Consider the following 137,500-nt stretch of genomic DNA (forward strand, 5'->3'; position numbering starts at 1 on the left):
TTACAGAAGGGTATAAAACTCAAGTTGTAATGCCACTGGACAGATGACACCTGAGGTTACCACACTGACTTACAGCATATGATACATGCTTTGAACCAGCAACTAATACTCAGGGCCAGGAACCAAGCCATGGAAGTGGAGGTGCTCACTTGTCACTTTCATAACTAATGACTCCCCAAATTTTTGCTTCCCATCCCTATAACTCAGGGCTCTGTTTGTTTTGAGATTTTAGTCTTGAGAGAATGTTTCCATCAGGAGACAAAAATAAAGGTTTCAAAAACGTGGCTGTTCACCACCTCATACTACTGTGGTGTTGTAACATAGTATGTAACGTAACCATTTGGAACACACTGTCCGTGGAATTCTCCAGGCAAGAATACTGCAGTGGGTAGCCATTCCCTTCTCCAGGGGGTCCCCAACATCTACGACATAATTCAGGAAGGGAAAAGTATAGATGTAACTTAGAAGATCCCCTGGGACTTCTCTTAAAAATGAATGAAAACAGTAATCGATGACATTGAATTGTATTGTTTGCCAATTTCCTTAGAGTAAAACCTCCTCCTGTGGCCAATTTCAAAGCATCAATATGACATTACAGCATTCTGAACATGCAATTAAGACAAACAGCAGCCCACCGTTATGTGGTTTTTATACAATACATACAAAGATAATAAATAACCCCAAAAGGATAGATAATATAAAATAACTAGAAAGTGATGAACTTGGGGTATTTATTACATTGTTTTTAATATAATTTATTTGACTATGAGGGTTTCCCACATGGTTCAGTGGTAAAGAACCCACCTGCCAATGCAGAAGACACAGGTTCAATCATGGGGTCAGGAAGATGCCCTGAAGGAGAAAATGGCAACCCACTCTAGTATTCTTGCCTGGGAAATCCCATGGGCAGAGGAGCCTGGCAGGCTATAGTCCATGGAGTCGCAAAAGAGTTGAACATGACTTACCAACTAAACACCAAAGTCCCACAATAACACATCATCTCTTAAGGAAAACCAGGATACAGCACAATCGGTGACTGCCTCAGGCATCTGACCAACTCTGTTCTCAAATGGAGGTGGGCTTAATTTGTCATCTTCTACTTCTGCAGCAGGAGGGAGGAATATGGAAGGAGGATGAAGCAGAGGAGGAAAGCAGCAGGCAGCCTCTTCAAGAGAGAGCTGGAGGCTCTACTCCTATGTCACTCACTGGTTTTCTCTCCAGATCAGGGCAATTAGATGAGAACTGACTAAATAGGAGAGTTGCAGAATCATTGTAACTGCTCTGGAATCCCTGCACACTACAGAATCCAGAATCCTTCTCTTGACATTTCAGCTGGAGCTGACAGCTGCCCCCAGTCATGCCATATGGCAGCTAGGACATGGCCCCAGTTGAATCAGGCAGCGGGGACTTTCAGAATCACCATCCAGCTAGTTCTGCTATCTCACCCAGTTATTTTTAACACGAATATATTCCCCATTTTACAAGAGTTGAGTTTGGAGGGAATTTACTTATAACATTGCAACAGGGGTTTACTGGATTGGACACCAGAGGGAAGTTGGTGAATATTTGTATTTTGTTGGCTTGATTTTGGGCTTCCCAGAATTTGAAACCATTTACTTAATTGGGAAACTCCCACTGTATGAATCTTAGTATGAGGTGGTGCTGATGATGCCCTCAGCTCATCTTCCCAGCCTCCCTCACAATTAGCAGGTTAGGGGCAGCTGGGATGCAAACCTGCCTGTGGTCTGGCACTGAGTGGTATCAACAGTGGCATCTCCACCAAAACAATTCCGCAATGGGATTTGCTGTCCAGCCTTCAGATTCTGTCTTTCCATCTTTCCAGTGATTCCATGAGCTTCCCAGTATTTGTTTCAATCAATTGCCTTTCATCTTGGGCTTCCCAGGTGGCGCTGGTGGTAAAGAACCCACCTGCCAATGCAGTAGATGTAAGACATGAGGGTTCAGTCCCTGGGTTGGGAAGATCTCCTGGAGAAGGAAATTACCCACTCCAGTATTCTTGCCTGAAGAATCCCATGGACAGAGGAGCCTGGTGCGCTACGGTCCATGGGGTTGCCAAGTCAGTCTGACACAACTGAAGCGACACAGGCCTTTCTTCTTAAACCAGACAATTGTTCTTGTGACTAAAACCCTCGGTTGATATCATATAAATAATTCTCAGGGGAAGTAGCAGAGTCTTATTCTAACTTCTGGACTAACGACACAGGAAGTAGGGCCGTCCACTAACAGAGTTCTGTGCATGTGGTGGGTTGAAGCGAAATGACGAGCCACTTTGAACAACTCTGAAATCCTTTTTGAATGAGTCTATTTCCAGCCTCGATTTCCTACTTCTTTGGTGAGCTCTTTGAACTCTCTCTGCCTTTAATCTTTCCTGTCATATGGCTTGTCTTCCAGCCACCATTGTAGAGGCTGGAAGGGAGCTCTTATACTCAAAGTGGCTTGATTCTCCCCCGTATTCTTCCTCTCTGTTAATACACGTAAGCAAGGACTGACTCCTTAACACCAGTGGTGAGGGGTTTGGGGACACGCATACCAGCACACATACATCTCAAACCAAACTGAGTCAGAAAAAACAACCCTGAAGTTCATAATTCAGAAAAACCAACAATCATCCTAGGAGTAGAACTTTTCATAAAACTTTTATGCCAAGAAGAGCTGTTGTAATAATCAAAGCATTTCTCTTCCCACTCAGGTCTGGATATCAAGTCACACCAATCATCAAGAGTATACCTAGGAACCAGAACAAAATTTTGCTTACATCCATACATTTCACAAAACTTTATAAATTCTCATCATTAAATACATCCCAGAAAAGCCCATGGATAATATCTAACATGACCATATACACATACATGCATATAGTATCCAGTAAGACAAAAAGGCTTTCTATATAAAGACAAGTCCCAACTTCCAGCTAAGCTCACCAATTTCTAAAAGACATCCCTCACTTGATCTAAAGCTAATTTCTTCCCCCAGGACTTTAATCTCTTCTCCTACATGATGTCATTTTAGAAGATTCTCAGCAGACTTTGCACTTTGAAATTCTAATGTTTAGTTTTTCCATCATGGGCCCTGGCTTTTCCTGTTGACCAGCATAGCCAAGGCATAAACTGGGAAGTCCATGATCTTGAATACACCCCCGTTCAAATGCAGAAGAGAAAGGATACGGGCCACTGCTGAATGTTTTCACTGTAACACAAAATAACAGAAAAAGTTCTTTGACCTACCAGGTGCTAAAGGAGCTATCCTTTGGATTACAGTAGTAGCCCAGGGAAAGACACAGAAGACCCTAACAGAGCCACTTTTTCCTTTGGACTCCAGAAAGCTCAGAGCCAACTCTGCAGGTCAAGTTTAGTTATGCTATGAGGACATTACCCTCCCCTTTCTCTTCACCCTCAATTTCCTAATATAATTTTACCTTGCCATATATATTTCTTATTTTTCTGAGAAACAAGGGGAATTTATTTTTACCATATTTAAATTTCAAATAATTACAGAGTCACTGAAAGTTTTAAAGGTATTAGAGAGGCCCTGCTTTTCATTTCCCAAGAGCAGGAACCACACTGCCCTGGCTCTGCCACATTCCAATGGAAGGCCCCTGGGATCAGCTTTCCTTGTCCTGAGAAACCTTCGTGCTGAGGCAAACCAGGCCTGAGAACCGCGCATGGCTGGGTGGCTTTAGCTGTTTCAAAACAAGTGTGTAAAAGCCTGAGAGATTTGACAATGTGGATGCAAACTCTAATTCCCCAGCCAGGCCCCTCAGGATGCAGACCCTGTGTCCTGCATTCTATATGTTTTCCTTCCTGTACCCTATTCATTCTATTTTCTATATTCCCTTGCTGCTTTCTGGAGAAGGCAATGGCACCCCACTCCAGTACTCTTGCCTGGAAAATCCCGTGGACAGAGGAGCCTGGTAGGCTGCCAGTCCATGGGGTCGCTGAGGGTCAGACACGACTGAGCGACTTCACTTTCACTTTTCACTTTCATGCATTGGAGAAGGAAATGGCAACCCACTCCAGTGTTCTTGCCTGGAGAATCCCAGGGATGGGGGAGCCTGGTGGGCTGCCGTCTATGGGGTCGCACAGAGTCGGACACGACTGAAGCAACTTAGTAGTAGTAGTAGTAGTAGTAGTAGTTGCTGCTTTCTTCATAAGACTCTTTTTTGAAAGGGTAGAAGCCTTCAGTGAATTTTTCTGTATTTTTAGCTGTTTAGCCAATGGCAACCCACTCCAGTACTCTTGCCTAGAGGATCCCATGGATGGAGGAGCCTGGTGGGCTGCAGTCCATAGGGTCGCTAAGAGTCGGACACGACTGAGCGACTTCACTTTCACACATTGGAGAAGGCAATGGCAACCCACTCCATCGTTCTTGCCTGGAGAATCCCAGGGATGGAGAGCCTGGTGGGCTGCCATCTATGGGGTCGCACAGAGTCAGACACGACTAAAGTAACTTAGCAGCAGCAGTAGCAACAGCCTTGTCTTATGTTTGACCAAGAAGACCCGAAACCAAAAAAGCCCCAAAGAGCAGGGCAGCCTGTTTGGATAATAGGCATTTTTGCTTGTATGTTTATTCCCAAGATCCTCACTTGACTGAGGGGCATGGAGATTAAAGGTTTCATTCTGTACCATTTTGTATGATTTGAATTTTTACCCTATGCCTGTTATTAATTTTTTGTTTGTTTGTTTACAAAGGTACACTTCATCAACTTGTTGTAGGTCACAGCCTAAGAGATAAAGGTTTTCTGGGAAACAAAGATTAAAGCTAGTATATTTTCCCAAAAGTCACACAGCTGTAAATGATACTCATCAGTTCATTCAGCCCCATGTAATTAATTCCTATTGATCTGGATGAAGTAACCAGGTTTTTCAGTAGAGTTTTGTCATTTGTTGGGCTTTCCAGGCGGTGCCATGGTAAAGAATCTGCCTGCCAATGCCAGAGACAAGAGTTCAATTCCTGAGTCAGGAAGATCCCCTGGAGTAGAAAATGGCAACCCATTCCAGTATTCTTGCCTGGAAAATTCCATGGACAGAGAAACCTGGAGGGCTACAGCCCAGGGTGTCACCAAGAGTCAGACACAACTGAGCACAAGCTGCTTTTCACTTACCTAGTTTCTTCCAATGGTTTACACGTCATATAAATATAGTACAACACCAAAACCAGGAACTTGATACCAGTACAATGTGTGTGTAAAACTCTAGGTCATGTTACCACATTCTTGTATCTCTGTAACCTCCACTGCAAGTGAGATACAAAAGCATTCCATCTCCAGAGACCTCCCTGTGCCGCCCCTTCCAGTCACACTCCCTCCCGTCCCTCCACGGGCCCTAACCCCTCGCAACCATTAATGTGTTCTCCATCATTACAATTTGGTCATTTTGAAAATGGTATATAATCCAGAATGCCCAACGCCTGGCAACCACTGATTTGTTCCCATTGCTATAATTTTGTCATTTTGAAAATGTTGTATAATTGGGCTTTGTTGTCAGCAAAGGTGAATGTAATTTTGAAGTACAATTATTTGTTTACTCATCTCTTTTTCTCTAGATCATTTCAATTTTCTACTTTATTTGTACATTCACTTATTCAAGTGGAAGAGTCTGGGCTGGGGTAGCCACCACTTGGAAAGAGTTTTTCTTCCAGGATCTCTACTGTCCAGTAGGGCTTCCCTGGTTGCTTAGCCGGTAAAGAATCTGCCTGCACTGCAGGAAGCCGCCTGTGGTGTTAGAGACCAAGGTTCAATCCCTGGGTTAGGAAGATCTCCTGGAGAAGGAAATGGCAACCCACTCCAGTATCCTTGCCTGGAAAGTTCTATGGACAGAGGAGCCTGGTGGCTATACGGTCCTTGGAGTTGCAGAGTCCGACACAACTTAACAACTAAACCACCACCACGTCCAGTAGCTTATAAATGGTTCAGGAGATATTAATAAAAATCAATGAAACTTATTTTGAACTTCCATCTTCCTGAAGGTAAGAGGATAAATTTCTGTTGTTTGAAACCACTGCACACGGTAGTATGTTACAGTCATCAAAAGAAACCAATAGGACAACTAAGAACATCCCTTTCTGATACAAGGCAAGCACTCAAGAAATGTTTTGTGAACTTCTTTGTATTCAGAATAAAAGGAAAAACTCTCCCAAAAGCTAATTCCTAGAAGGCTTTATGGGAGTGAAGGTCATGGGAGTTTAAGTTATTTCTTAAAGTACTCTTGCCTGGAAAATCCCATGGATGGAGGAGCCCAGTAGGTTGCAGTCCATGGGGTCGCTAAGAGTCGGACACGACTGAGCGACTTCACTTTCACTTTTCACTTTCATGCATTGGAGAAGGAAATGGCAACCCACTCCAGTGTTCTTGCCTGGAGAATCCCAGGGACGGGGGAGCCTGGTGGGCTGCCGTCTATGGGGTCGCACAGAGTCGGACACGACTGAAGCGACTTAGCAGCAGCAGTAGTAAAGAACCGGGTAAATTATAAAGGGAAGAAGTGGAGTGAGAGATCATTTTAAGTGGGAGGAATACAACGGGGAAAGCAAGGACGTGGGCAAGCCTAGGACTCTGAGGGCAACGACCCTGGCCCAGTCTATCTGGGATAGAAGAAGGCCCTTATGGGGAAAAGTGGGAAAGTACTGCAGTACAAATGCCCTGGTTCCCCCAGCCTACGTGTGGGTTTTCACCGGTTTTCCTCCAATACAACCAATCTTATCAATAATCTTAAAGACTATTTGTCTAAGACCTGAGTGTAAGCAGTGGTATTCTGTGGTGTGCTGTCACAATCCAAGTGGGTTTTCTTGGGTTCCCTACCAGAAAGCTATCTGGAGTGAAGCAGGAAAGAAAGAACCTTTTTCTTCCCCTAGGAAACGGCTCCATGAATTACTGATCAACCGTTTACCATTGTCTTGGTTACCGTAACTCGCAGCTTAGCGTAGATCTGGTAATGCACATAGCCAACTGATGGACTTGCCATCTGTCTCCCAGGACCCTGACATTCACTTCACTCTCAGCACTCCAAAAGCAAATTCAGTCAGCTCTGCTGTATCCAGTATTCTGCCCAAGCTCTGTTAATGAGGACATCAGTGCGTCTAGAGCATAATGATAATTAGTGTCTGTGCTGTTGCTGATGATCCTGAAATACAATAAGGTCTTGACAGCCCTATGCATTCTCAAAGGCAAAGTCAAATTACTTCAATACACTTGCTTCTTTACCAAAATTCTACATTAACCAGAGTATTCCATCTCCTGCTCACATTAAAGGACAGTTTTCCCTAATGATGGTTCTAATCAATAGGTTTACCTCAATCCCTGCCTATTTATCCAATATTATTCTTTATCTTTCTTAGAGTAACTGCCAAAAGATTTGGAACTTGAGATAACATATAGATTTTTGAAGTGGAGGCTAACAGATATATAGACCCGTGGAACATAATAAAGATTAAAAAACAGCCACAAATAGAAACTTATTGCACTTTTGAGTGGAAAAAACCAATATTATTGCATTGAATAAAAAAGATAACTGAATTAATTAGACAAACTGGATAGAAATATGGATAATAATTAAGCTGAATCTGTACCTCATGTGATAGCATAAAAAAGTACAAATGCCTTGTTTAATATAAACAACAATATAATTAAAGAACTAAATAAAATATAGATCCATATGTTGAGAAAGCTTAAGGTATGATATCAATGCCAGAAACCATAAAAGACTGACAAATTTGAATACAAAATCTAAACTTGCAAATGAGAGAGAAAAGCCAAGTTAAAAGGAAAATAACAAAATCAGAGGGGAAAAATTACAGCCTATTTGGCAGAGAATTAACATCCTTTTGAAGGTGATTCTTAGGTTAAATTTAACCATAATTTAAACTTAAAGGAGTTGAGAGCAAATGCTTGCCTACATAGTCCAACTCAATTAAGCACTCTCAGCTTCAGACTCTTCAAACAATGGGAGGAAGCCTATTTATTGGATTCCCTGATCAAAGAAGGAAGTGCCCCCAAATGCTATACTATTATTGTTTTACAGGATAGTCTTCCTTGGAAAGGACACATACAGGAAGCCTGGAAAAGAGACAAAGCAGTAACCATGGGTATAGCAAGGTTTGGAAGGGTTGGAGGGTGAATTGTTTTTTTCCTTTTTCTTGTCTGTATTTTCTAAAAGTTTTCAAATTGAATATACGTTTTTTTGGAATAAGGGGGAAAATGTTTAATCAGCCCTGATTCTTATTTGCAAGCAACAAAACTCAATTCTGGCTGTTTTAAATAACGAGGGGATTTATTAAGAATGCACTGGATTAGAAAATTGTTTTACATAATTTTTAAAATGCATTTGGAAGCTCATTAAGTTATAGAGAAGGTGGAAACCAGACTTGGGCCTAAGTGGACAGAAAAATCTTCCAAATTATATTTGAAAGTCTGAGGAGAAGACAGCAGTGGTCCCATCAAGGACTAGATGGTAATCTTTGGGATCACCTCCATCTCAGCACCAGGAACTTGTCTTGGAGCAAACCCAACTGTCCCTGCAACCAGAAAGAGAGACCAGTGCCATCTCCCCCTCTTACTTTCAGTCCCCCAAAGTCAAGGGCACAGCTGGCAAAATTACCTGGCTTGGGTCACGTGCCTACATCACAGTATGCTGGGGAAAAACAAACCCTTGGCATTTGCAGCCTTTATAGTGGGTGGATATCTCTTTATCTCATTAAGATACACGAGGCAGAGAATGCCCTAGACACGGAAAAGTGGTTCATAGGCTGGTGGTCAAGGGAAAAGTAATTGGCCACTACATAATACATTTTGGAGATTTTCATAAAAAATATAGAGGGAGGTAGGAATCTGAAAAGCAATAGCAGTTTAGAGGGAATTGTGATGGGGTAACTCAGGCAGCCAAGATGGCTCCTCGTGTGAAAAATTATCTCCTTCTCCCCTTAAAAATAGAATTTCTTCCAGTAATTTTATTACTGTCTCTAAGATTATCTGCTAATTAATACATTATTTGGGGTTAAACATAACTTTTTTAAGTAAAACATTTTATATAGTAGTTAACGTTATAAATAATTTACAAATATATTCCTTTGGTCATACTGCTTTTTTAACTCCTGTCTCTGAAAGCTTCACCATTACTTTTCTTGGAATAGAGGTGAGGGAGATAAAGGAAAATTGGAGTCCATGTGAGGCCTGGATAAGGGGGTGCAAAATGGAGGATTCAGGGTATGGTGAGAACATAGGAGGCCAGAAAGGACACGGGCAGTGAATGCACAAAAAGAGCGGAATGGAAGGCAAAAAATACCACAGACAGACAGCGACTTTAAAACTTTGTTTGCAGTATCTGTCAACCAAGAAAAAGGAGAGAGCCATCTGTTAGAATGGCCATCACCGAAAAGTCTACAAATAGCAAACGTTGGAGAGGGTGTGGAGAAAAGGGAACCCTCATACACTGTTGGTGAGGCTGTAAATTGACGCAGGCCCCATGGAAAACAGTATGGAGATCTCTTAAAGAACTAAAAATAGAACTGCCATATGATCCAGCAATCCCACTCGCGGGCATATATCCAGGAAAGATAGAAGCTCTAATTCTAAAAGATACATGTACCCCAGTGTTCACAGTAGCACTATTTATAATAGCCAAGACATGGAAGCAACCGAAGTGCTCATCAACAGATGACTGGGGATCTTCCCAACCCAGGGATCAAACCCAGGTCTCCCACATTGTAGGCGGATTCTTTACCAGCTAAGCCACAAGGGAAGCCCAAGAATGCTCGAGTAGGTAGCCTATCCCTTCTCCAGCGGATCTTCCTGACCCAGAAATTGAACCAGGGTCTCCTACATTGCTGGCGGATTCTTTATCAACTGAGCTACTAGCGAAGCCATATACAAATGAGTCTATATACAAACAGAAACAGACTCACAGACATAGAGAACTTGTGGTTACCAAAGAGGGGAACAAATAGCGGTACGGGATTAACAGAAACTATGTATAAAATAGGTGAGCAACAGGAATTTACTGTATAGCACAGGGGATCTCACACAAATCATGGAATCACCTACAAGGGAACATAATCTGGAAAACTACAGAATCACTACGCTATCTACCTAAAACTAACACAATAATGCAAATCAACAGTAGTTCAATAAGAAATATAAGGTGAAAGAAAAATACAAATTCTTCCTCATGGACCCAAGTGGATCCAAAATGTGGAGCATTACTTGATTCAGTCATACCATAGGTTAATTATTCCAAAATTTAGAAATTATTACAAAATAGCTTAAACTTTTACCATCAGGTCTGATGGAAGCACTTAGGAAGACGCACCCTGTTCATCCCACTGCATATCCTGGAGTTTTCACTCCAGTTTGAAATGACATGCTGCACACATGGGGGAAAGGCTGGCCAGCTTCAGAACCAGGAATAACTGCTCTACGTAGTGGGCACAGTGTCTCACATGTGTGATGTCCACTTCCTAACACTGGCTGCCAGAAAGTTCCGTCAAATTGAGGTCAGTTCCAGAAATGTAAGCAGAATATTATAGTGCTTATGGCATGTTTTCTAGATCCCAAGTTGTTTCTTGTTTTTCCTGTCTTTTTAGTATTTACCACTCCTCTTTCCTTCTCCCATATTAAGAAAAAAAATTGCAAGCCACCTTAAAATCCTTTTTTTGTAATGAGGTAGGGCAAAAAGTAATAAATATGCATATTGACATTTGCTTGGGAACCTAAAATGTAAATTCAACGCACTAGCTCCCTATTCTGGTTAGACATCAGATCACAATTAAATCTTCCTCAGATTCTCTGTTGTCCTGGTAACTGCTCTCCGCTTGGAGAACACAGAGGGTGATGTCGCCCAAAAGGGTCTGTGGAAGGAGAGCAAGAGCGTACTAAGGAATTCCTCCTGATGTTCATAACCACACAGCAAGCTGTGGCAGCATGGTAGCATGGAGCGGAGACAAGCCCTCCTCAGGTTACTCCCGTTGCTGTGATGTAGTCGGGCTTTGCCGCAGTTAAGTGGCTATGTACGTTATAATAACAAGATTGGCTATGGCACACCAAAAATATTGACAATGAATAGTACTTTGGATAATCACAGATTGCAAATCCTCTTAAACGCATTCAACTCTAACAGATATATTTAGACTTAGATGAACAGTAGCTGGGGGAATTTCTCAAAGTGTCAACTGGTGTGAATGAATAAAGATGGCTTTAAAGGAGCTATACTGCTTAGGGATTGAGGCCAACTGGAACAATTCACTTTTACAAAATAAGCCTCCAAGCTCAAGAGAGCAGCCCTTCTTTGTTTGATTGAGGCGTATCACTTCAATCCTCAGGACGTGTGCTGGCAGTCCTGTGATGGTTCATCCCTGTCCATTTGTACAAGAGGTTTTAATTGTACATTGATGGGAACTCGCAACTCTGTTGAGACAATCTTTGTAGCAACAACAAAGAGGGAAATTTTTTAAGTAGCCGTCATTTTTATTTTGGCTTAACAGATTTTAGCAGGAAGATTCTGAATATGAATCGGCTTCATTTTTAAATCCTAAAGAGAATTTCTGAAGCAGCCCAGAAGGTGCCACTTTAGTCGGAGGCAATTAAAAAAAAAGCCTAGAATAGCTACCAAGAAAGAGAATCACACAATTTGTTTGGACGTTGTAGGGAAAAAAGTTACAAATTACATGAAGTCCTTTCCTCCATCCTCCCTGAGTGTATTTGCTCTTGTTTACACTCTTACATAAAATTCTTCCTCAGTGTTTGGAGGTGGGGATGGGACAGGAGGTATAATGTAAATAGTAAGAAGAGTTTATATTATTTAAGATACAGCTTGTCGCGTTTTAACTGCAACAAAGTCAAGTGTTGCGGGCACTTAACAAAAGGGCCAGTGCAGTGACTTTCCCGGTGATCCAGGGGCTAAGGCTCCACACTCCCAATGCAGGTTTCATCTCTAGTCCGGGAAACAGATCCACGTGCTGTAACCAAGAGTTCACGGGCTGCAACTCAAGGTTCCCCCATGCTGCAACAAAGACCCTGTGTGCCATAACTGAGACCCAGTGCAACCAGTTAATTAATTATAAAAGGGGGGGATGGTACACTTTTGGATGGTACAGAATCTCTTCCCATAGGGGAGTTGTTTTTCTCGAGTTGAATTCCAGCCTTTAGAAGGTAATGTGGGCATCAGTAGAGAAAAGTAGAAGCTGATTAAGTCATTTCTCTCTAGGTTCCCCCCGCCCCCCCCACAGTTCTTAAGGACCACCAGAGAATGCATTTTCAAACTTAAATTCTTTATAATGTTGAGCTACCTGAAACTACTAGACATATGGTTCCTCAAAGTGAAATGTCTACAGAGAGTACCCAGCTCCTGGGATTCCCTGCACGTACCACTTTTAAAGTGGCCTGTACCATGTTCCTTCAGTTTGTGAGAAAGCTACTTAATGATGCATAGAACTAATTATTATAAAATAAGACTGAATCTGTATGGTAGCTGTTCACAATGTGGAAAATCACACTTTTTCATGGCTTATTTTCTTTTAAAATGTATGTCCTTTTCCCATCCTTAATGTGTTCTGTATATGTAAAATAAATACTCTTCGCAGCAGGACCTGGGCTTGGAGGCCTTAAAACCCAATAAAAGAATCCTGTAGTTTAATGGTCCTTAAATGCTCGACATCTTTTTCACTTAATGTAAAATCCATCTGATCTAATAGCCGTGACTGAATTATAGATATATAATTTTTTTCTATTAAATGTTAATCTTCTGACTTGGCAGAGCAATAGAGGCTCTAAATTATTAAGAAGGCAATAACCTCTCTAAACTCTTTCCTGAATTCAGAATATTCCCAGGACTGCTATCTTGAAAAAAAAAGAAACTGCAAACCTATTTAAAATATAAAATAAAAATTGGACCTATTAAGTACAATTTGATGCTAAATATCAGTTATAAGGAACATTATTTTTATAGATGTTTATCTCCTTTACTATTTCACTATATATGTGTTTGTAGGTATGTGTACACAGATACACACTTATAACTGGAGAAGCAACCCTCACAAGTCCTGGCTCTTTTTCATTTACATATGACATTTTTGTAACCTTGCCTTTTTGGTGGAATTCATTCATCATCGATGTTTGTTCATGCAGGCATAAATAATGAAAGTGCCCTCTAATGCGTAAGTGATGCCACGCGTCCAATTATGCTAAACACAGTCTTAATGCCCAGAGAATCTTACTGGAGTGCCATCTTTGCTGAAGTTTTTTTCTTTAAATCTCTACATTTATGATTCTCATGAGCCAAAGATCCATACATGCAGTAGGAAACAGAGCCACATTAAGAAGCAGGTTAGTATGTACCTGGAGAGGCTAGTATAGACACTCTTGTTTCAAATAGTCAAGCCCAAAACATAAGGAAGAATTTAATTTCCAACAACAAAGTCTTAAATCCAGTTTAGTTGGGAACAACACTGAATGAAGTGGGAGCTGAAATATCTATTTAGCATTTTGTGCACGACATATCTTCTGGTGCCGTTTGCTTTTTTTGTTTTTCTGAAAATTACTCACAGTAATTGTTTTTCCTCTCTGAAATTTATTCACAACATTCAGCAGCCAGGAGCAAGGTCCAGGTTCTTCTTCCCTTGCCATACGTGTGCAACCATAATTTGCACAATTATCACAGGCAATTCTCTTTCAATCCTTATTTTGGTGCCTTTACTTTGATACACAGAACTTGTAGGATGAAAAGGATCACCACAAGGTTGTAGAATCCAGTGATGAGGAAGATAAAGACACTGCAAGAAAGTTTTCTTCACCATGGGGAAGCAGATGTCAAAAGAAGTCTGTAATCACTACTGTCAATACTGCCCACTTGCATTAGTGTAAGCAGGCACTGATGTATCTGGTCATCATGGACACCAAAAATTAATTGGAAACTCTTCCCTTTTCTGCTTTGAAACAAGCAAACTGAAAATATGAACCATGTTCTCTGTAGGTAAGAAGCGCATGTATGAGACCAATATTCAGGTCTTTGTTAGAAGAACGGTGGTAACACTGGGGGAAGAAAAAGTGCTCATGTTCTAAAGCCGCAAGCTTTTTAAAGCACCAATGATCCAATGCATTCAGAATTACAGAAAAATTTAAACTGTATAATATTGGTTAGGGACAAGAGGAAAGGTTTAAATAAAAAACAAGCTATAAGAGAGATTAACCTTAATTCCAAGTGGTGCTAGTGTAAGGAATCCACCTGCAAATTAAAGAGATGCAAGAGGCCCAGGTTCAATCCTTCAGTTGGGAAGATCCCCTGGAGTAGGAAATGGCAACCTACTCCAGGAACCTTGCCTTGAAAATCCCATGGACAGAGGAGCCTGGGGGGCTGCAATTCATGGGGTCACAAAGAGTCGGGCAAGACTGAGCACACGCGCACGCACACACACACACACACACACACACACACCTGAAGTTTCACAATAGCACAGGTGTAGCTAGTGCTTGATGCTGCAAAAGTGCTGCATTCAATATGACTACCCCAAAGCCTTATGTTCTTTGCAGCCAAAGATGGAGAAGCTCTATACAGTCAACAAAAACAAGACCAGGAGCTGACTGTGGCTCAGACCATGAACTCCTTATTGCCAAATTCAGACTTAAATTGAAGAAAGTAGGGAAAACCACTAGACCATTCAGGTACGACCTAAATCAAATCCCTTATGATTATACAGTGGAAGTGAGAAATAGATTTAAGGGCCTAGATCTGATAGATAGAGTGCCTGATGAACTATGGAATGAGGTTCGTGACACTGTACAGGAGACAGGGATCAAGACCATCCCCATGAAAAAGAAATGCAAAAAAGCAAAATTGCTGTCTGGGGAGGCCTTACAAATAGCTGTGAAAAGAAGAGAAGCAAAAAGCAAAGGAGAAAAGGAAAGATAAAAGCATCTGAATGCAGAGTTCCAAAGAGTAGCAAGAAGAGATAAGAAAGCCTTCCTCAGCGATCAATGCAAAGAAATAGAGGAAAACAACAGAATGGGAAAGACTACAGATCTCTTCAAGAAAATTAGAGATACCAAGGGAACATTTCATGCAAAGATGGGCTCGATAAAAGACAGAAATGGTATGGACCTAACAGAAGCAGAAGATATTAAGAAGAGGTGGCAAGAATACACAGAACTGTACAAAAAAGATCTTCACGACCCAGATAATCATGATGATGTGATCACTGACCTAGAGCCAGACATCCTGGAATGTGAAGTCAAGTGGGCCTTAGAAAGCATCACTACGAACAAAGCTAGTGGAGGTGATGGAATTCCAGTTGAGCTACTTCAAATCCTGAAAGATGATGCTGTGAAAGTGCTGCACTCAATATGCCAGCAAATTTGGAAAACTCAGCAGTGGCCACAGGACTGGAAAAGATCAGTTTTCATTCCAATCCCAAAGAAAGGCAATGCCAAAGAATGCTCAAACTACCGCACAATTGCACTCATCTCACACACTAGTTAAGTAATGCTCAAAATTCTCTAAGCCAGGCTTCAGCAATACGTGAACCATGAACTTCCTGATGTTCAAGCTGGTTTTAGAAAAGGCAGAGGAACCAGAGATCAAATTGCCAACATCCACTGGATCATGGAAAAAGCAAGAGAGTTCCAGAAAAACATCTATTTCTGCGTTATTGACTATGCCAAAGCCTTTGACTGTGTGGATCACAACAAACTGTGGAAAATTCTTAAGAGATGGGAATACCAGACCACCTGACCTGCCTCTTGAGAAATTTGTATGCAGGTCAGGAAGCAACAGTTAGAACTGGACGTGGAACAACAGACTGGTTCCAAATAGGAAAAGGAGTACCTCAAGGCTGTATATTGTCATCCTGCTTATTTAACTTATATGCAGAGTACATCATGAGAAACGCTGGGCTGGAAGAAGCACAAGCTGGAATCAAGATTGCCGGGAGAAATATCAATAACCTCAGATATGCAGATGACATCACCCTTATGGCAGAAAGTGAAGAGAAACTAAAAAGCCTCTTGATGAAAGTGAAAGTGGAGAATGAAAAAGTTGGCTTAAAGCTCAACATTCAAAAAATGAAGATCATGGCATCTGGTCCCATCACTTCATGGGAAATAGATGGGGAAACAGTGGAAACAGTGTCAGACTTTACTTTTTTGGGCTCCAAAATCACTGCAGATGGTGACAGCAGCCATGAAATAAAAAGACACTTACTCCTTGGAAGGAAAGTTATGACCAACCTAGATAGCATATTCAAAAGCAGAGACATTACTTTGCCAACAAAGGTTCGTCTAGTCAAGGCTATGGTTTTTCCTGTGGTCATGTATGGATGTGAGAGTTGGAGTGTGAAGAAAGCTGAGCGCCGAAGAATTGATGCTTTTGAACTGTGGTTGGAGAAGACTCTTGAGAGTCCCTTGGACTGCAAGGAGATCCAACCAGTCCATTCTGAAAGAGATCAGCCCTGGGATTGCTTTGGAAGGAATGATGCTAAAGCTGAAACTCCAGTACTTTGGCCACCTCATGCGAAGAGTTGGCTCATTGGAAAAGACTCTGATGCTGGGAGGGATTGGGGGCAGGAGGAGAAGGGGACGCCAGAGGATGAGATGGCTGGATGGCATCACTGACTCGATGGACGTTGAGTCTGAGTGAACTCCAGGAGTTGGAGATGGACAGGGAGGCTTGGCGTGCTGTGATTCATGGGGCGCAAAGAGTCGGACACGACTGAGTGACTAAACTGAACTGAATCAAAGCTATAGTTCTTCCAGTAGTCATGTATGGATGTGAGAGCTGGACTATAAACAGAGCTGAGCACCAAAAAATTGGTGCTTTTGAACTGTGGTGTTGGAAAAGACTCTTGAGAGTCCCTTGGACTGCAAGGAGATCCAACCAGTCAATCCTAAAGGAAGTCAGTCCTGAATATTCATTGGAAAGACTGATGCCGAAGCTGAAACTCCAATACTTTGGCCATCTGAGGCGACGAATTGACTCATTGGAAAAGACCAATGCTGGGATAGATTGAAGGCAGGAAGAGAAGGCCGATGCGATGGACATGAGTTTGAGTAGGGTCCAGGAGTTGGTGATGGACAGGGAAGCCTGGTGTGCTTCAGTCCATGGGGTCGCAAAGAGTCGGACATGACTGAGCAACTGAACTGAACTGAAACTGAGCCAGTGCTTAGAGTCACTGGATTATTAAATTTTAAGATGTTCATTGCATTAATATTTTATTTTAAAGGTTCTTTATAATACTAACCCTCTGTTAAAAGGAATGAGCTTTTCTGATGAAGTAAGAGTGATTTAAAAAAAAAAACAACAAGCAACAAACAGTAATAAAGCTTTCAACGAAGGGCTGCACTCCCATAGGGATTCAGTGATTCTTTCAGAGAGCACTCGTATCTTAGACAACTGACATTCCTCTTGGCCTAAGTTCAGACTTCAGTCTTTCTGAATACAGAACAGCAAAGAGACCAGCATCACACATTGTATGTTTCATTTGTTAAGGCTTGTACGAGCTCTGCATTTGACATCCAGAGGTGAGTGAATGAGAAAATGAGGTTAATTCAAGGAGGTTACTTGATATTGCATTCTACATAGCTAAATGAAAATAGGTGTCATGTGATGAACATGGGTTTGAGTGAACTCCAGAAGTTGGTGATGGACAGGGGGGCCTGGCATGCTGCGGTTCATGGGGTTGCAGAGTCAGATACAACTGAGCGACTGAACTGAAATGAACTGATCTGTACTTTGCACCCCATCATTCTCTACCCAAAATTCTCCAAAAATAGCAAATGGACTTGATCACCTTGTAAATCTCTTACAAGGATGTTCAAAACAATATTCCACAGAAAAAAAAATTTTTTTTTTGATGGCTGAAGACAAAATAAAACATATATAAACCCATACAGGGGTTCCCTTACCATCCCTAATAAGGAAAGTATAACACTGAAAATTATTCAGTTAAGAACTTCTCTATTCCAGAGCTTCAATAGGTGACTTAAAACTCATGAAATAGAGCTCATGCTGAAGGACAACATTTAACATAAAATTTAAAGAATCTAAATATTGCTTATGAAAACTGTGTATACTTAACTAAAGAATTAAAAATAAATCCATTTCTGACTTTTCGCTGTTGTTTCTATATTGAAGAACTATGATAGTTTATCCTTTGGTGGGATAAGTTATTCTGATGGTCCTTTGTCCTTGTAATTGATAAAAATGGGATCAAAAACCTGGTTCAGGATGCTCAAAGATTATTGCTAAGGCACATTTTGCAATTTAAAAAAAAACTTGCATTGAAATGATTCATTTGTGTAGTTTATTTGCTAATAGTCAAATTAGTAATTTTTAATCTGAATTGTAAATAAAATATTAATAAAATAACAAAACATATAAACTTTCCTTAAGGAGACAGAAATAATAAAAATGGTTGGTTATAATATTTACTATAAACATGTCCAATTGCATTATTTTCTTGCTATCTATATTCTTAGAGTTTACTATGTTACTGCACTTTGTCTAAATCCTTAAAGATCTGTCCTCTAAAATCCATTCTCAAATGCTAATTTTGCAAGAAAACTGCCTTTTACATTATTAATCTCATTAGTGCAATTTTCCTATAAATAAGTACAAAACATTTGGAGGATGCATACATAATGAATGCTTGGTTACTATAGTAGCAAATGTCAGAGTAATTACTAAAAAAAAAAGTCTAAAACTTTTGACACTTTGAAAAATCTAGTATACCATTAATCACAGTTTTCTACATACTCTGGCAAGAAAAGTCACCACAAGTGAAAATCAAGATACCATTATGGAGATTATGAGGCAATTTTATTATGAATTCCTGATATATTCCACCCTTGCCTGTTCTTAACCTAAATGTAATTTAGCACTGCAAACCATCTGTGAAATGAAATTTACTTTAAAAGGCATAAACGTTACTAGTGTAAAAAGAAAAAAAATGTGTATCTCCAAAAGAAGTCAAAGGCACTCATTAAGTTACTTGAATAAAAATGGAACTTGGCCAAGTTACCATGTGTTCCTTGAAACTTCATGAGGTCTCATGGCTTGACTGAAGACCTGAAAGATCTTCTGATGCACTTAAAAGAGTCTCCCAACCCAATTAATTTCTCTGGAAGAAACCTTTAAATAATTATTTCCGCCTAACCCCTCTTCAAATGGACCCACTCAGTTGGCTCAGGTTTTACTGGGTACTCAAATCAATTCAAACAATCCAAGGCAAAGTGTTAATGTTGTTTGTCTAATTGTAAAATTAACATACACAGAATATAAGATTTGAACTCATATTGAAGAACTCAGCAACATATCTGTCTAAATTAAAAACCTACTGATGGATCAAAATACACTTTATTTTAATTATACTAGCACAGCGAGGCCCAGAAAGGCCATGAAGTTGCGCACAGAATGCTCAGCACCAGCAGGGAAAGCCACTGTGGGCTGGGGGGTGCCGACTAGCACACGAGCCCCTGCCGCATCTGTATGATCTGCAGTAAGGCGGCCTGCACATCCTCATCCATGTGACCCTGGGAGAAAGAGGAGAGGGGAGAAGTATTTTATGTCATCTTCATTCACACACAAATTCTTAAGACACAGGGCTTTATAACAGGACCTTATTGGTTGTGATTCACCAAATGCTAAATCCTCACCATCGTGGTGACATTCTAAACATTTTATTGGAAAACAGAGTAGAGCTCTATCATAGAAAGGACAATCAATGTAAAAGTAGTGCACACCAGTGACTCTAAATGTCTAGTATCAGAGAACAGATGGACAAACTTCTTTCTCTCTTTTTATTAACGGCTCAGGTGATAGAGGCAGCGTAAGTTACAGATGAGCAAAGTAAACTACTACAAGGAAAAGTTTCTTTTGCTTCTGCCAAGTTTTTTTTACCAGAAAAGTAATTAATGAAAATTCCTATATTTATATTTTTTACACAAGTAGGATCATATATATTATTTTGCAATTTGCCTTTCCACCTAGTGTTACAGAAATCTTTTTCAAGTTACTGCTTATTTTTATTCATTTATTTATTGGACACACCACATGGCTTGTAGGAACCCAGTTCCCCAACCAGGAATCGAACCTGGGTCCATGGAAGTGAAAGCCAGAGTCTTAACCACTAGAATTCCCTGCCTTAATTATTTTAAATTATTGTATAATATTCTACTGTGTGTATGATAATTTCTTTATTAATTCTCTCAAAAATAGACATTTATGGAGTTTCCAATCTTTCACAGCAGGTTCCTAGAGAAGAAATTGCTGGGTCAAAAAAGCAGCCTCAATTTTTAAATTCTGCCAAGTACTACAAAATTTCCCTCTACAGAGATAATGACAAGCTACACTCCTACCAACAGGGTATAAGTGTCCATTTCCCACAATGCCCTGGCCAGTGCTACAGATTATCCTTTTGTTTAATATTTGCCAATCCCAGCAGTGAAAAATGGTTACCTCCTTGTTTATTTCCCCTTTTACTAGTTATGTTGAGGTCTTTTAACATGAATGTTATCTGCTTATATTTAGAAAGAGCACTTTAAAGTTAAAATGATGGCAAGAGGTTGATTAAATGCAAGTCAATATGGTGGGCTTATAACAGCCACCCCCTTCCCTTTTCCTTTGCTTGAGCACTTGAATGGATTTCAGCATAACACTTCCTATTAATATAAAAAGTTTAGCTTCCAAAATCTGTTTCTATAACAGCAGGATGTTTAAATTCCAAACATTAGCCATAGTTGACTAAACTGAATTTCTTAGTTAACTTTATGATGCCAGAAGGCAAGACTATTTCATATGCCAATTGCTTTTGTTATGTTTCATTAGGAGTCAGTAGAAAAAAATTTCAAATTTCTGAAGCATACATGATAAAAAGTTGATAGGCTTGTTAGGTTTGCTGTCTTTCAGTATGCTGCTCCCTGCCTTGGCCAGAAGCAGAGCCAAGCAAGTTCCCCCTCACTAACACAGAGCTTCCATACTTTTCTACTATTTTCCCTCCAAAGAACTCCCCACCCTGCTACCCGTCAACAGTCTTCTCTAGTAATTACAATAATAACTTTCAAACCCCAGCTCATCTTCTATCTACTCAAAAGAAAGCAGCCAAAGAGACTTTTCCATATTATTCGTCCTTTTCCATTGGTTTCCCCTTTATCTCCTACAGAAAAGGCAGGCCTTTTTAAGAAATTGATACTGTAAAAATCTCTTTTTATTTTACCTAGTTCTTTTTCTAAAAATGACCTTCTTTTTTGTTCCCCAGTGTGAACACTTCAAATCCTAAACAATTTCTATTACATCTCACCTCCTATTGCTATTCTAACATTGTCTCGACTGTCTTCCCAAAAAATCTACCCTGAGAATTTTGGAGATGCTGATGGTGTTTCTACAGAGTATTAAGTATAAAACACTTCATATGTTAAACATATTTCTTAGTGTGATTTTTTAAATAGTGTTCTCATTACACCCCTCAAGAAGGCAATCTGTGGTCTTCACTGAGATTAAGGCTCAAAAAATAACTACTACTGATATTCTAACAGAACCTCTCTTTCTTGTATTATTACAATTCTGTGCACACTTGTCACTTTTTTGGTATTCTCTACATTTCAAAGAAACACTTCTGAGCTACCAAGAAACAGTGAAGTTCTTCCTCCTCTCCTCTTTCAGCAACAGCCATGTGTGGATGTCAGGCACTCTCTCCAGCTAGCGATACTAGAACTGTGTGCTGCCGTCACATGTTGCCAAACTGTCTACAAAATGAGTGACAAGCAGATGGAGACAACACTAAATTTAAGATGCTGTGTTGCCACACAGCTTTGTAAATTTCTCCGGAAGACATGCAACCCATGATTAAAAGAAACAATTATTTTAAAATAAGCATATGGGGGTACAACTACTTTAAACATCAGTGACTTTCACATAAATTTACTGGAAAATAAAGAATTATTTTCTCTAAAATGATATCCTATCCAAAGGAGTAGTTCTACTTTACCTGTGCAGCACTAAGAAGGTGTGTCCGATAAATTGCAATTACTTCTTGGTGCTGTCTGTCGGCATCCTACAAGTGTGGAAAGATGGGGAGGTCAGACTATCAGCATTCATGTTTTCAAACACATGGAGGTTTGTAACAATGCTGTCCTCAGGCCTGATGCTTCTAAGCAGTAGTATTATTAAAGTGCTCCTGCTATATTCTGATAACAAACCACCTTGGACCCACCAGATGCAAAATTCCATACCAAAACAACAGTATAAACTTTTCTAAAGAAAGTTTTGGAACATTCACAGTGAAAGCAATGCCACTCATCCTAGGTAATATGAAATTATTGCCTTAGATTACATCTAATGCCAGGAAATTATCCAGACACTTACTAACGTATGCTTTAGATTATTGCAAAAACTTCCCGTCTCATCACCTGTCTCTAGACTTTATTCCTTTCATGCTACTGAGACTCAAGTAACTCTGTCCTCACATCACTTTTCACTCAAAAATCTTGGGTGATACCTCATCAGCTAATACCTAATATTTCATATCTGTAAGAGGGAACTGGAATGCATCAGCTTGATTCTCAACAGCCTCCACAACTGGGCCTCAGACGCAGCTCCCAGGACTGGCCAACCTAGAGGCCTTTCATTGCCCTGAGGCACGCACGCCACTTGATTCCATTTCCAGGCCCTGCTTCACTCTGTTTCCTCTGCCTGAGGGAGGCTCTGCTTTCCTTTCACCTACCAAGACACCATCCGTATACAAGTGCAGCCCAGGTACTCCCTCCCTCGTTCAAACCAGCTCCACCACATCAGTAACCTTTCCTTCCTGGGAGTTCATATCCCTTAGATCCCGGGACTGTAGACTCAATTCTATATCTGATATTTTTGTCTCATTATTTTATTTTTTATGGAGATACACTTTGCCTAACTACCCGGAACCCTTGGGGACAGGGACTGTCTACTCTCTTTATCCCTGACAGTGCTTAGCACAGTGTCATGAACATAATAAATAATAAACAAATATTTCCGAATACTGAAAAATCTACCACATCCTTTTGGTAAGATCCAAATCAGCAATATGTCATCATTAATCTATAGGCCAAGAGTGTTATAAAATGAACACTTGAAAAAATAACTTTCTTCTATTCAAAAACAACTCACAACAAATTCCTATACATTAGAAAAATAGTACCCAACAATTTACATTTGATTGGGCTACATTTTACTTAGCTTCACAGCTCATTCAACTAAAAAAAGGAAACAAGCAAGCAATCAGTTCATATTATCCTATTCTAAGGATGAGGAAGCCAAGGATTAAGGGGAATGTATCATGTCACTCTCTTTTAAGTGGCAGGGTTTAGAACTGAGCTCCCAACTTTACCTTCTTAATCCAGATGTTTTCTTTTAATATATAAAGGAGATACATAACCACACAGGTATTTATGAATGTACATACAAACAGATATTTTCTTTTAATATATAAGGATATAATGTATAAAAACCATAAGAATGCCTACCTTTATTCATAAGGATAAAAGATTATTTTAAAAAGTGTGCCCTGTCATGTCTAACTTTTGTGATTCCATGAACTGTAGCCCACCAGGCACCTCTGTCCCTGGAATTTTCCAGGCAAGAATACTACCGTAGGTTGCCATTTCCTACTCCAGGGGATTTCCCTGACCCGGGGATCAAACCCAGGTCTCCTGCGTCTCCTGCATCGGCAGGCAGGTTCTTTACCATTGTGCCACCTGGGAAGCTTCCTTTAGTTTGAAAGTGAAAGTCGCTCAGTGGTGTCCGACTCTGTGACCCCATGGACTATACCATCCATGGAATTCTCCAGGCCAGAATACTGGAGTGGGTAGCCTTTCCCTTCTCCAGGAAATCTTCCCAACCCAAGGGTCAAACCCAGGTCTCCCACATTGCAGGCAGATTCTTTACCAGCTGAGCCACAAGGAAAGCCTAAGAATACTGGAGTAGGCAGCCTATCCCTTCTCCAGCGGATCTTCCTGACCCAAGAATTGAACAGGGGTCTCCTGCATTGCAGGCGGATTCTTTACCAATTGGGCTATCAGGGAAGAAGTGGACCAGTATTTTAGAGTCTGCAACAGTTGGAAAGCTATCAGATTTGGAGTAAATCCCAGGATTAAATCCTAGCTGTATGACCTCAGGCATATTTTCGTCTTTGTTTCCTTAAGAATTAAATGGGGGGCTGAATGAAACCTTGTAGGACTGTGAAGAAGATCAAGTTTACAGATCAAGTACACAAAACGCTTAGTATAGTGCCTGGTACACAACAAGCACACCATAATGATATCGCAGCACTGGTAGAAATAACTTCTGGCAAAAATGATTATATTCTTGGATCTGAACACAGCCACAAATTAATCTGATTTCTAAATAAGATTTTACCAACAAGCAAAGGTGACCCTGCACATCCCAGCATGAAGCCCTGCAGGTCCCAGGTACTCACCGCCAGCTGCTGCTGCAGGGACCTGACCTGCTGCTGCAGGCTGTCAATCAGCTGACTCTGCCTCTTGCTGGGACTCCCACTTCCATAGGTGAGCTGGGAAAGGCCATTGAGGGCCTGTTTTAATCTCTCCACATCATTGAGCAGTTCAGTTATCTTATGGAAAAAAAAAAAAGATTGTGGGAAAAACACGTATTAGTCATCTATTCACTTATAAGGAACATCTTTACACAGACTCATTCTCTGAGACACAAAATTTACCTTTATATACCAGAAAATTGAGGAATGAATACTGTTAAGATTGTTTCAACAGTATGTGCAGTATATGATTTCCTCCCAGTACGGGGAAAATCTTTCATAGTTAAGAAAATCAAGTAAAATCCTAATATATGTTTGGTGTATGGGTGTGCGTGCTAAGTCACTTCAGTCATGTCCGACCCTATGAACAGTAGCCCGCCAGGCTCCTCTGTCCATGGGATTCTCCAGGCAAGAATACTGGAGTTGGTTGCGATGCCCTCCTCCAGGGGATCTTCCCAATCCAGGGATCGAAGCTGTGTCTCTTACGTCTCTTGCATTGGCAGACAAGTTCTTTACCACTAGTGCCACCTGGGAAGCTCCTTGGTATGTAGAATGTGCTTAGTAAGTGGCAACAATTATAAGTGGAAATTAATAATTTGTTATTATATTCATAACTGATTTCCAAACAAGGTGAGGGCACTAAAGTTCTAGGTCATACGAGCAGACATGTCAGAAGGTCAGGACTTGTACCACTCGACTGGGCTGAAGCTGTGGCTGTGTCCCTGTATTCCCAGCACTGAACACAGCACCTGGCAGGTAGAAGGCATTTAATAATTATTGGAATGGGTAAAATAAAACTGCATCCAATCTCCCTGATTTCTCATCTTCCTAGTACATACTTTATTCAACTACCAGTTTTGAAAATGTTATTGAGCACCTGTTCTGTAAATTGTACAATGAGGATGAACAGTAAGAAGGAAAGAAAAGTTATGAATCTGCTCTTAAAAACTGGCTGGAAGACAACCCATATCATTCTGACATGGTAATATATATGCTGTAAATAGATGTCAAACCCAAAACACAACATACATTTTAGGAGATGAACCGTTTACTGTAGGCTAGATTGGCCAATGAAGGCTTTAGGAAGGAGAGTTAAGTGATGATGTGGGCATTAGGGAATGTAGAGAATTTAAGCAGGTAGAAAGGAGGCACAAAGACATTCTGTCTAAAGGAAGATAAAATGTACAGTGAGTTGGAGGGCTCAATTTACTGGTATGAGTGAGTTTCAAGATTCTGGGAGGCTTCAAATTCTGGGAGGCTCTGCAGTGTCTTCAGCTTCTTGCAGCCCAGAAACATAGTTTAATTTTTTTTCCTTTCCCATTCTTTAGGTGGCCTAAAACTCCCTGGGTTTTGATAATTCATTTTTGAGGCAAGTGAATCTTGAGTCTCCCTATCCGTCCTGGTTCAGTTCTTGGCTGAACCAGATGAGAAAACAAAAAGAAAACTGCTTTTGATTTCTGTTTGTGTAACTTTACCTTCTTCTCAACTCTGTTTTGTTTTTGGCATATTCATAGCCAGACTAAAAAGGTGGCATTTAATGATCACTTTGTCAATGCTTTGGTAAACCTGTCTTGTGGAGTGCTACAGTAAAGAGTCCTATCGTACCCTGGCAGTTCTGCCCTGGGGTTGCCAACACCAAGCCACGCTTCCCTAAAGTATTATTATTACCTTATTATCTTTTGCTTCGATTTGTTTGGCAGATTCCTGTATTCTTCTCTGTAGCTCCGTGATGGTTGTTAAGGATTTGTCACATCGTTCCTGCTGATCTTTGATTTCTTGCTCTATGCTGAAATGGAGCAATTCCTTCTCATCTTTAGCAGACAGTTCCTTCTTTTTGGCATGCAAAACCTCCTCACATACTTCCTCATACTTCCTATTCAGATTGGCCAATTTTTCGTTTAAGTCGGAAATCTGTGTCTCCAAATCGCTTTTCGTTGCTTTATATTTCGACAAATCAACCACCTCCCGAGTCTCTAATTTTTTTAACGCTTGTTTAGTATTCTGAATCTCAGACTGGAGTTTGGAGACCTCTTCAGTTTTGTTTTGGCTTTCTTCTTCCTTTTCTCTCAAGCTAGCTTTTATGATTCCAACTTCTTTCTCAAATGCTTCCTTAACCTGCAAATGCTCAGCCAGGGGCACAGAGGAGTTCTTCTGATTCTCCAGCATCTGCCGCAGTTGGGTCACTGTCTGCTGCTCTTTCTCATAACATCTCTGCTTAGTCTTCAGTTCTTCCTTGAGTGTCTCGATTGTACCACTAAGGGATTTTTTCAGGGACTCAACCTGCTCCAGCGGAACATGCTGCTTCTGCAAAAGAGTTTGTGCTGCAAGGATCTCAGAAGTCTGCTTGGCATTTTCCTCCACGAGCTTCTCTTTCTCCTTCTTTGCCTCTGTGTATTTCTGCAACAGGTCTTTTAACTGTCTGTTCAGCTCTTCTGTTTTTCTGCTTAATGCTCTTTCTGTTTCATGAGAATTCTCAATGTGAACATTCTTATCCTTTAGATCCTTCTGAAGAGTGAGGATCTCCTTCTTTAACTTGTCATTCTCTTGCTTGCACTTCTTGGCCTCTTCTTCGCTGGTATTATACTTCTGTGTCTGCTGGGATAACTGTTCTTTTAGTTCTTTCTCAGTGGCTTTAAATTTTCTCTCACACTCTTCCAAGCTGATGATCGGAGCATATTTTAGCTTGATGCATTCCTGTATCGTGTCGAGTTCTCTCTTCTGGGCTGCAATCTCCTCATGCAGGGTGACAATCTCCTCCTGGCTTTTTTTGTAGTTAGCCAGTATTTCAGCGCTGTTGTCCTGGACCTTCTTCATGCTCTTCCTTAGGCCACTCATCTTTTCTTCATGCTCTCTTAGGCTGATGTACTCAGCTTTTACTTGGTTCTGAGTGTTCTCCAGATTTCTTTTTAATATTTCGTTCTCATCTTTTATTTTCACAAATTCTTGATTTATATCTTCACACTTCTTCTTCACATCTACTAATTCTCTATTGGTTTTATCCAATGTGCTACTCAAGGCAGTTTTAATCTCTTCATGGGTTTTCACGGGCACATACTGATGACTCATGGTCTTTTTCAAATCATTGTTTTCAGACATGAGTGAATATATTTTCTCTTGGTCTTCACCACATTTTTTATTAAGTTCAGACAGCTGCTTCTTAAGTTCAGTGATATTGGATTTCAGAGCCATCATTTCTTTTTCGTGTCTCTCGGGAGGTATGAACACAGTTTCCAGGCGGCTGACATTTTTACTTAAACTGGCATTTTCCATAAGCAACTTCTCCATTTCCAACTTCTTTTCTGTATATTTGTGTGTCACATCTGAAAGCTTTTTATTCAAATCATCAACAATTACATCATGTGACTTTTTCATTTCTTCACTTACTTTTAAAGGGACGTAATGATTTTTCATTTCAGTTGTTAAGTTATTTACTTGTTGTGTAAGGAGCTTATTATCCAGGCAGACCTTTTCGATTTCCTTTTGTAACGTCTGATTTTTCGATGTTAACTCAGTGATCCTCTTCCCAAGTTCTCCTGACTTCTGCTCTAATCTGCTCTTGAGCTGCTCATGTTCCTCTGGTTTGACGTGCTGAGCCAGTTTGGCCTTCAAATTCTCAAGTTCTCTCTTTAATGGTCTAGTTTCATTAAGTGATCTTTCATATTCTCTTTCCACATCTATTAATTTTTTTGCCTTCTCGTTTAGTTCATTTGATAACAAGCTCTTCATGTTTTCAAATTTCTCTGCTGGAATAGAAAGGGCCAGCTTGGCTGACAAGTCCTTTAACTGGCCTTCCACCTCAGTGAGCTTCCTTCCTCTCTTCTCTCGCTCCAGTTCACACATGCTCAACTCCTTCTGCAGTTGCTTATTCTCTTCCATCAGCTTGCCCTCATCTCTCTTAAACTCTTCAACTAACATTTCATTTTGTTTGATTTGGTTTCTCAATTTCCCCACTTCTGCGGACGCACCTTCGTATTTCACTTTCATGTCTTTCAACTGATCCTTCAGTTCCTCCATCAGCCTGTGGTTCCCAGTGGCCGCATCACTTGTCAGGTGCTCTTTCAAGGCAAGAAAATGTGTCTGCATTTGTTTCACTTTACCTTCCGACTCATACATTCTCTTCTGCACGTCTTTCAAGGCATCTTCTAGTTGCTTTATCTGCTCATCTGAATCCTCTTTCACCCTTTCACATTCCAATGCTAAGGCCTTGCACTCCGCCACCTTGTGAGCCAGTTCATTTTGGAGTTTGAGTCTGTCTTGTTTTGCTGAATCACAGAAAGTTCTCATTGCTTCTAATTCTTTCTTTAAAATTTCGTTTTCCGAATATGAGGCTTGATTAGGTAAGGCTAGCTCCAGTGGTCTTAACATAGATCGGCTTTGCATATGGACTGGCATGCCTGTGGAAGTACACTGCAAAAATAATAGTAACACAATAAAATATCAATCCCAAAGCCTAAAGAAGATACTTATTTACCAAACTTTAAAGTTGCCACATCATCAGTAGCCAAAGGGTTTCCAGGCTAGTATATTAGAAAAATATAGTAGTACTGATTTTTGAGGTAAGAAAAACAGTTCTAGGTATGATTTCCTTGATGCAGTGACATTTTGAAAGCCTGTTCACTTTACATGTATTTCTGGCAGACCAAAGAAGGAAACAGTTGTGGCCTCTGGGGACTTTTTTCTCTTTCTCTTTTCATAATATCTACCAATGAATGTCAACTGATCAAAATACATTTACTATTTCTATGTTTTACAGAACATGATGTGCTTAGAACTTCAAATTCTGAAGAAAGTCATCAGAGCCCTTGAGTAAAAACAAGGGTTTTGCAATTTTAAATCTGCAAATAACTTTATACAATGATATATTATTATCTAATAACATATATTGACCTCTGAGTTCCCTCAATGCTAACTCAAGTGTAATGTTTAAATTATAAAAATAATACCAAAATAAACCTAGCTAGTATAAGAATCAAGAGAATGATATTAATTAATTCACAAAATATAATCATGTTTTCTTCTTTCAAACAGAATGATAAATTAGAATTTAGCATACGCTCTTACTACAAAATTGAATCAACATCTTGTTTCTTCTATTAAATGCTGACAAAAAGAAGTATAATTTAAGTTCTCACTGAAATATTTCATAAGTACCAGAATACAGAACATATAACCATGAAATATTAAATTTAACTATTTCTATTTTTCCCTATCCACCATATTACAGCAAGGGCTCTTTTAAAGTACTGATAAAAGCCATGTGCTATGAGTGTGTCCCACTATTTTAATAGGCAGGTTTTACTGTTGTTCACTTCAATTAACACTGCCTTCCCATTGATGAAGAAGAAAACCATGCTGTGCTTAGTCACTCAGTCGTGTCTGATTCTTTGCAATTCTATGGACTATGACTTGCCAAGCTCTTCTGTCTATGGGATTCTCCAGGCAAAAATACTAGAGTGGGTTGCCATTTCCTCCTGCAGGGGCTCTTCCCAACCCAGGGATCGAATCCATGTCTCCTGCGTTGGCAGGTGGATTCTTTACTACTGAGCCACCTGGGAAACCCAAAGAAGAAAATTAACAACATGGAATAATTTCTCAGCCTCAGTCTGCTTTCAACTTACCAGTTATCTTTAGACTAAGACTACTATAATTTACCAACTAATTACTTACACAGGTTCACAATTTCCATACTTATTTTACTATAATCAAATATTTATCTTATCTTCTTAAATATTATTCAGTTAATTGACATCCATTCTCTCAACTTAGAATCTTAGAAATTTCCAACTTAGAGTGATCCTAGACATCATAAAGGCTAACTCACTCTGCCTATGGATGATGAAGGTATATATATATAAAACCTTTAAAAGACCAAATATTTATCAGTCCTGCAGTCCATAGAGGGTACTAGGAAGGCAAACCTTGTATCCACTGGAAACTAAAAGTGAAGAGCAGTTAAGGAAGAGAATCAGACAACACTCCCTCTCGGAAGCTTTATTTTGAGATAAATTTCCCAAATATAGAATACACATTTGAATTCAAGGAACAATACCTCTCAAAGTCAAAAGAATGCTTTTTGAATTGTTCATAGCTGTCTCCCCTGTAAATGGGCAAATACTTAGAGTTGGCCAACTGCTGTTAAAGAATAGAGGCCTACTATCAAAGACAATGAAACTGTAACTCAAATCTTTTAAGTCACTGTCACCAAAAATACTCTAGAGGGCACTAAACACAGCGTATCTGCTTTTATTAAACTCAAGACCACAAGACCAATTTTTCTTTGATAATGAAAACTTAATTCAATGTATATACAGATGATAAATAATGTGGCTTTCCTCTTTTTAAAAAGGCACAAATATTTTTATAAATATTTTCTAAAACAAAACATTACCTGTGAGTCTGTCATGTACATTTGACCTTGTTTAAGAAGCATATCTTCTTTCCCTAAATAAATCCAAATAAAGGATACCTTAAATATCCATACCAAAGAAGGCTAAGCATTAATTTGGTGTTATTATCTCCTTTATTACTCAAACAAAAAAGAAGCATGACTTACAAAATAAAATTATCCTGTTATAAAATGGCCATATTTTTACTTATTTTTCTATATACATAAGGAAAGTATGTATAGTCTTTTGACTAGATACAAAGTTGGCTTTTAGAATTATGTAAAACTGTTAGACTAAATAAGTTAAATGATTATAAAACATGTATATTATAGTCAAAATAAAAATGGTATCATTTGCAATTTATAGGATGAATATTACAACTGTACTTAGCTAAGGAATAATTTAATATTCAATAGGAAGCAAAAAATTAGATTTTATAGAGAAACTTTAAAATTGGAGAATAAACACAGTGAAGATTAATTATGTAAAGTCTTAAAATAATAAAGAAGTATTTATGGAACATCTAAACAATTCTAAAATGCTTACCTGCGTGAGGCTATATCCAAAGATTTTTCCAAATCAGAAAACTACGTTTATGTCTCTTTCAATAAAGAGCAAATCCCAAATATCACAGGTTAAATGTCTTAACAATCAATATGCAAATTTGGTAATTTGTACAATACACAATTTAAAAATTTAGGTCCTAAGGAAAATCAGAGCCTTAGTGATTACCCGATTTTCTGCTAAGAGACTATAGGAGTCATTTTAACCTCTTCCCTGTGCCATGCTGAGGTATAAGATACAAGCAGTTGATGAAGTTTTACAGCAGGAGTATCATATAGTCAGACAAAATAAAGAGGCATAAACATTCTTTTTTGCTTCAACTGGGTGAACTGTAATGATAATCTATACTTTCATACTTACTGAAATGACTTCCTGATCCTAAATGATCACTCTGAAATCAGAAGAATACATTAAAACATTTTAGATGAATCAATTTTGTTAAATTCTGTATCTATTTCAGCTCTAAATGATCCAGCCATAAAACCATATTTTCAACATTCCTTGTTTCTCCTGGGCATTATTCTACTCAAACTCACAAAAAGGCAAAGCACAATTAGCGAGATCAGTTGGGAATAAACTACTTCACTAAGCATTTTAATAAAAGCAGACAAGTATTTCAAGAAAAAACTTTGACTGTTCAAAAGAAAAGCAAGCTCCAAATGAACTGAAACAACTCTGAATACGTACTCTCTGCTGCTTCTTTACCTCAAAAGGAAGGAAATGCCACAATCGCACCAAGAAATCAATTGCTATATCACGGTTGGGGAGCAGAAACCTTACCTCATCAACTATGAAACATTAGCCTAACCCTTTCTTTCAGATTTATAAAACACCAAAGAGCTGAGGCAAAGAGCTGCATACAGTTTATAATAAGCCCACCAATGCATCAGTTAGGAAAAGGAGAATAATAGAGAAAATTTAGATACTCTGAGTTAAAGTATACTTGGATTGCTCCCTATCCCAAGTAAGCCAAGTACAAAGAACCTAACAGAAAGTAAAATACTATACTGTCAAGAGTAAAGATATGCAGATGTACATCATGTTTCTATATTTTTCTATATTCATACTAATGGCTGTGTGTCAAACTCTGATAAGTGACCATGATAAAAACGGCCCACAGTTCAATAACTAAATTAATGTCCCACTAATACTTATTGCCCCAAGGGTATGGAAAAAGATCTGTAAACTAAGGTAAGCTCTGTGTTCTAAATAATATTTAATACTAGAATCTGCAATAGGTAGTAAATGGGCTTACACATGTATGGGTGAAGGGAGGCCATGGCACATAAGAAATTCAAAAAACTTAGTTTGGACATATTACCTTGCCTTGATGACTCAAATGACAACAAATGCATGAGTTACAACATAAAATTAGCATTGTTCTAAAATATCCATGTTTCCCAAACTTGTTCTATAAAAATAAGGAAAATGCCTACATAAAGTACCACACAATTGCACTCATCTCACATGCTAGTAAAGTAATGCTCAAAATTCTCCAAGCCAGGCTTCAACAATACATGAACCATGAACTTCCAGATGTTCAGGCTGGTTTTAGAAAAGGCAGAGGAACCAGAGATCAAATTGCCAACAGCCGTTGGATCATGGAAAAAGCAAGAGAGTTCCAGAAAAACATCTATTTCTGCTTTATTGACTACGCCAAAGTGTTTGACTGTGTGGATCACAACAAACTGTGGAAAATTCTGAAAGAGATGGGAATACCAGACCACCTGACCTGCCTTTTGAGAAATCTGTATGCAGGACAAGAAGAAACAGTCAGAACTGGACATGGAACAACAGGCTGGTTCCAAATAGGAAAAGGAGTACGTCAAGGCTGTATATTGTTACTCTACTTATTTAACTTATATGCAGAGTACATCATGAGAAATGCTGGACTGCATGAAGCACAAGCTGGAATCAAGATTGCCGGGAGAAATATCAATAACCTCAGATTGCAGATGACACCACCCTTATGGCAGAAAGTGAAGAAGAACTAAAGAGCCTCTTGATGAAAGTGAAGGAGGAGAATGAAACAGTTGGCTTGAAGCTCAACATTCAGAAAACGAAGATCATGGCATCTGGTCCCATCACTTCATGGGAAATAGATGGGGAAACAATGGAAAGAGTATCAGACTTTATTTTGGGGGGCTCCAAAATCACTGCAGATGGTGACTGCAGCCATGAAATTAGAAAACACTTGCTCCTTGGAAGAAAAGCTATGACTAACCTAGATAGCATATTAAAAAGCAGAGACATTACTTTGCCAACAAACTTCTGTCTAGTCAAGGCTATGGCTTTTCCAGTAGTCATGTATGGATGACAGAATTGGACTATAAAGAAAGCTGAGTGCCGAAGAATTGATGCTTTTGAACTGTGGTGTTGGAAAAGACTCTTGAGAGTCCCTTGGACTGCAAGGAGATCCAACCAGTCCATCCTAAAGGAGATCGATCAGTCCTGGGTATTCATTGGAAGGACTGATGTTGAAGCTGAAACTCCAATACTTTGGCCACCTGATGCGAAGAGCCAACTCATTTGAAAAGACCCTGATGCTGGGAAAGATTGAAGGCTGGAGGAGAAGGGGATGACAGAGGATGAGATGGCTGGATAGCATCACTGACTCAATGGATATGAGTTTGGGTAAACTCCGGGAGTTGGTGATGGACAGGGAGGCCTGGGGTGCTGTAAACCATGGGGTCGCAAAGAGTCGGACATGACTGAGCAACTGAACTGAACTGAACTAAGTATTACACATAATACAGCAATGCTGGTGGCAGTTAATGAAGACTTTCAAGCGAGATGAGATAGCAGTGGATATTCCATACAAATTATGATTCCTTAGTTTTTAATAACGGCTTTCATAAACACTTTATAATTTTCTCTTGGATGGTTAAAAATCATTTCTAGCATAAAAATTCATTTGATTGGGGAAAATGTCCCCATTATACTGAATGCAAAAACTTATAAAATAGGATGTATAATAAGAATCCATCTGAAAAAAAAAAAAAAAAAGAATCCATCTGATGAATTCATGTGTATAACACAAGTTATGTACAAAGAAGGGGCTTCCCAGGTGGCTCAGTGGTAGAGAATCCTCCAGTCAATGCTAGAGACACAGGACATACGGGTTTAACCCCTGGGTTGGAAAGATCCCCTGGAGGTGGAAATGGTACCTCACTCCAATATTCTTGCCTGGAAAACCCCATGAACAGGGGAGTCTGGTGGGTTGCAGTCCATGGGAGTCACAGAGTCAGACCCTACTTAGAGACTGAGCACACACACACACACACGTACAAAGAAAGGTTTGAAAGGATGGTCAGGTGCTAAGAATGCCGGATCAGCATAGATGAGCCTTGTATCAGCATAGATGGGCCTTGTATCGGCATAGATGAGCCTTGTGTCGGCATAGATGAGCCATGTGTTGGCATAGATGAGCCTTGTGTCGGCATAGATGAGCTGAGCCTAGTTCTGCACTTCATAAAAAAGGAATGATGCAGTATGTGCTCTTTGCGTCTGATTTCTTTCATGCAACATTGTATCTGTGAGTTTCATCCCTGTCTTTATATTCTTCTTCATAGCAAGTACCCGTTCTTTTTTTTATTTATTTACAAAGAAAAAACTGACTTTTGTTATGTATTTTGGAGTTGTATCTCACAATAAAAAGACTCACATCGAATCGGCTACTCTCTTCAGTGACCCCAGTGCTGAACAACATTTATAAAAATATGTATTATGGCCTCGAAAAATACATCTATACAGTTGCAGGTGTGGAGAGTGGTCACCCTTGGTGCAGGGAGCATGAGGAGGCTTCTGGATAAAGGTGATGTGCTATTTCCTGATCTGGGAGGTTTGATTTGTGAAATTTGTGAAAATCCTTCAACTTATCCATTTTAACATGTACTTTTTAACGTATATTGTATTTTGATTAAAAGTTTTTAGAAAAACATAGTCTTGGAAAAACTAAGAGCTAACTGAGTCAACAAAAGATAAGTATATGATCTGAACCTTATTAACACACTACCCTCACCAAACAAGTTTGTATATGCACAAGGCTCTTTCTGAGATAATCCTGGAATTACCACTATTCATTTAAATGATGCTTTTTATTAATACCATCAGAATCACTGTAATTTTACAGGTAAAAGTATGATGTTTTGAAATGGTAAAAATGGACAAAGAGGAAGGTTGGGGAAGAGAAACTGGAACTGAACTAAATGTTGGTTTAATCAATTTCAATTATTTCATTTAACCTTTACGACAACTCCCTGGGAAAAGGAACAATCACCCCAATTTTGCCAAAGCAGCAAAAAGCTCAGAGACTTTAAATGAATCACCTGAGGTCACACTATAAAAGAGAGAGTGATAATTCAAATTCAAGTCTGACTTCAAGCCCTTTACCACTTCCATTGTAAGTTACACAAAATACTTAAGCTTTCTGTACCTCAAAATACTTAAATCTACTTTTCAGAGCCTCAATAGTTCTTAGGCTTTCTTCATGCTGCTTTTCTTTGGCTGCCAAAAGGGACTTCAGCTTTTCTTTCTGAAATGAAAAGGAATAAACACAGCACAAAATCATACTGTGCTTGAAATACATGTGCGTGAAATGTATTACAGAAAATGTGCATTAGAATTACTTTGAGGACTATCATTAATGAATTCTCTAACCTGGTAGATTTTTTAACTATTAGTCAAACTTCATACCAATATACTAATAATATACAAAATATATAAACAACATTATGAAAAACTCAAATTTCTGTGGTTTGTTTTAAGTCATATTATTTTCAGACATTTTCTTTATAATGCTTAGAATTTTATATCTTTTCATGACAAGTCTCACGGAAAATGAGACAGAACAAAATGCCTATAATAACCCATGCCACTATTCTCAAAACATGATTTTACAGTGACACATAGGTTTTGTTTTTCCCTTTGAACAATTAACCAAAAGATAAATTCTGTCTCCATCTCAATTTAGGACTTAAAACTTCTACTGCAATATTCTCTTCAATTTACATAATATTTTATAGCTTTAAAGTAAAACTTAATCATCCTACCTCACTTTCCAGATCATCAGCCACCATTACTTCCTAAATTTAAAAAGAAGAAGAAATATATTTTCACTCTTGAAAGTTTAAGAAGCATGAGCTTAGCAAATATCTTCTAAAAAGATGTGCATGTCATTAAGCGTGGGGTCAAGGATGTGAGAAGAAAATGCCTGTGCCACCACGTCTGTGCTCTCCACTGTCATTCATTCATCTCACTAACCTTGTTCACAAGCACTTTACACTCGTCTGACAACCTATCAATTCCTTACAACTCTTACTCGCTCTTCCTCCTCACTTCTGCCCATTCCTTCCTCTCCAATCCCACAACTCCAGTGTTAGGACCATAGACCAACAGTGTTCTCTGTTCTTAGATTTGACATTAAGTTTCACACAAAGGTCTCAATAAGATATAAGTTTCCTCAAGGGCAATGACCTGATTTTACCTCCTTTAGCATCTGGCACCGTGACTTGCTGGGAGGGTTTGATCGTTAACAATTTGTTATTGACAATGATGAACACTCACAGTAAAATAGTTCTGGATGTTTTTGGTATCGTGCAGATTATTTACCTCATTCAGCTGTAGCTGTAAACCATTGACTTTATCCAATAATATTCTCTGTTCTTGCTGAATTTTTCTCAATCTCTCTTTCAGATCTTCATTTTCAATCTCCAGATCCTTCAACAGTAAAGATAACAGGCGCTAGACCAACTTTAAAGGAGCAACTCTTAAGGAAGAAATTTCTAAAAGCAGCTCACTATCATATACATATACAAACAGCTTTAAGTATAAAGATACAATAATTTCAATGACATTTAAATAACAAAATCTATACATGAGAAATAATGTAGAAAATTACAGTCCTATGATAACTAATAAACACAACTATATATATAAGATAGCAAATCATGATTCTAATAAATAAGAAATAAAAGCATCATCTAGAAATAGAAAATAGAAGAAGAATATGTCATTTTAACTTTTCTATAAAATCCTCCCAAATTGTTTTTGTTTCATTGTACAGAAATGGTTATTCAACTTATATTTTAATGGTATTTGTCACAAAGTAAACCATTTAATTATGGCTCATCTTCCAATGCAACCCAAATAATAATTATTTTCTGAACACTTTAATGAACATAAAAGGTAAAATTACTGTATGGATAACAAAAAATTTTTTTAGTCAAAATTTTAAAATTTAAGAAAATGTTCAGATTTTGTTTTATTCACAGTGATAATCATTTTGTCATTACAATTAATTTTCTGAAATACAAATGTATGATTTATGGCCTAAAACAGACATATTTATATCAACAAAAAGTTATATAAAGTTATTTACTTCCTAATGTATATTAAAACAATACTTACTGTAAGATAATACTGACACAAACATTCATATCAAAAGTCAATTCATTTAGAAGGAATTATGCAAGAAACAGAATCACAAAACATAACAAGCTTTTCTTTCTGCCCTTACTTATCCACACCACTTCCCATTTTTGCTTCCTTTCTTGTCCCAAACCTCACTACAAACAACACTGGAATTCTCTGCAAAGGAAGATACCAATGTTTTTCTTTTTACCTGAATGTTTTGATGCTCCCTCTGATTTGACTTCGTATTTACTTCATCTAGCATCTGAGACAAATTTCGCTTTGGTAAAACATATGAAAACACAGGTTAGCAAGTGTGAGAATAAAGAAAAGTACATTTTCCTCAATAGGAAATATACCCAATTAGTGATTTTCAGCTTATCCAAGTTCTAATTTTCCTGTGCAAAACACAAGGTGGCAGTGTTTCCACTTAAACTCCAAATGGAAAAGATTTAACACAGGTTTTAAATGAATCAAATGTAGTCTGTTTTTAAATACTAAAAAATAACAGAATTTAGAAATCTCTATTATTAACTATTTATTTTCACCAAAGTCACAAAATTTTAAAAAGAAGACTTTATACTAGAGGCAAAACTCAAGTTATACTAAAAAGCATCAGCTACTATTCCCAAAACAAGGGAACTGGTATTTAAAAAGAGAAGGGAGAGTTATATTAATATTGAAAGAAAATATGGAAATTATTTCTTTGAGTACTGATGAAATAAAATATCAAAGGGTGTGATAAGAAAGAGACAGACAATGCACTGACGAAAGCTACATGAAAGACTTCTAAATGACTTGGCTGGTACATGATCTGTTTCTGTACACTTACTGCTTTGAAACTTTATTCCAGCTTAGAGACTTGCTTTAATAAAAACACAACACAATCATTAAACAAGAGAGAAAATAACCTTTTTTTGCCCAAATTGATCTGTAAATCTACACAATAATTTGAGAGCTAAAAAACCAAATAAAAAAGTAAATGCGTTAATTCTCTAAAGTAATTATGTTTTGCATTATTTGTTGAGTTTTGTTTAATCAAGTGTTTAAACTATCATTCAAATGAACTTGGATTTGGAATTAGAGTGAAAAAAAGTTCCCATTAAGATGATACTTCGTATCCACCGTTTGGCCCAAACTACATTTCTAGCTTCATTGCTTCTACCAAAGGTCCGTTCTCATGTGGAATCTGACCAGTCTCATCATACCATGTTCTGCCCTCGCCTTCCCTTCTGGTCCCTAGTTCCTGTCCCTCTGTCCCTCTACTGCCCCTTGGATGTGTTAGACATGTTCCCTCGTCAGAGGCTTGGTACTTGCCATTCCCTCTGCCCTTGAGGCTTCACCCACAGAGCTCCTGGCTCCCTCTTCACTTCCTTCAGACCTCTGCTGGAATGTCACTTCCTGACCACACCATCTAAAATAGCTTCCTGCCCTCTGTCTCTGCCTCCCTTCATCCTGTTCTGCTGGTCTTCAAAGCATCTCCTAGGATACTAAATACCTATTTGTTTATTATTCATCTCTCTCACTAGGCTAGGAGCTCCATGAGAGCAGGACTTTGAACACTGATATTCCCAGCACTTACAACAGTAATGGGCATAAAGTCAGTAACTGAATACATCTTATTTTTAAACTATAGGCTTCTTAATAACAAGGATTACATACCCTTTAGTTCAGAAACAAATCCTATTTATAACAGCTATTATAAAATGTATTGAATAAATAACTGAAATAAGTTTCGTTGTTCTTAGAATATTAATTCCATGAATTCATTTAGATAACTTATTCATTAAGATACCATTCCCATATTAATATTCAATAATTCTTTCTTTTAAATACCTGTATATTTCAGAATCATTTTTCTCTGAATCTGGGTGAGATGACTGGTACAGTTATAAGAGTATACATTTTATTTCCCTCTACCCCAACTTAGGTTATCTAAGGAGACAGCTGCTCCAGATGGAAAAAAAGTGACAGCAGACATGACCCATGCATGGACATATCACTTAATTCTGATGGACTGAAAGGGCAGCATGCTTTCATATAGCTTTCAGATTCAGGTGCAGGCTAGAGAAATGATGCAGAATGATGACAGGATGGCTGAGAAGGTACCTGATTACTTTCTCTTCAGGGTTTGGAAGTGTTCAGGTCCTTCTCACTAGAGAAAAGCTGAAAGCCTGGAAGGGAACAGCCAGCAGAAGAGGAGAGTTGCCTACACTAGCTTTGGGCAAGACGGTTAGAGTGCGTAAAGCAACCCCACTCGTTTTAACTCAGAGATCAGGGGAAATAATCAGACATCTACTGAGACACAAAACCAGGGTTAAGTAGTGATCTGATAATTAAGTTAGTGCAAGGGATGAATTACTTCATGTACTGTGTTTTTTTAAAAGTCAGTGTGAAAGTCGCTCAGTTGTGTCCGACTCTTTGCGACCCCATGGACTATACAGTCCATGGAATTCTCCAGGCCAGAATACTGGAGTGGGTAGCCTTTCCCTTCTCCAGGGGATCTTCCAATCCCAGGGATCAAACTCAGGTTTCCCACATCGCTGGCGGATTCTTTATCAGCTGAGCCACAAGGGAAGCCCCTTTTAAAGTCAAGTCCTCATTAAATTAAATACACACAGCAAAAAAGAAAACCAAAATGTTAACAGTGGCATTGAAATCACATACATAATCTTTGTTGAATTGTTTTCTTCACTTCTTGTTGCACTGACAGAATTTTCCCACATCAGGATATATTTGGTTCTGTTACTAAGCGAGAATAGGAAGCTGTCTACAGTCTGCCAGCCTAACATTCATCATCAAAGAATCTCAACAAGGCGCAACATTTCACACTTGAAAGTGCTGGATGTTCAGCGATCAGGAGGTTGCTTATTGCCCACTGGATATATTCACTGTAATTCAGACCCACTGTCTCAAGCTGAGTGACAGTATCTGTATAAAGCCTCAGGATCTCATGACCTAGGTTCTACATGGGCATGATTAACTGAGAAGAGAGAACAACATTAATTTAAACTCAAAACAGTTAAATATAACTATTAACCAGGTTTGCTAAGCACTTCACTTAAATTGTACAATATACATAATTTTTAACCTGTTGTAAAGATGGTCCTTTCTTCCAAAGTTCTCTCCCTGAAGATTTAAAGAGAGGGAAAGAGAGGAGAAAGAGGAACAGTGAGACAGAAGGTTAACTCAGGTAGATTTCCATTCCCTAATTATATAATTAAGTCAATATTAAAGAAATAAATTTCAAAGTTTCTTTATAGCTTACTACCTTACAGTTAAACAACAGTGAAACATCACTTTTGCCTATCTAATTGGTACAGTATTTTTTTCCTATGATAACATCCATGTAGATAATATGCAATGCTAGGGAGGGGAGGGAGGTGAAAAATGAAAAATTGAAAACACTCCTAAATGAGAAGGCAACTTGTTGATATATATCAAAAGCTTAAAGAAATGTGCATAACCTGAAACCACCTGACTCAATTTCTAGGAAGTGATTCTGCTGCTGCTGCTAAGTCACTTCAGTCATGTCCAACTCGGTGCGACCCCATAGACGGCAGCCTACCAGGCTCCCCCGTCCCTAGGATTCTCTAGGCAAGAATACTGGAGTGGGTTGCCATTTCCTTCTCCAAGAGATCTTCCCAACCCAGGGATTGAACCCGGGTCTCCCATATTGTAGGCAGGCGCTTTACCATCTGAGCTACCAGGCCAGTGGCAGAATGAGTGGCTAATTTTACTTGCTGTGTTTTTCTGTAATTTCCAATTTCTCTTTAATAAGCATAGAAATGTACTTGACACAAGTATTCAATAAATCTTGGTTGAATATTTTATATACACGTTTAAACAATGATTCTTTAAAACTTTTTAAGTATAAGACCTTAAATCCCTCACCCCTCATCAAAAAATATGTATTAGTAAAACCCTTTATTTGGGTCTTTCTTTTCAGTTCTTTAATTACTCCACAGTAGAGTAGGGTTGACTGGATAAGCTAGATAGTAAATGTAACACACACTGCCTCAAAATGAGTGACTAAAGTGTAAACCCGCACAGCTCAGGCAGAGAGGGAGATGAACCAGTACTGCTTAAGGTAAGGAGTGTTTTGCCCCTTACAAATACTGTAGCTCTACCATGTAAATCTTAAAAAGCTATTCTTTATTAGCACGCTTTATTAACTAGCACTTTTCTAATGACAGAAAACTGCTGGTACCTTTGTTGGAATTTTCTGATGCAGTCTTCAGTAAGGTTAGAATGTCCAGATTGTCACCAATTCTTGCATAGTAAGAACTGTCATGGCCAAGGGCGTCCAGCAAGGTCACGTCAGCGCCGTTTTTGATTAAGACTTCTACTGCATCTTTGCAACCATACTCGCATCCTAGCATGAGAGCAGTCCTACAAGGGAAGACGGAAGAATAAAAGACCATAAGGAGGATCCAAAAAACATTTCAGAAATCTCTTTCAGAGGCCCCATTCTTAAAGAACAGATATGACTTTAAAAAGCTATATTGTTACACACACAGATTTGACTTCATATTTTATATTTTAACTCCATTGCATTTATAAAAACATGTGCTTGTGTCTTAGTTTGCAGGGCTTCTCTTAGTTTACAGTGGCTCAGATGGTAAAGAATCCTCCTGCAATGCAGGAGACCCAGGTTCAATCCTTGGGGATCTTCCTGACCCCCTGAGAAGGGAATGGCTGCCCACTCCAGTGTTCTTGCCTGGAGAATTCCATGGACAGAGGAGCTCGGCGGGAGACAGTCCATCAGGTCACATAGAGTCGGACGTGACTAAGCACAACACAGCAATGAAAAAGAGACAAACATACTTGGAAAAACATCAGATCTATTAAATAAGACATTATATACATCGATCAGCCAGATCACACCTCTCTGATCTAAAGTTTATTTTTATATCAAATTTTATTAATCATGCTTGGAGCCAGATTATAGTATCACAAAAACAAAGTAATACAAATAAAGTCACTTTCTTAAAAATCACACTAATGATTTAACTGCTTAAGAATTTCCTCCTTTGGGATGCCTGAACAGTAAAAACGATCAGAGCTATAAAATCTGACATCCAAAGACTATTATACTTATCTACTTCCAGGGAACTGCAAACAATAGAATACATGTTTAAAAGAATAAAATTAACTGAAAAGAAACCAATAATTTTACTAGTAATCATCTATAAAAGTCTCAGAAACTTGTCATAAATTATTATAATGCTTCACCTGGTGAAATGGGCATATTTTAGATACTTTGTTGTCAGAAACTCTGTGACTGTAAACATCAGAATTACAATATAGCAAGTAGCATGATACACTAAGCCCAGAAAAGAAGACAGGGAGAAATACAGACAGAAATTGTTCGTGTACATCAATTAAAATAACATCAAATACAGATGCAGAAGTAAATGAATGGAATCTGTACTGGGGTACAGAAATGAACTCAGTTTCAGAGATGGAGGTGGCATGGTGCCCAGGTAGAAAGGAGAGAAAACAGCTTGAGAAAATCTACACTGAAACATGTCCATCTCCAGGACAGCCGAGAACTCCTTTACTCTCAAAAGATTCACTAATGAAGAAGTAGATTGTAGATGTAGCTTTTTATTCTTCTTCCTTATTTGAGCCCATTTCACTAAAGGTTATTTTAAAAGTTAAAAATAACTAGGATATAATTCCTCTTTCTTCAGTTCTTTGACTCAAACACAGGCCATAGTCACTGCATATATTTCGAGTTCATCCTCTCATCATCCCCTATTTCCCTCTCCCCTCTTCTTCAGCCAATTCTGAAGAAAAATAAGTAGTGAATGCTAATTCCAAGGAGGGGAGAACCACAGGGAGTGGAAAGGCCAGGTCACAGGATCACTGGGCATCCAGCTCGTGTCTAGGGAACCTTGATAAAACAATTACCTGTTTTGTTTGTCTCTGGAATTAATATCCGCCCCTCTATCTATCAGCAGTTGACATATTGTTGGCCTACACATCTGGGTAGCCAGAACAAGTGGTGTCCGCCCATCCTAAGCAACAAAAAAATAAGACAGCATTAAGACAACAGATCTCCCAAAATGTGAAAGTTAGAGCCCATGAGTTGAAATGACAATAAACATAAAGTGACTTACTACATCTTTGGCATTCACCGAGGCCCCATGGTCGCAGAGCAGCTGTATGCTAGAAGGACAGTCTGCCATAGCTTTGAGGGACAAAGGAAGATGATAAATGGTGAACATCTGCTGCTAACACGTGGTGTTTTGCAAGACCCTATAATATAAGGCCTAAATTCTTCAATCCCTAGAATACCAAGCTTTACATCCTCCACTCTCAGTTTAGCACTATAAGCATCAATTTTTCTATCTGAAAATGGATTAGACAAGATCATTTTGTAAGTTTTGTATAATTTATTAGAACCAAGGAATACTGTCATTCTTATAGAAGATAAGAATATACTGCTGTTCTAAGGGTAAACACTGACAATGAAAATCTAACTTAAATTTTCTATTTAGAGTATATTTTAAAATATGGCTATGACTGACTGGACCCTTGAAGTATTAGCTGAGGTTTCTTTTTTTTTTTTAAAGAATCATATCCTTTCTTTTTTTTTTTTTAAATAGAAGAGCTACAGTTAATAGAGTATGACTCATACAGTTCACATGCCCTTTTCAAAGCAGAAACTGCAATGTCTGACCTTAATTATGCAAAAAGCAGGGTCATTTTGCTAAAAATTATATTACAAAGTCACATCATGCTTCTCTGATTGACACTGGAGTTCATTTTTGTATCAGGAAAAAATGGTCAAATTCATAAAATGTGTTTATACTTCCCATGAGTTTTTACAAATTTCTATGAGTTGATATTAGGTTATCTGTACAAAACAACTAAGTTAATTTTCTTTTTTTTTTTGGTAAAATTCAATAAAGTAAAACCAAACATACATTAAAAAGATCAAGTAAATTTTTCATGTCTGATGTCTTTAATCCAGCAATCTTTTATATAAAATATACCATCAACCTTTTAAAAAAGATAAAACTGAAATCAAATACATTAATTCCAGAATTATGAAATGAACAACCATTCAGGTTCAAATAAAAATGAACAAATGTAATAGATAAAAAATTTGAGAGTTATACCATACTGCATAAGTCAAGTCAGTATTAGAGGTGCTATGATGGAGAATGTTAGCTGTTCTCCCTTCTTCCGTGGTAATAACTGTGCCGGTCACAGCGTGGTTCACCTAGACCATAGGTCCCAGTCTCCTCTGCATGCAGGCAAGACTACATGAGTTAGGTAGTGCCAGTTGAGTCTGACTGGAGGGATGTGTGCTACCTTCTGAGGCTAGGGCTGCAAAATGTGGTTATACATTCCTCCATAATCTTTCTCTTTCCTGTTAGCAGGAAAACAGATACCTGCAGTCAGCTTCAGCCTTAAAAGAGGACAACACCCCAGGCAATGGCAGAACTGCAAAATGGAAGAAATCTGGGTCCCTGCAGGACCATAAGGAGCAGAGGAACAAGCCAATCTGATCATCAGGGCTGGGACATGAAAGAAACTGTGTTTTTTTTAAAGCCAATGTTATTTTGTCACAGTGGTAGAATCTTGTCCCTAATAAAGACAAAAATTGCTACTGGGAGTCAGGTGCTGCTAATAACTAAACAAATAACTAAATTATATGTCACCGGTTTACTGGATGGATACTAGGTAGTCAGTAAAATGTATTTCAGGCTAGGAACCTTGTGATTTTTCTCATGCTGTAGCAAAACATTTGCTAGATTTATCTTGTGTTCCAATTTAAAAGGTACACCATGCGACTATGGAACCTTTCTAGGTGAAGCAAAAGAAAAGAGCCAAAATTTTAGTACATCTTGACAGCTGCTTACTGCTTTTAGTAAGGGATTTTAAGAAAGTGATGAGGTTAAGCAAGAATTAGTTATGCACACTGTTGGAAGCAAACAGAGTGCCTAGATATTTGGGACCTCACAGGTATAGGAAGCCAATTATTTCTCTATACCAAACAGCAAGATCTAAAATTATTGCTGGGCACAACTTTTCTCAAAGACTGCACAATAAGGAAAATAAAGAAAGGGGGGGAAAAAAAAGGTCCAGTCCTGGAATAAAGATCAAATTGAGGATACTATATTCCTATACAAGACTGTTATTTCAGATGACTTTGAGACAGCAGTATTAAAATGAAGTAGAGAACAAATGAACTTATTTTCAAAACAGAAGCAGAGACACAGACATAGAGGACAAACTGACCGTTACCAGGGGACGGAGGAGAGGGATAAACTGAGGTTGGAATCAACATATACACACCGCTCTACACAAAATAGATAACTAATAAGAACCTACTCTATAGCACAGGGAACTCTACTTAATACTCCACAGTGGACTATATGGGAAAAAGTCTGAAAAAAAAAAAAAGAGTGGCAATATACATAACTGATTCACTCTGCTGTACACTTGTACACTATAAATCAACTATACTCCAATAACAATTTTTTAAAACCTTGTGAATTAATCTAATGTTCTACACTATATGGAACATTTGATAAATAAATAAATGTTCTAAATTTTGGCCAAAAAAATAAAATGAGGTAGAGAATCATGACTCTAGAAATAAAGACAAGAAATAAAGGAGGGTTAAAATTTTTATGTCTAGAAAATAAATGGTTTCTGGTATATGAAAGTGGCTGGCAACAAACAGGCGAGAAACTTACCAAGGTTTTGAGGGAATGAATATACTATCCCCAAATCCAAAAGCCCAGGCAGCTAAACCAATAACTCTTCCTGCACTTAAGCTACCTTTATAGAAGGCATACCTTCCAGCATTTATTTATCTGTGTCTTAGAGGACAATAGACAAGTAAGAACCTCCGAGATGGCAGCCCTAGGGCCCACAGATGACAATGACAAGGGATTTCTCACAGGAAACAGAACCAGGGGGGCACATGGAGCAGTTAACCAAGAAATTTACTCCCAGACCTCAGCTGAAAGCCTTTGCAAGTTTTGCTCAGCAGCATTTGATACCTGCTATTGATTAGTGATTGCTGTGTATTTCCCAGTTCTCCCTTTTCTGAAAGACACTTTAGTTTATTTATCCTGTTCTTGTTTCATCACTATATATTATGAAGAGTAGATTTCTTTTCTTTGAGTTTACAAATTGTTGGACCAGGAAGAGCCATTTCAGAGCCAACAAGAGCACAGCACCCAGAAGCCCGACGTTGAGGTGGCCTCAGTAACTGGATTGGTTATGTATCCTCTCCTTGGGGAGGGGGCAAAGGTTCTATATGTGGGAAGTAGGGCTGAGGGAATATTTGGAAGGCCAGAAGGCTGGACTGTGGCGACTGTTACCAATCTGTTCTCCCCTTCTTCTACAGTGGAGCAGCTGGGCCGTGACTAGTTATCTAGAGATTACATTTCCGGGCCTCCTTTGCAGGCCACCAACTGACTTTTCTCTTGTTGATGGATTATGAATAAAGGGCTATTTACCACTTCCAAATCTGGGCCTTAGATCACGGGCATTTGCTCCCCCAGTTCTCCTTCCCTTTGCTGCTAGCTGGAACATGGGTATGACTACAATCCAGCTGCAATGACGTAGCTGAGAAAGATACCAGAGGAAAGTGCAGCAACAAGATGGAAAGAATTCAGTGCATGAAAGACCTCAAACCACGTGCTAACCTATATACCAGTCAACATTTTTTTAATAAGCAGCTGGTACTGAAGTTCTTTTATTACATCAACTCAGTCTTCATTCTAACTTCATCAATATACCTAATGAATAAATATTTAGATTTCAATTGGTTAAGTTGTACCAGTTTTTTTTTTAATTTTATTTTATTTTTATACTTTACATAATTGTATAAGTTTTGCCAAATATCAAAATGAATCCGCCACAGGTATACACGTGCTCCCCACCCTGAACCCTCCTCCCTCCTCCCTTCCCAGACCATCCCTCTGGGTGGTCCCAGTGCACTAGCCCCAAGCATCCAGTATCGTGCATCGAACCTGGACTGGCATCTCGTTTCATACATGATATTTTACATGTTTCAATGCCATTCTCCCAAATCTTCCCACCCTCTCCCTCTCCCACAGAGTCCACAAGACTGTTCTATACATCAGTGTCTCTTTTGCTGTCTCATACACAGGGTTATTGTTACCATCTTTCTAAATTCCATATATATGCGTTAGTATACTGTATTGGCACAAAAATAAACTCAAAATGGATTAAAGATCTAAACGTAAGACCAGAAACTATAAAACTCCTAGAGGAGAACATAGGCAAAACACTCTCTGACATACATCACAGCAGGATCCTCTATGACCCACCTCCCAGAATATTGGAAATAAAAGCAAAAATAAACAAATGGGACCTAATTAACCTTAAAAGCTTCTGCACATCAAAGGAAACTATTAGCAAGGTGAAAAGACAGCCTTCAGAATGGGAGAAAATAATAGCAAATGAAGCAACTGACAAACAACTAATCTCAAAAATATACAAGCAACTCCTACAGCTCAACTCCAGAAAAATAAATGACCTAATCAAAAAATGGGCCAAAGAACTAAATAGACATTTCTCCAAAGAAGACATACAGATGGCTAACAAACACATGAAAAGATGCTCAACATCACTCATTATCAGAGAAATGCAAATCAAAACCACTATGAGGTACCATTTCACACCAGTCAGAATGGCTGCAATCCAAAAGTCTACAAGTAATAAATGCTGGAGAGGGTGTGGAGAAAAGGGAACCCTCTTACACTGTTGGTGGGAATGCAAACTAGTACAGCCACTATGGAGAACAGTGTGGAGATTCCTTAAAAAACTGGAAACAGAACTGCCTTATGATCCAGCAATCCCACTGCTAGGCATACACACTGAGGAAACCAGAAGGGAAAGAGACACGTGTACCCCAATGTTCATCACAGCACGGTTTATAATAGCCAGGACATGGAAGCAACCTAGATGTCCATCAGCAAATGAATGGATAAGAAAACTATGGTACATATACACAATGGAGTATTACTCAGCCATTAAAAAGAATACATTTGTACCAGTTTTAAAAACAGGATAATAAAATCTATAATATACAAAAAATTATACACACTTAATGTATACATTTTGATGAGTTGGGACTAAAGCATACATTGTAATACCATCACCACAATCAAGATACTAAACATATGGATCACTTCCACAAGTTTCCTTGTGTCGTTTTGTGTGTATGTGTTTTTGGGGCTTGAGGGGCTTTTTTTTGGTGAGAATATTTATCAAAATATTCTGCCCTCTTAATATATTTTAAATTATACAATATTATGTCATTAATAATATGCAATACATTATTATAGTATATAATTATCTAAATTCTTGTATAATAATTATACCTCAGGTATTTAAAAAAGTAAAAATAACTGGGGAAAGCTGAACATTGAGATGATATTGAAACTATTTTCAAACACACCAAGTGTGATAATGATATTATATTTAGGTTACAAAATAGAATCATTATCTTTCAAAGATAAAAACTGAATTGTTTATGTTTTGGATTTGATTTAAAATATGTCAGGACAGTAGAATAATGGGTGGTGGTATAAATAAATCAAGATTGGCCACATGATCACAACTGTCTAAAGTGGATGAACAGTATAAGGTATTTTAATATGATAGTTAAACATTATGTTTGAAATTTTCCATAATAAAAATTTTTTAATAATTTAAAAAACATGATTATTAATAAGGTTGGATGGATTAAAAAATAACTATGAAAAGGTGGTAGGAGAAGACAAATATCACATGACACAAATTCATACTTCATTAAGCAGCAAAATCATTTTAATATTTCTATCAAGCACAATAAATTAGTGCTACAGAAATGAAGTGTATTTATTTTATGGTGTCAAATTTAAACAAATCTGGTGACTCCATTACTACACAAGCTGATAAGTATATTACATACGAATCTAGGCTTATTTTTTTTAATTACTTAATTATTTTTATACAAGTAGCAATACAAAATTATCATAAAAATAAAAAACTACAGAAACTCACAAGGGTCATTGTGAGGCTCAAATGATAATGTATGTAAAAATTCTTTGCAAATAATAGTACTCTGTTCCAAAATTTTTAAAAATGCACTGTGTAAGAGATTAAACTATCATAAAAATACATATTTTTTTAAAGGAAGAAAATCAAGTTATGAAAGTTTGAAGGAAATTTGAAGTATAATACATTTTTCAAGGGACCACTCTACCTACCACATTATTCCATATACATGAAAGGAAACAGTGTGGTTTTTTTTTTTCCTCCTTTTCTTTGAACTTCTATTTAACTAGGAATTTCAGTCTTAGAAGAGTCCAGCCAGGGGTCAGACTATCTTACATTCCAAAACTCCTTAAATATTTAACTTTTTCTATTCATTTTCTTTAAGACACCTAAAGAATAATGCAGATAAACTTTGATATTAATAAAATCCTTGAAATTACTAATATAAATCTCTTTTAAAATAGAGTACACTGCAATGATATCAGATTCAGCACTGATACCTCTAAACCAAAACAAGCACCACCACCATTAATTGAGAAGTTACTACACGCCAGGCACTATTCATGATTCAGTTATAACCACTACTGGGCTTCCCTAGTGGCTCAGACAGTAAAGAATCCGCCTGCAATGCGGGAGACCTGGGTTCGACCCCTGGGTTGGGAAGATCGCCTGGAGGAGGGCTTGGCAACCCACTCCGGTATTCTTGCCTGGAGAATCCCCATGGACAGAGGAGCCTGGTGGGCTAGTCCATGGGGTCACAAAGGGTCAGACACGACTGAGCGACTAAACACACAAGGCAGTAGCATTATTAACTTCATTCAGTAGATGAGGAAAATGAGGCACAGACATGTTCATGAGGTGAACACAGTTTTTAAGAAAGAGAAAAGTCTTCCTTCTTCCATTTCTCCTACCAGTCCCCAAGCACACACATGGTATTTACAGCTCCTTGAGAACAAGGTTATGGTTTGTTCATCTTTGGACTCTCAGTATCTAGCATCTTGGCCCGTAAATACTGTCTGAATGCATCTTTTTAAGCTGTACAATCTACCCAATTTCAAACTTGAGTAAATAAAAAATTCATAACATTCTGTTTCTCCATGGATTACAAAAACATATGTATGTTAAACTCTGAAGTCAGTTTAAATGCCCAGCCATTTTAACAAAGATTTATGTCCAACCGAAACCTTTGCTTACCTGCATCATGAAGTGCAGTTCTTCCCTGCAGGTCTACATGTTCAGTGGGACAATTGTACTGTTAAAACACAGAAATTTAGTCATGTAAGAAGTTTTATTTTCAAATTAAATATCGTGATTCAAATGAACAGCTGTTATTGCATCTCAAAAATACTGCATTTATCAAAAACTCTAAAGAGTACTAGACAAGTCATAAATAATTTGACATGTGACAAATACAATAACATTATACTATAAATTTAACAGTATTCCAGCAAACAGGAAAACATATGGTACATTACAATAGCATGGAATATAGAAACGGCTATTGTTTGGGTTTTGCTTTTTTTTCCTGTAACGGTTAAAACTTGAACAATTGAATCAGAAAAAAACAAATGAGCTCTGCTGTGAAACTCAATAGCAAACATGTTAAAGGAAACGTGTGACTAGACTCTTCAACTAAAAACTTAATCTAGCCCACTAGTTCATAGAACTTTGTGGTTGCCCAATTACAAGCTTAGCTAATGATGCTATTATACAGTCTGACTTACTGGTGTTTATACAGAAACATATAGATCCTACGCTGTGCCACTTCATCTCAAGTCATATACCAGACCACAGAAAATTCCAATCTCTAGCTAATGTCAACAGGAAGGTCAAGTCTTTGTTGTTTATTTTTAATACACTGAGTTATGCAATTCACTTCCCTCAGAGTTTTTGCTCTTTATTGTTCACATTCTTTCACAAACGATGGAAAAAATATTATGTAAGCTAACAGTCAAAGCTAGCCTACTATTTTCTTTGATCTCAAGTCCCAAAAATGCATTGAAAACACATCTACTATTTGCAGTCCAAGTAATAAAGTCAAAGTATTAACCACTTTTACTACCTGTAGAAGTTTTTGTAGACACAGTGCATGCCCATACTTTGCAGCCAGGTGAAGAGCATTCCTTCCTAGAAAAGAGATCATTTTAAATATACGATAAGGGTTATTTTCTTCACATGTGAATTCCCCTTAAAAATGTGATTGATTTTTCCAAAATCAGTTGACAGATGACTTCATTTATAGGCATGCTTTGGGTTTGTGCTTTATTTGCACTGAAGGAAGGACGGCAAAAATCACTCAGACTGTTCACTAGGCAAAACATCCAAAGCAGAAAGAACACAGACAAAAACAAGAAAGACATATGTCGGAGTTGGAATCAGCACAATACACATATAAAGTTTTATGAGTTCTGAAAAGGTATGGTTAGTCCAAAATTTCTAAAAATGAATATTCTGCATCAATGGAAAACACACACGTGTGTGTGTGTGTGTGTGTGTGCGTGTGTGTGTGTGTGTGCGTCTGTGTGTAATAAACAGTTTTTTCTTCATTCAAAGGTGGCAAGTAAATAAAGTTTGGTCTTCAATTAAGAGTTTGATGTACCTTTAGGTAAAGATTTACCTCACTAACTCATCTGTGATGTCTCTCTTTCTCTCCCTCCCTGCATTCCATTTCCAAACAGAGCTTTATTGTCCACATATGAAGTCACAGGATAAAACATTAAAGTTGTTAAGGAAACTCTCTGCTCTAGGTCAACTCCCATATTTCACTGAGTAACAAAGTATAAGTTCTAGTGATTGTCTATGTGAATGGAAAATTAAAACATTCACTAAAGAAAAGTGATAGCTATATTCAAACACTTAAAGTCTTCCTGTGATATGCAAACAAACTTATGCTATAGTATTTTAAAAGACAGACATAGGTATGACTAAGTTTAAGCAAGCGGCCTGTCTAAAAGAAATAATTTTTTATAAACATAGCTAGCTAAACAGACCAGGTCTCCTCATGAGACCTGATGGTTAAGAACACCGACTCTGACTGTGACTCATACACAGAAGGACCCTGGCATGTGACTTAACAACTCAGTGCCTTGCAGACTCATTGGCTTGATGTGAGGATAAAATGAATTAGTACATGTAAAGTGCTTAGCAGAATAGCATCATCTATTATCATGTTAAAAAAGCATCATCTATTCTTGTTATGATCACTATTGGTGATGCTGTTATGAGGCAATTAGTTCCCCAACAAGTCTAACCAAAGGCCTTAGGACAGCAAGAATTTATATACTGAATAGTACATGCATGTGTGGTGAGTTGCTTCAGTCATGCATGACTCTTTGTGACCCCATGGACTGTAGCCCGACAGGCTCCTCTGTCCATAGAATCCTCCAGGCAAGAAAACTGGAGTGAGTCACCATGCCCTCCTCCAGGGGATCTTCCTGACCCAGGGATCGAACCCACATCTCCTACGGCTCCTGGGATTGCAGGTAGATTCTTTACCACTGAGCCATGAATAGTACATAAGTATAAATTAAATGGCCCCTATAGATTCTTTTAGAATCCTGTAACACTACCAAGACAAACCCTAGACTTCAGGTCTCCATCTGCTAATCTGTTCAGTCATGCTTTCTGCTACACTGCCCTCTCCCCCACAATACCTAAACTAATTAGAAACAAAGTTACGGCCTTCACTCGGTAAATCACATTTAAGTCTGACTGAGAGCGTTATCAGTGGACAGCGCTTGTCTTCTCTGTACTATGGAGGCAAACATACCTGCGGTGTCACTGGTTGTAATATCAACTCCATGTATGAGGATGGCATTCAAACACTCAAGATTTCCCTTTGAGGCCACAACATGAAAGCTAAACAAAAAGAAAATTTTGTTACGCCATGGAAACTACCCAAGGTCAACTTTAATGTTACATTCATGCCATCTTATATTCAATGCTCCTACATACACACACGTACACACATGCATTTTAAAGGCTACACTAAACACCTACATATTTAATACAAGAAAAAAAGAAACTTATTTCACATTACTGAAAAACTCATTTTAATCCATATTTATATCACTACCCCTATAGTTTATCATTTCAATAGCAGAGGCACTGGTATTTAAACCTTAAATGCACTGAAAATTTTCTATCAGATTATTTTACTTAATTTCAAATATACGGAAACTGCCAAAACAAATGAAGATACCACAGAATGCTAAGGCCAAAGAGAGATCAAAACACTTATCCATCTCTTTAGAATTATTATATTAAAGCTGGCATAGAAAAGTTTTCAAAACAAGCTAAGCTATACTTGAAAGCCACAAAAGATCTGGCATCATCTTCTTCCCCCAAAGTACTACCACATAATTCCTCCTTTCACTCAAGAGATCTGTGTGACTGGTTGAAATTTCACACAAACAGGCAGAATTGAACACTTTTTCTAATAAGGCAAGGAAAGCCTACTTAAAAACATAACTTTAAGTCATCAAGTATTCAAGATACAGGATAAAATATCCCAGTGTTTCTTTGATCATCTAATACTTTTTCTTAATGAACAAACACAGAAATACTTTGTGTGCATTAAGAACTGATACTGTATGTAAATACAATAAGACTTATTGGCAAAGGACGTTGAACTCAGGCCATAAACAAGTACAGTAACCACTGTGAAGATGCCAGGAGGTAAAGGCTCAGCAAGGTGCCTGGATACAGACACACTCGGCAGCATACCCTGCAGTAGGGGTCTTCCCTCACCATACCACTTAAAAATTTTATACTTTCCCACTCCCTAAAACCTTAGTACTCCTAGCTCCCTCATCCCTGCTTTCATTATTTTAAATGTAACTATGCATTTCCTAATATATATAAATTCAAATTTTATTTTCTTTATGGTCTATTAATCTCCTCTAAGAAAGCAGGGATTCTTGGCTGTTCTGCTTCCTATTATATTCCCAGAACCAATTAAAGTACCAAACAGATGTATTGTTTTTTATTCACTAAGTCGTGTCCGACTCTTTTGAATCCCCATGGACCACGTAGCCCACCAGGCTCCTCTGTCCATGGGATTTACCAGGCAAGAATACTGGAGTAGGTTGTCAATTTCTTCTCTAGGGGATCTTTCCAACCAAGGGATCAAACCCGTGTCTTCTGCATTGGCAGGTGGGTTCTTTACCACTGAGCCACTTGGGAAGCCCACCAGACAGATGATAGACCCTCAAATATTTGAATAACTGAATGCTTAGAGACAAAATGTAGAGATACCTTGCAAATTCATTTTCAGATATTCAATTATGCCTCCATTAGCATTATGATGAATATAAATGCAAACTAGAGACCAAGCACTAAGTAAAGTAAACCAGGTTTGTGTACAGTTTGAATGAGAGAGAGATACTTCTGATAAAAAGAATATACTGTTCTTAAAAGTCAGATAAGTTCTCCTTATAGTAGAATTAAACTGCAATAAGGCTGAGGGTATCAATTCTTTCTGCAGCACTGAAGTGGGGAATTATATTATGCAATGCACTGAGAGAACTTTTTGAGGAATGGTAATCTCCTTCAAGCAAAGGTTTTTCATCTTCAAACAACTTTGGAGATCTCCTTCTTTGTCTACCTGTTTTCACTTCTTAGCTCACAAAATTGGAAAGACTTCTTTTCGCCAAAATAACTTCGCATTATACCAATGATGCACTACGAGGGCAGAAATCAGCAAATCTACAATGCATTATTAATATGGGTGTGCTATGAATAGTAGATGTGCTTCAGAAAGAAGATACATCAACCATTACACTGTATGCAGAGTTGCAAAGGAGATCTGGAAAACTGCTTTATAGAAATATGCTTTTTCAATAAAAAAATCAACTTTCTCTTTTTAAAAACAAGACAAGTATTACTACTATAATAGGAGAGCCCCGTAATTTGGACAGTCCCCAAATCTGAAGACAACCAGAAAAGCATACAAAATAAGAAATCTGCCTGAAGGTATCAGTGAGCTAACATGATAGTGAAAAATTACTAAGACAGTATGCAGGGAAGCACAGAGGCCCAGAGAGCTGAACCTGGAATACGGGGCTACTTTTTCTCTAGGAGCATTTGCTGGTTAGAGAGAAAAGAACTAAGAGGTTGAACAGTCCTTTGACAGCCTGAGGGGAAGGCGAGTCAGGAACTGGAACCCACAGCTCTCCAAGAGCCAATAGGGATTCTAGGTGAACTTGCCCCATTTTGTATTGGCAAAGGGCTACATCCCTGGGAAAGAGGTGACCAGGAATAAAATAGATTCTTGTAATGACTATCGCAAAGCCTCAAATATTTCATTTTTGAAACTGTATAGAGATCAAGAGCGGCTTTGCTGATGGCTCAGACGGTAAAGAATCTGTCTGCAATGCAGGACTGGGTTTTATCCCTGAGTCGGAAAGATCCCCTAGAGAAGAGATTGGCTACTCACTCCCATGTTCTTGCCTGGAGAATCCCACACACAGATGAGCCTCGAGGGCTGCAGTCCATGGGGTTGCAAAGAGTCAGACATGATGGAGTGACTTACACTTTCACTTCAGAGATCAAGAAGGACTTGTTAATTTTGCCTTACCTTTCAAAAATTAAAAACCAAAAAAAAAAAAAAAAAAAAATTCAAAATTAAACTATTTTTACTATAGAAAATATATTTGTAGTATGTCCTGTACTTAACTAAATATGAAATGCTTTAATTAAGAAACCCTTTGTGTATGAATAACAAAAGGAAAATATTTTATCCTGTGAATCCTAGAAAGACTTCTAATTCTATAGAGAATACCTCAAAAATTTACACTACTCAAGTATGTCATAAACTAAAGCTCACAGTTCATCATAAACTAAAGTTCACAGTTCATCATATTACACCAGATTTGCACAACTATGCAGGTCAGGAAGCAACAGTTAGAACTGGACATGGAACAACACACTGGTTCCAAATAGGAAAAGGAGTTCGTCAAGGCTGTATATTGTCACCCTGCTTATTTAACCTATATGCAGAGTACATCATGAGAAACGCTGGACTGGAAGAAACACAAGCTGGAATCAAGATTGCCGGGAGAAATATCAATAACCTCAGATATGCAGATGATACCACCCTTATGCCAGAAAGTGAAGAGGAACTCAAAAGCCTCTTGATGAAAGTGAAAGTGTAGAGAGAAAAAGTTGGCTTAAGGCTCAACATTCAGAAAACTAAGATCATGGCATCCGGTCCCATCACTTCATGGGAAATAGATGGGGAAACAGTGGAAAAAGTGTCAGACTTTACTTTTTTGGGCTCCAATATCACTGCAGATGGTGACTGCAGCCATAAAATTAAAAGACACTTACTCCTTGGAAGGAAAGTTATGACCAACCTAGATAGCATATTCAAAAGCAGAGACATTACTTTGCCAACAAAGGTTCATCTAGTCAAGGCTATGGTTTTTCCTGTGGTCATTTATGGATGTGAGAGTTGGACTGTGAAGAAGGCTGAGCGCCGAAGAATTGATGCTTTTGAACTGTGGTGTTGGAGAAGACTCTTGAGAGTCCCTTGGACTGCAAGGAGATCCAACCAGTCCATTCTGAAGGAGATCAGCCCTGGGATTTCTTTGGAAGGAATGATGCTAAAGCTGAAACTCCAGTACTTTGGCCACCTCATGCGAAGAGTTGACTTATTGGAAAAGACTCTGATGCTGGGAGGGATTGGGGGCAAGAGGAGAAGGGGACGACAGAGGATGAGATGGCTGGATGGCATCACTGACTCGATGGACGTGAGTCTGAGTGAACTCCGGGAGTTGGTGATGGACAGGGAGGCCTGGTGTGCTGCGATTCATGGGCTCGCAAAGAGTCGGACACGACTGAGCGACTGATCTGATCTGATCTGATCTGATTAATATAAGTAATTTCCCTCAAAACTGAACCTTCGATCAAAAAAGTCTGAACAAAATCTCAAGTAACCATTCATTCAAAACATGCAAAGCATGGGCAGACAAAACTGAAATAAGGTTTCACTGAAGATTTTCATCACAAAGAAGATCCTTTGAACTCTTAACATCATGGCACTTGGGGGAAAAAATACAAAAAACAGTTTTGATATTAAATTTTTACTATTTATACTGTGAGCCCTATAAATGGCTTAAAATTTAGCAAAAATAGAAGCAGGACTCAAAATAACCAGTTTCTGCAGCCATCAAATTGCCTACTTTACAAAACTGAAACAGTACAAAAAATTGGGACTTCTCAAACTTCAATGCTCTTATAAGTAACTTAAAGTCATGCTCTGCTATTTTTATTATATTTATGTATCTAAGCATTCTACATCAAACATTAACTATTCACTTCCTAATATTCATTTCTATATTTAGTATCTGGTTTCTAGAATTCTAAAAAAAAAAAAACAACTCTCTAAAAAAAAAACTCATGCAAGTATAAGGCAGAGAGGAATTTAAGGAAATGAGACTTTTCACCTCTAACTTTGGAAGGTTTCCCAGATAAGGTTTGAATTGCTGTATTTATAGAGGATAGGAACAGAATCTAGATCTACCCTTTAACCCAACCGCTCCCTATCCTCAACATCAAGGGAAATAATGAAGACTAGGAAGCGGTGGGAGAAAAGATACCTGGTTTATAAGCATATAGACAAGCCAGCAGCCTTCAGTAACACAAAAGGGCAGGATCAATGCCTGTATCTCCCTAAGTCACACCAGTTATTCTGCCTCTCTATTGTCCTAGATGTCTTCATTTAAATTAATTACCCCAATAGAAAAATGGATTGGGGTTAAGGGGGAAAGGCAAAGTAATTTATAGAACTCTTCCAAAATAGAAAACTTGGGTTTATACCCCAGGCTGTGAATTTTAATGAGACTAGACACCAAGTTATTTAGCCTCTGTAAACTTCTTTCAGAAGACCACTGTGAGGATCAAACATGATAAGGAATATTAAAAAAAAGCTTATAAACAAAACTGCACCAAATAACCCAGGCTGTGATTTGCCATAGGGCCCGAACAACTAGACCGCTGGGTAGTATTCTAGTAGTCTCTCTCTCACTTTGAAAATCTTTCATATTGAGGACAATTATTAGTCCAAATTGATGAAAGTCATGTCTGAAAGATTTTAGAGTGTGGGTTTTGATAAAGACTTTTTAAATTGCATGTTGATAACCGTAATCCACAAATTTCATTTGTATGCCAAGGGTGTCCCCTGGAGAGAATTACCACCAGCAATACTCACGCAGATCTGCCTTCTACATCTAGCTTGCCTGGATTGACTCCCTTTTTAGCAAGGATTGAGGACACTTTTTCTACATCTCCCCTTTCTGCTGCTTTCATCAATCGGTCATCGTATTTGTTCCAATCTGCTGCTTGCTACAACAAAGGAAAAAAAAGTAAACATAGCACACTACATACTGTATTAGAAAGGCTCTCCAAAGGGGGAACGAGAAGGGAAACAGTGCTGTCTAATGCATCATTCGGGTGTCAAATGTGTCTCAAATTCCTTTCTCCTCGCTATTCTAACTTGATGAAAAGAGCCTTTCCAAAACACACAATATACAAGAAATATTTTATATATTATATATTTGAGAAAAAGGGGGTTTCTCATGTTTTCTGCCCTGTTTTCTTTGCCTTCGGAGCAAAGAAAGGAAAGGAATTAACTGTTGAATACCTACCATGTGCCAGGTATAAATTACTGGAACAACCCTAGTCAACTCGATTTATCACCTCCATTTAACAGGTGAGAAAAATCAAGGCTCCAGGGATATTAAACGACTTAAGAGGCCAAGCCCAATTCTGACTTCTCATGACTTCCCAAAGCAGTGCGCTTGTTTCCTACTCTGTAATTCATGCTTTTGAAATTGGCCCTGGTTACCTATCGCCCAAGACCTTTAGCGGCAGTGGAATTCTGTACACATTTAAGAACACTCACCCCTCTCCCCTCAGCATCAGTTGCTTAAAAGGTACTACTGCAAATATAATTATAGAAGCAAACTGTACACACATACATGCAATTAGAAAAGCAATCCATTATGCTTATATATTAGGATAAAAAGAAACATATACACAGATTATTTTTTAAAAAGCTCTAAAAATATTAACTACTTAAAAACCCTAAAATTATAGGATCAGAGATGACTTTCATTTTCTTGCTTCTTTACATTCAACATATACTGCTTTTTATTAAAAAAAAAAAGTTTGATTTCAACCAAAACAGTGCATATGTATTTCAAAGGAACATTAAAGGCAATTTTTTTAAAAATAGAAAAACATATCAAATGATATATATTTTAATTATATCAAAGTTATCAAGTTTTAATTGAAGAAAATACATTCAAGATATTAGATATTCTGAAGCCAATAACTTTAACCTTTTCTTAGTAAGTAGAAATGTATTACTCAGAACTAAAATATACATTATTTAAACAAGTAAGGTTTTAGCCTTTTAAAATTCTGTACAGTAAACTTATTGCTAAATTCTTCTTTGCTAAGTTCAATATCATTTTTAGAACAAAAAACAATGTACACATCTTTCACTTAACTTACAAAGCAATTCCTATGTCCACAAATACAATAACAAATCTCTGGAGGAAAAAAATGAATCACCTTATATAAAGCAAATGTTTGATCAACAGGATTATTTTATATCCACTCTTCTCTAAAACAAAACAAAAAAGTAACCAATCTTCTAGCTAAATAAGTAATGTATTCATTAAATACTTGAAGTGAAAAATATAAAAACTGAATATGAAAAAAGACAGATATATTAAAATTTTAACCCACCAATGAAATGTAACATTTCAATGGAATCTGGTTCAAGTATCTACACAGACTTCAGAATTGTTGTCTGCAGTCAAATTTGGAGATGAACTACTTCCTTCTAACTTGAAAAGTTCAAACTATCAACTATGATATGAGTCCTAGGAGCCCTACTTACTGCCTCAGTCTAAACAACATTTTCAGCTTCCCCTTTCTTTAGCTTTAAAACAAAACGATCAGTGTACTGGCTCTAATTTGGGGAGTGGTAGTAGATGCAGGCTTTTGTGTTTTCAAATGCCTAAGGGATTAAGTCACGTTTAGCAAACAAACCCTTGCTCTAAATTGATTAGTTTACCCTTGCAGTTAGAACAATCCCAATTTTATTTCCAAGTAAACTAGTCGGTGGAGAAAGGAGCTATCTAAAACACTAGAGCAATTGCAAAATCCCAAGGTAAGGCTCTTTAAAAGATAACTAAATGAGATTAAAGTCTGGTATTAATCCTGTGATTTTCAGTTCTTCTCTACCAAGCACTTTGGTCCACTGTCAGTTAACAGAAATACTGCTCAATTACTAAAATTCTATTATGAGCTTTTTCAATCCAGAAAAAGAAACAAGCACTTTTGTTTTCGATCACTAGCCCCAGCCTGCTAATCAAATAAACTAGAGAGAACAGAGTAAGACAAAGAAACCAAATTTTTAAAAAAGTAGTACGTTTTAAAAGAATACAGTTCAGAAAGCCTGGCCAAGACGCTTTGGTTTCACTGACTACAGGGATACCTACTCTGTTCTTAGGAGCACAAGAAAACCAACAGCTCATCATAGACAGGATTTAGTTTCTTGTTGCTAACAGCAAATTAGTTCGCATTAAGTTACAAATCACTGTGGCTCACAAAGCGAGCCCTCAGAGAGACTCCTAACTAGTGACTCAGTCCTTCTTCTTAGAACTCTTCCTGTTCTGCAATCTTCATGCTGCACTACACTTAGCTTGGATCTCTAAGGATATTTTCTTCGTCTTCGGAATCCTTCTCCGCCTTCATAACGCTTGAAAATTATCTTCCTTGCAGCGGCAGCACTTGATTAAGAGCAGCCCCAAGTCAGGTACTGTAACTCCTCCTATTTGTTATTTAGAAGATGTCTTTCTCTGCCTTCCCTTTTCGGGGACTCCACTGGAAAGCTTGAACAGCACTCTACATCCTGCCGCCTCAACACTGCGGCACAGACCAGCGTCTGTGCACAATAAAGCTGTCCACATCCGAATCATCCCGTAAACAGCGTGTAGACTGTCTCCCATTGGTCAGGATCTATTTTAGATTCCATAGGCCTTGACAGCTGAGTGATGGATAGAGAAGAGCAGCTAAGAATATACTGTAAATGCATGCTTCTCCTCTGAGTAATAAACCTAAGGTCTGCGAGGGAAAAATGACTCAAACACATTGTAAAACATGCTTTTTATATCAAAGCAACTTGCGTGACATTACAACAATATTGTTAACAGACAAATTTGGTTATTCCCACAAAAAAACATTTTAAACCCGTTTCAGTCTTAGGATTGTCTAAACAGAAGTTATAATAACCTTGATAAACAGAATATAAAATTCTATTTTTGGCAAATAGAATCACACTTTAAGGAAACACACACACAAAGCAACATTTTCAGATTTTTCTCCATTTTCCTTGTACCCCCTCAGTCTCATTCTGCATGCAACCAGGTTTCAGCTTACAACTGCTGCCAGTCTGTCTCCTAACATGTTAAATGAGAAGAGCGAGGCACTGCCAAGACATTAAATAGTCTGCATTATGATGAATACTTTTCAACAAATTTTAAATTTAACTCACTGCTCTTAATTTCCAAGTTTAGCACCCTGCCTGATATAGCAAGTAAATATTTTATCAGTGGAAAATCAAATTATCTGGATTCAGGGATTTTAAAAAACAAATAAGATGATTAAATATTAAAGGAAGCAAATGCATATTAACCACTGAGCTAGACTGTAAATAAAACTCCACTTGGGGACAAAGTAAACAACCTCTTCACGTCCTCCTCCTGATGTTTTACCTGCTTGTACTACAACATCCCTTACATTATCAAGGACGGTGACAAATTTCCACAAGCTCCAGGGATTGCTTCTGTTCTAGTTCCCGCATTGGCACAAGAGTAATTTACACTTCCTCCAAAAAGTCAGATTTGGGAAAACCATTCCATGGGAATGAAAAACCGCCCAATACAACTGTGTACAGGAAGGAGGCAAGGGCTACACTGCAGAGCATGCCGCCAGCTAAACTCTGTTACGGATATCATCAAGAAAGCCATTTTCTACCATGCGAAATATTAGGCACATATTCTGAGATATATAAGATCATATGCCATCATGTATTATTTTTGAAACAACTTTTTTTTCCCCCCAAATCACGTTAGACATCACAACGGATTCTTGGCTGGACCCAGAGACTCTGCCCACTCCATTTCACCCTTCTTCAGAGGAAATCTGGGTGGGATAGAACTCAGGCCCCATCCTTTGGTTAACAAAGCAAGCACATCCTTTCTAGAAATAGGACAGCAAAGGCAAAGCAAATAAAAAGAAAGGGGGAAATCTGCAAGGAGTAATAACAGCTATATATGGAGCTGTCTTCTGTAATAACTAAGGCTCAGGAGACAGGATGATGGACCCTCCTACACTGTGGATATCCTGAACCTCCTCTGTTTCTCAATCTCCTTTTCCTACTCTCTCTCTCCTTCTCAGCTATTTCCCAAGAGCTCAAGACAAATTCCCACCTCTGCTGTCCCCTGTGCCAATAAGGTTCTTCCCTTACCGTCATTCTAGTTCTTAAACACCACTTCCTCAGAGAACCTCTCAAATACTGTATCTACAGCACTAGCCCCATGCTACCCTTGCCCTCTTTATCTTTCGGCCCTGGTTCATCCATCTTCATAATACTTATCAGTGTCTGCCAGCATATCATATGTTTACCCATTTATTAGCCTACTTCCTATTTCTGGTATTTACTTCAAAAATAATCAAAATAATCAGGGGGACAGACTGAATTCAACAGCACATGGAAAGGATTATACACCATGACACCACATATACCAATGCAGGAGACATGGATTCAATCCCTGGTCTGGGAAAATCCCACATGGCCCTGAAGCAACTAAGCCTATACGCCACAACTATTGAGCTCATGCTCTAGAGCCCAGGAGCCACAACTACTGAATCCTGCATGCCCGTGCTCACAAGAGAAGCCATGGCGATGAGAAGCCCTTGCACTGCAACTAGAGAAAAGCCCATACAGCAATGAAGACCCAGCAAAGCCAAAGATAACTAAATCATAAAAAAAGAAGGAAATTACCTCAACATAATAATAGTTATATGTGAAAAGCACATAGGTATCATCATATCCAATGGTGAAACACTTCCTCTACCATCAGGAACAAAATAAGGATGCTCACTCTCACTATTTTTATTCAACAAAGTATTAGAAGTTCTACCCAGAACAATTAGACAAAAAAAGGAAACAAAAGGCATTCAAATTGGAAAGGGAGAAGTAAAATTATTCTGTTTGCAGACGACATGATGGTATATGTTGTTGTTGTTTAGTTGTTAAGTTATATCTGACTCTTTTGCAACCCCATGGACTGTAGCCCGCCAGGCTCCTCTGTCCATGGGATTTCCCAGGAATGAACCCTGGAGTGGGTTGCCATTTCCTTCTCCAGGGGATCTTCCTGACCAAGGATTGAACCCAGGTCTCCTGTATTGGCAGGCAGATTCTTTATCATTGAGCCACCTGGGAACTTGATGTTATACGCAGAAAATCCTAAAAATTCCACAAGAATAAAAAATTTAGACCTAATCAATGAATTCAGCACAATTACAGGATAAAAAAGCAACACACAACAATTATGCTTCTGTATACACTAACAAGGAGTAATCCAGAAATGAAACTAAGAAAACAATTCCACTTACAATAGCATCAAAAATAATACAATAATTAGGACTAAACCAATAAAGTGAAAGACTTGTATACCAAAAACTACAAAACATTGCTGAAAGAAATTAGAGAAGATAACAAATAAATGAAAAGACAGTTCATGTTAGACTGGAAGATTCACTATCATTAATGTCAATACTACTGAAAGCAATTCACAGATTCAATATAATCTCTATCAAAATTCCAAAGGCATTTTTTTTTTTCAGAAATAGAAAAATTTATCTTAAAATTCATATTGACTTTCAAGGGAACCAAAATAGCCAAATAATCTTGAAAAAGTTTGAGGTCTCACATGTTCTGATTTCAAAGCATGCTACAAGGTTACAGTAATCAAAACAGTATGGTACTGTCATGAGAACAGATACATAGCTCATTGGGCTTCCCTGGGGGTTCAGACAGTAAAGAATCCGCCTGCAATGCAGGAGACCTGGGTTTGATCCCTGGGTTGGGAAGATCCCCTGGAGGAGGACATGGCAACCCACTCCAGTATTCTTGCCTGCAGATCCCCATGAACAGAGGAGCCTGGTGGGCTACAGTCCATGGGGTCGCTAAGAGTCAGACACAACTGAGCGACTAAGAACGCACACAGCACAGATCTATGAAGTAGAATAAAGGACCAGAAATAAACCCTAATATATAAGGTCAAATGATCTTCAACAAGGGTGTAAGACCAGTTGACGGTGAAAGGACAGTCTCTTCAACAATTTCTGTTGAGAAAACTGGATATCCACGTGCAAAAGAATGAAGATGGACCCTTACCTTACACCATATAGAAAACTTAATTCAAAATGATTAAAGACTAAATTTAAAGACCTAAATTTAACATTCAAACATAAAACTCCTAAAAGAAAATACAGGGAAAAGCTTTATGACTCTGGATTTAACAGTAATTTCTTATACATGACAACAAAAGCAAAACTGGAACTAGATCCAACTTAGAAACTCCCGTATGAAAGACAAAGAATGAGAGACTATTTCCAAATCATGTATCTGATAAACAGTTAATAAGGAGACTATATAAAGAACTGTAACTCAATTATAAAGAAACAAATAACCCAATTAAAAATGGGCAAAGGAGTTAAATTAGACCTTTCTCCAAAGATGATATATGAATGACCAATAAGCATATAAAAAGATGTTAAACATCCTTAAATTAGAAATACAAATCAAATCGTAATAAGATATCACTTCACGCCCATTGGAATGGCTACGATAAAAAAATTAGAAAATGATAAGTTCTGCTAAGAATGTGGAGAAATCTGAACCCTTCCCATAGATGGTAGAGAAATCTGAACCCTTCCCACAGTTGGTGGGAATGAACACAGAGTAACCACTACAGAAAACGAGATGAAGATTCCTCAAAAAATTAAAAATAGAACCACACAATCCACTAATCCTTTTTCTGGGTATATATCTGAATGGATTGAAAGTAGAGTCTCAAAGAGGTATCTGCACGCCCATGTTCACTGCAGCATTATTCACAATAGCCAAGAGGTGGAAGCAACCCAAATGTCCATTGATGGATGAACTGATAAACAAAATGTGGTATATACATGCAATGGAATAGGAATCAGGCATAAAAAGGAAGGAAATTCTTCACATATTACACCACAGATGAATCTTGACATTATGCTAAGTGAAATAAACTTCAGCCCTCCAAAGACAAATACTCTATGATTCCACTTATGAGGTATCCAAAGTGGTCAAATTCAGAGAAACAAAACATAGAATGGATCTGGGGAAAGAGGGAAATGGGGAGTTGTTATTTAATGGATGTATTTTAGATTTATAAGGTGAAAATTTTCTGATGATAATTTGCACAACAGTGTGAATATACTTAATATGACTGACATGTTCACTTAAAAATGGTTAAGATGGTAAACTGTCTGTGCTTTTTACCACAATTCAAAAGAAAACAAAAGGAATGCAGTCTCACAATATCATTAGCATGATTTACATTAATTAATAAACTTTTAAAAACAAAATTAAGAGGGTGAAGATAGAGATGAAATGAGATTGACCACAGGTCAATAATTGTTAAAGCTGAGTTACAGGTTCATCAGGGGTTCACTAGGCTAAACTATTCTCTCAACTTCTGGTTCATGCACTTTTGACACTTGGTCCAATAAATGTGGTTGATGTATAAATTTTTTAACATGCCTCTCACCAAGGCCCTTCACTGATTCATTAATTTGGCAGGAAACACAGTATATCCTTTCCACTCAGTCCTCTCTGGATTAAAATGAAGCCATTTTCATTCACAGCCATATACTTACAAGATGAGTCCTGTGCTACTGAATGAAAGGATTCTGAAAAGAAGCAGTTTTTTTTTTAAAGCATTAAGTATTTACCACATATATAATAAATATGTTTCTGTACTTCAGTACTGTACTGTTTGAAAAGAAGCTATTCATTAAACTCAGAATGTACCAAGCCAACACATCTATGGTAAAAATCAAAATACAGTTGTTTCTAGAGAATAAATAAAACATTCTAACACAAAGATTCTAGGTAGACCTAAATAGATGATACCTTTAAACACTAAATCACCATAAAGAAAATCACTTAAAAGTTTCAACAGTGATTTCCTCATACTAGCATCAACTGCAAATTCATAACTTTTCAGAAATTAAATGAAATTTTAAAAATGTTTACATAATACATATCTAATGTAGAAAATTTGTAATACATTTAACTTTACATATAAAAATAGAAATTCCACCACACAGAAAAAAAATTACTAAAAATTTTGTATACTAACCTCTAATTTCTTCTCTGTTAAAAGGTCTGGTTAAGATTTTTAAATATAAATGAGTCCAACAGTTGCTTCATTTATTCAATATTTAGGAAAGAAGGTCTCTTGAGAAGAACTTTATAGAAGCAAATAAGCAAGTAGACTTTAAAATATATGCAAATTCATATAAAGTATTTATATATTTAAGGGATAGACTCAATAGGTCACAGGTAATATTATTTAAAGACCAGTTTTAGCCTAAAGGCCATTTTAGATGCATTATCCAAAAGAGAAACATACAGAAAACTTTCACAGATTACCACAAAACTTTCATAGAAACTGCTTAAAACCAAGAAAAAGACATGCTAAACTAATTCACAGTTGTTGATCATTCTAGTGTCGCAGACCCCTTCAAGAATGAGATGAAAGGAATGGACACTCTTTTTAAATGTATATATAAGCACATAATCAAAATAATTTACATTTATTTTTGGAGGATCACTGATCTCTCTACAAATATGGAATCCAAGAACTCCAAGTCAAAAACCGCTAACACAGATAAGGAGAAGCAGCAAAGGAGTTTTGTCTTTCGTTTCTAAAATACTGAATAACTGTCAGAAGATGGGATAATTTATTTTGTTCAGTAAAAATTTACCAAGCATTATGTGTAAAGGGATATATTTAAATACTCGACTCAGGATTTAAATACACATTATCATTTGGTATGTGCTATGCCACAAGTCAGGTGCAGGATATAAAATAGGGAACAAAATATACATGAGACCTGGCCTCAGGCAATTCACAGGAATAAAACCCAGTTATTTTCTTCAATTGCTCTCACAATATGAAAAAGACAGATACATATGTAAACATGCAAATAATCATAATACACTGCCATCTATGTTCTATGCTCAGATGCTCAGTTGTGTCTGACTCTTTATGACCCCATGGACTGTTGCCTGCCAGGTTCCTCTGTCTATGGGATTCTCCCTGCTGTAATACTACATTAATTACATGGAAGGTATAGAAATAGTTCCAAAGAGAGAAAATCAGAAAAAAAAAATTGTAGGAAAAAAAGTAGATAGTTTAGTAAACTACCTACTAAAAGATGAGTAGGGAGACAAGATCAGAGGCCGAACTCAGGATCTAACAAGATGGCCGGGCTGCCCCACAAGATTATCAAGGAAACCCAGCATCTGCTGGCAGAACCAGTTCCTGGCATAAAGCAGAACCAGAGAAAAGCAATGCCTGTTATTTTCATGTGGTCGCTGCTGGCCCACAGGATTCCCCCTTTGAGGGAGGGACTTTTAAACTTGAACTATTCCTTCCAGAAGAGTACCCAATGACAGCCCCTAAAGTACATTTTATAACCAAAATTTATCATCCTAATGTAGACAAGCTGGGAAGAATATGTTTAGATATTTTGAATAGGTGGTCCCCAGCACTGCCATATGAACAGTTCTGCCATGGATCCTGGCTTTGTTAAGTGCTTCCAAACCAGATAATCCATTAGCAAACAGTATAAGAGCACTGGAAGGCCAACGAAGCCCAAGCCATAGAAACAGCTAGAGCATGGACTAGGCTATATGCCATGAATAATATTTACATTGATCCGATCATCAAGTCTGCATGACTTCTGTTCTGCCAAGACGTCTTCCTTTTTTGTTTGCATTTAATGGACACAGTCTTAAAAACATTACAGAATAAAAGCCTAGACAGGTTCAGTCCTTTGGTGATTAAATACACATTAGCAAGTCTATGTCTTGCCCTGATTCACTGTTGTAAAGCCTGAGTAGAGGCTTCAAGTATTATCTGGATGTTGTGAAACATTCAAAAGCAGTGACCCCTCTCTGCTTTTACTCATTTCCCCCATCACGGTTTAAATAGAAAGCACTGTGAATAAAGGTGGTGGTCAGGGTTAGCAGCAGGGGTGCGGGTGTTATACTTTTTTTTGGTGAGGGAGAAGGTAGTTTTAGTTTATTTAATGAGTTCCTTTCTCCCGTCTTATGGTGATCTAACTGCATTGGGTAAAAACAGCTAGCCAGTTTTTTAGAATATGCTCTCCAGCCAAGTCTAACTTTATTTAGACACTGTAGATGGACAAGCTCTATCATTTGAACTAAAATGGAAACATTAAACAAATATCACAGCCCTTATTAGTAACACTGTGACCTTCCTGTCAAGTGTAGAATTCTCCCTTCAAGAAAAACCTTGTGATCATTTTGTGTGGCTTGTCTGGAAACTTTTGTAAATCTTATGTTTTAGTAAAATAGTTTCTGTCATTCTAAAAAAATTAAAATTAAAAAAAAAAAGATGAGTAGAAAAATCACCAGGTTTGAAATAACACCACAAATTAGAAAATTAAACACAACTTGTAGACAAAGCACTTCATCATATTGTAATTAAAAAATCTGTTCACATACGACTGCCATATACACATCTGCAACCCAGGCTTCTCTAAGCTTCAGGCCCACATATTCAAATTTCTTCTTGACAATCCCTCTTCAGTGTCTTAAAAGTACCTCAATGTTTCAAACTATAAACATGTTCTTCCTCCTGAAACTTGATCTTACTCCAACTTTCACTAACACAGTAAATGATACTATTATCCATCTAGTTGTACAAGACAGAAATATAGAGATGAGTCTTGACACCAGACCCTCCTTGTTCCCCTGGCACCAAATCTCAGAGACTTTCAGTTCAGTTCAGTCGCTCAGCCGTGTCCAACTCTTTGCGACCCCATGGATTGTAGCACGCCAGGCCTCCCTGTCCATCACCAACTCCCGGAGTTCACTCAGACTCACGTCCATCGAGTCGGTGATGCCATCCAGTCATCTCATCCTCTGTTGTCCCCTTCTCCTGCCCCCAATCCCTCCCAGCATCAGAGTCTTTTCCAATGAGTCAACTCTTCGCATGAGGTGGCCAAAGTACTGGAGTTTCAACTTTAGCATCATTCCTTCCAAAGAACACCCAGGACTGATCACCTTTAGAATGGACTGGTTGGATCTCCTTGAAGTTCAAGGGACTCTCAAGAGTCTTCTCCAACACCACAGTTCAAAAGCACCAATTCTTCGGCGCTCAGCTTTCTTCACAGTCCAACTCTCACATCCATACATGACCACTGGAAAAACCATAGCCTTGACTAGACGGACCTTTGTTGGCAAAATAATGTCTCTGCTTTTCAAAATGCTATCTAGGTTGGTCATAACTTTCCTTCCAAGGAGTAAGCGTCTTTTAATTTCATGGCTGCAGTCACCATCTGCAGTGATTTTGGAGCCCAAAAAAATAAAGTCTGACACTGTTTCCACTGTTTCCCCATCTATTTCCCATGAAGTGATGGGGCCAGATACCATGATCTTAGTTTTCTGAATGTTGAGCCTTAAGCCAACTTTTTCACTCTCTTCTTTCACTTTTATCAAGAGGCTTTTGAGTTCCTCTTCACTTTCTGCCATAAGGGTGGTGTCATCTGCATATCTGAGGTTATTGATATTTCTCCCAGCCATCTTGATTCCAGCTTGTGCTTCTTCCAGCCCAGAGTTTCTTACGATGTACTCTGCATATAAGTTAAATAAGCAGGGTGACAGTATACAGCCTTGACGTACTCCTTTTCCTGTTTGGAACCAGTCTGTTATTCCGTGTCCAGTTCTAACTGTTGCTTCCTGACCTGCATATAGGTTTCTCAAGAGGCTGGTCAGGTGGTCTGGTATTCCCATCTCTTTCAGAATTTTCCACAGTTTCTTGTGATCCACACAGTCAAAGGCTTTGGCATAGTCAATAAAGCAGAAATAGATGTTTTTCTGGAACTCTCTTGCTTTTTTGATGATCCAGGGGATGTTGGCAATTTGATCTCAGGTTTCTCTGCCTTTTCTAAAACCAGCTTGAACATCAGGAAGTTCACGGTTCACGTATTGCTGAAGCCTGGCTTGGAGAATTTTGAGCATTACTTTACCAGCGTGTGAGATGAGTACCTCCCCATTATTCAAATCCAACTGCTCAGCTCCATGTCAATCAACATCACCCTACTTCAAGTCAGCACCATCCTTCACCAGGATTACTGCATTAATTTCCTAAACAGTCTGTCCAGATTCATTCCAGCCCCTTCCCTTGTATTCTCCACACTGTAGCCAAAGGGATTTTCAGAATGCACACCAAATCACACCACCACCACTCCCTTTCAAACGCCCTCTGCCACCTCACTGAAAATCTTTCAGTAGTTTCCTATTCTTGGAGGAGAAAAACAAATTCCTTCATGTCCTGTTGTTGTTCAGTTGCTTAGTCATGTCTGACTCTTTGCAACCTCATGGACTGTAGCACACCAAGCTATGCTCATGTCTACAAATCCCTGAATAGTGTTATCCCCACTACCTCCTTCAGCCTCCTCATATTGAAATGCTAACTGATTCTCATATTATATATGCAGAAACTGAGTCACTGGGAGATTATGGGATTCTGTATAAGGCAATTGCAGTTAGCTGCAGAATGATTAGAGAATTCTTTTGTTAGACCTGTCCACTGGTTTCTACTAATTAAGAAATTTCAACTTCTCAAATCATCTGAAAATAAATCTTTGATGTAAAAAGCAAGTATCTTTTAAAAATTTAAGCCTCAGAAACTTAGATGTCCTTTACATCAAAAAAATAAAAACTTCCATATTTGCATGCACAAACTTCAACGAAGCACCTAATATATGTCAGGCATGGCACCAGAGATATAGAAGTGAATAAGACAGCCAAAATCTCTCTTTTTTAAACCACTTTATTAAAGTATAATTGACATGTAAAAAGCAGTACATATTTAAAGTACATAACTCAATGAGTTTAAGGCTTCCACAGTACACTACAATTATCACCATTCTCATTACTAAACCCAAGACAAGCCCCAACTGAAAATGGAGCGAACAGCAGAAAGCAAAGCTCATGAAGCATAAACATTCCTTGAAGATTAGGCTGCACAATTAAGAACTGTTCTACAGTTCACTGGATTGATGATAGTTAGAAATATTTCCCCCATTCCATTTAGTCCAAAGGTTATTTACTCTTCTTTCTTATATAACAGCAAGTTAGATCTTACATAACAGAAAAAGAAAAAAAAAAAGAGAATGTTAAAATAAAACAGGAAAACAAAAGCTGTGCATCCACTATCTTTCTCCTAGATGCCAGGCTCTCTTCCCTTTCTGATTTTTCCTTTTCCTTATTTAATTAGGCCCCATCTTATCTACTCAAGTCTTCCACTATGTCATCTGAAAGCACTATTTAGTCAGGACTCACTGGAACAATTAGAGGAAGGGGAAAATTTATCCTGTCAACCATTTTTCTGACCAAGACATTAACAGGCTAAATCCTGCTTTCCTGAATTTCTCTACATAAAAATGTCAAGAAAAATCAACAATAATTATTATTATTACTTAAATAACAAATCTAACATCTTAAATACTGAAGATGCTATAAAATTTTAAAAATAAATAAATAAATAAAATAACTTTAAACAAACTACAGTCTAAAAGACTCAGCACTGCCTTGATAAGATTTCCTGACCACTCCGTTTGATTCTATTCTAGTCTGTCGTATAAATACCAGACTGTCTACCACGAACTATTGCAGGTATTTGCTCCTTTATTAGAGCTGTCTAGGGGCCCAAAACAGGTTGTTTAAAATAGATAGGAAATTGCCTCTCCAATTTTAATATGTATCATTTTTTTCATAATATTACATATTTCACCCTTCCTGTTTTATTTTAACATTCTTCTGGTAACAGAAGAAGCGTCAAATTCTAAAGTAAATATATACACAGATCTTGAACACAACAAATTATAAATGTGTATCATACAAGAATAGAGCTCTTAGGCTGGATATAAAAGATCTTATTTAAGATCCCCTTTAAAATGCTAAGCAACTGGTTATTTGGGAGAAAAATTTCTCCCGAGAAAATTTTAGAGAAAAATGTATTCAAATTAGTTCTAACATCTAAGTGTCATGAGTGAATTTTATTCAGTATAAAGGTAAAAACCAAGAAGGGTCTATTATGCCTCCTACCCCACCTTATACACACCAAAGAACACAGTAATACTTCTGGTAAGTTTTAACAAACATTTCTGCTAATGTCTGAAAACAGGACAGATTTAGGAAACATTCTATGTTTATTCTTGATGAAGTAAAAAGCAAAACAGATACACTTATAAAAGAGCCTCTGATGCTATTTGACTACAGTGAAAAATAAAGAGATATTTTTGTTTCTTTGGTTTTCTATTTATTCTTGGCTTTGCAGAGAAACAGCTAAATAAAAATATGTTTGCTAGAACTAAAAAGACCCTTCGAGAATTAAACTGATAATAAATCTTACCCTACTAGCCAGTATTTTTAAAATTGAAAGTTGGAAATACAAAGATATGTAGACAGAGGGTCATAAGAAAATACATGTTTTTACAAACACATTAGAAGTTAACTGCTTTTCTTTTTAACTATGAAAAAGATAATAGTTCTACACATATGCCTAACTCTTCCTGCACAGTTATTTTACACAGGATTTGTTCCCAATGAGTCTTAATATGTTTCTCTTCATTAAAAATACATGACAAAATTAATAATGAGGACGAATGACTACTCTGATGATATTTAAGCATACAATAATAAAACACAGCATTTAAAATAAAGATTCAATTTCAAAACTCTTTAAGAAATACTTCGAAGTGCTTTACAGACATAATTGTTACACTATAAGAAAAACTCTCTAAGTCACATTGTTATTTCTACTTTCCAAACGGGGCATAAAGGAACTAAGCAACTGATGGTGTTAGCTTGGGCAGCTACTATTAATTCCCTCCTCTCCTGTAAACCCATCCTTTGCAATATGACTTTGCCATGATTCTCATCAAAAGATGGCATTTATTTCCTCATCCCTTAAATCTGGGCTGGACTTGACAAGTTGAACTGTGGCAGAAGTGATCTTGTAGAACTTTGAATCTAAGTCTCAAGAGACCTTGCAGCTTCCCCTCTGGGGCTGCTGCTGACACAGTGTAAGCAAGCTAGCCTCCTAGAGCATGAGAGATCTTACGAGAGGAAGAGCCCAACCACCCAGTCATGCAATCTAGCAAAAACTGCCAGACACATTAGCGTGGCCAACTTAGACCACCCAGCCTTAGAGGCACTACCAGATGACTTGGCAGCCACATGAGTAATCCCAGACAAGACCAGTGGAACAACCAAGCAGCGGAACCCAGCCCAAACTGCTGACCTATGGAGTCAGCAGCAAGTAAAATAGCTGTTGTTTCAAACCACTACATTTAAACCAAGGGCTGTCTGAATCCAGGACCTAGACTCTCTCTACCTACTAAAGCTGCAACTTATTATTTGGCTGGCAAACAAATGTATCTTGTAGTCTGATTCCATTTTATAGATAAAGAAGCAAATTAAAAAATAGCTTACTTTTTTTTAATCCATTATCTAAAAAAAGGGGGATGAGCTGGGCATAGAAATATACCTTTTTACCATCTTAAAAGAAGGAAAATAGAGACAAACAATGAATTCTGCAACTGTAATAATATGAAGCTGACCAAATTTTGTACAAAAAGTACTTTCTCTTCATTCCCAAAGATACACAAGTGTTCATTTAAAAACTAACAGCATTCATATATATTTTATCCATAAAAACTGAATTCAGCAAGTGATCTAAGAGAAAATTTGAATGTCCATGCAAAGAAAAATTAAGAAATTATTAAATTTTATGAAACTAGTAAAATCTGTGGCTTTCAACAACAAAACATTGCTACTGTAACGTTTAGTAAGTATACATTCATACTTGAAGGGAAATATTGAACTAGGAATGAACCATAACAGAGAAGAACCACAAGCAGCATTTCTATGTACTCTTTAAGCACTGGCAAGCACTTTCTATACAGGGCTAGATGGTAAGTACTTCAGGGTTTGCAAGCCATGCAGTTTCTCTTATAACTGTTCAACTGTCACTGCAGAATGAAAACAGCCACAGACAATATACAAAAAATAAGTATTGCTGTGTTACAATAAAACTTCATTTATAAAAAAACAAGCAGTGGGCCACAGTTGCCAACCACTGTTTTAGATGCTCAAACATCTTCAGCCAAAATACATCTAGTTTATTAGTTGTGATCAAACTAATTTGTTTGCTGCCTTATCATGAGATTTATTAGAATGTACTTTCTGTATTCATATTCCACTCTCTTCAAAACAGCACATGAGTCTAGATGTTGCTATGAAGGTATTTTGTAGATGTAATTAACATCTGAAATCAGGTAAAGGAGGTAAAGGAGATAACCCTTGATAATGTGGGGTAGGGCCTCATCCAATCACTTGAAAACCTAAAGAGCAAAATCTGAAAATTTCCAGAGAATAAGCAATCCTGCCTCATGGCTGTAACACAGAAGTCCTGCCTGAGTTCCCAGTCTGCTGGCCTGCCTTACATCAGATTTTTCAATCCCATATTCACGTAGGCTAATTCCTTAAAGTAAATAAGTATCTCTCTCTTAGATACAGATATCTTTGAGATAGAGATATATAAGTATCTTCTATTCTATTTCTCTGGAGAACCCTACCTGATTCAATAATGGGGTTTTCCTGGTGGCTCAGTGGTAAAGAATCCACCTGTAATGCAGGAGACCCGGATTTGATCCCTGGGTTGAGAAGATCCCCAGGAGAAGGGAATAGCTACCCACTCCAGTATTCTTGCCTGGAGAATCCTCTGGACAGAGCCTGGCTGGCTACAGCCCATGGGTCGCAACGAGTTGAACATTACTGAGCAACTAACACTTTACTTTTACATACTCCCACTTTAGATGCCAATCACAATTCCAGTCTTTTCACCAAGTTGTCTAATATTTCACACCTAACCTTTTTGTTTACCACTACATTATGTGGTTTGCGCTTACAGTTTCCTTGCTGTCCCACCCCCTGGCCTCCATGCCTACATCACATATTTTTATTATTTTTGGTGGTACTGGTACTGAAGGTAGCACCCTACTTCTGGTTCCAGTTCCTGCAGTGTTCATTTTGTTGTAATAATTACCTCCGAATTTCAGTGGTTTCTCAAAATAACAAACTTGTATATCCTATTAACATTATGTTGTAGACTATGGGTCAGCTCTGTAGAAATAGCCTGAGACGCCCCTCCAAAACCAAGGCTGAAAGAACAACCCTTATAGGAAGGGCATTCTTTTGATAAAGTATTGAAACAAGAAGGCTGGCCCAAATTTGGCCAAAGCATATGACATGAGCAGTCCCCAAATCAATAACCGTGGGAGGTCTAGTCTTTGTGAGATATGCAAAAGTCATACACGTGGGGATATATATTATACACACACACACACAGACACATATATGATCATCTTCAAGGAAGCAGGGGATTGGATAATCTGAAATAATTATACTGTCTACCACAACTTTCTTACAGAGTTTTGGATAACATACAAAAATCAGAGTATCCTTTTTAAAATTTAAGGTCATTATTACCTTAATGTTGCTGTTGTTTAGCTGCTAAGTTGTGTCTGACTCTTCTGCGACCCCGTGAACTAACCAGAGCCACCAAGTGGGAGAGGAGCATCTATAGTTCCATGACTGATCCCTGAAACTGTGAGGTCTGAGCTAGTTCTGGGTAGTGCCAACACTGAGTTATAGTATAGGACACCCAGCTGGTATCCAGAGAGAACTGCGTGGTGTGGGAAAAACCCACACATACTTGGGAATACAAAACTATTCAGTGAGTTGTGAGTAAAGGAAACAAATGTTTTCCTTTCACCCAGTAAACTCTTTCAGTGGAACAAAATGGCTTGGAGGGTAACTCCCCACAGGAAGAGACTAAGGATGTGGTGCCAGAGAAGCCTGATAAGCTCAAGATAATTGTACTGATGTCTAGAGAAAAATGCATTTCTCAAGGAATTGAGGATTAGTTCATAGCACATGGATCTGACTGAAATCAAATAGATAAAAAGACAAAAGACAACTTCCAAAACAATCCCTAGCCTGAGTTAACAGACCTATTACTCTCCTAGATCATCATGGGTCCCCACATTTCTACAGGTGAGAAGCTGGCCAGGAAAGCTGCTCACCATTTACCCATTCCCCAGCTGAGAAGGGTATACCCTCCAACACTCTGTTCCAATATGGATGAGTATATTAAAGGAAACACTTCACAGACGGCACAGCCAACGGCCACAGAAAATGATGACCTAGGGAGCCTCACACAGGAGCACAACCAGGGCCTAGTCAAGGAGCATCCCCTAGTGTGAAGAAAAGGAGGCCTCACTGTATTTACCCAAGAATATTCTTATAACTGGGGCTGCCCAGGTGGTACAGTGGTAAAGAATCCACCTGCCAATGCAGGAGACACAAGAGATGTGGGTTCAATCCCTGGGTCAGGAAGATCCCCTAGAGAAGGAAATGGCAACCCACTCCAGTACTCTTTCTGGGAAATCCCATGGGCAGAAGAGCCCGGTGGGCTATAGTCCATGAGGTCTCAGAGAGTCAGACATGACTGAGCTACTGAGCATGCGTGACACACGCAAGCAAGCGCGCGCGCACACACACACACACGCACACGCACACACACACACATACACACACTCACATTCTTACAATTGCTAGGATCCAGTGATTGCTGTACCCTGGCAATTCTAAGAATGTGTTGCTATGGCTTCCTGGTAGCTCAGTTGGTAAAGAATTTGCCTGCAATGCAGGAAACCCCGGTTTGATTCCTGGGTTGGGAAGATCCCTTGGAGAAGGCATAGGCTACCCACTCCAGTATTCTTGGGCTTCCCTGGTGGCTCAGACAGTAAAGAATCTGCCTGGAATGCAGGAGACCTGGGTTTGATTCCTGGATTGGGAAAATTCCCTGGAGGAGGGCATGGCAACCCACTCTAGTATTCTTGTCTGGAGAATCCCCATGGACAGAGGAGCCTGGCAGGTTGCAGTCCATGGGGTTGCAAAGAGTTGGACACAACTGAGCGACTAAGCACAGCACAGTGATTGCTGTGTGCCTCCATTCTCCCCCTTTCTTAACAAATGGGTTTACTGTGGACAGCCTATCCCTGCTCCATCATTGTACACTGGGGAGACAGAGGGTGGAAGATGACTTGTCTCTGGATCAAGAAAATCTACATACAGAAATGATGTAGAAATTTTAATGTGCTTCAAGACTTTAATATGATTGGAAGAAATTCATGAGCTATTTTTCCTGAGGAAAGGATAAATAAATCTAGTACGCAGAAAGGAAGAAAGTTAATATTTGTAATCAAGAGGCGAGATTGTGGCAGATTACATTACTGTTCACTCTTTACCATACCCATCCTTGGAAAAGGCTCTATATCCCTGCTCATTAATTCTAACTTGCCTATACCCTCCAGTGGGAACAATATTTGTCCCTGTGCCTCACTGACTTTGAACCTAATCATGTGACATGTTTTGGCAGTCATGAGGCACTCCACACCTGAACCGAAGCTTTAAGGGCTATCACAAGTTTCAGTCAGCCCTCTGAGCTCTCAATACCATGCAAATTGCAAGTCCAGACAGAGGCTGCTCCTTCAGTCTGGGTCTTAGACTGAAAACACATGGAACAGGGCCACTCTGCACAGGCAGCCCGAAGTCTTTGTGTAAGATAATTTGATTATAAGCCACCGAAATCTGGGAGTTATCTATTTCTATAGCCAAGTTGATTAACACAGAAATCAAATGAAGCAAAAGGTAAAAAAAAAAAAAGGTGGAGGGATTCTGTGATGCGAAGCTATTACTTTAGTAGCTGAATACAGGGCAGGATACCTATGATTATAGGCTAGCACAGTTAGTGAAAGATGTGTATTTCTCTAGCAGCTGGGGGTATGAGTAAATATAGAGTCCATAAAGAATAAATCAGTTCAGTTCAGTTGTTGGAAGTGAGGTTGCAGCAAAAAAAGAATTAAAGTTGCAAACCCGATAAGTTAACATTTATTATTAATAATAAGCACTTCACATTCCCTTCACATAATCCTCAACTTGAGCAAAAAGACTTTTATTTACCATCTTCATTTTCCATGTAAAGAGAAAGAAAATTAGAGACATTCAGTAACTTGCCAACGTAAAACAGCTACCAAATGACAGAGTAAAAATTCAAATTCAAGACTCTCTAATTCTAAATTTCAATGTTTTTGTATACCAATCTGTCAAAAAAAGGGCAAAGATTATCTAGTCATCAGTCCATAGAAGAGTTATCTTGGTTTTAAACTTTTTACATTTCTACAAAATGGATGCAAGAGAAAGGTGATGCCATGAGCTCAGTTCTAAATCCAAATCATATTAAACATATTATTCAGAATGAATTTTTTCTTTTATACTCTAAGATGTCCCTATTAATATGACAACCAAGAATCTAAAATAATACATCTTTTATTTCTACTGAATATATTTTCTTAAATGTAGATTATAGTAACTCAAAATTTTGAAGATTCAGGTTAAGTAATGGCCTAAATTTACCTAGTTAATATGAAAAAGATTTCCCAAGCAAATCAACAATGCAAGAAAATGACTGGCGATGCATTTTAGATTAGAAGAGCATTTAAAACACTTGATGAACCATTTAATAGCTCTTATCTCACCCATATAAACAAAAAATGACAGCTATTTTTATCATATAACACACAAGTTATACAAAACTAATATAAACTCAAGAAAAGGGTAGACAAATTATACAAGACTGATATAAATTCAAGAAAAGCAGAAAAGACAACCTAGCAAAACCACAATTAAAGAGATAATAACAACTTTACATTTTGTTACACATCCTTCCTCATTTTCAATACATAAACATTTACTTTTAAATCAAAATACACATATTTCATTTACATGGTTATTTTTAATATGAGTTCAACAGAATTGCTTGTAAATGAATATTCCTAACTTGGAGAACTCCACTGTATTCAAATACCAGTCTTTCTGGCTCCCTCTGCTGGACACTAAGAGAAGCTTTTTATTATTATTCATTTTGTTTAAAAACTAACTCAGTCTCAGAGAAGCACTCATTTATCATTATTAAAAACATCTTTGACAACTTGTTTGAATGTATAATTTGGCCAGAAAGAGTACAATGGCCTATTACTGAGTGTGCTCCTATTAGCCAACAGGGATTTAGCATCAGAAAATCCTCGACTGAGTTCCCAGCAAGTTCCCAGCTTGATAACTTATTTGCTAATGACCTTGGTCAAATTATTTATCCCTTCAGAGTTTCAGTATCCTCATCTGTAAAATGAAGCTAATATCATTTAGCATTTATAACCACCCAATTAGTTATAAAAATTAGAATCAATAGACTAAACGCAAGATACATGGCAGTTAAGTATTACTGCTATTACCATCACCACCACCACCAAGGGGTTAAGTCGGGATTAGACAACATACCCTCTAAAGAACTATTAATACTATACAGTTATCAAATTCAAATAGATTAACTTTTAAAATGTAAACGTACTGTACTTACTCTCCGCTACTTCCCACTGCTCTCAAGATCAAATTCCTTAAAATGATCGCTAAGATTCTTCATGGTCTGGCCCCTTCTAACTTCTGGAGTGTAATCTTGAACTTGGATACTCTCCCTTCAGTCCTCCAATCTCTTTTCATAGTGAAGTTCTTCAAAAGTACCAGGTTCCTTCACAGAGTACCTAATTACAGCATTTCCTTCCTCGATGCTGCTTAACAATAACTCATTTTTTTAGATCTCAGTTCAGCTTTTGCAGAGACACTTGCTCTGCCTTCCCAGACCAAGTCAGACCTTCCCTATTATGTATTATCCCTATTACGTATTACCACACAGAGCTGTAACTGTATATTTAAATGTGTTAGCCCTGTAATACTGCCTCCTGACCCGCCCTTGTCTGTCTACAAGTTCCTCAAGATCAGGGAGTAGTATTCTGCACCCTCATAGCCTTGCCACTTGGCTGCATAGAGTAGGCACTTAAGTATCTGTTGAGTGACTGAATAAACTTAATTAACAAATACTGAAATCAAAGAATTCTTTCTCAGCCTGACTACTTCACACAGAAAGGTGGCCATATAAATGTAAAACAACATTATGGATATTTTCCTTTGTATAACTTCTCAGGCAGGCTGCTCATAAAGCCTGTTCATGAAGTTAGACAATAATACACAGAAATATCTTTAACTAAGGTGTACACTTCAAAGAGAAGAATTTTTAAGAACACAGAAACCTAAATATATGATAATCCTTTAATACTTATGATTTTTCAATTAATGTCTGTGGCTTGCTTTTGTAACAAATATTCAATTGAAAATCTGTCTAAAATTGAGTGTTTTACACTGTATTAGAGTTTTACTTTTCAAGGGGATTTGTGCTTGGCAAATTAGTTGAGCTAGCAATAACCAGCTAAAAGCTGTGCTTCATGGTTTCTTCCAGAAATATGTATATTGCTGCTGCTGCTGCTGCTGCTAAGTCGCTTCAGTCATGTCCGACTCTGTGCGACCCCATAGACGGAAGCCCACCAGGCTCCCCCGTCCCTGGGGTTCTCCAGGCAAGAACACTGGAGTGGGTTGCCATTTCCTTCTCCAATGCATGAAAGTGAAAAGTGAAAGTGAGGTCGCTCAGTCGTGTCCGACTCTTAGCGACCCCATGGATGGCAGCCTACCAGGCTCCTCTGTCCGTGGGGTTTTCCAGGCAAGAATACTGGAGTGGGGTGCCATTGCCTTCTCCGAGTATGTATATTGCACTATTTTAAACCAACACCTACCTCCAATTGCCTTAAAGAGTGTGACCTTTCCATAGATTTAACTCCTTCCTTATATAGTAAACGTTCCCGAGTATATAAGTTTTGCCCCAAACGGCTTTTCCTCAACAAGGAAAGCCCCAACCAAACAAAGCAATGTTTGCAACACACCTCCTAGACTCAAATCTTATTTGACAGAATATCTGATAAACTCATTTGACAGATGTGTTGGATAGATTTTTCTCTTTATTGATGATTTTAGCAGATCCTATGACTCCAAAATAGGCTTCCCTGGTGGTTTGATCCCAGGGTTGGGAAGATCCCCTGGAGAAGGGAACAGCTACCCACTCCAGTATTCTGGCCTGGAGAATTCCATGGACTGTAAAGAGTCGCACATGACAGAGCAACTTTCACTTTTCACTTTTATGACTCCAAAGCTGCATTATGACATATAGAAAATTAAAAATTATTTCCTTGTTACGTTAGGGAAAATCAAATTTTAAAATAAGCTCATATATATAAAATAGAATCAAGCTGTTGGGGGATCATCCAGTTCAGGAATGGTAAATAATTAGCATTATATGTGGCCACTCCCATGGCAAATATAGATAAGTCAGTCTTGGCCCTCTTTCCTTTAGACCAAAGATGTCCACAGACCTCCCTGAAAATAAAGCAGTAGTCCAAAATGTGAGAAAAACATGTGATTTTAATTGTTACAGGGAACATTTGCTGCTGATGGTTGTGACAGGAGGGAGATAGCCAACAAATTCTGGTAAATCTCCCTCCTCCATGTTTGAAAAGGAAATCCTTCAACTTTCTTGATGGACTTTCAGCCTTGAGGAGGATCTCTGGTGATAGATCTCTTAATGCACCACAGTCTCCACAGAGGTGGATGGGCCGTGATCAGGCTCAACCATGCCTTTCCTATGTTGTCATTTAACCAAAAAATAGGAATCAAGAGTGAGAGGCACAACTAAAGTCACTGTGAACAAACTGGAACAAAAGGAGAGGTGCATTAAGAGGGAAAGTTTCAGAAATTCAGGTACTGACCTTGCAAGAACAAACCAGGGAAGATGACAGGACACCAAGTCATCAAAACACAATGGTGGCTTCAAACATTGGAACGGTATGACTCATTCCCACTCTTCTGATACTGCCTTCACCAAGAAAGCTTCTGATCAACTTGCTTCCCTATAGGGAAAGACTGGATGAAGTATCCAGCCCACTAGTCAGCTGCTTACTTCTTATAATACAATAAGATGACATTTAATACTTCAGTGAACTTTCAGTGTAACTCAGCATCTTCGAATCCAATCAAGATTGAGCTTCTGCTCAAACAAGCCTAATGTGAATTTATCAAGGTGACAAAAAGGCTTCCCCTGACAAGAGGAAACTGGGTCTCCCTTAACAAAACTTGAAATTCAAACTTTTACAAGACATGTATGAGCAACACTGAGGAAATCTGTAAAAACTGAAAATAGCAACGATTTTCTCACTAGCTTAGAAGCATCCTCTTTGCTGCTCTTTTAAAAATAAAACTAAATCTCTCCAAAATTCAGGTTTTAAAAGTACATACCTACTAGTCTCTCCAATTCTCGTTTCACTTGGCTTTAATTTTCATCTGAAGTAGAAATAAGATCAGAGAGCTCAGTACACCGAAAAGGCATGCAAACATTAATCTAGGTTGTAAGACCACAATTTTAAGGAATAAACATTCAGAAAAATAATGAAAGGAAATAGCAAAACAGTTAACAACTATGGAATGTGGGATTAGAGAAGACCTGAATTCTTTATATTTTCTGTATTTTCTACAATGAATATTGTTTTATTCAAGCTTCTTTACTTGCAAGAAAAAAACACCCATTCAGTAGCCTTAAGAAAAACTGGATTTATCATAAAGCTATATAAACAAAGAGCTGGAAGAGCAATCTCACAGAAAATGACAGCTGAGCTGAGCTCTACAAGTCCGGAGCTAGGGTGAACCTGGCATCAATTCTGCTCCAGAAAACTCAAGAAGAGGTCTGAGTGAAGCTGCCTACCAAAGCTCTGCCACGTACATTGTTCAATTCTAGTCCATGCATGTCTTCCACTCAGTCAGCCATGGACATGCTTTCTTTGCTTCCACCTTAAAGTCCAAATTTCCTTCATTTTAAGCAGAAGACTGTGTGTTTAGGTATAAGAAGGTTAGGAAAATAAGCAGCTTTTGTTTACGGACTGAATTGTACTTTTTTAGATTATGTGTTGAATACACACACATGGTTTTTAGACAGAGCCAACATTACAACTTTCCTGGTGGCTCAGTGGTGAAGAATCCACCCGCTGATGCAGGAAACAGAAGTTCAATCCCTGGGTTGGGAAGATCCCCCTGGAGAAGGAAACAGCAACCCACTCCAGTATTCTTGCCTGGGAAATCCCATGGATAGAGCAGCCTGACAAGCTACAGTCCATGGGGTGGCGAGAGCCAGACACGACTTAGTGACTAAAGAACAACAAGCCAGTATAGAGAAAGGACTACAAAAAGAAGAGGTCTCCCTCTCCTCCCCGACGTTTGGAGGTGGGGAGGAACAACCAACAAAAGGAAAGTTAATATTTATGTTTCTAAAATGGTAAAAATACTATTTAAGAAAGCACAATATCCTTAGTTTCTCCTTTTACTACATAAACAATGATTATACAACAATTAGAAAATGCACATAATCAAAACAGATTACTTTGAAATTATCTGATACTGCATCACATATAAATAATATGAAGTACTATAAAACTGATTGGTTCCCTTTTAAATAGATATTTCTTCTGAACTTTACTGTCCACAGAGCAGATTAATTTATATTGGCAATCTATTTATAAATTATGTGAAATATTTCATCATGGTAGAAACATCTTCTTTTCTAACACACTTTCCCATCCTGCTCAGATTAAATTGATTAAAATGAAAATAACAGAAAATGTTCTCAAAAACTAAAAACTCCAAATATATGTAAGGTAGAAACATTTAAGTTTTAATTACTAAATACCCTCAAACTGTTCTAGAACTTCTACTTGATGTGGACAGCAATCTCAGATGGTGGTTCAGAAAAATTTTTCAAAGAAGTCCTGAAGTGAATCAAGAAGAGGAGTTTCTCTTTGAAAATAGGGTCCCTTTGCTGACTGTTTTTTTTCCTTTGTCCTCTACCACCTAAGATACTCACTCCATAGAGCAGTTCAGCCCTGCAAGCTGAGCTGTATGTAGCAGGTAAGCCATCAGCATCAAAATAACCTGGTACGTGAGTTTATTCAACACACAGAATGATACCAAATCTAACCCACCTCTTAAAGTGTGGTGCAGGAGTATCTTTGAGAACCCCATATTCCTGTACTCCTTAAATATAGGAAACTACTTTTAAGAGTTTAATAAAGAATTTAGTATATATTTTTCCAATTAAAAAAAAAATTCTCTACTAACCAAACTGCTGCTAAGTCGCTTCAGTCGTGTCCGACTCTGTGCGACCCCATGGACTGCAGCCTACCAGGCTTCTCTGTCCATGGGATTCTCCAGGCAAGAACACTGGAGTGGGTTGCCATTTCCTTCTCCAACTAACCAAACTAGGATTATACTAATAGGCTATCCTCCAACTTGCTTTTTTCACAGAATAAATATATCTTGGATATCTTGACATGTCACATATATGTAAATATGATGATTTCACAATCTAAATGTTAATCTCTAAGGATTACAATTTTCTATAATCAGAGAAAACAAAGTTTTTAAAAAGGAATGAATAACAAATGCTTCCATTGGTGTTTTTGTTATTTTGAGTACTGTGAATTGATTTTAGAGTTTAACGTTAGGGATTATAACATTAATATTGTACTGGAAGGTACCTTTATGGGAAACATGCCTGGTTTGGGGTCTGGACGTTCACTGAAAGTGAAAGTGTTAGTCACGTCCGACTCTTTGTGACACCATGGACTGTAGCCTGTCAGCGTCCTCTATCCATGGGATTCTCTAGGCAAGAACACTGGGGTGAGCAGCCATTCCCTCCTCCAAGAGACCTTCCCCACGCAGGGATCGAATTCAGGTCTCCTGCACTGCAGGCAGATTCTTTACCGTCTGAGCCACCATGGAAGCCCTGGCAGATTTCTAAATTGGATAATTAGTTTAATTATAGTCTTCATGTTTTGGAAATATTTAATAACTCTTACTAGCAATTTTGAATTTTTCACATATTTTACATCAGTCATGTAACTGCATATGAAGAATAATTTGAATTTAGCACGAATAAGTAGTTTTCAAATTAGTATGATTTAAGTATTATTTTATAATGAAATTATAGCAAACTATTCTAACTGTATTTCACTATACAATTGGAATTGGGATATTTTGTATTGATTTTAATAAAATAGTGGCATACTCAACAGATTTCAAATAATACTCTGTACTTATGAAATTATGGAGCTTAAAGTTCAGTATCTTTACTCTCATCTTAACAAAGGATTGTAGTTACTTCTATTGCAGTGATTATTCCAGTTGGAGTTAATAAATGTTTACGTTTATAACCTCTCAGTTGACAGTGACAAAGCTCATGACTTTGCTAACGGCAGGGCTAGGCGCTGTGAGCAGTAAGAGTTTCAGGTCACTGGTTCTCACATGTTGCCCAGTGATCCTATCAGGCACTGTGAGAGGTACAAGGGTGGCTCATATTCATCACCATATTTTTCTGAATTTCAAGGATGTTTAATGAGGCGGAGATCTAAGATCTAGCACAGCTGCGGTGCTTTAAAATCACTACTGTTCAAAGCTGGGAAACAAATCTGAATAGGCAGCTATCAGGGCTCAGAGTGTGAGACTGAGAAGACTGTCTATCCCTTTGGAGTGCAGCAGGACCCTTTTTGGGGACCACTTTCATACTGTGAACAAATCAAGAAGAGCAAGCTATTTCATCTGAAGTCTTATATAAAACATACACATTAAAGATTAAAAAAAACCTGTATTCTCTTGAGGCAAAAATCTTAAACTTTATTACATTCTTCCTAATAAGTTTTATTCAGTTTTAAACTTGCACAGTATTTTTTTCCTATATTCAAAAACACTTGCTAAATCTACTTACTTATATGTATTTATACAATATAATTATTTTGTTAAATACGAGATGGTTCAATTCTTTTTAAGAATATCTTTTGTACTTCAATCACAGCCTTTTCCTTAAAAATGAAAGAATTTCTTTTAAAAAGAACAAGTTCAGTCATAGTACTTAAATACAAAGCAAGCCAAACTCAGAGGTTCACTCTTACAATAAAAAATTTGCTTAGACTTTTCTAACAATATAGATATAACACAGCCTCACACATTTTATAGTTTGTTATTCCATTCTCATCTTTCTCTTTAACGTTTGGAGGAAAGATGAGCTTTTAAATAAACCCATGAGTTTATTATTTTAAAAGGCCAATTTTTAAACATTTCATTATTTCTCAAGTGAGAGTATATGGAAAATACAGAAAACGTTTTAAATAGCCTACAATAAAATTGATTTCTATTAATTAATGGCAATAAGAAGAACTGGCACAGTAGTAAAGAATCCACCTGCCGATGCAAGAGACACAAGAGATGCAAGTTCAATTCCTGGGTCAGGAAGATCCTGTGGCGGAGGAAATGGCAACCCACTCCAATATTCTTGCCTGGAAAATCCCACAGACAGAAGAGCCTGATGGGCTCCAGTCAATGGGGTCACCAACAGTTGGAACCAACTGAGCCACTGAGCACACGCACATGTTATGGTTTTGCTCGGGAGTTTTGTGTTTTTTTTAGTTTCTGCATCACTGTGGACTATGACGATAATCTATGAATTGGCCTCCCCACTCTATCTGTGCCCCTTGACTACTTGTAAGCTACAGTTTACACTCTACACAGTAGTCAGAATATTTTTTAAAATCGAAGTCAGATCATATCACTCCTTTGCTATTACTGGAGGCAGTAGTTAGTATTCTCAAATATTTAACCTGAAAGTGATATTAGGAAACAATCAAGACAATTCAAACTGTGGGATGTTTTGTAAAAAGCAAACAAACAAACAGAAGAATTGGCCTACTGGACTTTTTAGATTGGGATCCAAATACAATCCAAAATCCTTACCCATGATCTGTACCTGCAAGAGATCACTGACAAAATTTCCTTCCACTTTCTCCCCTTTGCTCACCTCACTTCAATTTTAATGGTCTCCCTGTTTTTAAATTACAAAGAAAACAAATACAATTGCATCTCAAGGCTTTTAAACAAGACATCTGCCTAGAATTATTAATAATTAGAAGAAAAAGCAGATACATTCATTCCCTTCAAAAAGCTTACTATGATAATTTATCAGTTTTCCACTGCTGCAAAACCAGACAGAGACTTAAAATAGCTACCATGAATTAATATTATTGCTCATGAGTCTACATGTCAGCGGGGCAGTTCTGCTGTGCTGGTGAGGCTGGGTAATCTCAGCAATGCCTGTGTCTACCGTCAAATGGCCTGGCTGGCTGGACTGGGATGGCCTCTTTCCCATGTCTGGTGATTGCTGAGATGCCTTCTGGGACAATAGGAGCAACTAGTAACCAGCAGTCTAGCCAGGCAAGTGTGGGCTTGATCACAAGAGAAAACAGAAGCCATAAAAGGCCTTTTGAGACCTAGGCACAACACTGTGCAAAGCAAGGCGCTTGTACAACCTATATTCAAGAAGCAGGGAAACAGGCCAAGTCACATTGCAAAGACTATGGATACGGGGAAGGGTAGAGAATGGAACCATTTTGTAATCAGTCTACCACACATCACGCCTGACAAGAGCACGATTTCAAAACGCTGGTTCATCTAAGATGTGGGGGTGAGGAGAATAAAATATACACAGGATGATATAAACTATGTGTTGCTATAAATCCTATAAAGCATGCTTTCTCAACCTTGGCACTATTGAAACTCTGCGCCAAGTAAGTATCTGTTGTGAAGGGTGTGTCCTATGCACTCTAGGATGCTTAGCAGCATGGCTCCCTGGCATCTACCCACTACACACCAGTGGTACACTCCCACGTTGTAGTAACCAAAAGTGTCTCTGCTGCTAAGTCGCTTCAGTCGTGTCTGACTCTGTGCAACCTCATAGACAGCAGCCCACTAGACTCCACTGTCCCTGGGATTCTCCAGGCAAGAACACTGGAGTGGGTTGCCATTTCCTTCTCCAATGCATGAAAGTGAAAAGTCAAAGTGAAGTCGCTCAGTCGTGCCCGACTCTTAGCGACCCCATGGACTGCAGCCCACTGTCCATGGGATTTTCCAGGCAAAAGTACTGGAGTGGGGTGCCATTGCCTTCTCCGAAAAGTGTCTCTAGATATTGCCAAATATCTCTCAGGGAACAGAAACCACTCATAGCTGTGAACCACTGCTAAAAAGGAATGAAATAAAGTATGGACAACTTGGTCTTATTCCTGCCAATATAACCTAATTTTACTTTAAAAGGCCATTCAAATGAGTCTAAAAGGTAAACTTTATTTACAGATATATAAAATGTATACCAAATTCTTAACAGTTTACATATTAAAAATTCAAAATTTCACTGATAATACGTAAGATTCCTGCTAATTTAACCAAAAACACAACCATATTTCGGCAATCAATATGAAAGAAGTTAATTATCAGAAGTTCAACTAAACTAATAGTACTACCTCTAGGATTTGGCAACCCACTGCAGTACTCTTGCCTGGAAAATCCCATGGACAGAGGATCCTGGTAGGCTATGGTCCATGGGGTCACAAAGAGTCGGACATGACTGACCCACTTCACTTTCACTAGGATTTAGTATGGTGCATAAATAAATCCCAGATTGGTTTATTATTTATATTTTACAACAAATAAATACCAAGAAATGGTGATATTTCTCTCCCAATCTCCAAAGGTAAAATTCTGTCTCAAAACTACAGTTCATGTTCAATCCTCTCTCTCCCCATTTCAAGGCAATGGCAATATACATCCCATTTCCACCCCTCACTCTAACAGCAATTACAAAGATGAAACACACCATGCAAACCTCTGTCATAAATTACAAGAGTACAAAGTCTCAATAAAAGAAGGAAGAAAATAACAAATCAGAACATTCCTGGGCATACTGGAAGACCTTGCAGTCACAGTCACGAAATATTTATTGATCTCAACTGTTCTCACAATATTTATGTTCTGGAAATGCTACATACAAGCCAAACTACTTCAAATGCATAAACTAAATATCTTCTAACTTATATTCATATACATATCTGTGATAGCATTGGCCAAGTGAAGTCATATATACAAGAACCAACTTAAAGACCCTCCTTTTGGATTCTCTGGGCAAAAATCTAATAATTTCTCCTTCAGAGAAAAGAAAATGGGATAACTTGCTAACCCAGTGATGCACCAATGAGCAGGGCTGGGACCAGGGTAAGGGGAGTAAAGTGCTAAGGACACCAAATTTAAGGAAGGGCTCATCCTAATGGCCAGGTAATAAGCTAAAATGTGAGGAAAGCAACTGCTATTTTAATCTTACCTCCGGTTCAGCAGGGATTGCACTTAACAGCAGGAAACAGCACCCTGATTTCCGCATCTCCAAGTTCTGTCCTGTCCTGAGCCTTGGCACTTATACCTTTCTCCTTATTTCTGAGAGCCCTCAAAGAACCACAGGGCCTGCCTAGACTGTCAGTCTGATGGTACCAAACAAGGAACTGGGGAATCCAGCAGAAAGAGTCACCCACATGGATACAACTGGAACACCTAAATTTTGAAGGTTGGGGGAAAAAAAAGGGGCATTTCAGGAACTCCAAGATTGTCCTTTATAAAGTTGGCCTTGCGTTTATAAGTGGTTTATAATTTTTAAGCATGTGTATTCACACTTTCAATGGAAATGTTATCATTTTCAACATCTTTTCCCAATTATCACCATTTAACTGAATCAGTGTTATCAACTAGAAACACTGAAAAGCAATAGTATACCTTGTGGTTAGCAAAATTAGTTTTAATAAATCAGTTTCAATCCAAAAATAACTATAGGGTAGGAGTTCATCTTCATGATGCAATACTATTCTTTTCCTACTTATGGTCTTCAACGCTACTGAGGAGCAGACAAAGGAAATTTATCTTAAAAGTTAGAATCACTGACAAGAAAAACCCTACATGATAGTCTCATTACATAAAACGAGACACTTTTTTGTCTCAGGAGTAGACCCAAACACACCACCACGCCCAGAAGTGTTTGTCAAGGGTCCTAAGTATAGTTCCTTCCTCTTTTGTGACTCACCCTTTCCCACACTATCAAAACAGTTCAACAGCAGGAATGCTATTAGATCTAAGCAATTAGGAAAACTGCTGTTCCATTTCCTCAACTGTGCAGAGAAAGAGTTCTGATAACAAAGCTTACCTTGCCCAACCCCCTGCAATAATGCCAGTTATTAAGGCTAGATCACTTTAAGTGCCTTGGAGACCAGTAATGTTTGGTACAAGTCCTTTCACATCTTTATTTTAAAGGCCACATGTAAGCAATTTAAATCTATCTTTTCAACGGCCACCTCATGACCCCTACACAGAATCTCTTTTCCAAAACTGTGCAGGCCTGTGTGTTCCCCTCAACAACACAGGACAGCAAAGGCTACTTCCTCAGCAAATCAGTGATGGGGTGAATGCTAAGGAATATAGGGGTTTTAGCTTATTGCCAATGGGCTCTTTCTACCAATTTTCTTAATTATATACATTCAATAATTAAGGCAAGGGAAACCACTCAGAAGCTTTTTACATGTAACACTTGCCAGCAAGAGTCTTTGAGGCCTATGGACTTACATGTTCCCAGTAGTAAATCCCCAAATAAAATTAAGCTGTTAGTTTTCATAAATAAGTGTATTAAAATTATATTAATATAAATCTATTTTAATTATAAAAATTAAAATCATAACAAAGAAGTGAAACATAAAACCTTCATAATCCATAACGATGATCACCTTTGTGTATTCCCCTGCTGGTCTTTTCCCATGTGAATTTTTATATGACTATTATCAAGTTGTACCTATATTTTTTATTCTGATTTCTTTCACTTATAAGATTTCCATTTCTTCCATAGAATTCATTTATATAGCAAAATAAGACTATGGCAAAAGTCTTACATTGTTCTACTGCTGTGTAAAAAAAATTACTACAAACTTAGAGGCTTAAAAACGAAACTTATTTATGAGTTCACAGGTCAAGTCCAGTGGGGTTGACTGGGTTTTTTACTTAGGGTCTCTCAAGGCCAAAATCAAGATGCCAGCCAGGCTGGGTTCTCGTCTGGGAAGAATTCACTTCCGGTTCATTCAGGTTATTGGTAGAATTCCGTTCCCTGAAGCTGTAGGTCAAGGACTCTGTTTCCTTGGTGGCTGTCAGCACAGAGCCTCTCTCTCAGCTCTTCAAGGCCTCTTGCATTCGTTCACACATGGCCCCATCCATCCTCAAGCCAGCAACAACATACCAAGTCCTTCCTGTCCTTCAGATCTCTCTGCTTTCCAATTCTGCTGTGAGCCAGAGAAAAATCTGTTTTTTAATTCTCATGTGATTAGAATAGGTCACCTGGTTAAACTCCCTATTGTCTAACTCAAAGTCCAGTTGTTAGTAACCTTAAACTACATCTGCAAAATCTCATTTGCCATGTAACAGACATAACCATGGGCATAATATCTCATCAAATTCAAAGTCCTGGGGATTAAGGTGGGAAATTAGGGAAAGCCATTTTTAGAATTCTGCCCACTACCTCTCTGTCACAATAGAAAATGTATTCTAACTGTGGATAACAGTCAAACTTTAAGGTCCTTTCTAATCCTAAAATGCTTTTTAAAAATCTAATATTTAAACAAATTACAGAGATAAAGTGAAGGGCTATTTTAAAACTCATTAAGAAAATCAAATTATATGAATTTAAAAATTAGTTACATTAAAAAGGGAACTGAACTTTCCCCTAGTTAAAAAAAAAAAAAAAAGACATGTAAGACATGTTTTTGCAAAATCATCACCTTTTGGAGCCAATTTTCTACACCAAAAGGCAAAGCATGGCTATAGAAATAAAGGTTAGTGCCAAATCATAATGACTGGGTAAACCAGACGTGAAGAACCCTAACACCAGTGACAGCTTCTATAGTACAAAACTCCAGTCTGATTCTTGCTCTAAAGAGCAGAGGAGTAAACCGGCCAAATGAAAACCTGGCTCTTAGGCTATTCCACCCAAGGTTCATTAAGGAAAACGACGACTAAAGATACAACCCAGGGATCAGGGTAGCAGCGCATCTCAGAGGGATTCAGCCAACTGACTTTGGTATGAGACAGTCATGCCCACCACAGAAATCTAGCCAAAAAAAAAAAAAAGCAAAGGGGAGGAAAAGTAAAGAGGAAGGGAGAAGGAAGGAACCAAACCAAACCAAACCAAATCTGGCACAAAGAAAGTACTAAATAAATATGTGTTGAATGAAAGCATAACGTAATAGACAATAAATATGTATGTTAGCCTTCAGGAACTTCACTCCTCTGAACAGAGAAGACAAGTCTTTGTAAATCTCAGCTACTAATGGGCTAACCATTACCAATAGGCTACTGATAGACTGACAGTGGGGTCCAAGGTGGGGCAATCTGCAAGGGACTGGAGAGCAGTTCCTGAGAGTGAGAGAAGAAAATGAGGGCAAACAACAGAAGTTTTAAGCCCAAGAAAGAAAGTCTGACAAATATGAGCAGAACTGAAATTTTCAGTCTCAAAGTAATTATAATTTATACAATGGCAGATATATCAATACAAGTAGATATAGTATGTTCCACAACAGAATTCCAAAGATTTGTTCCCAGCAAAATAAGCCAGATCCTGCCTATCTGTATTAACCGGTGGGAAGAGTACACTGATAGATATGAATGATATCATGGAATGATAAGCTCATACAGTGGTAAATATAAAATACTAACTATAATGTGACGCAGTGAGGCCAAAAAAAAAAAAAAATACCAACTATAGCTTCAACTCTATCAAATACAAGAGTAATGTCTTCCACGGCTAGCAAAATGCTCTAAATTGAGGGTTCTTATAATGCTTATAAGAATTATACAAATTGCTTATAATGATTATTATAAACAATGTGTGCTTATAATGTGCTTATAATGTTTTACTAACATAGCATGTTAAGCTTTCAAAAGTATTTTTCAAACAATATCATCAGAACTTTGAACTATTCATCCAAACTATGAATCAGTGTACTTTAAAACAAGGCTAAGATGTTAGGATACAGGAAGATGGAGATGGCATTCTCTCCAGCCACCCCTCCACTCCCACCTTGAGAGTTACTACCTCCAGTCTGGGACTGTACCTTCCCCACACTGCATCATCAGGGGCAGGGGGCTTAGTGGGACTTGCTCAAGGCAAGTTAACTGTATGACTGGCAAGTCACAGCTTCTCTGGTCTCAGACAACCCATGTTTCTCTAACGTATTCTCTCTTCTCTGTCCCATCCAGCACTGTTATGATTCAGGCCCTCACTAATCCTTGCCTATCCTATGGTAGTAGACTCATAGACAATCTGCCCACCTCTAAGACAGACCCCCTCAAATCCATCCTGAACACAGCTACACAGTAATCCATCTAATAAAACACCTGTGATCATATGATTCGCCACTTCTGCGTACACAGGACAAAGTCCAACACTAACAACTGGCCTATTTTAAGCCATTCCAAGATTTAGCCCCAACCGCCCTTCCTGACTAGCTCCCCTTCAATCCCTTGCTGATTATTTTGGTGGCAAAAAGCTGAGCTGACAATCCAACTGCCCCTTCCCCCAACTCCAACATTTCTTCCCTTCATGCCTCTGTTCTTGCTGTTCCCTCTGAAAGGAATGTCTTCCTTTCCTGGATCACTCCTACCCACTTCTTTTAGCTTCAGATGAAGAGGCTCATCCTGCAGACTGGTGGTTGGGGCTGCCAAGGGGTAGGTGAGAAAAGCTGGAAAGCAACTGCTTAATGGGTACAGGGTTTTCTTCTGGAGTGATGAAAAAGATAGGGAACCAGAGATGGTGCTAACACAATACTGTTACTATATTATATGCCATGGAATTGTTCACTTTAAAATGACTTCTGTTGTGTGACTCTCATCTTAATTTTAAAAAAAGCAGCAGCAGCCCAGCCTACAAAAAACACAGAAAACCTTCACCGACTCCTCAGCCCCAGACTGGTTCAGCACCTTGTAAACTCCTCTATCACAGCACTTATTACTTTGTATTATCCATTAATAGAGTTTCCACACAGTATTTTGAGCCTCTTTATCTTCCTCATCTTCTCATCTCCCTGTGCTTAGCCTAGGCCCTCAAGAATTAATTTTTAATCAATAAAAAATAGAGATACCACTTATCTCCCTGGGGGCAAAAGGCTAGGGGCAAACAATCTTTTGAAGATCTCAGTTCTATAAAAAGCCTACAAGAGCATGTATTAATTGCAAAGAAAAAGATCAGGAAGACTGCTATTTATCTAGTTATAAAGGACAAAAATGGAATGAGCTCAGGTGAGATTTTTCAGGGAGTAATGAAAAGAACCACCATTTATTGAGTTAACTGCAATTATTAACCCCACATTCCAAATAAGGAAACAAAATATATTGAAGTAACTTGCCCAAGGTCATAAAGCTGATTATTGGGAGCAGCAAGATCCAAGTTCAAGTCTACCAGACTGCAGAGCCTGACCCTAGGACACTGCCACACCAGCTGCCCCTTCACACTGCTCCAGGCAAAGTTTCAAAAACTATGCATAGTTGGGCCCACAGTGTGCCTTTTCTGAGGCTGAGAAAACACTCCACATTCCACATTTATCTACTTATCCATTGCCATGAATGTTGTTTATATTTTATAAAGTGTTTTTAAAATACAAATGTAATTTTTTAAAAGAATCCAACAGTCAAAAAAATAGAGGTGAATCATAAAAAAATCTCCCATTTAAAAAAAAAACTTCTCATGTGTCATTCAGCGAGTGTTTGTGAGCTATTTCTCATGTACACAGCAGAAAAGATCAGAGTGCATCAGTCTCACTAGAACCACAGGCATAAGACTCCCACACTAGAGAGGCTGCGGTATTTTCATGATACCCCAACCTCTACCAGGCTAAGTATTATGTGGATGAGAAAACCACAGAATAACCAGAACAAGCTAGAAGAAAATTTACACACACTTTTTTTTAGTTTAGAAAGCATGATTGTTTTATGTCCTTCCTCCCTTCCGCTCTTTAATAATACCAGAATCTGGTAAGAAAAAAATTAACCAGAAGTCAATGAGACTTTTTAAAATATGTTTGTGCATCCAAAAGGAAAAACTTTACTACAGAAGTAATGTCGACCTTGACAACATATCAATAAGGTCAATATTAAAAACATATCTCCCCCCACCCCAAAAAGCATATACCCTTTTAGACACACATGTACACAAGCATGCACTCACGTGCACACATATACACACACCCCTTTCCAGACAGTAAGCCAACAATTTTTAGTTCTATTGGACACTCAGGACTTACCTCACCCATACATCCTCCAACTAATGCTAAAGCCAAGGATGATGGGATAGTCTATTGGGTGAACATACACATATATACAACAGCAAAAGGCAAAGAGGATACAATATGACAGTATTAATATCAACAATTCAAGACAAAATTATAATGGGACAAATTCAAGATTTTTATAATAACTAGTTAGACTTTACAACGAATATAAAGTAGCCAGGAACCTTAAAATATCAATTAAAACAAAATTAAGTACATAAAGCAAAAACTGTTTGAAATATAAAGGGGAGAGGACAGAAACGCAACTATAGTCAAAGATACACTACTCTCAAAGCTATGATGGGCCATAAAATAGCAAAAATAGAGATATAAAGCTCTCAAAGATCAATATGAACAAGGCATCAACAGAAAGAAATGGTCAAATAACATGCAAGTGCAAGAGCCAATAATCACAAGAATATTGTCGCACTCCCTGGAAAATAAAGACACAGATTAAAGCAATAATATTTTGGCTGATAAATAAACATGTTTTAAATCACAGTATGATTATTGGAAGGGTATGGGGAATGCAACTGCTGGATAGAACACAAAATGGTTTTGAGACTTACCATAAAAGGTCTTGCTTCTGCCCAAATACCCTGCCTCCCAATATTTTAGGTCTTTGGCTTAAGACACAAATGTCATAGCTTTCAGTTTGAAATTATATCAGTTCACGATGGTTAAAAACATGGTTCCAGAGTCAGACCACCCGGCTCTCCACTTTTAGCCATAGCACCTGGGCAAGTAAATTATTTAACGTCCATCTATAAAATGATGGCAACAGTACTCACTTCTTAGGGTTAATGTGAGGAGTATGTGAGTTCATGTAAAGCACTTAAAATGATGCATGGACATCCACGTTCAATAAATATTGGCTATTGGCACTTGGACTTCTTGTATGTCATTTATTTTTAAGAAAATTCACTAGCATTTACTGAGTTCTTCTAATGGGACATTTGAATCTGCTCAAAGCATTTCAAATTATTTGTAGTTTTAAGTACAAAATGTCTTAGAATCAAATATTATTCAAAAACATACACATATCATTACTGTGGTATTAAGGTCACTAAATGCTAAGTGGATAACAAAGAGGTACTATGGAATCTTTCAATAAATATCATTACCTGTGGTTTAAAATCTGATGAACAGAACTACAATTGACTTGTTTTGTTCTTTATCTTCAATTATATTTTGTTTTCTAAAATGAGCATGTGTGACTTTTATGGGGAAAAAAAGGTTTTTAAAATCTACAGCCATTTATCCTCACTGGTTCAGTCTAATATCTACTCTCTCTCAAGGGCACTGCCAGCCTGATTCCATTACATAAACACAGCTCATCAAATCCCAGCCTCGGTCAGAGCTTTAGTCACGCAACTGCACTGGTTCATGTTTTACACTTCATTTTAGAGACTACACTCTGTGGAAATAAGTTAGTCCACATCAACAATAATCAGGATTCCTGAGAATAGAAAAAAGCCCAACAGACAAAACTGTTTTTGTAACTACAAACCAGTGAGTTTACCCTTGTGTTTTTGTGTTATATTTTTAAACCTTAAAGACCTATTACTTTTTCCAACTACATAAAAACTATGTAAAGCTTTTAAATGATGTATGACTTAGGAAGAGACACAATGCATATATTAGCCTATCATTCTGCTTATAATTTCAGGAAGTACATTTCAAACATCTATTTTTAGGCAAATTCATTACAGAAATCAATTTGATTTCACTCACGCAGATAGCTCACGCAGGTAGGAATTTTCACCAGTCTGTTAGATCCCTTATGTGAGGACAGACAAATGTTTGCATGATCTGTAACAGGACGCTAAAGGTTTCCATATGATACTGATACAGAGACCACATGAGTTATGTTTAAATCTAATATTCTGGGATCTAGATTTCTTCAACAAGGATACAACCATAAGTGAAACAGGGCTGATGAGAACAAAACTTTGCTGGCTGTTAGCTAATTCTAGAGGAGAGGGGATGAGAGGGAACATGAACTTGTTATTAACAGGATAATTTCTGAAGATGAAACTTAAACTGACTCTAGTCAGAGATCCCTCTAAACAATGGTTAAAACTTGTCAAGAAATTCGAAGTTTTAATTCAAGGCAAAAAAAAAAAAAACGAAAAAAGAAAGAAAAATCTTCCTTTCACTCTCCTCGCAAGCTGTCACCCTCTAACTCCTGACTTGCACTGAAATCCTTCTCAGTAACTCATCTGCACCATCCTTTACATGAACACCAAATTTTGTTTTCAAACCTAATATGCCCACAATTGGCTATATAATTTCACGACTCCAAAACATTGTGCTCACTTCTCTTTTGCCCTCAATGCCCTTCGAACTCTGTCTGACCCATGTTCAAGCTTCACCTTTCTACCTTTACCCTTGACCCCACCCTATACATCTGTGCTCTCACAGCAATGTATACACACCTATATTACGGCTCTTAGCATACTAGAGTACTATTTTATGTCTGGCTCTCTGAAAAAACTTCATGAAAATTATGATTTTATCTTTCTTATTACAGAAGTTTTAAAACATATACAAAATAGTATCACAAAAGTAAATACAACAGTATCATTATCCAACCGGTTACAATAATTATTAACTCACAACCATTCCTATTTCAACTATATCCCCCACTTACTTCTCCCACCCACCCACAGATTATTTTGAAGCAAATTCCACACTCCACATCATTTCATCTGTAAATAGTATACTCTCAAATGTTTCTCTGAAAGACAGACCTCTTTATAAATGTAACTGTGTTGCTAGCGCTGTCACACTTAAATCTTTTAAAATAATAATATACTATCAACACAAATTCAGATGGTGTTCACATTTCTTCCACTGTCTTATAAACTTTTATTTTTACAGTTATTTAATCAGGGTCAAATGAGGTCTACCACCGTAGTTAGTTAATATGTCTCCCTAAATCTACTAATATATAGATTTCTCCCCCATTTTTTTTCTTCTTCTTAGAATATATATTTTTTAAGAAACTAGGTCACTTACTCTAGAGTTTTCCATGATTAGAATTTTGTTCATTGCACCCCCATGTTTCTCTGTCCTCTGTATTTTCTGTAAACTGGTGGTTAAGGTCTAGAGACCGATCATATTCAGGTTTGGCATTTTTGGCAAGACAATGAGTAGCAATGAACATTTCCATCAGGAGATAAACTATGTCCAACTGCCTTTCTGAGACATTAGTAGCCACTCATACATGCCTGTCGGCACTCTACAGCCATTGATTCATGAGGAGCTAAAAACTATGATATGATTCTATCATCCCATCTTAATCTATTAGCTGGGGTAAAATACCTTTAGTTACCCTGAGAAAAAGCACTAGTTTCATTCTTTCTCTTTATTTTAGTCCTGATCTTTGATGACTTCTTTGCCTTCTAGTGTGATGAAGGATGCCATGGTCATCTTGCACATTTTCTGCTCCCAGTTTGGAATTATCCATATCTTCAAAGAGGACCTAATTATTAATTCAGTCTTCTTGAGCCTAGCTTATGTGTGCCATAAATGTGCCACAAATGTAAAAAAGCAGTTGCCTTATTACTAATGAATTAAAATTTGAAAAATGTGTATGATGTGGAATAAATAAATGCACAATCATTACTCCACTGTTATTAAAAGAAGTAATTAAAATGCTTAAGTACTCATCATTTAAGTTCTTGGACTCATTATATACTAAAAGACATACCAAAGCAATTCAACCTTCCTGCTTTGGTATTATAATAAAGTTCAGCAATTAAAGTCAGCACGATGCTGAGCAAAACTGCTGCTGGGTTGAAATCCAAAAGTATAAAAAGAGGGCTTCTTTACTGCGATCTTCCTGCAAGAAATTCTTCCTGCAAGAAACCGCAAGAAATACAACACAGGAATAATCCTGGGAAACTATCTGAATAAAGTTTTAATTAAGGTAAACATTTTGACTAAAGGTTGGCATCTTTAATGAAAATGAGTAAACACTGCTCAATTAAGTATCATGAGTTTAAAAACAATTTGTGATCTTAATTTTCTTATTACCACAAAATCATCAATACAAAAATAACAATAACATCCTTTCAAACACACCCATATCACCAAGTGGAAAACACAAATGCCTCATTCTCAAAATTACAACTAAAACAAAGTAATACTTAATCCTTTATGCTTTTCAAAACATCTCAAACTTCTGCTCTTGGTGGGAACCAAAAGAAGGTTTTTGAAGATTTTTCAGTTGCTATATTTATAACTCCAAATTCTTTTAGAAATACCAAAATGTTTTTCAGGGTACTGAGACATTAATGAGATGCTTTAGAACATATTTGGTTGCTGATTTATAAAATTGATTGCCCCATTTTAAGAGCGGCCTAAAGAAATGGCAGCGAAAATTGTCACTGTGGAACTTCCCAGGTCGGAGATTAGTAGTATAGGTACAATTTAAAGCGGAACCTCCTTCCAAAATGTGTGCTTGCAATACGGGTTTGCAGTAGTCCTTTTAATTACTACTCAAATTTCCTAATCTGAACTAGGTAAAAATGGAACAAGCCTCTTCTCATTGTACATATAATTGTACACATAATTGACTGTACATATAATTGACTAGATCTGAAGTAGCATTTATAGTTATTTAATTATCCCTTTCAGAAATCTGAAACTCCAATTTAGTAATTAAAAATAAATCTGACAACAAAAATTGTCTTATGATTAAAAGATGCAGCTATCTCTAGATTTAGCTAGTAAAGGACACTTACATGTATTCTATGCACAATTTAAAATTGTGAACTATATTTATTCATGTATATAAACACACCCTCTTTTCGTGAACTCTAAACTCACTGACATATTTATAACCACGGTACTACTCAGAATATTTGAAATTCCTTATATAGCATATAATTATAATTTAGCATGTTACGTTAATATGCTGTATTTTTCATACTATAATATCATAAAATATTTACATAGTTCATTTCTAATGTGTCTCCAGATCAATACCTTAAATACTATAAATGCATGACAAAAACTATTTATGAAATACACTTTTTAAATCTTTAAAGTTGTACAAATTGTGATCATCTCCATAATGATTAAATGAATGCTTTAAGATTCAATTAGGCAGCCACAAGGGGGAAATGGAAGAGAAGGAAGAAAACAAGATGTATACCTCTTATCTTACACCAGAAAAAATTCTATATGGATTAAAGAGTTAAATATTTTTAAAAATGAAACAAAGACTACATGAAACCAGGGAGATTTTTCTTTATTTTTGTTTAATATTGCAGAGTGGAAAGGCCAAGATAGAAAAAGTCACAAAATAAAAGGCTGATAAATTCAACTGTATAAAAATAAGCCACACTCTGCATAGCAAAAGCCACCATAAACAAACTCATTAGACAAAAAACCAATTAAGAAAAAAAATTCATATTGAAAAGGCTAATTTCCCTGATATAAAGTACATACAAATGAAAGAAATTGACAACCCAATAGAAAAATGGAAAGAGTAAACTCTTCACAGAAAAGAACATGGAAGGGGCTCTTAAAAACATGAAAAGATGCTCAACTTCACCCACAGTAAAAGAAATGCAAATTCAAACTATCCTGAGGTACCATATTTACTTATCAGGCTGACAAAACTTAACAATTTGAACAAACTTTAAATAAAAGCATGGGAAATGATACTTTCTTATACACTGGGTACATGATGCACAGAGGAAATTCAACAACATTCTTTAAAATCATACATGCACATGTCCTTTAATCTAGCAATTACACTTCCAGGAATTGATCCCGCAAGTATACACACACATGCTTGCATATACACAGGCTTACTCATCATAGCATGATGTACATTATAGCAAAGATTTGAATGGGGATGCTCTAAATGGGCCTAGATTCTACAGTTTAAAAAAATATATGGAATAGCAAGTACAGTGTATTACCATTTACATAAAGGGTGAATACTTATATTAATATTTGCTTGTATATGCTAAACTCTCTCTGGTGGGATATACAAGCAATTGATAACACCAATGGCCTCTGAGGAATGGTGGGGGCAAGCAGAAGAACTGAAGTACACAGGTGGGAGAAGGGCTTTCTGCTGTAAATAATTTTGTTCCTTTTAAATATGTTACATTATCTATTTAAAAACTAATAAATTTTAAATAACTCTGAAAGCAAAAAGATTTTTTTAAATGCTCAATCATAACAATACATACACATGTGACCAAATAGAACATTAGGGTTTATGGTTTATGCACTGAAAAGCAGAATCTATTTCCCCTGTTCCTTTATTAAACTCTATCAATGTTTAGTTTGGTTTTATTACTCATCACACTTACATATTTTCATTTAAATATTTTACAAAATGTATTCGAAAATTTAGCTAAGACTGAGAGATGTTCACTTTTTCTAAGCAGGTAGGTTCTATTTTTTTATACCATGTACTCTTCTTTATTTTTTATGACATTATTTTTTAAAAAACAACAATGCCCAGTGTAACAAGTGCTAAAGATTTACACTCAGAAAGATGCATTTTCTGCAAACCGGCATGCTGGTAGTATCAGTAACAACTAAATACTCTGCATCTCTAGAAGAGAAAACAGGCTAAAATTAAGGTGTACAAACTTAGTGCAAACCAAATGGGGTAAACATTGTGAATAATGCTAGAAAAGTAACTGTTAAAGCTGAAAACAACCTGCACTACAAAGAAACTGAATCTTCAACTCAGCTGTGTACAGTGATCTGATATCACTAAATCACTAGTCTGTCAATTATTTTCTTTTAAAAAATCTGAAAGTAATCGTCCCTTCTATGGGCTACTTAAACGACTTCATGCCATATTAACCAACATCAAAGCATCAAATATCATGCTATCTGAAACTATCCCCTCTTTTTTTTTTTCAATTGGGAAGTAAAGAGCCAAGTTTCACCACAATTTCCTTTAAGCCCAAGTAAAATCATCCTAGAAGTAGTCAAGTAGAGAGAAGGGCATAATTCTGAATTCACTCAAAAACCAAAGCAGATTAATGAGTAGTCTCAAAAAATGCATTTAATCATTTGGTAAAACCTATGTTAAATTATTAAAATCTGTTTTAATGACTCCACAGGGACAACCAGGCAGTTTGAGCATTACACCTCGTAAACGTTTCTGACTCTCAAGACTTTTAAAATAACGTTTATTCCAACAACATATAATGTGGAAGATATAGCCATTCTTCTACTTGCCAAATTATCTAAATCCCAACATCTGCAGTCAGGCTGTTTCTCAACATTTCTGTTCTCCTGCCAACTGAAGAGAGGCCCTGAGAACTTCTTAGCTTGCAAAGGCCGGGCTGCGGATCAGCACCGAATGCAGGTCTGCCGGGGGTCTGTCTGTCCCACAGGTGAGACTTAATAAGACAATTTCCCAACTTCACCACCACTTTCAGGATCACCACCCATTTGGGGCTTTGTCTTTACAACTACGCCAGATGCATCTGCATCACTCAGAAATCAAACTTCTGCGTGTTTGATTCTGAGTCCCAATGACCCAGCGACAGCGGCCAGCACACGGCGTCCACCCAGCCCAGCAGCGCTCACCCACGAAAGGTCCGGAGTCTGGACGGGGCGACGCCGGGTCCACTGCTCTGCCCACCTGGACTGTGGGGCGCCAAGCCCCCGCCGGACCCGCAGGCCCGGGGACTGAGGGGCGCCCGCTGTGCCCAGCAGAGCCGGGACGGGCCTGAGCGCGCGTGGGGTGCGGGGGTCAGCCGGGGAGAGGGCAGGGACTAGGGTCACCGGAGAAGGGCCGAGGTGGTGGACAACCCCGAAACACCGACTTGAGTAAGAGCGAACAATTCGATCCTAAAGGCCAGGAGCTGGGAGACCTAAGGGTGAGGGGTGGGGAAAGGGGCCCGGAGAGCCCCGGAGGCAGCGGCGGGGAGGGTCCCCGGGGTCTCCGGGCCAACGCGGAGCCTTAATCTGAGGAGGGAGGAGGAGTCGCCGGGGCCGACCCAGCGGGACACTGTGAAGGAAAGCCGAGCAGAGACGGGCTCTGCGGTTCGCCGGAGGGCAGCGCCGGGCGCTCGGGCGCGCACTGGCCATGGAACTCACCGCGCTGACGGCGGCGGCGGCGGCGCCGGACGGCGCGGGGCCGGGCGCGTCCTGCCTCCTCAGGCGGGACTTCAGGCTCTTCATGGCCAAGACCTGGCAGTCCCACTCCCGCCGAGCGCGGCGCCCCCGACCTGCGCGCGAACCTGAAAGTCCGCCGGCTGGAAACGCACGGAGGCGGCGGCGGCGAGGGCGGTCCCGGCCCCACCTGCCACCTGGGGGCCGCCGGGCGGCCGTCGGCTCCAGGCCTGCGGCGGGACTCCACTCCCACAGCCAATCCGCCCATGATCCTGGTGGGGATGGGGCTGGCTCTGACCAATAGGAATCCGGGAAGGGGAGGGACTTCCCTTTCAAACTTAATAACACCCTTCCTCTCCCCTCAGGAAAAAGTTTGGAACTTCAGCTGGGGAAGCGGTGGAGGTGAGCAGCCAGCGATGTGGAGTGACTCTAGACGCTCCAGGTCGTGGGCGCCACGACTACCTGGATGATGGAGCGTCACATCTAGAGAGAGCATGGAGTCTATCCGACACCAGCTCTCATCTACCCGGACTCCCCTCCTCTTCCCACCCACGTGCTCTTTCCCAAGTAAATTTCTCTTTCTTCCGTCTGATCCCAGAAAAGACTCTTGGTCACTTGCACACTCACCGGCTTCCAAGAACAGCTTCCCTTACATCGGTTGATGTTTCGCTAGACAGATCCCAGTATCTGGAAACAACTACGCGCATCCAAAACTCCTGGAAAAAAAGAAAAGGAAAAAACAGACTTTGAAGAATAAGGTAATAAGGTTGTACAGAAGGATTAGGAACAGACTGAAAACGTTATAGAAAATCAAAGCACGTGTCATGTGCTCAATAATTATTTGTTGAGTCCAGAATCTACTGCTTTGGAGGGTAAGAGTTGAAAGTTGGAGGGGGAGAGCTTTAATCAAAAATGACCCACGTGGCCAAAGAGATACATAAAAAGCTGTCAAAGAAAAAAACATTGTCTTTTTTCCAAAAAAATGATGGTGTTTCCTGTAGAAACACGTTACAGGTGAAAGTATACAATGAAATTAATTCATCCTGTCCAGAAATCTGGATGGATAAACAGGCAGGTGAGCAACACCCAATAATTTGCTGTTATAGTGACATCTTCAGAAGTCTTCCTGGGAGTCAGTTTTTCCCAGGAAAATATTTATTCTAGCATTCACCCATTTGAAAAGATAAACAGTCCACATTTCCCACTAACAAAGGACTCTTTTTGTCTGAAAGGTCAGTTGCTTCTTTGGAGTTTCCTTAGAATAACTAAAGATTTTATTCAAATAGTGTAAGAAGGTTTTCAGAACTGTTTTGGAGAGACAACACCCCTGTGTTTACCCTTAACAAAACACTAAGTAACAGTTAACTTCTTTACTTTAAGAGAAAGTTATTAAATTTTCTCTTGATTAGTTCTATGGAAGTAAGTTTTCTTCCACCTCCTTCCTCAAGATCTGCAGTCATTCAGTTTTGTTGGCTCTTTATAGTGTCTGTGGATGGCTAGTTACTCTCTGTCCTCATCTGCCACTGCAGATCCAAAATAATCTCACACCTGGATGTTATAGAAGCTTTCCAACAGAGGTTGCTGACCTCTGAACTACCAATCATCACAAAATTTTACAAAATAGTCCTTCTTCGTTCAAACAGCTTCACGGCTAATAAAATTTAACTCTTTTACTTGGCATTTAAGGCCGTATAATATGTACCCAATCCTGTTCTCCAGCTGATACTCCAAGCAAACTCTTCAGCCCATTCCTCAAACACGGATCTTGCCTTTTAATTTTCACATCTTTATGCATGCTAATCCTTCCTCCAGTAATTTCTCTCTGTCTACATTCATCTAACAAAATTCTACTGCCCCCCGCCAAGAATGATCAGAAAAGAGCACAATGGGAACTTCTGGAGTATTGTACTAGTCTATCTGGTAAAGTGTGCGGATTACATAACTAATGTGTTCAGTTTGTATAGAATCAGTTAGCTTGTAGTCTTTATGATATGTGCACTTTTATATATACTTGAATTTAAAAAGTTTTTTAAACTCATACATCCATTTCAAGTGTCCTCCCCTGTAATAGAGCATTTTCTGATCACTCAACTGAAAGTGATTTCTCCAACTTCAGAATGATTAAATTGAACTACTCAGATGATACTAACATATGTTAACATGTAACATGTAACATATGTTAACATATAACATATGTTCTGAACAAGCATTATTTCACTGCTGCTGCTGCTAAGTCACTTCAATCGTGTCCGATTCTGTGCGACCCCATAGACAGCAACCTACCAGGCTCCCCCATCCCTGGGATTCTCCAGGCAAGAACACTGGAGTGGGTTGCCATTTCCTTCTCTAATGCATGAAAGTGAAAAGTGAAAGTGAAGTCGCTCAGTCGTGCCCGACTCTTAGCGACCCCATGGACTGCAGCCTACCAGCCTCCTCCATCCTTGGGGTTTTCCAGACAAGAGTACTGGAGTGGGGTGCCATTGCCTTATTTCACTACTAGACTTCAAACTCTTCAAACCCAGGGAGTAACTGATACATGTTTGAATTCCCTAGAGTGCTCAGCTGGAGAATCCCAGGGACGGGGGAGCCTGTTGGACTTCCGTCTATGGGGTCGCACAGAGTTGGACACGACTGAAGCGACTTAGCAGCAGCAGCAGCAGAGTGCTCAGCATGTGTCAGGTGCTTGATAAATATTTCTGAATAGATTGATGCATTTTTTTTTTGTTACTAACTGCATTACAGTTTGTTGTGTGTATTCATGTAACACAGGATTGGTACTTGCCCTGTGGTGAATGCTGAGTGTCTCTTGAGCATCCAAGTTCTCGGAGTCCTAGTAACTGGTTTCTTTTCAGTTGTTACTGGATAAAGCAAAGGAAGCAGACAGAGCCACAAGTACAGCTTACATCAGTTTCCAAAAATGCGTGGGCAAGTTATTTTTATAAACTGTCTGCATGATGTCCCCATGGTGTCTGTGTTCAGTGGCCTTTGTGGATTTTTCCAGGCTAGAAACTTGATAGCTGTTGTCTGCGAATTCCCATTCGAGAGCTGCTAAGTAAATAGCACTGCTTTGAATGTGCAGTACATCTTTTTTGTATTGATCTGGAAGCTCCCCACATGAAGTAAAGGCACTTTTATTAGTATTCAGCCAGATAGGTTTTTTTTTTTTTTTTTTTAACCATTATCACTATTATTTATTTTTTATCTCCCCTTCAGAGCAAAAGACACTTATCAAATCTAGATGGAATTTATTTGGTACCATGCTGAATCTATGTGATTTTTTGGTTGATGTTTTGCTTCTTATAATATGTGAGATCTGGAAGGGAAATGCGTTTAAAATTATTTTAATAGGTTATACATTCATAATATAAAGACATCTCAAGTAATACAGAAGGGGGAAAGTGAGTCTCCTTACCACCTCTACTCTGGCTCCTGCAATCAAGGAACTTGTATTCTAGTCTGCGGGACAAAGCTAACATACACAGCTCAACTGGAGAGCAACTACTTCCTAAACTATGGTAGAGTGCAGATGTGGGTGGTATTTAGGGAAGGAAAGATCAGGAGAAAGATCGGGAGAATAGCCAAGGTTGGGAGAAGATTCAGTGAGTGTACTGAGAAGGAACACCAAGAAGGCAAAGGATTCCCTGGGGACCAGCCAGAGCAGATAAGAGAGTTCCGTTGGGAGATGCTCGTTGATAACCATGTGATGATAATGGCAACATGATGACAAAGACAAATTAAGCACAGAGAATCAAAAATTTACAGTTAAAATGATCTACTTTTAATCGCGAATTTTATGAATTTTATGCCCAACAACTTCCCTCTTCATTTTCAGAACTTCCTGTCTCCCCTGGTAACCCCGGGGAACCCTGCCAACAAAGTCAGTCAGTAATTCCATGGAGAATCCCAGAACATCAGTCATTCTCTCCCAGCTCAGATACCAAAGCAGATTAGTGGCAGACCCACGTGTGGCCACAGGGTCATGAGGAAAGACATCTGCACCCACAACTTACAGGGCAGCCCCAGGAATGAGAGACCTGAGGCAGTTCTCACACCCTCTTCTCTTGCCACAGTCAAGACTATAAAACACATTGCATAAGACAGCTTTAAAAAAAAATAAATAGGTCATCTTTGGCACTAATTTTAAACCCATCTGCATTTCTAGTAAGCTCTCCAATGACTCCATCCTGGAAAACTAGAGTGGGAAGAAGAAAAGTAGGGAGAGGCGGTAGCTGCTCCCCTCTTCAGAGACGCTTTAATCTCCTGCTGAGGGCTGTTTTGCGTTCTGCTGTAGCAAGCTTGAGCCTACCAATTATCTCCTGAAGAGGACTGCTTTCCATCTCCCTGTCCTCCTTGGCGTTTACAGACTGTCATTCATGTATGACACATCAAATGTGTCATGAGCTTCAATACTGAAAGAGGGAGCGAAAGAGCAGGGAGAGGCGTTGTCAGGAACAAAACCAGACTTCCCTGCCATAACTGAGCTTACACTTAAAAACAGCCATAACTTTTTCTCTGAACTCAGTCAGAGTTAAAGTCAGAAAATCCAACCCATCTCCTTTGGTGAAAAGTAGCCTTTATTATCGAGTCTTGATTACACAAAGCTCCAGAAATACCACTGGCCTCTCTCTGTGAGACTGATGGCCCTCAGTGTGAGTGGTAGAAGGTCTGGATTGCCTTTTTTAAAACAGGCTACTCAACCTGGAACCCAGATAAATGCAAGGCATTTGGTTCAGGAACCAGTAATCATCCGACTTCCATGATAAACTTTCCTGGATTCCAGACCCTGGATTTTTCTTATCTTGGCCAGCACACCAGGATATTCACAATGAGCCAAAAAACTCTCAAGACTTCAGCACTGTTGAAGAGGAATAGAAAGGTTTCTTGCTTTTAAATTGAAAATATGGTAAATAAAGAATATCTCTATAGAGTTTAAATGATATTTTTGATTGAATAATTACTGGTAAATTATGTTACTTGTATACCATAAGTTGTTCCATGCCAATCTTTGCTACTTAAGCTAATGAAAGAACATCCCAGACAATAAGTCAAGGTGAATCTCACATTCAAATATGCTTGGTAAAGGTCCCAGGCTTTATGATACATATTTAACAATGATCTTACAGTCATTTGAATTAAAACTATAGTGGTTTAGGTTATGCTGAAAGAAAGGTCACAGCAAAATGCTGGATAAATAGATGTTCTAAAAAAGTTATATGTAAACACAGCCTATGATGTATATTAGATACTATATCATTATATTTCACATTATACAAGATTATATTATTATTTTTAAGCATTATTTAGGACCCATTTTTTTTTTGAGGCAAGTAATAGTGACTTTATTCAGAAAGTCAGCAAACTGAAAATGGAATTCTTCATAAAATAGCTTCACAAATTAACAAATCTTGATGTAAGTCCTAATTTTCGTATAAAAAACTGAACCATATTAGTGTGGGTAAATTTGTATTTCAAAAGGTTAATCTTCAAAATCAGTTACTTGCACAGTATCATACAGGATTTATGTATTATGTGTGTTTGGATTTGGTTACCAAATGACTCAGACTTTTGCTTCCTGTATGAGAAAAGCTTGCAAAAAATTTTTGTCTGTACCCTTTTTTCAAAACTACTTGCATCAATGTTTAAATTACTATCAAAAACTAAACTTTAATTTTGTATCAAATTTCTAAGTAATGCTTAATTACAATGCTTATTTGAGAGAAAAGTTTAAGTTAAGATACAGTTCTTGTGTACAGTGGCACTATCCCACCCTGCACATAAGCAGTAAGGGCAGTTTTAAAAGCATTCTTTAACTATTCAAAGAGATTTGTCCACCCTCATGCCCTCATGAATTAACCACGTATATATTCTTTACATCAGTGATATCAATTTACTATAAGCATCAAGATATTCAATAATAATGGATCAATTTATCCTTTACTTACATAATTGCTGTTTTATGAATGCTGTTGCTACAAGCAAAATACATAAAATAATTAATTAAAATATCAACACACTCTGGACTTCAAAGAGTTACATTCTAATTTTGTAATACTAAGGAGAAGCATTACATATTATCTTCCATAAACTTCAAGACCATCCCTAGACCTAAATAACAATTAAGAACTATTCCTTTGAATCTTAGGAGGGTGTAGTTCATAAATTACCCTAAGTTCAAGGCATAGCATTTTAAGGCTAAACTGAAAGGCATCTTTCTTCCGCTCCTGAGACATGAAGAGAATAATAAACTCTCAAGTGCATCAGCTTTTTGGCTCATAACCCTGAAGTGACATTCATTGAGTCAACAAATACAAATAAGCCTGACTACCCTAATACCTGAAGGGTTGGGCTCTGATTAGCCAAGTAAATCCTAATTAAAGTGACCTTGGGGAATCCCCAAATATGAATCACAGCAAACCCCTAACAATAACAAAGTTCACACTGCCACATGAGCCCTTATGGCCAGAAAGCTCCCATCCAATATCTCATTGCTCCAAGTAAACACTAGATGTCCACGCTTTCAAAGTTGTCGTTTAAATCACACTTCTCTCCAAAAAGAAACTAAGGTGACATAAAAGCCTTCCCTGATGGTTCAAACAGTAAAGAATCTGCCAGCAATGCAAGAGACCCAGGTTCCATTCCTGGGTCAGGAAGATCCCCTGGAAAAGGGAATGGTTATCCACTCCAGTATTCTTGCCTGAAGAATTCCATGGACAGAGGCTGTTGGCTGACTACAGTCCATGGGGTCACAAAGAGTCAGACATGACTGAAAGGCTAATACTCACTTTTTCAACAAATCTCACTACTGTACTTTCCTTAAGAAAAGTAGGAAATAAACCAGAGGAAGGGACTGTTAAAACAACTATTATTGCTGGCCTGTTTTTTTTAATTATTATTATTATTATTAATTTATTTGACTGTACTGTGTCTTCACTGCAGCATAAGGATCTTTAGTCATTGCATGCAAACTCTTAATTGTGATATGTGGGCTCTCCTTCCCTGACCAGGGATCAAACCCAGGCCCCTTGCACTGGGAGCATGGAGTCTTAGCTAGCCACTGGACCACGAGGGAAGTCCCACTGTTCTGGGTCCACAGCTAGGGCAAAACAAAAATGGAAACAATCAGTGACAGCTTTAATATGAGGAAAGAAAGAGGCACAACAGGTTCTTCCCAGAAGTCAAGTTTCCCAGATGCTGCATTCTAGAATATATTTCTCATATGGGTGTGGCGTCGCATCCAGAACAGTGAGCGGTGTGGTGGACAATCTCCTCACTTATGTCTACCCTCGCAGTATTTAGAAATACCTTTGTTAAGCATCCAGGATGTTCAATCATTCACTCAGCAAGTGTTAGTTAGTCACCGATGACGTGTGAGACAGTGCTGAGGAAACAAAGGGGAGCAAAGTGGACAAGGGACTCGCTCTCATGGAGCTTAATTCTCGCAAGAGTGGTGGAAGGGAGGAGAAAATGTAAACACACAAATAAGTGACCAAGATAAATTCAGATAGTGGTACATGAGGAAAATAGGAAGAGTCATGTGCTAGAGAATAAGGGAGGAGGGGGTTACTGCAGATTGGGTACTCAAAAAGGTCTCTTGGAGAAGTGAATTTGACCTCAAGTTTGCATGAGATCAAATTAAGCCTCCTGAAACAGGCTTAAAGGAGCCTGCCAAGTATAGATATGGACAGGACTTCCCTGGCAGCCTAGTGGTTAAGACTTCGCCTTTCGATGCAGGGGGTGTGGGTTCCACCCCTGGTTGGGGATCAAATATCCCACATGCCTTGTGGCAAAAAAAAAAAACACACCATAAAACAGAATGTTGTAACAAATTCAATAAAGGCTTTTAAAATGGTCCACATCAAAAGATCTTAACTAAAAAAAAATGTGTAACTGTGGAGGCAGAGGGAACAGCAAATGCAAAGGCGGAGGTCCAGGTTAGTCTGCTGAAGGAACACACTGAAGGCCAGCATGACTGGCACATAATGGGGAAAGAATATGAGCAAGATGAGTGTGGAGATGCAGGCTGAAGCCAACACAAGTAAGGCCTCTCGGGCCAATGTAAGGTTTTGGATTGTTTTCTAACAGGAAGCTAATTAAGCAAGAGATGATGGGATCTTTTTATATACTAAAAATATCTTTCTATTTATGGGGAAAGAACTGATCATAAATGACCAAGAAGGAAAGCAGGAGGGTATGAACAGGACTGGAGCACAGTCTAGAGTTAGAACTAACTTGCTAGTAGACTGGATACAGAGAGGAGACATTAAGCGACTAGGTGGATGGTGGTGCCATTTACTGGGTGGGAATGACTACAGGAGTTCTGTTTCAAAGGGAAACTTTGAATGTTATTTGAGTGTTATTTTTTGGTCATGCTGTTTGAACTTCCCATTGGGCATCCCAGTGGGGATATATTAGTTTGGCCAAAAAGTTCATTTGGAGTTTTCCCATAAGATGTTATGGAAAAACCATGAATGAACTATGTTATGGAAAACACCAAAAGAACTCTAACTAGACAATCTAAACAGCAGTATTTAACTAGACAATCTAAACAGCCAGAGTGAAACTCACTGGAGAGATGGGGCTGGAGACACAGATTTGGAAATTAAAAGCTAATAAATGAAATGTAAGGCCATGGGACCAGATGAGCTCTATTATGGAAGAAGAGGGCCAAAGGCCAAGAACATGGATACTGCAGCACTTAGAAAACAAGAGAGGAGAGGGTGAGGAGGAGGAGACTGAGAAACAATGGCTAGAGAGCAGGCAGAACCCCAGAGGGTGGCGATGCAGCAGCCAAGAGAGGATGGATTTCCAAAGGTCAGCTCTGCCAAACAGTGCTGAAAGATGGAGAAGCGTGAAGACAGATGAGAGACCATTGGACTTGGCATCAAGTACAGTAAGAATAGCCTTGGCAAAACAATTTCCATCAGATTTGGCTAAAATAGGTTCAAGACAGAATGGAAAGTAATGGGGTGGAGATTATGACCAACATGGTGTAAAAGGGAGCAGAGAAATGGGAATAATAGCTAGAGGGCAACAAGAGGTCAGTAGAAGTCTTTTTAAGGTGGGAGCTATTGCTACTGAAGCTTTTCTGTAAGCTGGGAGGAGAATGATCCAGGAGAGGGGCAAGGACTCATGAAACAGAGAAGGGAGCTGTTCATAGGGATTACGTCCTTGAGAAGGTGAAAAGGGGGTCTGATTCTTCAGACAGAAGCCTGAACTCATCATCTGTATTAACGGGAAGGAAGGTAAAAAAAAAAAAAAAAAAATACAGGCACAGGTACACAGAGGTTGGTATATTTAGAGGAAAGAAAAATAGAAGGTCTCAAATGGGTTACATCTATTTTCTTATGAATCATCATCAGTTAAAGGGAAGATGAGCAGTGAGGAAATGGGGTTTTTGGAAGTCTGAGGAGAAATGAGAAGGTGTGAAAGAGCCAATATCTTTCAGTCTTACGACTCCAAAATATCAATTTTCTCTGCCTGACCTGAGATCCTCAATGTTATTCTGGGAGCATGAAATAACTATTCAACTGATAAATTTCTACTAGTAAAGGGACCCACTCAGACACGGTCCCCCAATATCTAAAGCACCAAGCAGCACATATTGGTTAATTTGGGTTCCCAGGCTGTAAAGCAGGGATGGGTTAAAATACTGAGCCACCAAAGGACCACATCTCACCTTTTTGTGTATGTACCCCACCGCACAAAGTGCTACTAATGAGTACTACTATTACTGTGCTCGTGTTTAGTTGCTCAGTCGGTCTGACGCTTTGCAACCCATTGGACCATAGCCCACCAGGCTCTTCTCTCCATGGGATTTTTCAGGCAAGAATACTGGAGTGGTTGCCATTTCCTTCTCCAGGGGATCTTCCTGACTCAGGGATCTAACCTGCATCTCCTGTGTCTCCTGCACTGCAGGCAGATTCTTTACCTGCTAAGTCATCAGGGAAGTCCAAGTGGCTTTACTACATGAGTCAAATGTATTGAGGTACCACCACGTACCAAGCACAGTGCTAAGTTCCTTACCTATGTTGTTTCTTTTAATACTCCCAACAACTAAATGAGCAGCACATACTATTATTATCTCAGTTTTATAAGTAATTATATGAAGCTTACAAAGGCTAAATTGTATCAACATGAGAGACGGTGAAGTTGTCCATGAGATGGGAGAGACAGAGAGTCAACCATTATTAATCATGCCATATAATTAGAAAAGATGTTGTGTAAATGAATGCAAAACCAAATCTATTAGTAAATAAGGTATTCATGCTTGTTAATAATTTGCCCACAGGGGGGGAAAAAAACTATAAAGCCAAAACTGAAATAAAAGACCTATACCTATAAAGGTATACAATTTGCTATAGAAAGTTAAAATCCTTCAGAAAGTCCAACATGGATAAATGGGAATTTAGAAACCCCAGTTGATTCTACAAAGTCTGTCAAGTGACTTTGTAGAAGTGATTCAACTGGTGGTGCAGAATTGGTAAAATGTTTAACAGTTGGCTTTTTAAATTTTCTTGTGGGGTTAATGGGTTTGCAGTAATTGCTCAATCCCATAGTGTAAATAATCCCACTTTGGAGTTCAAGTAGCATGGAGTTCAGCTTGTAAAAATTCCTTAAAATTTAAGAATCAGCTCTTATAGCACACCATTGGAAAAAGTTAGTAAGAGACCTTCTGGGACCATCAGACCTCATGCTTCCTCGGGTATGTTTAGCAAGGATGACTTTGAGATCTCAAAAGTTCAGTTGTTCTGAGATTATAGCACCCCTTCTATGGGCTAAATGAATAAAACAAAAGGAAATCTCTCACTATAAGAGCACTGATTCTAATATACTTTTGATACTAGGATTAGGAATAGGTGTAAGAGATTATCTTGTTCCAGTGTTTGCATTTTGTTCAGATCTTCTGTCTTTTTCCCCAAAATATTGAAATAATGAAATGAATAAGGTATAATCACATATAGAGAGTCAGAGTGGTCACTTTCTGTGTTTTAATATATCTGTATAATTTGAGGCCTACAGCTTCCTCAAATAAGTGCTGAGAAGTTGGTGTTGACATTGGGTAATGTAAGCGACTGAGTTTTCTGTCTGAAAACAACTCACACACAAAGATTTAGGTTAATGTCACCTTAAACAAAGGATTCATTGACCATCTTGTCTCAGGTTTAAGATTATGAATACTCACCAAAGTGGTGCATTTATAAAGTCGCAGGTGATTGATGATTGGTATGTGAAATTCCAAAATTATGTCTTCCCGCTTTCATTCCTGATTCATGTCAGAACAAGCAGGACTTAGAGTGTAGGGTTGAAAAAGACTGTTCCTGGTATTGTAGGAGCCCTGCATTCTCTTGTCCACTTTAAGCAAAAATCTAGCCAATGCTGTCTAAAATTGAGATTCTACATAAACATTTCAAAAAACAATTGAAATAGCAAAGAGCATCATTAAAAACAGGAAAAATTAGCAATATGAGAGTTTGTGATTGAGAAAATGGATTCACTCATTCATTCATTCAATACTTGCTGAGTACTTTTCAAGTGCCAGGCACTCTTCAGACTCCTTGAGATTAATCATTGTTCCTGAAGGACAAAGAACAGAAAGTAAAACGTGCCCATGTGACTGGAACAACATGAAAAAGGGCAAGAGATGGATATGAACTGAGATAAGTAAGGTGGAGTAAAAAGTTACATCACGTAGTTCCCAGCAGGATATTGTAAGGGCTCAAGACTTTTCTCTGGTGCTGAGCTAGAGTTGCCTATAACGCATCCTTATCTAGCAGCACAGAGGCTATTCTGGTCTGGAACTAAAGATAAAAATCTCAGGTGTTGTCAGCAAATACAAATGATAATCTGAACCACAGGAATAGATAAGAAGGCCCAGGAGGTATGTAGAGTAAACCATAGGACAGAGCCTAAGGAATGGTAGTCTTTAGAGAATGGATTCAGAAATGCAGGCCAGCAAACTTTAGGGTCGAGAGGCCAAATGCCAGTAAATACTAAGTGCAAGTGATCCAGATAGAAGTCAACAGCTACTTTTCTACTGTCATTCTCACAGAGCACAGCTTGTCAAACACTCAGAACACTTCTGAGCCACACCCTATCTTCAGTCCTGAGAGAACAGAGAAACCTAAGGCACCCAACATGGCCTGACATGGCAAGACTGAATTTGCAGTTGATCACAATTATTTGGGACATCTGTTTGCTTTACTTCTTGGTATTTCAATTAAACAATGTGCAGAGAAGTTATTAGAACAGTAAATCCTCTATTCTAGCAAACGCTCAACCCATTGACATGAGAACCACAGGTGTATCTACATAATGGAGGAGGTCTGTGCAATGATGTTTCCTCAAAGAGGCCACAGGAGATTCAGTGACTCTTGGAGGTCCTGCATGCTGGTGTCCCTGCTCTCTGTCCTACACGCATGACACATCCATTGCCAATGGACTGGCTCAGTTCAAAGCTGACGCTAGCCAATTTGGGGTCGAGGGACCATTAGTCTGTTTCTCACCTGTAGCCACATCTTGGACTATTTCCTTTGCACTTTATGTGCAACTTCTGTCCATGGTTCAACATTCGTCTCAAGTCCAGCTGCCATCACAAACCTTTGCTTGACCATTTCAGTCTTTGGATCTTTTTCCTTCCTATGAACTTTTATCACTGTTTCTGTTGTTCACCTGGTTCTTGATAATATCTGGTCTGAGATTAACTTCACTCTTAATCAAATAACTCTGAGTTATTTGCTGTCACCAGGAAGGATATGGAAGGCCTTGATAGCTTCTAGTCATTCTCCTGGAAGCTCACAGATCCACCTCTGTCCTTGGCATAGATATAACTAATAGCGAATGACCAATTATATATATATATATATATATATTTAGAATCATATGTAAATTTATTCTAGATCTTACATGATTGTGGCATGTTTAGAGTGTTAAGGTCAAAGGTCATCTCACTCAGAAGTAGTTTCAGTCTGAAACAATTTGTTAACTATTGAGGAAGGCATAGAAAAATAAGCTGAGATCATGTCTAGGCTCGGTACAATACAGCTGATTTGCTTTTTCTCTTACATTTTAATGTAAAAACTGAACAAATCAAAGAGTCACACATTATATACTGATGATGTGTCAGTTATTGACTTATTGCTTCTCATCTCCAAATTCACCCTTCATTACCCAGCAAACTGGACCCTCTAAAACATGCCTCTTTATCTGACAGCATGATGGAAGCTTTGACCGCAGAGGGTTCTGGAGAGAGACTGTGGGAAAGTAGGGGAAAGGGACTTCTTTTCCTGGTTCTAGTGTGATTTCTTTCCTTTTTTAAATTTTCTTTTTTTAATCCTACTTTAGATCTTCGTTCCCCAACCTGGGATCAAACTTGAGCTCCCTGCAGTGGAAAGCTCGGAGTCCTAACCACTGGACCACCAGGGAATTCCCGGGTGTGTTTTCTTTTCTACTTACTCCTGCGGCTTTCTTATGGAGACAAGGGGCTGGGGGCATGCTCACCTCAGGTGAGTATCAGGAGCGCCCCACAGGCACATCTGTGTAATTCCACCAGCACCCAAGCTGACTTCTCCGTGAGACAGGCAGCTCCTCGATGAGTTTTTCTAGTACCCCTCACCTGTCAGCCCCATTCTGTAATACCCCAGTGAATCTCTGTGCCATTGGTCGGGATACAGCTAAAGGTCTTTATTTCAGCCTTGGAAGTGGGTATTCTCCAAATGTGTTCCTTCCTTGGGTACTCTGCCTCAGCCCCTGGGGCAGGCCCTAAGCTGTTCCTTCTGTCTGTGGTTCCAGTATTCTTAGAAGTTTGCTTTACCCCTGAGTTGCTAGTTCCTTGTTATTAGCCAATAAATCCTTATACGAAACCTTCCCTGTTCCTAGTATGGTGTGGTTTCTGTCTCCTACCTTGAATGACAAAGATAGAATGAAAAAGAATCATTTTATATAACTCCCTCACTTTTTATGTAAGGAGATTAGAGCAGAGGGACCAGAAAAGTAAATGCCTTGCCCAAGTCACAGTGAGCAGTAGAATCAGAGGAAGTCACATCTCCCAGGGGTCTTTAAGTAGTGACTTCACTGTACTAAGCCAGCGAAGTAGATACATTTTGTGAGTGGATTCATGGATTCAGGCTCTGAGAATAAGGCTTCATTGGGGTAGATCAGGAAAGAGAAAGTATGAAGCCCAGGAGTCTTTGATAGTAATAAAGGAAGTTATCACTGAAATAAGAGAAGTGTACAGTTAGGAGAAGCCAAGAATTTGCTAGATACTTCACAATGGAACAAGCTAAACCAATGGCTTGACTTCAGGCCACAGATGCCCAGGGGATTGGAGGTAATTTCTTAAAGGTATTTGTCTTCCAGGTTCCTGAGCCTGGAGCATCCTTGGCCGTAAGTCCTGTCTGTGTATCCCAGTGACCACCCACTGTCTTTTCAGATCACCCAAGCTGCCTGAATATTCAGCAGATGGTGACAGTTTCCTTGGAAGGGTCCCAAACTAATTGGTTTGTGGTATCCTAAAGGAGGCAACCCTCTCTGTTGTGGGTGAAACCTAATGGCAGTGGAGAGGGCCCCTCCAGAAACACCCCCATCTCCCACCATGCTCATGAGATCCCCACAATCCACAAAGCAATGGTTTGGTTTTTGTATTAATAGTTTGTATTTTACAAGATGGCTTTGGCATAGTGGGTGCCAATACACAGTCCCTTTGAAGCATTGGCCAAGGCCCAGAAGTTGCTTCTAATTTATAATTGGGGCATGTTCGGATAGCAAGAGAAGAAACGCATGTCTAGCACTGAGATTAGAAAAAGGAGGAGGTGTGAATGGTTAGCCTCAGGGAAACTTATACACATTGTTCTGAAAAGTTTGATAAAAGGGAGGGAATTCTATGGGTAACAGGATACAGTAGAAAGTACACTAACCTTGAAGTCCAGCTCCCAGGTGTCAAGTCCCAACTGTGTTACTAACTGGTTATATGATCCTGGATGAGTCACTGCACCATTCAGTTCAGTTCAGTTGCTCAGTCGTGTCCAACTCTTTGAAACCCCATGAATCGCAGCACGCCAGGCCTCCCTGTCCATCACCAACTCCCAGAGTTCACTCAGACTCACGTCCATCAAGTCAGTGATGCCATCCAGCCATCTCATCCTGTGTCGTCCCCTTCTCCTCCTGCCCCCAATCCCTCCCAGCATCAGAGTCTTTTCCAATGAGTCAACTCTTCACATGAGGTGGCCAAAGTACTGGAGTTTTAGCTTCAGCATCATTCCTTCCAAAGAAATCCCAGGAAGGAAATTCTGATCTCCTTCAGAATGGACTGGTTGGATCTCCTTGCAATCCAAGGGACTCTCAAGAGTCTTCTCCAACACCACAGTTCAAAAGCATCAATTCTTTGGTGCTCAGCCTTCTTCACAGTCCAACTCTCACATCCATACATGACCACAGGAAAAACCATAGTCTTGACTAGACAAACCTTTGTTGGCAAAGTAATGTCTCTGCTTTTGAATATGCTATCTAGGTTGGTCATAACTTTCCTTCCAAGGAGTAAGCGTCTTTTAATTTCATGGCTGCAGTCACCATCTGTAGTGATTTTGGAGCCCAAAAAAATAAAGTCTGACACTGTTACCACTGTTTCCCCATCTATTTCCCATGAACTGATGGGACCAGATGCCATGATCTTAGTTTTCTGAATGTTGAGCTTTAAGCCAACTTTTTCACTCTCCACTTTCACTTTCATCAAGAGGCTTTTGAGTTCCTCTTCACTTTCTGCCATAAGGGTGATGTCATCTGCATATCTGAGGTTATTGATATTTCTCCTGGCAATCTTGATTCCAGCTTGTGTTTCTTCCAGTCCAGCGTTTCTCATGATGTACTCTGCATATAAGTTAAATAAGCAGGGTGACAGTATACAGCCTTGATGTGCTCCTTTTCCTATTTGGAACCAGTCCGTTGTTCCATGTCCAGTTCTAACTGTTGCTTCCTGACCTGCATACAAATTTCTCAAGAGGCAGGTCAGGTGGTCTGGTATTCCCATCTCTTGAAGAATTTTCCACAGTTTATTGTGATCCACACAGTCAAAGGCTTTGGCATAGTCAATAAAGCAGAAATAGATGTTTTTCTGGAACTCTCTTGCTTTTTCTATGATCCAGCGGATGTTGTCAATTTGATCTCTAGTTCCTCTGCCTTTTCTAAAACCAGCTTGAATGTCAGGAAGTTCACGGTTCACATATTGCTGAAACCTGGCTTGGAGAATTTTGAGCATTACTTTACTAGCATGTGAGATGAGTGCAATTGTGCGGTAGTTTGAGCATTCTTTGTCATTGCCTTTCTTTGGGATTGGAATGAAAACTGACCTTTTCCAGTCCTGTGGCCACTGCTGAGTTTTCCAGATTTGCTGGCATATTGAGTGCAGCACTTTCACAGCATCATCTTAGAACAAGGACTTCACTTGTATCTATAGAGGTATAAATGACCCAAAATGCTTTTTGTGCACATTCATTAAATTATTCTCTGAGCACCTTCCAGGCCTGAGGGAAGCAGTCAAGTTCTGATTACTTGAAGATTCATACTCAGAGCTCTCCTCTATAAAGCCTTCCTGCTCACTGGCACACTTTCCTTCTTTTCTGTGCTCTTACCTTTTAGTGTCTGTTCAACTCATTTCATAATTCGTCCTATAGGCCTGTGGAGTTTAGCAATCCAATTGTTACTTTATATCTCAAGCCTTTCTCTTAGAGCCTTCATTCATTAATCCATTTATAGAGACATATGTCCTGTCTCTACTAACTGTGAGACCTCACAGGTAGGAACTGGATCTTACACTTCGTATCTCCCACAGGATCAAGTTCAGTGTCCTGGATATGGTTAGTGCTCAATTAAAGATCCTTGATTAATTGGTCCATTTAGCATGGTGGATGTACAAAGGCATGTTAGAGGAAGTTCTTGTCCTCAGGGAGGATTCAGTCTAAATGAAGAATACAGTCCAACCTGAAGAGCTGTGCGACAATGCAAGCAGTACCCTTGACCTGTGATTCATTGCAAATGAATCCATAGACCAGTGATTCACAAACTTTGGACCTCAAATCTCTTGTAATTTATGGGTTGAACGAAGCCTCAGAAATCCACATATCTATAAGATGACTTAGACACATCTCAAAAAGTACACATATTTACTTTTCAAATACATATTATGATTGGTGAAATACATAGCTATTTGCCATGCTATCCTTTGGTCATCATGAATTTTTATAATAGGTACTAAAAGAACAATTATTGTGATGTAGGTTATGCAAAGATTTTTTGAAGTTAAAAAAGAGAGATGATCATACCCAAATAGGATTGTTCAAACCACTGGTATAGACAGACCAAGTTTAGAAAAGAAAGTGAACATGTTAGCCTAGGTGGGTCAAAGGATTTTTTTTTTCCTACCTGAAAGAGATAGGATTTGAATTTATCTTTGAATAATGATTAAGTTTTTAACAGCAAGAGCATATCTGAGGTTCAACCCACTTCAGGAGTCCTGGTGTATGTGAAGGACTTTCGTGGTGGCTCAGTGATAAAGAATCTGCCTGCCAATTCAGGAGATACTGGTTTGATTCCTGGGTGGGGAAGATCCCCTGGAGAAGGAAATTGGAACCCATCCCAGGGTTCTTACCTGAGAAGTCCCATGGACAGAGGAACCTGGCCAGCTATAGTCCACAGGGTCACAAAAGAGTCAGACATGACTTCTGACTAAACAACAACAATGCATGTGAAAGGAGAAAGGCCACAAGAAGCGCCCATACCTACATGCTGCAACTCCCTCCCTGACAGGTCATGATACTTCAAGAGCAGGAAGCACACATGTGGATTGGAGCATGGGTGGATGTAGACCTCAGGGTAACTTAAAGAGCATCCAGACAAGTTGCAAAGACATAAGAAATCATTCACCTTAGTAATGTATGCCAATCAGTCGGGAGGCTTTAAAATTTAACTTCTTTCAGATTTTCTTAAGTGCACCTTCTAAGAACTGCAGACAGCTACATACATCCTCAAAACTTAATGAGGGAAATGTATACAAGGAATCACGTATACAAAGATTGTGCTGAACTGTTACACAATGACTTTTATTTATCATCAACTGTGGATGGAAATATGGGTACTAGTCCAACATTTTCCAACAAACTAGCTGTGAGTCACTTCTTGGGTAAATCACATCATTTGTCTAGACTTTGATCTGACAAAATGAAGGATTGGACCAAAGAATTTTTCAGATCTCTTTCTTTTGGCAAGTTTCTGCCTTTTGGAAGGTGACTGTGGTAGGAAGAGCCATCTGTCCACAGGGGAGCTGACTGCTGTGCCACTGTCCTAAGAGAAGTGGACAAGGGCGTTATCCATAACGTGAGGGGAGGAATAGCAGATGACTTTCCAAACTGATCTGGAAAAAGTCCCAAGAGTCTCATTCCTATGACTTTTTTTGTGAAAATTCTTCTCTCTGTGGGCTTTTCTGGTGGCTCAGACAGTAAAAAATCTGCCTGCAGTGCAGGAGACCCAGGTTTGATCCTTGGGTCAGGAAGATACCCTGGATCTTCTCCGGGATTGTTGCCTGGAGAATTCCACAGACAGAAAAGCCAGGAGAGCCACAGTCCAAAGGGTTGCAAAGAATTGGACATAACTGAACAATTAACACACTGCAAAGATAATGCTTCACTTTCTCCCTTTCTGACTTTTTCCTTTAAGTTACTATTTGCCAAAGAATTTAATTTCTTTTTCTTTTTCTTTGAACTTGGTTTCACGCACATCAAAATGCTGACTGCACTACTGGGAGCAGATCACGAAAGATGACCCAGGTCTTTTGGAAAGCTTTTTGGCAGGAAGGCTCACAATGTTTAAGAATATTCATAGCCTTTTATCTTATAATCCTAAGATACCAATCTTAAGGATGTAATTCTAAATGTCATTAAACATTCAGGCATAAAGATGTTCATCATCAACTTGTATAATTTATAGTTGCAAAATATCAGAAACAACCTCAAAAGAGGGAGATGGAAGGAAGTCAAGATGGTTAAGGAAATCATAGTTTATTGAAGCAATGAAATACTGTGTTGACAAATGATTTTAAAGAGTTTGAAATAAAAACTTGGAGACTGCTTATTTTGCAAAGTGATAAGTGGAGAGGGTGGGAGACAAAATTGATCGTATGGTATGATTTTAACTCTGTAAGCCAAAAAAAGAAAAATTTTTAAATACCTTAAAAAATTATCGGGTTGACCAAAATGTTCATTCTAGTTGTTTTGTACCATTTTACATAAACCAAAATGAACTTTTTTGCCAACCTAATATGTCAAAATATTAGCAGTGGTATTTCTGGGGGCTAGGATTCTTCCTTGCTCATAATCATCTTTTTTTATCAATAAGTTTTATTATTATCAAAATAAAAATATGATTTAAATATAAAGAAGCAAACCTGAACAAAATATTAACAACAAAACCTCCTAACAAAGGGAATGAATTGTTATTTTTTTCTTTATATTTTTCTGCATTTTCCAAGCTATATATCATTTGTATAATCAAAGGAAAACAACGCAAGAAAGCCCTTAGCTCAGGAGACCCTCTCGGGATGATTATCAGGAGGCTCCCACATACTCCCCACCCCGTTGGTGCTGAGAGATGGTGCAGTACAGCTCATCAGCAGCTCAGGGGCCTGCCAGAGTGACCCAGGCCGGAAGGTGCTCTACTGTGCTTGTCTCTAAATTTAGACTACAGGTGGCAGGAAGGACACAGGAGGAAGGATAAAGATCCAAGGGGGTGGCTGCTTAGCAGGTCTCAGAAACCTAAATCTGGGTTGTGCTGTTGAATGGAAACGGCGCTTGCAAACATCTTGGCCAACCAGTGCAGCTTGTTTATCCTGAGAACTGGAGGTGGACTCACTGATCCCCACAAATGCCCAGCCCAAACACCACCAGCAAGAGTCAGCTGAGGCCAGCTGCCAGCTGGACAGGTGACTCCACTAGAGATTGTCCCTTCCCTCTGCTGCTCCAAAGACTGTCAGACTCCAGCTGCAGGGAGGTCAGATTCCCAGCAGATTCCAGGCTGAACAAAACCCAGGAAACGCTCAAGGCTTCTGCTCTTCATCTCAAACATCTGGCCCTGAGGCGAAACACAGGGGCTCTGCAATGGGAGTCACGCTTGTCCTCTAGCTCTTCCATTGCCTAGCTGGGAGCCCTCAGACAAGCGGCTTTATTGGTGCCTCAGTTTCCCCATTTAACCTTGAGATAGGACCTGGCAGGTAGCTAGTTAAAGTGTTAGTCGATCAATTGTATCTAACTCTTTGTGACCCCATGGACTACAGCCCACCAGGCTCCTCTGTCTATGGAATTCTCCAGGCAAGAATACTGGAGTGGGTAGCCATTCCCTTCTCCAGGGGGTCTTCCCAACCCAGGGATCAAACCCAGGTCTTCTGCATTGCAGGCAGATTCTTTACCATCTGAGCCACTAGGGAAGTAGTTGATGCTTGATAAATGGTGTTGAATGAATGACAAGGGTAAGGTAGGGTAGTCTCATCCAGCAGGCCCTTGGGGAAGGCTATGGGAACCTCTCCCCTTTGAGAAGAGGCATATGGGATGGTGCTCCCTTCCTTACCATACCCATACGCCACTTACTGCAGACCAGTTCTCTTCCATCCATGAAGGCACTTTTCTGGATTTCCTCTTGGTGGGCGGGCACAAAATGGACAACCTAGCCTACAAGTAGGCATTATTCAGTCTTGTCTCCAGTGTCACCAGCACAACTTCACTCAATACCTGCTCAAATGCATGTTAAAGGCAACGGTCATAAGCAGAGCTGGAAGCATAGATGAAAGACCCAGTCCTTGTCTTTACCAAGCTCATTTTTCAGTCCAAGGAGAGAAAACTAGTTATGATTCAAAATCCTAGGTATAAAGCAGAAGCCTGGGGACTTCCTTTGATGATTAAGAATACATCTCCCAATGCAGGGGACATGGGTTTGATCCCTGGTCAGGGAGCTAAGACCCCACAAGCCACAGGGCATCTAAGCCCACTCACTCTGCTGCTGCTGCTACTGCTGCTGCTAAGTCGCTTCAGTCGTGTCCAACTCTGTGCGACCCCATAGACAGCAGCCCACCAGGCTCCCCCGTCCCTGGGATTCTCCAGGCAAGAACACTGGAGTGGGTTGCCATTTCCTTCTCAATGCATGAAAGTGAAAAGTGAAAGGGAAGTCGCTCAGTCATGTCCGACTCTTAGCGACCCCATGGACTACAGCCTACCAGGCTCCTCCATCCATGGGATTTTCCAGGCAAGAGTACTGGAGTGGGGTGCCAATTGCCTTCTCCGACTCACTCTAGAGCCCAAGAAATGCAACTAGAGAGAAGCCTGTGCCCTGCAACAAAAGATCCCTTACGCTACAACTAAGGTTTGACACAGCCAAATAAATAAAATAGTGTTCATTTTAAAATAATAATCAGTTCAGTTAAGTCACTCAGTCATGTCCAACTCTTTGCGACCTCATGGACTGTAGCACACCAGGCTTCCCCATCCATAACCAACTTTCAGAGCTTGCTCAAACTCATGTCCATTGAGATGGTGATGCCGTCCAACCATCTTATCCTCTAATGTCCTTCCCCTTCTCCTCCTACCTTCAATCTTTCCCAGCATCAGTGTCTTTTCCAATGAGTCAGTTCTTCAAATCAGATGGCCAAAGTATTGGAGCTTTAGCTTTTAGCATCAGTCCTTCCATTGACTATTCAGGACTGATTTCCTTTAGGATGGACTGGTTGGATCTCCTTGCAGTCCAAGGGACTCTCAAGAGTCTTCTCCAACACCACAGTTCAAAAGCATCAATTCTTTGGTGCTCAGCTGTCTTTATAGTCCAACTCTCACATCCATATATGACTACTGGAAAAACTATAGCTTTGACTAGACAGACCTTCGTTAGCAAAGTAATGTCTCTGCTTTTTAATATGCTGTCTAGGTTGGTCATAACTTTTCTTCCAGACACTTGTTCCTTAGAAGAAAAATAATAATAAGCTTAAAAAAAAAAAAAGCAGAAGTTGGCACCAAGTAGTCCCTGGAAACCTCGAATTGGGAGGGGTGGGGGAGGAGGATGGGAAGGCTGAGGCCAATCTTCACCTTTGAACAGACACTGGCAGAGAAGCGATTTGCCTGACAAATGATTCACAGTTAAATGAGAACTAAAGGAAGAGGACCTGGTGCCTCATGGCAGAAAAGGGGTAAGTCTGATGCTGAGAAAGGGAGAAAGTGCCAGGGATAGAGTGAAGGGATGCAGGGGCAAGGAGTGGAGACCCTAAGTGTCAGCAAGAGAGTGTGCTGGATCAGGAAGAGAAGCTGGAGCACCTGTCCAGGAGGCCAGGCATGGGAGATGGAGATGGTGCGGAGATGCTGTTGGGAAACCACTGCAGGGCTGAGGTGAGCCTCTGTTGTTGTCATGGGGCTAAACAGAGACATGCTGCAAGAAGGACTGCAGACATAGAGAATGGACTTGTGGGCACAGTGGGGGAAGGAGAGGGTGGGACAAATTGAGAGAGTAGCATTGAGATTGTGTGTGTGTGTATATATATACATATATACATGTGTGTGTGTGTATATATACATACATACACTGCTGCTGCTGCTGCTAAGTCACTTCAGTCGTGTCTGACTCTGTGCGACCCCATAGACGGCAGCCCCATGTGTAAAACAGATAGCTAGTGGGACACTGCTCTACAACACAGGGAGCTCAGCTTGGTGCTCTGTGATGACCTAGAGGGTTAGGATGGGGTGGAGGTGGGAGGGAGGCATAAGAATGTGGGGGCATATGTTTACTTATAGCTGATTCACATTGCTGTATGGTCGAAACGAACACATTATAAAGCAATCATTCTCCAATTAAAAATAAATTGAAAACAAAAATTAAAAGAAAGAAAGACTGCAGATGCAGGGAGCAGAGGAATCTTGGGAAATAAGCCCCAGGACTCTTAAGAAATCCCAAGGAGAGCTTTGTTGTCACAGGCAGAGGGGAGGTCAAGACCTAAGCTGGTAGAGTTGGGGCTGCAGAGCCTCCACCACTGGTGGGTCGGGTAGCTTTTCCCCATCTGTCTCACAATCTTGCTTTCTCTTATATACTGAGCGACTGAACTGAACTGAACATATTTCCATTCTCGTCTTAAGCATGATGTTATTATATTATCTTTAAAGATGTGGAAAAGTCCCCCACCCCCATTTCCCACCAGCCCTACCCTGCTACACTGCTTCTGGTCACACACACAGTGGGGTCCAGTCTTGAGCCAAGTGTAACCAGCCCACAAGAGTCGAGGGGACCCCAGGGGACCTTAACATTAAAGGAAAAATAACAGCACATCCAGGCCTTCCTAAAGAGCCAGCCAAGTAAATGCTGAAGCCCAGGCACATTTCTTGAAGCACACTGAGAGGTATGGAAGAGCTTCCTTGGGTGGGCCTGAGGGGAAAAATAAACAGAAAGGAAAATCAGCATTCGGGCGAGCCAAATGCAGGGAAAATGGCAGGGTTCCCTGTGAGATGGAACAGTGCATCCACAGCTCGCAAAGTCACTCTGGATCCAAGGCTACAAGTGCCCCTGCTGCCACAGGGGCTTCCCTTCAACCGCTGGAGTAGAGACAGGGGCACATCAGGAGCCAGCCCTGGCGACCGGTCCACGCTGGGAATTCAAGAACGAAGGGCACGTTGTCAACCGATGCCTGGACTTTGTGGATGTAGGGGGCGAGGGCGTGTGTATAAAATGGAGTTTGCCCATCTGCTGATCAGGCCCATGAGCAACAACTGCAGCATCACTTTCTCTGAGTCCACTGCAGCTTATTTAAGTCATCTGTCTGCTGGAATTTAGTTAAAATGAAATTTTAGTAGAATTCTTCATGTGGGCGCTGTGGTTAAACAGAAATTCCTTTTAGATGAAGTCTGAGGAGTGAGGCAAAATAAGCAGAAAGCCAGGGATGAGTAACTCCAGGATGGTGCATGAGCTAGGTGGGGAGGATATCCACGTGGGAGAGTACAGGCCAAAGTCAAGGTGATGGTGGCTCCCCCAGCCTCAGCCCAGGGCGAGGCATCCTTCCCTCTCGCCATCCCACCACTGTTCTATCGGCATTGGGTCTTCCTTCCAGAATTCTTGGGCATGACTGAACTTCAGCAGTCATAGTCAAGCGATCCTTTCTGTCAAAATAAAATTTCTTTTACTGGCTTTTTCTTTTTTAAGGTTTTTATTTGTTGGCTGCGCTGCGTCTTCGTACCGGCTTGTGCTCTTCTCTGGTTGTGGCCCAGCAGTTGTCTGGAGAGGGTTTAGTTGCTCCGCAGCATGTATGAATAGCATCTTAGTTGCCTGACCAGCAATATAACCCAAGCCTCCTGCCTTGGAAGGTGAATTCTTACCTTAGCAACCAGGGACGTCCTGTTGTTTTCTTTTTAAACAGCACCACTGCTCATTAGAAATAAGTGAGAAAATACAGACAAGTGAAAAGAAGAAATGGTCAAATATCCATAATCTCACCTGTTTTAAACAATTACCCTGTAGTAACACCATGTTAGATAGCTAAAATATCCCCCTATATAAATAATGATATTAATTTTTTTTATAATTGGTATAACATTTTACACTATTAACACCATGTTAGATAATTAGAATACCCTCCTCAGTAAATATATATATGTATATATGTATGCTGCTAAGTCACTTCAGTCGTGTCCAACTCTGTGCGACCCCATAGATGGCAGCCCACCAGGCTCCCCCGTCCCTGGGATTCTCCAGGCAAGAACACTGGAGTGGGTTGCCATTTCCTTCTCCAATGCATGAAAGTGAAAAGTGAAAGTGAAGTCTCTCAGTCTTGTCTGACTCTTAGCGACCCCATGGACTGCAGCCTACCAGGCTCCTCCATCCATGGGATTTTCCAGGCAAGAGTACTGGAATGGGGTGCCATTGCCTTCTCCATATATATGTATACATGTTATTATATATAAGGAATATATTGTACTATATAAAATACATAATGTACTATATATTATATATAATATAATTATATACACACACACCCCAAATGTACTTTTTTCAAGCAAAAATGGGTTCATCCTGTTTATACTGTTTTTGTAATTTTTTTCCCTGCCCCTTACCTAACATTTTATGAGGCTATAGATATATTTCTCAACATCATTTTAATGCCTGCATACATTCCTACTACCTAAATTACTCAGTTTATTTAGCCAGTTCCTCATTGCTAAACGCTTACGTTATTCCAACTTTTTCTCTATTCATAAGAGTGTTGTAATGAACATTCATGCAGCTAAATATTTGCATAAATGCTTAATGAGTTTTTGGAATCCATTCCCAGAAGTCAAATTGCTTGCAACTTTTTGATCTCCATATGTTGGGAAAATGAAACCCAGAGATTGGCCAAAAGTGCTACAAAAGGAATAAAACTGGGGGGTGGTGGCAGAATAGACCGCCCAGGCCCAGAGCCCAGACCTGCTGGCTTCAGGTAGAGCGCTGTCTGTGCTGTGTGAGATGAGGAAGGGACGCACCAGATTCCTCCGACTGTTAGTGTCAGAGGAAGGGGGCCAGCTGTGCACACGGGGGACACGATTGCACTATAGCTTCTTGTAAAAGCAAAGGCTCTTAATTTCGTGTCATCTATGGGACTTACTCACCTTCTAGAGCCCCAGGTCCTGGGTACTCTTGGGCTACTCGGTTACTTCTCACTTCACACCTCTACCCTGAGAGGGCTCAGAACAGAAACACAAATTGTCGGATTTGTTAGAAAGCAGGACAGCAAGGAGATCAAACCAGTCAAGCCTGAAGAAAATCAACCTTGAATATTTATTGGAAAGACTGATGCTGAAGCTGAAGCGCCATCTGATGCTCTGGCCATCTGATGCGAAGAGCTGACTCATTGGAAAAGACCCTGATGCTGGGAAAGACTGAAGGCATGAGGAGAAGGGGACCACAGAGGATGAGATGGTTGGATGGCATCACCGACCCAATGGACGTGAGTTTTGTAAGCTCTAGGAGTTGGTGATGGACAGGTAAGCCTGGCGTGCTGCAGTCCATGGGGTTGCAAAGAGTCAGACATGACTGAGTGACTGAACAACAACAGGGTAAGATTCTTCCCACTCACCATCCCCCACCCCCAACTTCCTAGTATAATTTATTTATTTTTCACAATTAAAAAAAATATATTTATTTTTGGTTGTGCTGGGTCTTCATTGCCGCACTCAGGCTTTCTCTAGCTGTAGTGAGCCAGAGCTACTCTAGTTGCAGTGCCCAGGCTTCTCAATGTGGTGGCTTCTCCTGTTGCAAAGCACCAGCTTTAGGGCACACACGCTTCAGTCACTGGGACGTGTGGGCTCTGTAGTTGCAGCTCATGGGCTTAGATGCTCCTCAGTATGTGGGATCTTCCAAACCAGGGGTAGAACCCATGTTCCCTGCATTGGCAGGTGGACTCTTAACCACTGGTCCACCAGGGAAGTTTCCCTAGTACAATTTAAACTGAGCTGACTCTTTAAACTAATAATCTTCCCCACCAAGGAGGGAGGTGGCTGGATAGGGAATGGGTGCTGGTGCCGGCAACAGGTTTATAAAGGAATACTGGTGTGGGGAGGGCTTCCCAGGTGACTCAGTAGTAAAGAATCAACCTGTCAAGCCGGAGATGCAGGTTCGACCCCTGGGATGGGAAGATCCCCTGGAGAAGGAAATGGCAACCCAGTCCAGTTTTCTTGCCTAGGAAATCCCACGGACAGAGGAGCCTGGCAGGCTACAGTCTGCAGGGTCACAAAAGAGTCAGACGTGACTTATTAACAAAACAACAAAAGGTGAGGGGTATAGAAGAAAGGAGAGGGTATGCAGTGAATCCACAGCATGTTACGCTAGGAGTGAGGAGACAGGGTTCCAGTTCTGTCAATGTGCTGTGTGGCTTTGAAGAAGTTGCTTTCCTACTCTGGTCCCGTTCCTTCATCAGTTAACCAGGGGCACCAGACCAAATGAGCTCTGCTATCCTTTTCTCCCTTAGCTGCTCCGCTGTTTTCCTCCCTCATGTGATGTTTATTTAGTAACATGGTTTGGAGCACTCCTTTTGTGACTACTCACAACCTTTTGTGCTTTCTGAATCTTACAGCTGAGTACTGATCCTACACTAATGGCCTGGAGAGACTGCAAGGCAAACTTTGATGTTCTGATGTTGAGTGTCAAAATCCTTCAGTCACCTCTTCTATAGCCACAAGCTCTGCTTTCTAACTGATCACGCCCCCTGAATTTAAAACCTAGCACATGGGAGCCTTTAGGAGAGAGGAGTGTCCACCTCACATGTACCTGAATACTTTCCCACTTCTTCCTTTCTGCAAGGCCTTTGGGTCACAGGGAACTAGGGAATTAACAGAGGGATTTCATTCAGCATGGCAGCCTAATCAAGGGTTATACCGAGAAGGATGCTAAGCCGCTCCCATTCTCAACCATAGAGATTGCCATGTCTGCCCCAAAGAAGGAATGTGGGAAGCAGCAGTACCACGATCTCTCTCCCTCCCTGACCTTCTGCACGAGAATCAGTATATTTGTTCCAGTTCCAGCTTTCCAAAGGGTTCCTGTGCTCTAGGATGGTGATACAGAAAACCAGTTCTCTCAAGAAAAATGAGTTTAGGAAGAAGGAGCTGACTGGTGCTAAGGAGCAGACCTGCACAGCACCAAAGGCTTCTAGCAGCACGGAGGCAAGGACTTCGTCAACTCGCTTTTTACTCTTGGATGTGACTTATCCTCTCCAAGCCTTCTCTTGATGTTAATTTAAAATTTTCTTCTGTATCACATTTTGTTTTGAGGAGGCTCAGTGGGTAATCACAGAGCCATTGGCTCCAGGCCCCTATTTTTCCACCAGGAAGATGCTGCCTGGATCATTTATGGCTCGGAAATTGGAACTTCAAAGAGAATCCTCTATCTTCTGGTGACAAAAGATTTAGAAACTGGTGCACAGGGAAATGTTTGATATTTCCCTTCAATCTTTCCATGGAGATGAAAGTAAAGCAACTTTTAAATGGCTATTGGGGCTTCCCTCGTGGCTCAGTGGTGAAGAATCTGCCTGCCAATGCAGGAACTGTGGGTTTGACCCCTGATCTGGGAAGATTCCACCTGCAGTGAAGCAACTAAGCCTGTGCGCCACAACTGTTGAGCCTGTGCTCTAGAGCATGGGAGCTTCAACTACTGAACTCACCTGGTGGAACTACTGAAGCCCCTGCCCCAGAGCCCGTGCTCCACAAGAGAAGCCACCATGATGAGAAGGGCACACACCACAAATAAACAGTAGCCTCTGCTTGCTGCAACTGCAGAAAAGCTTGAGCTGCAATGAAGACCCAGCACAGCTGAAAATAAAAATAAATTAATAAATACTTTTTTTTAAAAAATAAATGGCTATTAGTAGTGTTACTGAAAGAGTGTGTAGGGTCCAATTGCTTGCCACTCAAAAGTCAATAAACAGGCTAGGTTGGTGGAAAGGAAAGTTTGCTTTATTTCAGATGCCAGCAACTGGGGGGGGGGATGGGATGGGGAGGGCAGATGTCTGTCCAAAGGCTGATGGCCCCCAAGAAACCAGTGGGAAACCAGTGGGGCAAGAGCTTTTATAGACAGAAGGAAGGGGCTACATGGAGAAATAGCACAATCAGCTCTGACTGTCACCTTCAGATTGGTCATCGGTGGTCTGACCAGAGTCATCTTAATTGTTTTAGGTAGTTAATTTTCAGTTTCAGGGTCTTTTGTTCATTCTAGGGTCCGTTTGTTCTTTGAGGCCAGTTCTCAGAATTGTGGCACCTCATGTCCTGGGTACAGTCTGATCATCATGTAGTTAACTTTGCCACCTGTGTGTTTTAGTATAAGACAGCTCACAGGATATGGCTCAGAATATTGTCTATAGCCCTTGAGAAAGAACTAAAGGTTCTTGACTATGCTAAATGATTACATTTTTATTATCTAGTCTCCTTTGATTGTTTTCCCTTGTTTCTACATTTCTCTCTGCTCTGATTAAACTTGTTCTTTGACCAAAGTTGCCCACAGACAAAAGGCAGGCAGAGGACATGGGTGGGGAACAAGGACCATAGGACCCTGCTCCGTTTCAGTAGAACTATTAAGGTATGGAGTAGAAAACCCCAGCAGGATTTCAAAGCAGGGTTCCTAGACCTGGGAGGAGGATGCAGCTCAGTTCATGGCTGAGTAACATATTGGACATGCGGAGATCTAGAGTGGGAAAGCTGGAGCTCTACTTTCAGCCTTGTCATTCACTGAGAAAGTCACTTCCCCTCTCTGGTCCTCAGTTTCCCCATCTGTTATCTGCCCTGCCCACCTCAAAGGGTTTTGGGGATGATCTAATGAGAGGAAGGATGTGAATATGCATTGGAAAGCAGGCTCAAGAGCTATATAAGTGGAAGGGGTGATTGTTTGTTTTCCTAAGTGGAGTTGTCTCTTTGCCATCACCGCTGGAGAGCTATTTGGACAGTAAGTATTTGGCCTCTGAACTTTCACTCTGCACTGGAGCAGCTGTGGGTGGCAGGAATGTGGGGAGGGAGGAGAGATCAGAGTTAGCAAGCCTGGGCCTCAGCCTAGGACTTGGCCAGGTTTCTAGAGGAAAAAAAAAAGCCTGAAGTAGCTCTTTGTAATCATGAAGACCACACTTCTGTGATTGTTTTGAACGTTTTAGAGTCTGAAGAAAAGCTTTAGAGGACAGATCACAATGGACAACAATAGCGTTACTCATTCAACCAAGGCTGCATAGATCACATGAAATGGAGAATAGAAAAAAATTTCTGAATGATTCAACACTCTTCTTCCTTCTAGTATGTACACACATGTGGGCATAGAGGCAAATGCATCCATCATGATTCAAATAGCAGTTTGGGGACTTCCTTGGTGGTCCAGTGGCTAAGAGTCTGCCTTGCAATGCAGAGGACTCAGGTTCAATCCCTAGCCAGGGAACTAAGATCCCACGTGCCACAGAGCAACTAAGACTGTGCAAAGCAAGAAAGATCCCACATGATGCAATGAAGTGCTGCAAGTAAGATCCAAAGCAGCCAAATAAATAAATATTTAAAAAAACAGCAGTTTGAATTCTTCCCTCTTTGCACCTAGTCAGAGCCTTTCCAGTCTTTAAAGTTCTTCCAGATTTCTTTGTCATTTTATACGCTGTGCCAAGCATAGTATCTGCCAATCAGTAAGTTCCTGATCAATGAAGTACCAACCAATCTGGGGTGTATGGTTACAGAAATGATCCACAATGAATCATGTCTCTCCGAGTCCATGTCCTTGTATGTCTTCTACATTGACTCTGGGCTTGGCCACATAATTTGCTTTGGCACCGATGGGACCTTAGCAAACATGATACAACACGGGCTTGAAAAGCACATCAGAACATGCACACCACATGAAGAAGCCTGAGCCAGGCTGCTAGAGATGCACAGTCCACAGCCAGCTCTAACCACTGTTCATGTGAGTGAGGCCGTTTTAGAACCTCCTGTGCCTACCAAGCCACCAGATGGCTGCAGTCAGACAAAGTCGGAAGAAGACTTGTCCTGCTGAGCTGAGTTCAAGTTGCTGACTGACCCACAGAATCAAAAGAAAATATAATTGTAGTTTTAAGCCACTGATTTTTGGGTTGGCGTGTTATACAATAAGAGATAATTGAGATACTACTTCTTTGTAAATATATATATATATATAACTTAGACCAGCAATGATAAACAAGTTACATCCCATCTATCAATTTTGTTGATTGGTAGTGTCTTTCTGGAGGCTGTGTTGAGAAGAATTTGAGGACAACTTGGTGGAAAAGAAAGCCAAGATTCTAGCAATGTGTACAAAGAACATGGGTGGGCATAGAGGCAATATGTCTGCCTTAGATGTGCCATCCTTGTTCCATATTATCAGTCAGTGGTCAGTGAGTAAGGAAAGCAGAATCATCAAAGTTAAATGTTAATGGGTCAATTGGAAAGGGAATTTTCCAATGAATTAGGTAACATTTCCTGGGAACAGCGATGGTGAAGGCAGAACCTGAGTGAACTCAACCAGACATTATTCAGGGCCAGCCTCCGGGCCACAGACTGGTACCTCCTGTCAGATTAGTGGTGGCATTAGATTAGAAATAAAGTGCACAATAAAAGTAATGCTCTTGAATCATCCCGAAACCATCCCTCCACCTCCACCCCCCATCCATGGAAAATTGTCTTCCATTAAACATATCCCTGGTGCCAAAAAGGTTGGGGACCGCTGACATCACCAGGGAACACAATTCTGTGACTAAGGAAACCCAAGATTTGGGACTCTAGCTGGCAATCCAGGTTTGCCTGGGGCAGTCCCAAGTGACTTTACTAGAGCCACAGATCTCTTCACCAGCTTCACAGGTCCAGAAGTTCATTGTTGGTAGTGCATCTGGAGCTGCTTGGTCTCTTGGGAGGAAACCAACAAGAACCACATTTGTGAGATACTGACAGCAAAATAAAACGTGAGGACTCTCTGAGGGTATAATGAATCTTATCTGCTCCCGAGACTAAATTGGTCATCACAAAGACTCAGTCCCATGAAGAGGGTGGAATGAGAGGAAAGTAAGTGGGAAGGCTCAGAGCGACTATTTCACACGAGTCAGAAAAGGAGGATGAAATGCCTCTGTCTGACAACAGTGCCCTCTCCCCGGCAGTGGGAAAACCGCAGACTCTCCGGTCCAGTGCCTGTCTCCCTTGAGAATAACAGGAGGCACACTGACAGCTTGTAGACAGGGATTCCTCTTCCAACATCTCTGCAGATCCATTCCTTTTGGGAGACATGTTTCCCCAGACTGGTGAAGCTCTTGCTACTGTTTTACTCAGAAGCACCTTATGGGAATTCAACTTTAAAAAATAAACAAACAATTACTTACTTCTTTCTTTTTGGCTGTGCTGGGTCTTCGTTGCTGTGCCTGGGCTTTCTCTAGCTGCAGGCAGCGGGGGCTACTCTTCTTTGCGGTGCACGGGCTTCTTTTGTTGTGGAGCAAGGGCTCCAGGTGTGCAGGCCCCAGTACTTGTGGCCCACGGACTTAGTTGCCTTGGGGCATGGGGATCTTCCCTGACCAAGTTTTAAACCCCTGTCCCCTGCAATGGCAGGTGGATTCTTAACCACTGGACTACCAGGGAAACCCTGGGAATTCAACCTTATTTAGAGTTTGTTTTCTCAAGTTTCTAAATATCATTGCCACCTTGATTTATAAGGCATCTTACCATCTTCAAAGATTTCTACGTAATGCATTGATTTTGTCCATCCACCCATCCATTCATCCACTATTTCACCTATTTATCCTGTAAATACTTAAAATACACTCAGGTGCTAGGAGACCCAAAGAGAAATGAAGCATGAGCCTTTCAGGGGGTCACAAAGGTGGGAAAGGAGATGAGAATTCAGGAGCGAGATCATTCTTAGACAAGTCCAGGAAAGACATGAGGGTACTCTGACCAAGACTGAGCAGAGGTGACTGGGAAGCTGGGGCAGACGTCAGAGAGAGGAAGTGTTAGAGATGGAAACTGGAAGGTGACTGTCTAGTGGGTGGGAGTGAGGGGAAGGAGGAGGAGACCAGAACAATAAAAATGTTTGATAACTACTATGTAGTGTTAGTCTCATCACCATTATTATCAATCAGTTCAGTTCAGTTCAGTTGCTCAGTCGTGTCCGACTCTTTGCGACCCCATGAATTGCAGCACGCCAGGCCTCCCTGTCCATCACCGACTCCCGGAGTTCACTCAAACTCAGGTCCATTGAGTCAGTGATGCCATCTCATC

At 39.2% G+C, this 137,500-nt stretch overlaps 1 protein-coding gene, 1 long non-coding RNA gene and 1 pseudogene across 6 annotated transcripts; 2 read left to right on the plus strand and 1 right to left on the minus strand.

Annotated features, from left to right (window-relative positions):
• Positions 1 to 19,327: 19,327 nt before the first annotated feature.
• UACA (uveal autoantigen with coiled-coil domains and ankyrin repeats) lies at positions 19,328 to 104,954 on the minus strand. Of its 4 annotated transcripts, none has more exons than XM_070797005.1 (19): positions 104,718 to 104,954; positions 59,125 to 59,258; positions 53,683 to 53,771; positions 51,976 to 52,040; positions 51,108 to 51,165; positions 44,000 to 44,070; positions 43,791 to 43,897; positions 42,085 to 42,266; positions 40,966 to 41,003; positions 38,086 to 38,154; positions 37,074 to 37,181; positions 36,515 to 36,547; positions 35,899 to 35,997; positions 31,824 to 31,854; positions 30,902 to 30,954; positions 26,182 to 28,920; positions 24,439 to 24,591; positions 21,976 to 22,041; positions 19,328 to 19,522 (listed from the first exon to the last, which is right to left on the minus strand). In XM_070797005.1, the coding sequence occupies exons 1-19, from the start codon at positions 104,799 to 104,801 to the stop codon at positions 19,451 to 19,453; spliced, it is 4,251 nt and encodes a 1,416-aa protein (XP_070653106.1). In that variant the 5' UTR covers positions 104,802 to 104,954; the 3' UTR covers positions 19,328 to 19,450. The 4 variants fall into 4 exon arrangements, with proteins under 4 accessions (XP_070653106.1, XP_070653108.1, XP_019823757.2 ...); XM_070797007.1 differs by lacking the exon at positions 104,718 to 104,954 and adding an exon at positions 80,837 to 81,437; XM_019968198.2 differs by lacking the exon at positions 104,718 to 104,954 and adding an exon at positions 61,427 to 62,209.
• LOC109564728 (ubiquitin-conjugating enzyme E2 N-like) lies at positions 68,521 to 68,999 on the plus strand (annotated as a pseudogene).
• Positions 103,717 to 118,596, plus strand: LOC139185200 (uncharacterized). 2 transcript variants are annotated; one of them, XR_011568738.1, is made up of 4 exons: positions 103,717 to 104,008; positions 105,098 to 105,490; positions 107,286 to 107,411; positions 118,074 to 118,596. It is a non-coding gene; the product is annotated as an uncharacterized lncRNA (long non-coding RNA). The 2 variants fall into 2 exon arrangements; XR_011568739.1 differs by lacking the exon at positions 107,286 to 107,411 and having other exon boundaries at positions 103,718 to 104,008.
• Positions 118,597 to 137,500: the final 18,904 nt, after the last annotated feature.

This window comes from Bos indicus, chromosome 10 (genome assembly GCF_029378745.1).
Source record: "Bos indicus isolate NIAB-ARS_2022 breed Sahiwal x Tharparkar chromosome 10, NIAB-ARS_B.indTharparkar_mat_pri_1.0, whole genome shotgun sequence".
Lineage (NCBI taxonomy): Eukaryota > Metazoa > Chordata > Mammalia > Artiodactyla > Bovidae > Bos > Bos indicus.

What these genes read in the sequence shown, in the direction of transcription:
- UACA (XM_070797005.1), bottom strand. Translation starts at nt 104,801, where the DNA reads ATGAAGAGCCTGAAGTCCCGCCTGAGGAGGCAGGACGCGCCCGGCCCC. An exon ending in AACTGCACTTCATGATGCAG is followed by an intron (nt 44,071 to 51,107) that starts GTAAGCAAAGGT and finishes TGTCCCTCAAAG; the next exon opens with CTATGGCAGACTGTCCTTCT. An exon ending in CTGATGATCTGGAAAGTGAG is followed by an intron (nt 35,998 to 36,514) that starts GTAGGATGATTA and finishes TTTTCATTTCAG; the next exon opens with AAAGAAAAGCTGAAGTCCCT.